The 144,179-nt window shown below is 43.8% G+C and overlaps 7 protein-coding genes across 13 annotated transcripts; 3 read left to right on the forward strand and 4 right to left on the reverse strand.

The window, feature by feature from the left end:
* Window positions 1-609: 609 nt before the first annotated feature.
* sparta (spartin a) lies at window positions 610-11,384 on the forward strand. 2 transcript variants are annotated; one of them, XM_013134665.4, is made up of 9 exons: window positions 612-813; window positions 949-1,049; window positions 1,341-2,038; window positions 4,604-4,798; window positions 5,738-5,885; window positions 6,106-6,300; window positions 6,606-6,764; window positions 7,196-7,286; window positions 10,119-11,384. In XM_013134665.4, exons 3-9 carry the CDS (start codon window positions 1,355-1,357, stop codon window positions 10,360-10,362), a joined length of 1,716 nt encoding a protein of 571 aa, XP_012990119.2. In that variant the 5' UTR covers window positions 612-813; window positions 949-1,049; window positions 1,341-1,354; the 3' UTR covers window positions 10,363-11,384. The 2 variants fall into 2 exon arrangements, with proteins under 2 accessions (XP_012990120.2, XP_012990119.2); XM_013134666.3 differs by lacking the exons at window positions 949-1,049; window positions 10,119-11,384 and adding an exon at window positions 7,799-8,310 and having other exon boundaries at window positions 610-813.
* Window positions 11,385-11,555: 171 nt separating this feature from the next.
* ccdc169 (coiled-coil domain containing 169) lies at window positions 11,556-16,589 on the forward strand. Its single transcript, XM_010903601.4, has 8 exons — window positions 11,556-11,760; window positions 11,921-12,003; window positions 12,761-12,871; window positions 12,962-13,002; window positions 14,466-14,564; window positions 15,035-15,088; window positions 15,512-15,633; window positions 16,366-16,589. Exons 1-8 carry the CDS (start codon window positions 11,687-11,689, stop codon window positions 16,490-16,492), a joined length of 711 nt encoding a protein of 236 aa, XP_010901903.1. The 5' UTR covers window positions 11,556-11,686; the 3' UTR covers window positions 16,493-16,589.
* A 4,743-nt stretch (window positions 16,590-21,332) lies between these two features.
* On the forward strand, window positions 21,333-104,502 carry dclk1a (doublecortin-like kinase 1a). Of its 6 annotated transcripts, XM_013134662.4 has the most exons (16): window positions 21,333-21,474; window positions 22,295-22,690; window positions 23,002-23,360; window positions 55,761-55,860; window positions 60,839-60,952; window positions 81,339-81,436; window positions 93,588-93,669; window positions 96,430-96,605; window positions 96,705-96,824; window positions 100,429-100,575; window positions 101,547-101,680; window positions 101,888-101,965; window positions 102,229-102,406; window positions 102,510-102,623; window positions 103,225-103,298; window positions 104,334-104,502. In XM_013134662.4, exons 2-16 carry the CDS (start codon window positions 22,336-22,338, stop codon window positions 104,389-104,391), a joined length of 2,187 nt encoding a protein of 728 aa, XP_012990116.2. In that variant the 5' UTR covers window positions 21,333-21,474; window positions 22,295-22,335; the 3' UTR covers window positions 104,392-104,502. The 6 variants fall into 6 exon arrangements, with proteins under 6 accessions (XP_012990116.2, XP_034149018.1, XP_028976874.2 ...); XM_034293125.1 differs by lacking the exon at window positions 21,333-21,474 and having other exon boundaries at window positions 22,131-22,690; XM_013134663.4 differs by lacking the exons at window positions 21,333-21,474; window positions 22,295-22,690; window positions 23,002-23,360; window positions 55,761-55,860; window positions 60,839-60,952 and adding an exon at window positions 79,215-79,442.
* Window positions 104,503-108,455: 3,953 nt separating this feature from the next.
* LOC114839549 (olfactory receptor 4S1-like) lies at window positions 108,456-109,428 on the reverse strand. Its single transcript, XM_029121243.2, has one exon. It carries the CDS (start codon window positions 109,377-109,379, stop codon window positions 108,456-108,458), a length of 924 nt encoding a protein of 307 aa, XP_028977076.2. The 5' UTR covers window positions 109,380-109,428.
* A 5,991-nt stretch (window positions 109,429-115,419) lies between these two features.
* Window positions 115,420-116,395, reverse strand: LOC114839548 (olfactory receptor 4S1-like). Its single transcript, XM_029121242.2, has one exon. It carries the CDS (start codon window positions 116,341-116,343, stop codon window positions 115,420-115,422), a length of 924 nt encoding a protein of 307 aa, XP_028977075.2. The 5' UTR covers window positions 116,344-116,395.
* A 10,920-nt stretch (window positions 116,396-127,315) lies between these two features.
* Window positions 127,316-128,306, reverse strand: LOC105029989 (olfactory receptor 4S1-like). The gene has a single exon (XM_010903605.2). The coding sequence runs from the start codon at window positions 128,255-128,257 to the stop codon at window positions 127,316-127,318; it is 942 nt and encodes a 313-aa protein (XP_010901907.2). The 5' UTR covers window positions 128,258-128,306.
* A 9,210-nt stretch (window positions 128,307-137,516) lies between these two features.
* Window positions 137,517-138,341, reverse strand: LOC105029990 (olfactory receptor 4S1-like). The gene has a single exon (XM_034292992.1). It carries the CDS (start codon window positions 138,339-138,341, stop codon window positions 137,517-137,519), a length of 825 nt encoding a protein of 274 aa, XP_034148883.1.
* Window positions 138,342-144,179: the final 5,838 nt, after the last annotated feature.

The following is a 144,179-nucleotide window of genomic DNA, read 5'->3' on the forward strand; positions in this document are numbered from 1 at the left end:
ACTAATGTTCTGAATTTTGGTTTTCTATTCAGATCATTTATTGGTAGCATTTATGTATCCACTTACCGGCACTACACTCTTCATACTGTCCATATTCCCATTTCTACGGTCTGGAACTGCTTAGTCACATTGTTTTTTATATTTTGCTTAACATTTAATTACTGCATAAATGTTGCGTCCCATGTCGCGGAGTTTCATTGTTCCGAATGAGGCATGTTACTCGGAACTTAAAAGACTGACTGTGAAGAGGCTTCGTAGTTAAGAAGCCTGATGACCGTGCCAGCGCAATTATAATATTGATTAGAGCCTGGACTTAGGTCCCCATGCGCTGCTATATCAACTGCATGGAAATGTGTGTAGCTACTTTATAAGCCCTGCTCTTGCCAGAATCTAAACATGCATCCTTTCAGATCTTGTCAGTTCGCGCTTACGATTTGATTTATTTTGACAAACATGGGACTAGGGATCGTGTTAACTGGATATAAAGTGAGAATTACAATTAGTATTGGAACCTAAACACAATTCAAAATATAAGTACATTTTGAATTGCTTAACTTGTCTTAATATGACCTCTAGCGGTGAAAACAAAACCGAGTGATCGCTTGGCTGCTGTTTCAAGCCACTAGAAGTTTTTCAGCGTTTACGAGCAGCGTTTTGCTACTATCGGATATGCGGTTGTTTGTGGATGACAGGATGACTGCACGCTAATCGGAAGACAAAAATAACGTATTTCTGATAAACGCCTATCATGTTACGTTACACTAAGTGATACTGTTGCTGGAGAACTTTGAAATCAGCTGTTCACTAATAAAGGTAGGCTTGTTTTGGAAGTTTATTTGTGTCTCGGTTTGTTTACTTGACTAGCAATATAAGAAGTAGTCTATAGCCTATTTAGGTTTTATTTAAAATATTTTATATTGCTAATAACTATTCTACATATCTTTTAAGAGTTTTGTTTTTAGTTAAAAAAAGAAAACAATCACACTTTAACCAGCACACCTGCCGCAGACTGTCATACGGGTTGAACCGGACAGACGCATAACTGAGAGGTTCGTCATGGGGAGCCGGAAAGTCTGGAATGATACGAACATTTATGTCGAGTTATAAATAGCTTAAAGATGCATGTGTTTTTCAAAAATTTCAATACCCAATTGACATTAACTGTGTGACATCCCTATCACATACTTGCATTACTGCATCAGTATAGCCTCACTTTATTTCCCGGTTCAACCCGGACCTTCTTCATCCACCCCTTCATCTTAAATTTTTTTGTCCCATGTTTCTCTCTCATCCCCCTCTCCGTCACTCCTCTTTCCCCCCTTCCTCACATCTACGGCTACGTCTCTAGTGAGGCATGTCTTTGGCAGAGCCAGAGGAGTTGATCCTGATCAGGGACCAGTATGAGCGTGCGTTGGAGTGTCTGACCAGGGGCCTAGCAGCTGACCAGGCGGGGCAGAGGACTCAGGCTTTGGAGCTGTACAGCCAGGGTCGGCAGCACCTCACCCATGGCTTGGGGGTCCCCACTCTGGGCCCACGACACCAGGGAGCCCACTGGGACATGGCCAGGTATCTCCAGCAGAAGATGAGGACGACTCTGACCAACATCAGCACTCGCATTTCTAACATGGAGGCAGCAGGGGTGACCAGGGAGCGCCGTGGGGAACCCGTGCTGGGGGACTTGGTGGATGTCTCTGCCCAATGCCTCTACCCCACCCTGGGGGCAGGGGTCCTGGCGGTGCCGGAGCCTGGTACCTCAAGCCCGTCGGGAGACCAGCCCCCGGCCTACACCCCTGAGCCCACCAATGGGCATCACAGCCTGGCTCACTGCCAAGCCGATCGAGGGGGTCTGAGGGGCCAGGAGGAGGGGGGAGTGGGGGGCGGTGAGGAGCTCCTGGTGCTCCCTCAGGGGGTGCAGATGTTTTTTGTGACGTCAGGAGGTGAGGTAAGCGCCCCATCGTTCCCTGGCTACCTGCGCATCATCAGGTTCGGCGGCCAGCTCCAAAACATGACCAAGGAAAGAGCATCGGCCTTCCTTCACGTAAGGAAAGAGAATGTCTTTCTGTGTGCGTGCGTGCGTGTGTGATGTCTGGGACTGTGTAAAACATGTCATCGCACCAGACGTAGCTGTAAGGCTGACATCTCTCTAATATATCACAGTTGTTACATGGTTGTAATGGTTTGCAGATGTCACGTAGCTGTAATGGTTTGCAGATGTCACGTAGCTGTAATGGTTTGCAGATGTCACGTAGCTGTAATGTTTCGCAGATGTCGCGTAGCTGTAATGGTTTGCAGATGTCACGTAGCTGTAATGTTTCGCAGATGTCACGTAGCTGTAATGTTTCGCAGATGTCACGTAGCTGTAATGTTTCGCAGATGTCACGTAGCTGTAATGTTTCGCAGATGTCGCATAGCTGTAATGTTTCGCAGATGTCGCGTAGCTGTAATGGTTCGCAGATGTCACATAGCTGTAATGTTTCGCAGATGTCACGTAGCTGTAATGGTTTGCAGATGTCGCATAGCTGTAATGTTTCGCAGATGTCACGTAGGTGTAATGTTTCGCAGATGTCGCATAGCTGTAATGTTTCGCAGATGGCACGTAGCTGTAATGTTTCGCAGATGGCATGTAGCTGTAATGTTTCGCAGATGTCACGTAGCTGTAATGTTTTGCAGATGTCGCATAGCTGTAATGGTTCGCAGATGTCACGTAGCTGTAATAGTTATGCAGTTGTACCGTTCATTAACCAATGGTTCTGTTACACTGCAAATCATCTGTTTATGACAGGGTTTTTATGGATTGTATGAAATGTACAGTATGTTTCAATACATTCTTCTTTACTGGGCATGATCGAGATCTCAGTATGCAGAGAAGATGAAGTGGTTCAACCTTGTTTCAGAGCTGTCACGATTGGCTGTGTTATTCCTTATCAGCTGGACTGAGTTGAGCTGTATCAACTGGTTCAATATAGGAATAGGGCTGCACAGATATCCCTTGTGATCTTGTCACTGTTACTGGGTAGAATATGAGCATTAGTCAGCCTGTGCAAACAAAAGCCAAAGACAATACTGTGCCGACCCAGTTTTCAAAGCATTTCCTACCCAGTAAGTCAGTTGCACAGTCAGTCAGAGGGGCCCCATTCTCCTTGGGCTTTGTTTGTTCTTAGGAAGAATTTCCAACCCTGAATGTGATGACAATTGTAGAATTTTAAGTGAGGGCACAATGCGTTCATTCTCTTCGGACCGATTAGCACTGTGGGATGTTCTGCTGAATGCGTCTTTCTTCTCCTGACTATGGTCGTGATGTTCCACCCATAGCCCCGACTAACCCCTAGAACATCCATGCAACGCTCTGCATTTGTATGTCCACACAGCAATGGTGCCTGTTTTGACCATTGTTACTAACAGGATATGTCTCTGTTACCCAGGTTTGACCACAGCCACACCTTGGTGTTATCGAGCAGCCGTGACAGGTGTCTGGTTAGGGTTCATACCCTGTGGATGAAGTGTGTCTGATTAGGGTTCATACCCTGTGGATGAATTGTGTCTGGTTAGGGTTCATACCCTGTGGATGAATTGTGTCTGGTTAGGGTTCATACCCTGTGGATGAAGTGTGTCTGATTAGGGTTCATACCCTGTGGATGAATTGTGTCTGGTTAGGGTTCATACCCTGTGGATGAAGTGTGTCTGATTATGGTTCATACCCTGTGGATGAATTGTGTCTTGTTAGGGTTCATACCCTGTGGATGAATTGTGTCTTGTTAGGGTTCATAGCCTCTGGATGAATTGTGTCTTGTTAGGGTTTACACCCTCTGGATGAAAAAAAAACAACTCAGCGCACTATGTAGGGAACAGGATGCCCTTTGGGAAATGTGTGTTGATTGACTTCTTCTGAAATGCCCCTTTGACTTCCGGTGGCCTTATTGTTTTGATTAAATACAGGCCAAACCCTTTGTTGTTTTGGTGGCAATACTCAAAGTTAGGCCTTTGAACAAGATGTCCTTATGGTCAGATGCCACTAGCGTAGCCCCTCACCACAGGAACAATGGAGGAACTGTATTGTGCCAAGTCATTTCAGACCAACCACCTTACGATTAGCCTTTTTTGCTAACTAGGTCAGGTCATTGGTCGACCGGAGGAGGACTTTATTAACTCCCGCCAGATGTCCTCATGATGGTCGACCGCTTGTGTTCCAGCCCTGTCCCGGACTCTGTTGGGTTCCAGCCCTGTCCCGGACTCTGTTGTGTTCCAGCCCTGTCCCGGACTCTGTTGGGTTCCAGCCCTGTCCCGGACTCTGTTGGGTTCCAGCCCTGTCCCGGACTCTGTTGGGTTCCAGCCCTGTCCCGGACTCTGTTGTGTTCCAGCCCTGTCCCGGACTCTGTTGTGTTGTAGCCCAGTGACCCAGGCGGGACAATAGAGCCTGTTAACGATGACTCTGCTCTTCCGTTGTGTTGGTGGCCACAGGGTCACGGGTGGAGTCTGAATACCTCTTCATGAGTCTACCAGCCCTGACGCTGCCAACCAATTTAACCGTGTGTGTGTTTGTGTGTGTGTGTGTGTGTGTTTTTTTTTTTTTTTTTATTCCACTCCTGTGTGTGTGTTGCTGCAGGTATGTGACTGGCTGTACCCCCTCACGCCCGACACCCCAGTTCTGCTGTCATCCTCTGGGATCTTCATGTTTCCTGATGTCATGGCTGAGACGCCGGGGTCCTACGTCGGTGTTGTGCTGTCCTCGGAACTGCCTGCAGCGGACAGACATGCCTTCCAGGACCTGCTCGCACAGCTCACCGAGCTGCGGGTGCAGGTGAAGTTAAACACGTGCCAGACACACAGAGTTAATTGCGTCCCTGCTTCCTAAACACAGCATTGTCTGTCTGTGATGTCAGAGTCATTCAGCACACACACACACGTGTTGGTTTTACTGTCAAAGTTAGGTCTGGCAGTTCAGTACGATGAAAAAATAAATATGTATTTATTTGGCATGTACTTACATACAGGCAGTGGGGAAAGTGTTTTTGTTTAAAAAGCTGTGGGAGAGATTATGCCAAGACCCAATTCATTTCAAAACAGTTCCATTTCCATTTTTGAACCGAATTGACAACCTACCATTTAAAGTTGACCTGGACCAGGCAAGGTTTTTTCTCTCCCAGGGCAATGTGGGAGCTTGACCAATACGTGCGGGGGGGGGGGGGGGGGGGGTTGTGACTTCAGAGTTATTAGGAAGTTCTCGTTTTTAAAATGCTTAAGGGCTGAACAGGGACTATGCAGATTTGTGACTTGGCTATAGAACCCACCCTAATTCCTGTTTAGGGGGTTGTGGAACTGGTCTCGAGGGACATTTTTGAAAATCCCTGTTCTAAGACCTGGTCTTGGCTGTTCATTCATTATGCTCAAAAAGTAAAGACTGATCCTGAATTAGGCCACCTTTCAAGAGATGTTTCATGGGTCTTACTCTACATTCTAACAGAACTGACAGATGTGACTAACCCTAGATGAATATTTGAAGTATTTGCTAACCACGTCACATGATGGTGAGGTCTTTGGCGGTGCATTAAACTGGTGAACACATTTAACTTGTTAAACCTTTATTTAACCAAATTGAGTCTCATTGAGATTAAACACCTCTTTCCCAAGTGGGACATGATCGAAATAGCAACACATAAAAGTTAGGTGCAATAACAACATGTCTAAATAGGGAAACCCGTCTAAATATTTACCTGTGACCTCATTTGCTGTTCGTAAGGATCCGGAGGAGGAGGGTGCCGAGGTCATGAACCTGTGTGAGAAAGTTCCCATTGGTCCCCCGGTGGATGGGGCGGGACCAGGAACAAGGGAGGAGAAGCCCCCACTGCCTGAATGGAGCGAGAAGATGTCCCAAAGCATTCTGGCAGGTGTGTGTTTTGAGAAAGTAAATTCAGCGCCCTAACAGTTCACACACACACAGTGTCATTGGGGCATTTACTCTCCTTTGTATCTCACAGCTTACACCAGTACACCGTATTTCATGCCGTCACACGAGTACGCTATGCAGAAACCCCCAGGCGCATCAGTGAATCTTTATTGCGTAGTGACGTAAGACGGACACTATATTCACACTCCCCACCTGTGCAGGTGCTACGTGGCTGAGTAAGGGCTTCGTCCTGGGGGCTGAGGCCACCGGCAAGGCCATCCAAAAGGGAGCATCCAAGATGAGAGAACACATCACCCCAGAGAATGTCCCGACCGAGGTCAAACCCAGTGTCACCAAGGGCCTGCAGCACGCCAAACAGGCCACAGGAGGCGCTGTCCGCGTTAGCCAGTTCCTGGGTAAGTCCATACAAGGGGCGCAAGGAACGTAGCGACCTGAAATCCTGTTTTAGGACAGACTTTGCCCACTGAGGGGCTTACGCCGTGTTTAAACATGACATGAAACCGGTTATATCAGGAGAGATTAACCAGTCAGGTCCCACCCCTCGACTATATTGAAATGGAAGAGCCCATGTGCTCACTGACACCAAAATGGGACATTTACGTCCCCGCGGGATGGGAGCATGGAAATCTGATGTATATTCCCAATGTGTGTGCGTTCAAAACCCCTGTGTGCGTGCGTGCGTGTGTGTGTGTGAGCACAGTGGACGGAGTGTGTACAGTTGCTGGCTGTGTGGGGGAGAAGCTGGCTCCCCATATTAAGAAACACGGCAGCAAACTGATCCCGGAGTCCCTGAAGAACAGTAAAGATGGCCGCTCCAACCTGGAAGGGGCTAGGGTGGTGGCTGCCAGCAGCTTGAAGGGTAAGGAGACAAACACACACCATTACTTTTCAGGAAGTAAATTAAAATGCATATTTTCCAGAACATCTAACTCTGAAACTAACCACAAATATTTTCAGTAGGACCTCAGTTTAATGCCCAAACCTAATCCGAATCCCAACCTATATTCTAACCCCAAACACGAAACCAAACCTAATCCCCATATACTTACAATGCTTTTAAGTTTTCATGTAGTGTCAGGACAGTTTTGGTTAATTTAGCCCTGAAAATGTGTCACACACCACACACACACACACACACACACACACACACACACACACACACACACACACCACACACACACACACACCACACACACACACACACACACACACACACACACACACCTAGCCGTACAAACACCTGTACTCTGGTGACGTCTAACTTGACCAGATGAATCTGTCTGCCTGTAGGTCTCTCCACTATGTGGGCTGGTTTGGAAACTGGAGCAAAGAACATTGGCAAGAGTGTTGCCTCAGAGACAGTCACGACTGTGAAGCACAAGTATGTGTCTCTCCTACCCTCCTCCTTAACCTCCTCAGCCCTCCCCCTTCCTCCCTCTCTCCTCCTATTCTTGTTCCTCCTCATTGCTTCAGAGACAGTCACGACTGTGAATAAGTATGTTTCTCTCTCTTACCCTCCTCATTCTCTTCCTCCTCACGATATTCCTCACCCCCCCTTCTCTACTCGTATTCCTCTCTCTACCTCCTCCCCCATGCATCGCTCATCCTGTCTGTCCTCTTCCGTCTTTGGATTTTCAGTGTCACCATTTTTAGAGGCTATGCTTTACTCTTCTTTGTTTCACACCTTTAGTTGTAATCCACATGAGTGTGGATGCCAAGCAGTGTCTGCTTCTGGCCACTGCATGTTTTCTTTGGTAAAGAAACAATGTGGTGTTGTCGTTGTAGCCAGGAGCAGACTGGCAGCCAGACTGAATTCTTGGAGCTTTTGGGAAATAACATTTCTTTCTGTCCTTTGTTTCATTCATTTTCTTTCTTTCCCTTTTTTCTTTCCAGATTTCGGGGTCTAGAAGGTATTTTAGACAACCCCAGAAACTGATTTGGTGATTCACAGGTCTGGGGGTAAAGACATGTGAACTTTGACATTTATGACTGATTCCTCTCTGGGACACTAACATTGTTTGAAGTAAATCCCCTACCTCTTACTAATAGTGCCTTGGCCCCTATCTGTTATCTCTCAAGTTATGGGTTGCAATGTGATGTGTGGTCACTAGATTTAAAAATAGGGTTGCGAGAGAAACTAGGGAAAGCTAATAGGTTGTTACATAGAACCAGGCTTAGGCAAGTAGGATGTATAGCCAGTAACCAAAATGTTGCTAGTTTTAATCCCTGATCTGATTTGTCAAAATGAAAAATATGAATAAGAGCATCTGTTAAATGACAAAATCTAATTATAAATTAATAAACAATAAAGTTAGGTCTGGTAGCTGTGAAATGTGGTTGCGTTAAGGGGGCACTGTGTAGAATCCTGCTTCTAAACAAAAACATAAGTTGTCTCTTCCTTTTTCCATTAACAAACGAGACTGGTATAGTACTAGCTCGTCCAGGGTGGTTTAGAGTGGGAAGGATAGTACTGACTGGTATAGTACTAGCTCGTCCAGGGTGGTTTAGAGTGGGAAGGATAGTACTGACTGGTATAGTACTAGCTCGTCCAGGGTGGTTTAGAGTGGGAAGGATAGTACTGACTGGTATAGTACTAGCTCGTCCAGGGTGGTTTAGAGTGGGAAGGATTGTACTGCATGTGTCTAAAGAGAGTATAAGGAGATTATAAGTCAATAACTGATAGACGGACCGGAGAGACATTTTAAATGTCGAATATGTCAGTCCCTCTGGTTAATTTTATAGAGAGATTATTTGAAACATTTATTTAAAACATACATTTTTGCTTGGTTTTAAGCTGGTAGTACAGTGAAAATTTTACATATTACCCTTTTAAACAAAGCTGTTTCTTTTCTCAGTCTACTGATGTGGCTTGAACCTTTTAACCATTTAAACCACACAATGACCCCCAAATGAACAGGACCAGGCTAGAGAATCATAAAAAATAATTGCCTTATCTCCCTTGATGCATTTCAAACCTTTTCGAAATATTGTTAAAAAATAAAAAGACTGTCTGTCAAAGCAAGCTTAATATTAGTTCATTAAACACAACTTTTTATATATGGTGATCATGATAAAAAGTAACGTCAAAATGAGGCCAAAAATGTATGAGACCTTGCCTAACCCCTAGATCCTAGCACCTAGGAACTTCACAGCCCTAATCCCTAAACCCTATCTCTTAGCCTGTAGGAACCCTTGTCTGGATCTAAGCCGACAGCCAAACAGGTGTTAGCAAACACGGTGCCCGGATTCCCCCCTGAAGGGTTAGGTTAATGGCAGGGCGCCGTGGAGGTAAGACACTGGGTTGTACTCTAGCCGGGCACGTCAGGCCGGCAGGGGCCATGCGCACCTTCGTGTCGGCGAACAAGGTGTCTGAATGCCGATGTGTATTTGGTGGAGGTGCTGCTGTTCACGTACGACTCTTTTGTGATTTATCACTAATAAACCGTGCGTGTGAAATGGAATTTCAGTGTCTCTGTCCTCACTTGCACTGGCTGCATCCCAAAATGCCCCCCTATGGCTTTAGATAGTGTCCTACCGTAGGTCAAAGGTGGCACACTGAAGAGTGAATAGGCTGCAGTTTGGGATGCGCCTATGTCTTCTACCGCCCTCTCCTTGTTAGTGGACACTTCCTTCCTTTTAGAGGTGATCTGTGTTCCATACAACTTGAGTGTGTGCGTGTGTGTGTGTGTGTGCGTGGGCAGAATATACTCTGCAATAAAATAGATAACTGGTGATTTTTGAAACACTTGAGTGCCAAACACTAATGTCCACTTTAGTCTAAGCTTTGATGTTGTCGTTAAACTTACCACAGAATGTATTCACTTTAGAGAACCTTGTGGTGGTTTTCTAAAAAAAAAAAACACTCCCTCCCCACTCCAAATTAATGAACAAATTAATATGGGCAACAATGAGTTAAACAAATCATCCCCAGTGTCAAAGGATACTGAGCTAAATCAAACTTTAAGCAGAAGTTAGAATTCACCCCGTGATGAGTTGTTGAAACATGATTCAGGCTGTGCAAAACCAGATTAGACTTTGGCAGATGTCTGAGCCAGGGAACAGGGCCAGTATCTTGCATCTGCCTGATCTCTTTGCAAGGTTTCACTTCCTGTGCCTGTGCTGGAATAACACGGTTATTGCGTATCCCAGGGTTCATCTTGCCTTGCCACGCCTCCCTCTGACCCCTCCCACTTCCACCCATCTTTTACTGAAGGTATGGCGACGACGTGGGCAAGGCCACGGATACAGGCTTCCAATCAGCAATCAATGTGGGCGTGGCCGCGTTCAACTTCGACAACGTGGGTATCAAGGGTATGCTGAAGGCCGCTGCAAAACAGACCTCGAAATCCGTGGTCAGTGACCAAAACCAGAACAGCCAGGCCACAACCGGAGACGACCACAGCCAGGCCATCAGGCGAGGACCCTCAACGGGTAGAGATGGAGTGGAGGAAGAATGAAGGGAATCATGAATAAATGTCTAGTTCGTGGCTTGTTAATGGCCTCTCCGCCAGCCCCGTTCTGTTGCTGCATTTAGTCTGTACGGTTGGGATGTGTATTCATTAATAGGTCTTTTGACTGATCAAATCAGCTACGAGAAAGATCTGGTGTGATGGGTCTCAACGGGTCCTGTGGTGCCTCTGGGAGAAATGCTGGAGCTCCACACTCACCTCCACTAAGATGGATGGAGCTCTCATCATGGTGTTTCATCCGTTGTTTTGGTGTTGGGTGAAGTTGTTCTTAGTGTCTGATCTTGGGGTTAGTTTAGCATTTTCCCCAGTAATAGTTTAGTTTCTATGTACCATCTCCCCAGCTGAGAAGGGATGGATGTTTTTGTTACAGTTAGAATGCTGTTCTACAACTCACCATGGTGATAACTTAGGAAAACCCACTGTGGCGGTCTCATAATGAACTGGATATCCAGCTGGATATCAGTATCCGATCAACATATAAATGTGGGAGGCTTTAGTCCAGAGCAACTCTTTCATGGGAGTCAAAACCGAATAGCTCAGGGTTCTAGGAAATATGCCCCTTTCAGTCAGAAATAGGAATTTACCAATGAAGTTTGGCGAATGACCAATCTCTGTTAACGGTGTTTGCTATCTGTGTCGTGTCCATGCGCAATTAAACGGTATATGGGGATGTTTCACGAGATTTCACGTTTTAAAACATGACTTGCACGTCTCTGTTCGTTAATGCTAGAGGGAAAAAACTGAAATGATATACAATACCAAATCAGAGTATTGTAGGCTACATTTGTTTCTCCGCTATTTGCATATTAGCGATCATAGCTCTACGACTTTTGATTATATGGAACAGATCTATTAATGCATTCTTCTCAATTTCCCTTTACTGTATACAGACTATTAACCTTAAGTGCGCCTCTGAATGTTGATTCCATATTGACGGATTCGTTTTCTCTAACATTTAAATTAGGCCATGTTCTTCATATTTGCATATTTACTAATAGGTCCATATTCTAGGGCTGTGATTTCCTGCTTTGTGGTTTGTAATTAAACTGTCATTATATACGAAACGTTGCTGTCCTTCATTTGTTGATTTATGTTGTTGACTGTCAGATCAACCGGGCAAATATCAGATTAGTAACCGAATTATAAGAATTCGGCCGAACAAATCTCACACTGCCACTTTTTGAGCGCAAAGCTGACCATGCTACTTCAGCACGGCTGAAATCAACTTCCGACCCAGCTTGTATGAGGCCGACTGTCTCCATTGGCAACCAGAGGAACAGACTTCGAGTTTACCGCAACAAGAACTGACATAATGGGAGACGCGGACTTCAGTAAATACGATTTAGCGAGTTTACAGGCCGAACTGGAACAGGAGAGAGAAATGAAGTAAGTATAGCGTTTCAACTATTGTGATGACGATGAACTCCACTTAAACCACTGTGTCAACATGATTTTTTTTTGTACGATAATTAACTGTGAAGTCCCACGCCCGTGTTTATTTTTTTCCATTCTCCTTCCATCTCTCTCTTTCACTCTGTCTCTTAAGAGAGATGCTGGAGGTGTCTGTGTGTGATCTGAAGAGCACCATGGTGGAGCTGGAGGGAAGACTTCACAGCGTGGACGGGGAAGGTGCGGTTCAGTGCTCTGTTGAGTAGTACCGCCAAGTAGTATCTAGGGACGCAGACTTTGAACAAACATCTCTGCTGCGATAGAGTGGTGGATTATAGCTGTTGAGGACAACTACAGCATGTGGCAATCTTTTAATTATCCTCTAGGTGGCAGGTTTGAGTCACCCCCAGTGCACGAAGTGTTCAAGCGGGAGCATTTTCGAAGGACAGGGGCACTTACGGAACAAAAGAAAACATTTCATGATGTCGCAAGATGGCAGTATTCGTCATTAAATTACATAATACTAATAATCAAAACAACGTTTTGAACGTCTGTAACGATTTTCATAAAATCTCAACGCTGTTCATTAACAAAAAACAAGCCACCAATAGGCTGCATAATCATGAGTGGGACCTCAGCCAATAGAGTCAATCTTTGAGGTCTATGTCCTCAGTGGATGGATTGGGTCGGGAGGTAATGAAGAGATGTGATCAGGGGTGGATAACCAATGATGGAGCCTTGTGCAGGACCCACCACAGGGCAACAGAGCATGGGGTATCACGCCGGTAACCAAAATATGTCTTGATCAAATCCCAGAGCCTATTCTCTGTCCTTGAGCAAGATCATTAACTCTAAATTATCCTGTGAGTTTCTCTGGGCCACAGATCTATACTCTGTCCTTGAGCAAGATCATTAACTCTAAATTCTCTGGGCCATGTGCTTTGGGATAAAGCGTTCTATATGGAGTTTATGCTTGCTGATTACTGCCTCCTACCAGGTAACGAGTGGAGGACGCGATACGAGACCCAGGTAGATCTGAACGGCCAGCTGGAGCGACAGATTACACTCGTTCGCGAAAGATTGGAGGACCTACAGGGAAACCCCATGGGTAAAATAAACTGAATTACGCACACACACACAAGTAAAGTTTTTACATTATGAAACCTGTCTTTACTACATGTACTTTGTGCCTCTGCAGATCGACTAGCCTCAATTCGATCCTATGATGACATGCCTGTGGTGAGTACTTCCTTATGAATGCATCTTAATGGACTGTATGTTTTGAGTGAACGACCTGTTGGAAATAAAGGTGTTCCCAAAAAACTGTTAAACAAATCAAAATACTTTTATATTTTAGATTCTTCCAAGTAGCTGTCCTTTACCTTTCTGACAGATATGCACCCTCTTGGCATTGACTCAACTAGCTGTCAACTTGATAGATACATGGACATAGTGGGGGGCAGATTGATAGGAATCACACCAAAATATAACAACGGATAGAGACAAGGAAGAATAACTACCCATTCTACTGCCAGTCCGGACCAAACCAGACCAGACCTGTGCAGACCACAATTGGATTAGACCAGAAGTTTATAGTCCACTCTATACCAGCTGCAGCTCTAGACGTCTGTGCTGATGTAGACAGAATAAACCTGACTTTAATCACAGCTCCGTAATCACTGGATTACACACAATACCAGATAACACACTGATTACTGTGTGTGTGTGTGTGTGTGTGTTTATGTGGAAGAGAGAGAAAGCAACGCGTATCCAGCATATGCTCATTAGTATAGTGTGAATTTGACCTGAACGACTGTTGAGGACAGAGAGAAACAGATGGAGAGAAGGGAGGGAGAGAATCAAAGGAGAGTTAAAAAGTGTATTGGGAGAGATGAGAGAGCTAGAAAGATAATAGACAGAGAGGAATGGAGAGAGAGAAAGAATAGAGGGTGAGAGGGGGAGAGAGACGCAAAGAGGGGGAGAGAAAAGAGTGAACGGGATAAAAGACAGAGAAGAGAGGCAGAGAAACAGAATTCGAAACACTGAGTGTGAGAAGAATATAAATAGATATAGAGGGTGTTATCGAATAGAGAGGGAATAAGAACATTTCCTCAGAGAGCAAGGGAGGGTGGGAGAGAGAGCCAATCAAACATTCACCCTTTTAGTCTGCTGTCTATGGTGATTGGGCACTAGGCAGGCTAATGTCAAAGGTTTTAGTGTATATAGGATCTACATTCTCAAGGCTCTCCCTGAGGACCCACAGATGTTCCAGGTACGGAAACCATTCCAGAGCCCACATGCATAATTCAGCCAGTCTACTGACGGGAATTATCTGGGCTGGTTTAGGGCTACTACAACCGGAGAACAGGGCTCTTGCTGGACTCTATATGTTCAGCACTAAAACCGGACCAGCGGTCAGGATGTCAAGTTATGAAGTCGCTGTTGATTATAGAAAGTTGATTATAAAAACTACATCTATATCAATTGGATTAAAGTGAAGAAGTGTAGTTGTAGTGAAGTGATTCCAAAATGCACTAAAGTTGTGGGGCGGGTCATTTTGACATTTTCTGCAGCGCTAACATCCCTCCACGTAATTTTTTCACTTGCATTAACGGTTCAAATATTTATATATCTTTCGCATTAAAGTAAATATTAATGGAGACATTACTTACATCCTCGTGTGTCTGATTTTCATTTCCTAGGATTCACTGAGGCAAAGGCTGAAGGTCCTGGCCAATGAGAAGGCAGCACTGCAGGAACAGCTGATAGACTGCAGACTGAGGATTGAACAGGAGGGGAAGGTCTGTCCATCTGACTGTCTGTCTGCCTGTTTTTCTGTCAATTTACTGTCCGTCGGTCTGCCCTTCCATGTTTTGCCCCTCCAGTCTGTTGGTCTGAGAGGGAGTGAAATACCAGCAGGACTGAGTGGTCCACTCACTGTTTATCTGCTTCTTTCTTTGTTTATTGTTCTCTCCAGTGAAAAAAAAAAAAGACATGTCTCGTTAGTGACAATAACGCTAATATCACCCAGCATTAGCGGACACTAATCTATAATCCCCTTCTGGACAGCCTCATGGTGACACACACACACACACACACACACACACAGATACATAAATCGATCGTCAGTTAATTTGATTAGTTTGTCAATACATTTAAATCACTCCAGGTATTTTCCAAATGAAGTCAAATGGAAATGAAAGGCGATGCTGTTTGTGTATTTTCCGTTCATGTCTTTCTCTTGCTCACACGTGTTTCCATCTATTTCCAGGCCTTTCATAAGACCAACGATGAGAGACGTGCCTATCTGTCAGAAATAGCAAAGGTTGGCAAACTGCATTCAACACATCATCGAGATAGGCGTCAGAACTCAACTGGAACGGAGAACACACACATACACACACACGTGCACACCCACACACACAGCACTCTTATTGACTGCTGATCTGTGAATAAACTGTAAAGAGAGAGAACATTGTGTAGTTGGAGAAATGTGTGTGTTCTTTGACCTACTGTGTCATTCCCCCTCTAGAGTTCTCCTAGGTTTGAAGAACAACTGAGTCAAGGAGTTTTATAATGACTCAAGCATCAGCATTGGTCTCTCAATACAGATGTTACACACACTAATCCTACAGAAATGTATTAACATAGATCTTTTTTTTTCTCTCCTACGTAATTGATTCTGTAATTGTGTCTATTATTAAAGAGACCCTGGTCAGTGAATGTGTGTATTTGTGTGATTTCTCAGTTGTCATCCACCCTGGACGCCACCAGACGGCAGTTCCTGTTCCAGCCACGTAGTAAGAGGGCACCAGAGAGCCGGCAGTATTCAGTCCAGCCATGCAGAGCACCAGAGAGTCAGATGAGAAAGTTAGTTCATGCATTCTATCCTCAGATCTAGGGTGAGCTTACTAGCTCATTCAAACCTGTCACATTTAGGATGTGTTTACTAACTCATTCAAACCTGTCACATTTAGGATGTGTTTACTAACTCATTCAAACCTGTCACATTTAGGTTGTGTTTACTAACTCATTCAAACCTAACTGTCACATTTAGGATGTGTTTACTAACTCATTCAATCCTAACTGTCACATTTAGGATGTGTTTACTAACTTATTATTACTGTGGACACTGGGACATATATATGTATATTAATACAAATGTTGACAACACATTACAATCCCACTTTAAAGGTAAAACATGTAGTTACATTATAATTACATTGGGAGTTACATTGTAGTTTAGTGGTAGTTACGTTGTAGTTACATGGTAGTTTATTGGCCGTTACGTGGTAGTTACATGGTAGTTTAATGGCTGTTACATGATATTTATATGGTAGTTTATTGTTATTTACACAGTAATTGAATGGCTGTTACAAGATATGTTAACGGTGGTAGTAGTAAATGTTCAAATATATTTACAGTCTAGTTTGTGTTATAAATAAACCTATAGTATCTATACTCATTATTCTCCTCATAGCTACATAGTCTGGTACCATCAATATTTCCAGAGACAGATTCCAGGTACATTATAATGTTGGACTACACTACACCATGATGTTTGTCTGACTTCATTATCCTTCCTTCTTTTCTGGATGGCAGAGGGAAGAAGACGTGCAAGCAGGCTGAAGATGAGCCCAGCAGAAGAGAAAGAATAGAAAAAAGAAGAGGAACCGAAGGAGTGAGGAAAGCTGAAACGGGGAGCAGATTACCCACAGTAAAGCACTGAGACACCCCTATGTCCCTCTCTCTCAATACCTCTACCCATCTCCCTCTCTGTTTCTCAATCCAACAAGTCTGCTTTGATTGGTGTAATAAAATGGTGTCTGGGGCTGCTGTGTGTGTGTTTATGTTAAAACCCAATAATACAGGTCCAAGAAGAAACAAGAGGTGAGGTATGGAGGAGTGGGTAGAACAGGGGAGGAGAAACAACTAAAGAAATGTGGGGAGAGTTGAAGTATGTGGAGAGGAGGGCAGAGATTGGATATGGAGGAGAGGTGGGAGGGATGGAGTAGAGGAGGGGAAAGATGGAGTATGGGGGAGAGGAGGTGAGGTGAGTGATGGAGGGCAGATATGGGGGAGGAAGGGAAGAAGTGAGGTGTGGAGGAGTGGATGAAGTTGGATGAAAGAGATACAGTAGGGGAAGTGATAATGAGAAGAATGGGGGAGGTGGAGGAAGAGGGTTATGAGGGGAGACGAGAGGGGAGTCAGAATGCGATGGGGGAAGAGGAGGTGACGAGGAGCATTCAGTAACACAATTTCGGTCGTGTACTTCTAGAACCTTTGCAAAACAAAGCTGCTGAGTCTGACATTCTGCTACCACTCCACCTCCTATGAATACACACACTTCCAGAAACACACACAATGTGTTTACTGCATCCTACCATCTCCTGCATTACATAATCATTACTGGGTTATCTTCACTCTTATTTTTAGTCTATTTTATTTATGTAATTACATCCCTTAGTCATACTGAAATTTCAGATTTTAACCTCGTGTGAAAAATGAATGTATCATCCATTTCCTATATCCCTTCAGTATAATCCACATTATTATTTCCTACAGGATTATCTTCCTGTTTTGCATATGAAAATGTATTGTATACAGGAACATTTAGACATGATTTACTGGTTAATGGTGCCTTAGTGTCACCCTGAGCAGCTTTGTCAGCAACCGGAAACGTGTGATACATTACCTTTAACCTGCCTTCCTTTTTCTCAGAGAATCTGAAAGGGAGACAGTTCTTTTTAAGAGTAAACAGCTTTGTATGACAGTTTTCTCAACACTGGCACACAGGCAGTGAGACAGAAAGACATGTAGAGAAATACAGATACAGGCAGAAAGACAGGCAAACACACAGGAGGAGAGACAGACATGCATGCAGACAGGCAGGCAGAGAGAAAGGCAGAGACAGGCAGACACAAGCAGAGAGACAGACACACTGGCAAGAGACACAGAGAGACTGGCAGACAGACCGGCAAAAAACGAACAGGCTGAGGGACCGAGTGAGACAGACAGGCTGAGAAAGAGACAGACATACAGGTACTGACCTGTTCTAGAAGCTGTTTCAAGGAGGGAACACATCATCACTTGGAAAACCACTTTAATAATGTAGCTTTCAGACAAATTAGTGCATTGGGGGAAGTATATGGGAGGTAGAGAAGATGTTGAGGAGGTCTAACAGGGTGCTTTGGGGGGAAGGATATGGGAGGTAGAGATGTTGAGGAGGTCTAACAGGGTGCTTTGGGGGGAAGGATCTGGGAGGTAGAGATGTTGAGGAGGTCTAACAGGGTGCTTTGGGGAAGGATATGGGAGGCAGAGATGTTGAGGAGGTCTAACAGGGTGCTTTGGGAAAGGATATGGGAGGCAGAGATGTTGAGGAGGTCTAACAGGGTGCTTTGGGGAAGGATATGGGAGGTAGAGATGTTGAGGAGGTCTAACAGGGTGCTTTGGGGGGAAGGATATGGGAGGAAGAGATGTTGAGGAGGTCTAACAGGGTGCTTTGGGGGGAAGGATCTGGGAGGTAGAGATGTTGAGGAGGTCTAACAGGGTGCTTTGGGGGGAAGGATATGGGAGGCAGAGATGTTGAGGAGGTCTAACAGGGTGCTTTGGGGGGAAGGATATGGGAGGTAGAGATGTTGAGGAGGTCTAACAGGGTGCTTTGGGGGGAAGGATATGGGAGGCAGAGATGTTGAGGAGGTCTAACAGGGTGCTTTGGGGGGAAGGATCTGGGAGGCAGAGATGTTGAGGAGGTCTAACAGGGTGCTTTGGGGGGAAGGATATGGGAGGTAGAGATGTTGAGGAGGTCTAACAGACTAATAGTCTTATACACAAGATGGTCTGGTGATTTCTCAATGTCAAGCTCGACCAAAATGATTTGTGATGATCAACATACACAAATGGGCCTGTATAATTATTTGATCATTTATATTTTATGGTTCAGTGTTTCGACTCAACTTATTCATATACAGTGACTTGGTCTGACTGTTGTCACTGAATGAATTGTCATTATTGGTAAAAACATTATTTTGTATTATCAAGCGGGTATGTTTCTCTCAAGGTTATGGAGGAAGTGTCTACTGTGTTCTTACACCAACAACCCAGAGGTAATGTTCAGTTAATTATCTGGAAGTTAAACATGTACGGCTAATGTGTACATACATTACTGCACTGCTCATGATGCAAGACTTTGTGTAAATAAATAAATCCATCCAAGGTGTTTTATAGAGCTCTCAGCAGTGGTCACAGGTGCTTTTGCAGATGTCTGGCCTAAAATCCCAGAGACCAAGCAATAAGATGCTGAAGCACAGCGGCTAGGAAAAACTACCTAGAAACAGGAGCCTAAGAAGAAACCCTGAGAGGAGCAAAGCTCAGAGGGCTGTCCCGCTTTCTTTTTGCTGTGCCAGATAGAGATGCAAGAGTCCATTACCTTTCGAAGCCCAATCAAACGTCAGCGCACTTCTTTTCACCACATTTAGGACGTGCCCCCTACGCTCACAGTGTTCGGATTAGCTTCGTCGCTCAATTTTCTGGTTGCTGTTTGTTTGGATCGTGGTGACTCATAATCTGCCTCATCTGTGTTAATCAGTCATTGTTGCAGGGAATCAGAATGGACCACAACTGCTAATTCAGTGAGCCTTTGCTGATCACTGAATTGCATGAGAACACTCTGAAGGCCTTAGGGAGGACAGGCACACAGACACAAACAGGCACAAACACACACACGTGCACTCTCACATTTTTCTAGACATCGCTGGTCTCGTGGATTAGATTCTGTCCTCTTCTGACCTGACCGGTCAGGGCTTTGCCTTTTGCTGACTCAGACACACAAACACACAGCTGGACCTCTGCCTTATTTTCCACACAATCGAATCTAACATGCTGTAAATCACTTTTTGTTGTTATTATTTACTCTAATATGCAACACAGCTCATGCCAGGACAGGAGACAACACTGGCTGTGAATGTCCTACTGATACCTTTATACAAAAATGACATCAATATTTAATAATGTTTTAATGAATCGTTTCACACTTTGGTGATTCTAGTTTTTTGCTCCTTTACACTCGAAAATGAGTTATCTGCGTTTAAACGTTTCCTGTAGTTATTGATCAGCTTGAGGCGGATATTTGGCCCACTCTTCCATGCACCACTACTTTAACAGAAAAAAACATTTGTTATTATTGCAATTCCTTTTCTCCTAGAGCTCCAGTGAGATCTTCACCACCCCTTGAAGACCATTGGTCTCCACTCCATGTCCTCTGTATCATGTCAGTTGGCATCGTGTGTATTGGTTTTCTGGTGTGTATTGAGGGGACCTTCTGGCACCTGCATACAGAAACCACTGGGGTATGACCAGCCCTTCCGGACTTATTCTAGATGACCCAGACGGTCCAGGAGTGGCACAGAGGGATCAGTGGCGACTTGGAAAAATACTGGTAGAGATGGACGAATAGAGATGGATAATGGATAGAAGACAAAAAGGAGGACATGTCTAATTTGACAACATCATTCACTACATTTTTATAAGAGGGAATGTCAACATCATTCACTACATTTTTATAAGAGGGAATGTAAAGAGCATTCACTACATTATTGTAAAATGGCATGGCAAGAGCATCCATTACATTACGCAACCGATGGAATGAAAAGAGCATTCACTACATTATTTTAAGATGGCATATGGCAAGACGAGCAACTGCAGAGAGTGAGGTAGGTATTGTTCTTCATAAAAGCCTTCTAATGTAATGTCCTATAATTGACTGTGTGTAGGCCCTGCTGTAGCAGTGGGCTGATAACATGAACAGACGTGGGTAAAACGTATTTCTTCACTGTCAGTGCCACCTACCTACTAAGAGGTGGACATGTTTGGTAATGCCCTCTCTCTTTCTGTCCAATCTGTTTCCCTCTTTCTTTCTCTGTTTCCCTTCCCTCTCCTCTTCATTTCCCCCTCTGTTTCCTCTCCATCTCAAGCTCTCCTTTCCATCTTTCTCAACTTCCCTCAGTCCTCCTTCACTGTTTTGACCATCTGCCTCACCAGAAAAAGCCCTTCAGTTCAAGCCACCTCCACACTGTAATCTAAATAGCTGCAGTTACACAAAACATAACTGTTAATCTCATAGCATCTATACTGACATTGTAAATGTGGTTTCATAAATGTGTCAGCTTTTCCATATTCAATCCCCTGCACCTTCAAGTGATCCTAACTCTAACCTTAACATGTAATACCTAACTTTAACCCCAATTCTAAAAGGAGGATTCCTACTTACCCATTACTCACGCCTTTCTGATATTTGGGGAGGTTTTGGTCATGAAACACACACGCGACACTTACACCCACACGTTTCTAACTGAATAACTGTTAAAGGTAAACCCTCTTACAGCTGTGCCCCATGGCAGCACGAGCGTGTCTATGAGCCCTGTGTGTGTGTATGAGTGTGTCGGGGGGGGGGGGGGGGGGGGGGGGGGGGGGGGGGTTGCAGCTGCTGAGGCGTTGCGGGGCCAGTAGCACGAGCCAGAGGTGTGTGACTGCATCTCAAAGAGAGACAGCTCAATGAAAATCACGGCACGACGAGGGAGGGGTATCGAGCGAGCAGCTGCCTAGCCTAACCCAGCCTCCACGCTTTCTCTCTCTCTGTTTCTCTCACGCCCCCAAACACAAACACACACACGCACTACTTGTAGTGGAGGAAAGATCCCGGGGACAACAAAGGTACGGGTCTGCGCTGCTCTGCTAAAGCTGCGGTGTCTGTTAGCCATCAGGAACCAGGCAACGGTCCGAGCTTCTGGCTACTGTTTACTAAAACCAATAATTTTTCTGTGGGGAGGTAGCTTAAACTCAGCAAGTCTGGAGGTGACAGAATCCTTAGTAAGCCTTGTAGGTAAGAAGCAAACTATGAAACAATAAATACATTAAGAAATCTGCAGAAACTGCGCCTCGATGTTTATCTTTGCTTAGGGCTATATTTGGAAATGTGTCATTTTACGGTCGTGGTCTCCATATCGGTTATTGAGCAGTCTGAAATTCATTATGTTAATTCCTCATATTTTTCATTGAAATGTGCCATTGAGAAATGTGTTGAATTATCAGTCTCTTTTGAAAAATGTTTTTGTAAGAATTGTGACATTTAATTTCTTTGTAAACAGCAGACTAGTTACGTGCATTGAAGATCAGACCTCCGCATTATTCATCTCTGGACTTGTGTTTCTCTGTGCGCAGCTTTTAAATATTTATAAAGCACCTGAAAGCACATGGCCATGATCTGTCATCCAGTTGCCTCTGTTTTGCTACGATGTACCATGTACTATGCTGTCCATTGCCCACTATACTGACCAGGGCTTAGATAACATAATCTGTCATTAACAAGTTATTTTGAGACTGCGGACAGCAGCTCTGGCTAGCAGACTGTTGCAGGACAAACCGGTTAATTGCAACTGAAACGCTTGTTGGACATTATTTTGGCACATCACGTTCGTCATTACAGCTTCGACTTTTTCAAGTTTTAGATCTGCCTATCGTTCTATTCCTTTAGATAGTACAGCCGTTCTTCTGACCTTCGGCAGCACCATTGAGATGGAGCATTTCGACGAGCGGGATAAGTCTCGGAGACACAGCCGAGGAGGTGGCAAGCTGAACGGTGTGACCAGCCCGGCACATAGCGCCCACTGCAGCCTTTACCGAACCAGGACCCTGAAGGCCCTCAGCTCGGAGAAGAAGGCCAAGAAAGTGCGCTTCTACCGGAATGGGGATCGCTACTTTAACGGGATAGTGTACGCCATTTCCGTGGACAGGTTCCGGTCGTTTGACGCGCTTCTGGCGGACCTGACCCGCTCCCTTTCCGACAATGTGAACCTCCCGCAGGGCGTCCGAACCATCTATTCCGTGGACGGAACCAAAAAGATAACCAGCATCGACCAACTGGTAGAGGGTAATATAAAGAGTTAATATTTTTTTTCAGAAATCCCTGTTTCTTTCTGGTATGTGAAGTTCTCTCTCTGTCAAAGTGTGTTCACCCCCACCCCCATAATAAAGAAATAGTAATGTAAAAAAAATTAAAATGGAAATGAACATTAGAATGTATTCACTCTGGCTATGACAGGTCAAAACAGTTGCCAGTTGAAATCCAAATTTCCGCATTGTGTTTCAGCTATGGGAAGATAGTGAATTATTTAAATTGCTCTCTGAAATGCCCTTAAAGGAGCAGAGGTGACCCCACGTGTCCCTGCTCACCCTCTGTAGGTGAAAGCTACGTCTGTGGCTCCATCGAGGTCTTCAAGAAGCTCGACTACACCAAAAACGTAAACCCCAACTGGTCGGTGAACGTGAGGAATTTGTCCTCGGCAGCTGCCCGCGGGCCCCCATCCCTGGCCAGCTCCAAAGCGGGGCCCCCCGAAAACCGGGATCAGGGGGTGCGGGACTTCATCCGGCCCAAGCTGGTGACAATGGTGCGAAGCGGCGTGAGGCCCAGGAAGGCCGTACGCATCCTGCTCAACAAGAAGACGGCTCATTCGTACGAGCAGGTCCTGAACGACATCACGGAGGCCATCAAACTGGACTCTGGAGTGGTCAAGAGGATCTACACCCTAGAGGGAAAACAGGTGAGAGGAGGAGCGTTGGCCCACAATGTTTGAGTGTGTGTGTGAATGTTTGAAGCAAGTGAGAGGCGATGTTTTGTCATGCGCTGTGCACTACTCGGAACGTCCAATGGGAGGTGGGCGGTTGATGCATGTTGGCTCCCATTTGGGTTGTTGCTATGGAAGGTAACCAACAGGATATCCCGCTCTGCCCCCGATCACAGCTCACAGGGTTTGTTGCTCTGTTCTTCACTGTGGCATTGGGGTTTGGCCCTCGTCATTTGGTGCGACGCTGAGTTGATTATGACCCCATGTTGTCCTTTGTGGCTCAGTTGGCAGAGCAATGCACGTTCAACGTAGGGATTGTGCACGTTCGATTCCGGCAGCGGAAGTTGGCACTCACTGCTGTAAGTTGCTCTGGAGAAGAGCAGTGGCTGAACGACCTAGATGTAGAATAGGGTCAAGTGAGTCGTCAGCTTTGCAAGTCGTTGTGATGTCACTGCCAGGGAGGCAAAGCAAAAGAACAGATAGAGTGACTTCTGTTCAATCAAAAACTCAAATCAGTTATTATTGATTATAGTCCCCATCTATTCTGCTGTCTATCTACAGTGTTGTTGTGTCATTTATAGACATTGAAAAGGAGATAGACACAAATGGACTTAGAGATTTGGTAAAATGGAGAGAGGAAATAGTAAGGTAGAGGCAGATAGACCAAATAAACATTTCAGAAGGTGACATGGATATATTTTACCAGTGAGAGGCAGAGGTAGAGAGAGACAAACGGAGAGGTAGACAGACAGGGAGGTAGACAGACAGACAGGCAGGGAGGTAGACAGACAGGGAGGTAGACAGACAGACAGAAAGACCAACAGTGAGGTAGACAGACAGGGAGGTAGATAGACAGGGAGGTAGACAGACAGGGAGGTAGAAAGACAGGGAGGTAGACAGACAAGGAGGTAGACAGACAGGGAGGTGGACAGACAGGGAGGTAGACAGACAGACAGAAAGACCAACAGTGAGGTAGACAGACAAGGAGGTAGACAGACAGGGAGATAGACAGACAGACAGAAAGACCAACAGTGAGGTAGACAGACAAGGAGGTAGACAGACAGGGAGGTAGACAGACAGACAGGGAGGTGGACAGACAGGGAGGTAGATAGACAGGGAGGTGGACAGACAGGGAGGTAGATAGACAGGGAGGTGGACAGACAGGGAGGTAGACAGACAGGGAGGTAGACAGACAGGGAGGTATGAATGGTGTCTGAGCTGCTACCCACGCAGTTGTAATATCTGCCTGTATCGACTCACTGAAGAGACTAAAATAACTAACTGTGCCAACATGTTTCATTTTCCATCCACCGACGCTTCTCTCCCCTCTCCTGTCTGCCCCTCCCCTCCTCTATTCCTCTCCTCCTCTCCCTTCTCCTCAAAATAATAACATTAACATGCGCGAGCTCGGCGTCTTGTCAGGTTTAGTTCAGACAGGTAAACTGAGGAGACACCATCTGTTTAAGCCAGATCAGATAGTGGGGATCTCTAAAGAGCAGGTGTGTACAGGGTCGCGTTGGGGTCGCGTGCATGTGCCTGCGTGTGTGTGGGTGTGCAGCTACTAGTATGTGTTTGGGTGGTGTGTGTGATTGGATCGTGTCTGGGTTGTGTCCTTGCTGTGTTACATCCCCGTCAAATGTTTCTCTCTCTCGCACTCTCTCTCTTTCACCCTTTCTCCTTCTCACCCTCACACACTCTCTTTCTCTTTATTCCTCTCTTCCTCTCTTTTCTGTTCCCTTTTTTAATAGCCCCATTTTCTCTCTTTGTTTGTCTTTCTTTCTAAATTAGATTTCTCTCTCTTTCAGTCGGTATGGTAGTGGTTTATATCTGGCACCCTGCCAACACACAGGAATCTAAATCATTTGTTCCATTTGTACAGCAAGGTTAACGTGAAGCAAACATTACAGTGTCTGCCTTTCTCATAATATAACTGAAATCCAAGTTTAAGACTTTGCTTCTCAACCCCATCTCACTACAGACAGAAAACCATCCAGCCAGCACATCCATCAGTCAGACAGCCAGGCTTCCAGCCAGCCAGCCAGTCAGCCAGCCAGCCAGCCAGCTAATTCCAAAATCAGTCAGACAGACGGCCGAAAGTTGCCTGCCAACCAGTCACTTCGGTGTTTGGATCACATTATGTTCTGTGAAATCCCTCGGATCGAGGTTTTCTTAAGAAATCTCTTGCTGTGGATTTGCTCAGGATCAGACTGGGCTTTAATACAGCGGTTCTCCTGTGGTTGGTCGCCCAGAGTTACCGTCACCCTCCCACAGTAGTGGGTTGACTGTAGTACACATGAGGACGTTTGGCCCACTACTCCGGCACCCTATTCACTATGTAGTGCACTGCAGTCCAGCTGGCCACAGGCAGTCACTGGAGGTTTTATGGACTCTGCTATATATAGCCCTGCAGCGATCGATTGGCCCTGTTGGCATAGTAACAGCCTGCCAGATGGGCTGGGATGGGCCGCCTCAGAACCTGCTCTGTCAGTGGAACCTCAGAACCTGCTCTCTCAGTGGAACCGGGAACCGGGCAAGGAGAGATGAAAGATGTCTGGGAAGTGATATAGAGGGGACAGGGAGAGTTAGAGGATGTTAGATAGGTGATGTAGAGGGAGAGGGGACAGAGAGAGATGTAGGATTTTAGAGAGGTGATTTAGAGGGAGAGGGGACAGAGAGATGTAGGATGTTAGAGAAGTGATGTAGAGGGAGAGGGAATAGAGAGAGATGTAGGATGTTAGAGAAGTGATGTAGATGGAGAGGGGACAGAGTGATGTAGAATGTTAGAGAAGTGATGTAGAGGGAAAGGGGACAGAGAGATAGAGGATATTAGAGAGATGATGTAGAGGGAGAGGGGACAGAGAGAGATTTAGGATGCTAGAGAGGTGATGTAGAGGGAGAGGGGACAGAGAGATGTAGGATGTTAGAGAAGTGATGTAGAGGGAGAGGGGGCAGAGAGAGATTTAGGATGTTAGAAAGGTGATGTAGAGGGGACAGGGAGAGATAGAGGATGCTAGAGAGGTGATGTAGATGGAGAAGGGACAGAGAGAAATGTAGGATGTTAGAGAGATGATGTAGAAGGATTGGGGACAGAGAGATAGAGGATATTAGAGAGATGATGTAGATGGAGAGGGGACAGAGAGAGATGTAGGATGTTAGAGAGGTGATGTAGAGGGAGAGGGGACAGAGAGATGTAGGATGTTAGAGAAGTGATGTAGTGGGAGAGGGGACAGAGAGATATGTAGGATGTTAGAGAGGTGATGTAGCGGGAGAGGGGACAGAGAGATGTAGGATGTTAGAGAGGTGATGTAGCAGGAGAGGGGACAGAGAGATGTAGGATGTTAGAGATGTGATGTAGAGGGAGAGGGGACAGAGAGAGATTTAGGATGTTAGAGAGGTGATGTAGAGGGAGAGGGGTCAGAGAGAGATTTAGGATGTTGGAGAGGTGATGTAGAGGGAGAGGGGACAGAGAGATAGAGGATGTTATAGCGTTGATGTAGAGAGATGATGTAGAGGGAGAGGGGACAGGGAGAGATAGAGGTTGTTAGAGAGGAGATGTATGTATATTCGGTGGGTATTAAAAAAATAAAGAAAATGTAAGTTATCTTGGTTTAACCTCCACTACACCACTGTTTGGTTGTGACACGTATGTATGTTCAAAACCCCTTAATGAAGAATAAAATTTTGAGTACCGTGACGTCGCCCGGTATGGCGCAGCCGGGGCCCCACCCCGGAGCCAGGCCCGGGGTTGGGGCTCGAATGCGAGCGCCTGGTGGCCGGGCCTTCCCCCATGGGGCCCGGCCGGGCTCAGCCCGAACGGGTGACGTGGGGCCGCCCTCCCGTGGGCTCACCACCCACAGGAGGGACCATAAGGGGCCGGTGCAAAGAGGATCGGGCGGCAGTCGAAGGCAGGGGCCTAGACAACCCGATCTCTGGACACGGAAACTGGCTCTAGGGACGTGGAATGTCACCTCGCTGGCGGGGAAGGAGCCTGAGTTAGTGCGTGAGGTTGAGAGGTTCCGATTAGAGGTAGTCGGGATCACCTCTACACACGGCTTGGGCTCTGGAACCACACTCCTTGAGAGAGGATGGACTCTTCACCACTCTGGAGTTGCCCATGGTGAGAGGCGGCGGGCTGGTGTGGGTTTGCTCATAGCTCCCCAGCTCTGCCGCCATGTGTTGGAGTTTACCCCGGTAAACGAGAGGGTCGTTTCCCTGCGCCTACGGGTCGGGGATAGGTCTCTCACTGTTGTTTGTGCCTACGGGCCGAACGGCAGTGCAGAGTACCCGACCTTCTTGGAGTCTCTGGGAGGGGTGCTGGAAAGTGCTCCGACTGGGGACTCTATTGTTCTACTGGGGGACTTCAACGCCCACGTGGGCAACGACAGTGACACCTGGAGGGGCGTGATTGGGAGGAACGGCCCCCCTGATCTGAACCCGAGTGGTGTTCAGTTATTGGACTTCTGTGCTAGTCACAGTTTGTCCATAACGAACACCATGTTCAAGCATAAGGGTGTCCATCAGTGCACGTGGCACCAGGACACCCTAGGCCGCAGGTCGATGATTGACTTTGTTGTCGTCTCATCTGACCTGCGGCCGTATGTCTTGGACACTCGGGTGAAGAGAGGGGCGGAGCTGTCAACTGATCACCACCTGGTGGTGAGTTGGATCCGATGGCGGGGGAGGAAGCTGGACAGACTCGGCAGGCCCAAGCGTACTGTAAGGGTCTGCTGGGAACGTCTGGCCGAGTCTCCTGTCAGAGAGATCTTTAACTCCCACCTCCGGCAGAGCTTCGACTGGATCCCGAGGGAGGTTGGAGATATTGAGTCCGAGTGGACCATGTTCTCCACCGCCATTGTCGAAGCGGCCGCTCGGAGCTGTGGCCGTAAGGTCTCCGGTGCCTGTCGAGGCGGCAATCCCCGAACCCGGTGGTGGACACCGGAAGTAAGGGATGCCGTCAAGCTGAAGAAGGAGTCCTATCAGGCCTGGTTGGCTTGTGGGACTCCTGAGGCAGCTGACGGGTACCGACAGGCCAAGCGGGCTGCAGCCCGGGTGGTTGTGGAGGCAAAAACTCGGGCCTGGGAGGAGTTCGGTGAGGCCATGGAGAAGGACTATCGGCTGGCCTCGAAGAGATTCTGGCAAACCATCCGGCGCCTCAGGAGAGGGAAACAGTGCCCTACCAACGCTGTTTACAGTAGAGGTGGGCAGCTGTTGACCTCAACTGAGGATGTCGTTGGGCGGTGGAAGGAGTACTTCGAGGATCTCCTCAATCCCGCTGTCACTTCTTCCATTGAGGAAGCAGAGGATGAGGGCTCAGAGGTGGACTCGTCCATCACCCGGGCTGAAGTCACTGAGGTGGTCAAGAAACTCCTCGGTGGCAAGGCACCGGGGGTGGATGAGATCCGCCCTGAGTACCTCAAGTCTCTGGATGTTGTGGGGCTGTCTTGGTTGACACGCCTGTGCAACATCGCGTGGCGGTCGGGGACAGTGCCTCTGGGATGGCAGACCGGGGTGGTGGTCCCTCTTTTTAAGAAGGGGGACCGGAGGGTGTGTTCCAACTATAGGGGGATCACACTTCTCAGCCTGCCCGGGAAAGTCTATGCCAGGGTTCTGGAGAGGAGAATACGGCCGATAGTAGAACCTCGGATTCAGGAGGAACAGTGTGGTTTTCGTCCGGGCCGTGGAACACTGGACCAGCTCTATACCCTCTACGGGGTGTTGGAGGGTTCATGGGAGTTTGCCCAACCAATCCACATGTGTTTTGTGGATTTGGAGAAGGCATTCGACTGTGTACCTCGCGGCATCTTGTGGAGGGTGCTTGGGGAATATGGGGTCCTGGGTCCTTTGCTAAGGGCTGTCAGGTCCCTATACAACCGAAGCAGGAGCTTGGTCCGCATTGCCGGCAGTAAGTCAGACTTGTTCCCAGTGCATGTTGGACTCCGGCAGGGCTGCCCTTTGTCACCGGTTCTGTTTGTAATTTTTATGGACAGAATTTCTAGGCGCAGCCAGGGGCCGGAGGGTGTCAGGTTTGGGGACCACACGATTTCGTCTCTGCTCTTTGCAGATGATGTTGTCGTGTTGGCCCCTTCTAACCAGGACCTTCAGCATGCACTGGGACGGTTTGCAGCCGAGTGTGAAGCGGTGGGGATGAAAATCAGTACCTCCAAATCCGAGGCCATGGTCCTCAGTCGGAAAAGGGTGGCTTGCCCACTTCAGGTTGGTGGAGAGTGCCTGCCTCAAGTGGAGGAGTTTAAGTATCTAGGGGTCTTGTTCACGAGTGAGGGAAGGATGGAACGGGAGATTGACAGACGGATCGGTGCAGCTTCTGCAGTAATGCAGTCGATGTATCGGTCTGTCGTGGTGAAGAAAGAGCTGAGCCGCAAGGCGAAGCTCTCGATTTACCAGTCAATCTACGTTCCTACTCTCACCTATGGTCATGAGCTTTGGGTCATGACCGAAAGGACAAGATCCCGGATACAGGCGGCCGAAATGAGTTTTCTCCGCAGGGTGGCTGGGCGATCCCTTAGAGATAGGGTGAGAAGCTCGGTCACCCGGGAGGAGCTCAGAGTAGAGCCACTGCTCCTCCACATCGAGAGGGGTCAGCTGAGGTGGCTTGGGCATCTTTTTCGGATGCCTCCGGAACGCCTTCCTGGGAAGGTGTTCCGGTCCCGTCCCACCGGGAGGAGACCCCGGGGAAGACCTAGGACACGCTGGAGGGACTATGTCTCCCGGCTGGCCTGGGAACGCCTCGGTGTCCCCCCGGAAGAGCTAGAGGAAGTGTCTGGGGAGAGGGAAGTCTGGGCATCCCTGCTTAGACTGCTGCCCCCGCGACCCGGCCCCGGATAAGCGGAAGAAGATGGATGGATGGATGGATGGACGTATGTATGTGTATGTGTGTGTGTGTGTGTGTGTGTGTGTGTGTGTGTGTGTGTGTGTGGTAGTGAATAGGTTAAAGGTTACAGTGTGTAAACCTGAAGTAATCCCACAGTGAATTTACAATCCCCCTTTAAATGAGGCTAATCCAGACTCAGTTGGTCAGTAATGAGAGAGTGAGGGAGAGGGAAAGAGAGAGGGAGAGAAGAGAGGAAAAGAGGGATTGAGAGAGGGCTGGAAAGAAAGTGGAGAGAGACTGAGGATGAGGGAAAGAGACAGAGAGAATGGAAAAAAGAGAAAGGGAGGGAGAGAGAAGGATAGACACCATGAAAGAAGCAGGAGACTGTTGGTTGAGCTGGTGTTGGGAAACAACCAAATCTCACAATCATTGCCAGCCAAGGAAGGAGTCCCAGAACATGTGATCTATACTGTACCTAATAGCGCTATGTGTCTCGTAGCTTTTTGAATTTTCCTGGCTAATTAAAAACATTAGGGATACGCTGATATATAATGTTAGGAATGCACCGATATTTAATGTTAGGGATGCACCAATATATAATGTTAGGGATGCACCGATATATAATGTTAGGGATATATAATGTTAGGGATATATAATGTTAGGGATGCACCGATATATAATGTTAGGGATGCACCGATATATAATGTTAGGGATGCACCAATATATAATGTTAGGGATGCACCGATATATAATGTTAGGAATGCACCGATATATAATGTTAGGAATGCACCGATATATAATGTTAGGGATGCACCGATATATAATGTTAGGGATGCACCGATATATAATGTTAGGGATGCACCGATATATAATGTTAGGAATGCACCGATCTATAATGTTAGGAATGCACCGATATATAATGTTAGGGATGCACCGATATATAATGTTAGGAATGCACCGATATATAATGTTAGGGATGCACCGATATATAATGTTAGGGATGCACTCATATATAATGTTAGGGATGCACCGATATATAATGTTAGGGATGCACCGATCTATAATGTTAGGGGTGCACCGATATATAATGTTAGGGATATATAATGTTAGGGATGCCAGCAATCGGTAGGCTTTTAAGCAACCAGTATCAGACAGACGCGTATGTGCTTTTGTCTCCATTACCATGATAACTTTTCCAGTCTGTGGTACATGAATATCAGCTATTGGTATCGGCCAAGAATTTACTTATTGGTGCATCCCTACAAAATGTTTAACTATTGACTGTTTTACACAATGTCTAATTCATTTTTGGAAAAAAATATATACATTTCAATATTATTAATTGGTTAGTTTTGCCATGAGGATTCGCTGGTCATTGTTAGTAATGAGACAAGACGTTGCCACTATCAACAAAGTGATGTGCAGCGTTCTGTTACCAAGGTGTGGCTACAGGGAATAGTGTAGTGATCCATAACAAAGTCAGGAGGACACATCATCAAACAAATTACCGACCACCTACCTAAAACTATAATGAGTAACGATGGCCAATCATTCAGGAGAAGGCACGCGGTCCCTGCATACAAAGAGCATTGTTCTAGTAACTAAAATAAATGTAGGCAGTGCACTTTAGTGTTGAAAAGGTAATAAAACCCCAAGGAGTTAAGTATTATTACCTTAAACAGTAGATCTGTAAGGCTGGTCATGTGACTGTCAATACGTGGGCTCCATCTTCTTTTTAAACAGGGAACTAATATTGTACTTCCATTAGTAGTCACATATTTTCCCCATAATCCCCTTTAAGCTCTGCAGCTGCTATATATGGTGAGCAGTGTTTGGTACATTTATTGCAATGCAATCACAGTAATGAATTCCATACATACTTATTGCATTACATACTGTACATTACCGGGAGAGTTGTGACAGTCGGGAGTACATTTTAACACGACACCGTAGCGTGGTGATCGTATTGTGTCGTGAACGTCTGTACTTATTATCTATTCATTCTATTAAGAAAAATGATTGCAATGAATTGAACAAATATATATTATATGAGGTAAAATGAATAAATTCTCTTTCTGTAACTATTCAATGCCTGGGTATATATTTAGTAAATAAGATTTACACTTCATCAACAAAACTGAGACAGCGATGAAATTATAACAGTAGAACAATTGGACACGTGACTCAAGCAAAACAAATTTGATGACAGCAAATTGGGTATGTTGGTCAGGGGCTACAGCAAACATGTTGCCTTTTAGGGGCATTGTAGGTCCCTGTGTAATGTATATATTTTATTTTAGCTGTGCTAAAACAAGTTATTTACCACATTCTCTCTCTTGTGTACACCTGCTTCATTATCTTGTTATAGTAAACATGGAACGAGGGCTGTAATTTCTTATTAACTCCTCATTATGAGGCCAGGGACAGGGGATCATGGTCTACATTAAATTGATCCACATATTGCAGCGCATGGCAATCACTTCTCCATTTGGGTTTGTTTAGCCACAGGAGATATCTGCCCTGCTCGTTTCATCTCTGTTCTACTCTGCTCTGTTATGCTGTGTTCTTATGCTGTTCTATCCTGCTCGGTTCAGTTCTATTCTGCTCGGTTTTTCATGCTTTGTTCTATCCTGCTCTGTTCTACTCTGTTTTCTCCTCTGCTTTGCTCCACCTCGAGATAGGAATAAGAAAGATATAAGAATGTGAACACAGAAAGAGAGAATGTGATTTGTTTTCCTACTGAATATCAGAATACCAACAGCCTCTCTGCTCCTGACTATTGACTTCAGTATTCAATAATTCAATATGACCTCCTGTCACTGCTTCTGACAGATCCTATTTATAACTTCTCCTTGGTGATTACACACGAGCACACACTCACAAAAGCACTCCCTCACACACACACTCGTTTATATGATGCTGTGCTTCAGTTGCCTAGGAACAGCCTGACGTCATAGTGGATGTGTTGTTCTGATAGGGGAGAGATAGATACTAGTTAAATGGCTTTGGTCATGGACACTGCTCAACTATTATTACCCCCTAAATCTGAGATGTGCTCACTTCACACACACACACACACACACACACAAACACACACCCACATAGAGAGACAAACAGACCTTGGGTTCCACACTACATTTTTACATATTTTATCAGGCATTCTTTTGGAAAGATGAGCGCTGAATAATTGAATTACAGGAATACACACAATACTTATCATATGCAAGCATGTCAGTGTTAAGGTCCTCAAACAGCTTCATGAGCTTCTCTAAGTTCCAGAAACAAGACGCTAACAGCAGATCTACCTGACAGAGTAGAGACTAAATTATTTGTATCTTGGAGACTGGGAATGTTGAATGAGATGTCTAACGATCAGTAATGCTGTTAGGTACATTGGGGATTTTGCAAAATGTCTTTAAATATTAAAATGGCATTGCAATATAGTACGTAACATCAAAGAAGGACAGACTACTTTGTGGTAGAGAATGCAGTGATTAATACTAAACATTTCTAGCCGTAAATTAGTGTGGTTCATTGGGATGAGTGAATCTACAGGCTTCTCATGGTAGCTGCTATATTTAGGTGATATAACTATAGTCTGACACTGGTCAGAAGGTCAGCAGAAAGATCTGCTTTCTACTATGCAGAAAGATGCCTGACCTATATCTATATAAGAAGCAGATGTGTTTTATTATCTTTTGACAGGTTATTACTGACAGTAGTTGTCATGTTGCTGTCTGCATGTGGCCATATTTACTTAATACAACTCTGTTGAACACAGTCTAAAGCACACAAGTCAAATAACACATGAAATGACAGACAGACAGAGAGAAAGAGAAACAGACAGACAGAGAAACTGATAGATAGACAGACAAACAGACAGACAAATAGACAGCCAGAAACAGGCAGAAGGACAAAGTAACAGACAGGGTAACAGACAGACAGAAAGAGACAGACAGAGAAGCAGACAGGCAGATAGACAGACAGACAGACAGACAGACAGACAGAGAAACTGATTGACAGAGAAACAGCCAGACAGGTCTACAGCTCTATTCACCTGGCCTTCCCTCTGTCTTTGTGCTCTAATCTATGCTTGCTCAGGTTTTCCTTCTATCTCTCCTGGCTGTCTGTACCCTATCTGCCTCATTCAGTCTCCTCACTCCTCTATTTTCTCTCTATCCTTCCTCCCTCCCTACTTGCCTCTCTGTTTCAGCATGACATTGTTTTACGCTCATTTAGGCTTCACTTAATTATCACACTCCCGTACCCCCCCCCCCCCCCTTCCCCACTGATTCAGCATATGGCCTTTCCTCTCTGTTATTGTTACGGGGCCTATTCAGACTGCAGCAAATGTCGGGAGAACAATTTCATTTAATTAACATTACATGTAGATAAAATGTTTGATTCACACTGAGAAACTTTGCTGCGTCATACCGTGCGACACTGCCCTGGAAGGCGTATAGACTCTCTAACAATGTTGTTTCCCTGGTAAACAAGTGTTGTGGCTGGGGATAGTAGAAATGTTTCGGGGCCAGTGTGATTCCTGTGTCCCATTTCTTGATTCTGTTCATGGAGCTGGAAGGACCTACAGACACAGCTCCAACACCATCCAAGACACCGCGATGGTAGACCTGGTTAGTGACAATGACGAGTCAGCCTACAGGGAAGAGGTCAAGTGCCTGGCGGCATGGTGCACTGATGACAGTCTGGCCCTCAACGCAAAGAAAACCATGGAGCTCATTGTGGATTACAGGAAGTCTAAAGGCTGCAGCCTCGCCCCAGTCCTCGTTGATGGTACTAAGGTGGAGCGTGTGTCCAGCTTCAAATTCATGGGTGTCCACAACTCCGAAGGACCTCTCCTGGACCCTCAACACCTCAGCCCTGGTGAAAAATGCGCAGCAGCGCCTGTACTTTTTGAGGAGGCTGAAGAGAGCCTGCCTGTCCTCCAAGATCCTTGGGAACTTTTGCTGTTGCTCAGTCGAGAATATCCTGACACACTGTGCCACCGGGTGGTTTAGCAGCAGCCCCATAGCCGTCCGGAAGGCCCTGCAACGAGGGGTGAAAACCGCCCAGCACATCACTGATGCCCAGCTACCTGACATGGCAGATCTCCAGTCCAAGCGGTGTCTGCACAGGGCACGCAGGATCATCAGGGACCCTTCACACCCATGCTACAAACTGTTTGCCCTCCTACTATCAGTCGTGCAGAACAGGTCTCTTGGATCCCACACCAGCAGGCTCAGGAACAGTTTCTTCCCGTCCACTGTAACCCTGCTGCACTCTGTGACCCAGAGAACTCTGTGAACTCTGTGACCCATCACTTACCACGCCCCCCACTTCTCAGGGTCCTTGTTGCACTACTCCCTTGTACTACTCTGACAAATCCTGATAATGGAAATCTTCTGTGGTTACAGGTACGTGTCTACCTCAGGAACCTCACCGCTGCTATGCCTGCATTTCAGTTGCATATGCACTGAATTTATTTATTTTTTATACACACATCTACCTCGAGGACCTTAGTGCTGCTATCTCTGCATCATGGTTGCTCATGTTACGCTACTACAGTACTCCTTCATTTGCCAAGTTTGCACATCTAGAATGCCATTTAGTCATTGCCATTTGTACCCAAACAACTATTATCCCACTTGTAACATTCACTATACCTAATACTTGTTAACATTTTGCCCTCATCTATTTGCCTTAATTGCACATTTAGTATTGCCATTTGTACTGCATTTGCCTTCATTGCACATCTACACATTCCACTTGTAATGTACATGTACTTAATACTTGTAAATACTTGTACTTATTCTGTCCTTTTTCTGTACTTTGCACTCCTGGTTAGACGTTAGCAGCATTTTGTTGTACTGTACTTGTAATGTTCAATGACAATAAAGTTTAATCTAATCATGTATTAAAACCTATAGTTCACAAAATATATTTTTTCCCCTGCTTATATATTTCAACCACCACTGCCGCTATCATCTCCCAATGGTGTAGTGGTCCAACCAAAATCAGACGGTAATCTGTCATCAAGTCTCATTCATCAAAATAAATTGAATTTTAGTATATTTTAGTGGTGGGTGGAGTCTGGGGTTGTGGGTGGAGGCTGGGGGTGGTGTGAGGCTGGGGTGGTGGGTGGAGGCTGGGGGAGGTGGGTGGAGGCTGGGGTGGTGGGTAGAGACTGGGGGAGGTGGGTGGAGGCTCGGGGTTGGTGGGTGGAGGCTGGGGTAGTGGGTGGAGGCTGGGGTACGTGGTTGGAGGCTGGGGGTGGTGTGTGGAAGCTGGGGTGGTGTGTGGAGGCTGGGGGTGGTGTATGGAGGCTGGGGGAGGTGGGTGGAGGCTGGGGTGGTGTGTGGAGGCTCGGGGTTGGTGGGTGGAGCTTGGGGTACTGGGTGGAGGCTGGGGTAGGTGGTTGGAGGCTGGGGTGGTGGGTGGAGGCTGGGGGTGGTGGGTGTGTTTAGCAACCGCATGCAAGATAACCAGCAGGGCTGCAGACAGATTGAGGACCCAAACTGACTCAAATAGACCTCCATATTATATTAGGAACCTTGAGACTGTGGTAGGAGAGATCCTGACGTCAGCTGTGGCGTCGATGAGCAAATGCCCACCTGGCTGGACTGGCTGTGCTCATTTTCCTTCCACCCACCCTCACTCTGCACCTCTTTCTTTGATCCTTCCTCTGTACCTTATCTCTATCTGTACTTTAAAGGCTTTACTGTTTCATAGGCGCATCAAATTAATGATGATAACAAAGATAAACAATTGGAAAAATACTACTCAGTGAGTAATAACTATTACCATGCAAATACATTATGAAAGACCTGAGAACAATAATGAAAAAAATATGAGGACAGAGCTTTTAAAGTTATTGTCCTGTCTGGTTGTTCCACTCTGTCCCTATATAAATGGTGATAAAGACAGAGGTGGTAATGTTGTTGTCCTGTCTGGTCATTCTACTGTCTGTCTCTATATAAATAGTGATGAAGACAGAGGTTGTAATTTTATTGTCCCAGCTGGTTGTTTTACTGTCTGTCTCTATATAAATAGTGATAAAGACAGAGGTTGTAATGTTAATGTCCTTACTGGTTGTTCTACTGTCTGTCTATATTAATAGTGATGAAGATAGAGGTTGAAATGTTATTGTTCTGTCTGGTTGTTCTACTGTTCTTTGCCTTGACTTTCATTCCCAGACAGATAAACATGTCCTGACTGTTTTTGTGTTTCGGTGTCCATCCATCCATCTTCTTCTGCTTATCCGGGGACGGGTCGCGGGGCAGCAGTCTAAGCAGAGATGCCCAGACTTCCCTCTCCCCAGACACTTCCTCTAGCTCTTCCGGGGGGACACTGAGGCGTTCCCAGGTCAGCCGGGAGACCCTCCAGCCTGTCCTAGGTCTTCCCCGGGGTCTCCTCCCGGTGGGACGGGCCCGGAACACCTTCCCGGGAAGGCGTTCAGGAGGCATCCGGAACAGATGCCCAAGCCACCTCTTGATGTGGAGGAGCAGGGGCTCTACTCTGACTTCCTCCCGGGTGACAGAGCTTTTCACCCTATCTCTAAGGGATCGCCCCAGCCACCCTGTGGAGAAAGTTCATTTCAGCCGCCTGTATCCGGGATCTTGTCCTTTCGGTCATGACCCAAAGCTCATGACCATAGGTGAGAGTAGGAATGTAGATTGACCGGTAAATTGAGAGCTTCACCTTGCGGCTCAGCTCTTTCTTCACCACGACAGAACGGTACATCAACCGCATTACTGCAGAAGCTGCACCGATCCGTCTGTCAATCTCCCGTTCCATCCTTCCCTCACTCGTGAACAAGACCCCTAGATACTTAAACTCCTCCAATTGAGGCAGGCACTCTCCACCAACCTGAAGTGGGCAAGCCACCCTTTTCCGACTGAGGACCATGGCCTCAGATTGGAGGTACTGATTTTCATCCCCACTGCATCACACTCGGCTGCAAACTGTCCCAGTGCATGCTGAAGGTCCTGGTTTGAAGGGGCCAACATGACAACATCATCCACAAAGAGCAGAGAGGAAATCGTGTGGTCCCCAAACCTGACACCCTCCGGCCCCTGGCTGCGCCTAGAAATTCTGTCCATAAAAATTACGAACAGAACCGGCTACAAAGGGCAGCCCTGCCGGAGTCCAACATGCACAGGGAACAAGTCTGACTTACTGCCGGCAATGCGGACCAAGCTCCTGCTTTGGTCGTACAGGGACCTGACAGCCCTTAGCAAAGGACCCAGGACCCCATATTCCTGAAGCACCCTCCACAGGATGCCGCGAGGGACACTGTCGAATGCCTTCTCCAAATCCACAAAACATGTGGATTGGTTGTGCAAACTCCCATGAACCCTCCAGCACCCCGTAGAGGGTATAGAGCTGGTCCATTGTTCCACGGCCCGGACGAAAACCACACTGTTCCTCCTGAATCCGAGGTTCTACTATCGGCCGTATTCTCCTGTCCAGTACCCTGGCATAGACTTTCCTGGGGAGGCTGAGAAGTGTGATCAGCCCCACAACATCCAGAGACTTGAGGTACTCAGGGCGGATCTCATTCACCCCTGGTGCCTTGCCACCGAGGAGTTTCTTGACTACCTCTGTGACTTCAGCCCGGGTGATGGACGAGTCCACCTCTGAGCCCTCATCCTCTGCTTCCTCAATGGAAGACGTGACGGCGGGATTGAGGAGATCCTTGAAGTACTCCTTCCACCGCCCGACGACATCTCCAGTTGAGGTCAACAGCTACCCACCTCTACTATAAACAGCGTTGGTAGGGCACTGTTTCCCTCTCCTGAGGCGCCGGACGGTTTGCCAGAATCTCTTCGAGGCCAGCCGATAGTCCTTCTCCATGGCCTCACCGAACTCCTCCCAGGCCCGAATTCTTGCCTCCACAACCACCCGAGCTGCAGTCCGCTTGGCCTGCGGGTACCCGTCAGCTGCCTCAGGAGTCCCACAAGCCAACAAGGCCTTATAGGAAACCTTCTTCAGCTTGACGGCATCCCTTACTTCCGCTGTCCACCACCGGGTTTGGGGATTGCCGCCTCGACAGGCCCTTACGGCCACAGCTCCGAGCAACTGCTTCGACAATGGCGGTGGAGAACATGGTGCACTTGGACTCAATATCTCCAGCCTCCCTCAGGATCCAGTCAAAGCTCTGCCGGAGGTGGGAGTTAAAGATCTCTCTGACAGGAGACTCGGCCAGACGTTTCCAGCAGACCCTTACAGTACGCTTGGTTCTGCCGAGTCTGTCCAGCTTCCTCCCCTGCCATTGGATCTAACTCACCACCAGGTGGTGATCAGTTGACAGCTCCGCCCCTCTCTTCACCTGAGTGTCCAAGACATAGCAGGTCAGATGAAACGACAACAAAGTCGATTATCAATCTGCGGCCTAGGGTGTCCTGGTGCCACGTGCCCGTTAGCTTGAACATGGTGTTCTTTATGGACAAACTGTGATTAGCACAGAAGTCCAATAACTGAACACCGCTCAGGTTCAGATCAGGCGGCCCGTTCCTCCCAATCACGCCCCTCCAGGTGTCACTGTCGTTGCCCACGTGGGCGTTGAAGTCCCCCAGTAGAACGATGGAGTCCCCAGTCGGAGCACTTTCCAGCACCCCTTCCAGAGACTCCAAGAAGGTTGGGTACATAGGCACAAACAACAGTGAGAGACCTATCCCCGACCCGTAGGCGCAGGGAAACGACCCTCTCGTTCACCGGGGTAAACTCCAACACATGGCGGCAGAGCTGGGGAGCTATCAGCAAACCCACACCAGCCCGCCACCTCTCACCATGGGCAACTCCAGAGTGGTGAAGAGTCCATCCTCTCTCAAGGAGTGTGGTTCCAGAGCCAAAGCCGTGCGTAGAGGTGATCCCGACTATCTCTAGTCAGAACCTCTCAACCTCACGCACGATCTCAGGCTCCTTCCCCGCCAGCGAGGTGACGTTCCACGTCCCTAGAACTAGTTTCCGTGTCCTGGGATCTAGTTGTCAAGGCCCTCGCCTGCCACCCGATCCTCTGCGCACTGACCCCTTATGGTCCCTCCTGCAGGTGGTGAGCCCATGGGAAGGCGGCCCCACGTCGCTCCTTCGGGCTGAGCCCGGACCCGGTGGGGAAAGGCCCGGCCACCAGGCACTCGCATACGAGCCCCAACCCCGGGCCTGGCCCCAGGGTGGGGCCCTGGCTGCGCCATACCGGGCGACGTCACGGTCCTCAAAATGTTTTCCGTCATTAAAGGGTTTTGAACCGCTCCTAGTCTGACCCGTTGCTTAGAACCTGTTTGCCTTGGGGGACCCTACCAGGGGCATATAGCCCCAGACAACATAGCTCCTAGGGTCACTCGGGTACTCAAACCCCTCCACCACGTTAAGGTGGCAGTTCATGGAGGAGGTGTTTCGGTGTGAATAATCTATATCAGTCTTTACTACTAATATTTTTATTCTCTGATTGATTCCTCCATTGGTCAACATCGTCTCCCTCCCTCCTTTCTCTCTTCTCTTCCCTCATCATAGGACGGATGACTGCGTAAAGCATTCTGGGTAGACTAGTCCATCTGTTCTGCTTTTTGCTGAGTCACACACACCACCTTGCTGCAGCAACTCTGGTGTGTGTGCATGGGTGGCGTGGGTGTGTTTGTCTAATGCCAATGTCACACAAAGCAATCTGTATGCAATTTTATTCTGGGTCGCTCTGTATCACCCCCCCAGAAATTGCCTGACACACGGTTGAATTGCATTACAAGAGATAAAGACTGCAGCATGTTTTTTTTTACAGGGCTCATCATATAATTCTGTTCTGTACTACATCTAGTTCCCGGGTTTGCCGCACTTGACAGCTTTGTTGCTGACAAGAGAAATGGCAAATGGGACCAGTGTTTCAGTGTTTCCTACAAGATTCTATGTTAACAGGGTTTCCTACAGGATTCTATGTTTCAGTGTTTCCTAACAGGATTCTATGTTAGCAGTGTTTCCTACAGGATTCTTTGTTATCAGTGTTTCCTACAGGATTCTATGTTTCAGTGTTTCCTACAGGATTCTATGTTAGCGGTGTTTCCTACAGGATTCTATGTTTCAGTGTTTCCTACAGGAGTCTATGTTAGCAGTGTTTCCTACAGGATTCTATGTTAGCAGTGTTTCCTACAGGATTCTATACTTCAGTGTTTCCTACAGGATTCTATGTTAGCAGTGTTTCCTACAGGATTCTATGCTTCAGTGTTTCCTACAGGATTCTATGTTAGCAGTGTTTCCTACAGGATTCTATGTTTGAGCGTTTCCTACAGTATTCTATGTTAGCAGTGTTTCCTACAGGATTCTATGTTAGTAGTGTTTCCTACAGGATTCTATGTTAGCAGTGTTCCGTACAGGATTCTATGTTTCAGTGTTTCCTACAGGAGTCTATGTTAGAAGTGTTTCCTACAGGATTCTATGTTAGCAGTGTTTCCTACAGGATTCTATGTTAGCAGTGTTTCCTACAGGATTCTATGTTAGCAGGGTTTCCTACAGGATTCTATGTTAGAAGTGTTTCCTACAGGATTCAATGTTAGCAGGATTCTATGTTAGCAGTGTTTCCTACAGGAGTCTATGTTAGAAGTGTTTCCTACAGGATTCTATGTTAGCAGTGTTTCCTACAGGATTATATGTTAGCAGTGTTTCCTACAGGATTCTATGTTAGCAGGGTTTCCTACAGGATTCTATGTTAGAAGTGTTTCCTACAGGATTCTATGTTAGCAGTATTCTATGTTAGCAGTGTTTCCTACAGGATTCTATGTTAGCAGTGTTTCCTACAGGAGTCTATGTTAGCAGGATTCTATGTTAGCAGTGTTTCCTGCAGGATTCTGTTAGCAGTGTTTCCTACAGGATTCTATGTTAACAGTATTTCCTTTAGGATTGTGTTAGCAGTGTTTCCTCCAGGATTCTATGTTAGCAGTGTTTCCTTCAGGATTTTGTTAGCAGTGTTTCCTACAGGATTCTATGTTAGCATTGTTTCTTACAACAATTCTATGTTAGCAGTGTTTCATTCAGGATTCTACGATAGTAGTGTAATAAACTGTTGACCTAAGAACTGTTCCTCATGGTATAGGTAAAAAACAACAAACAAAGAACTAACTTTTTTGCTTCACCAGCTACTGTGGCCAGTGAATTGACAATTGTTTCTAAATAATACATGAGTTTCTAGTTACAAGTAATGTGATGTTTTGCTAAATTTCACCCAAATCTTGCAACTTCAGTTTTAGAAAAATATCACTGATTAGACAAATGTTTTAGCTACCCCTTTAAGGACATGTGGTGACCTTGGTAATGGAACTAACAGCATTTGCTGTTCGAGAATGTATTATCAATCGCGAGCAGTGTTGCCAGATGGTGATGTTTCCCGCACAATTGTGCAGACAAAAATGGGCTTGGCACGTTGATTTAAATAGAAAAAAATAGAAAAAATAGTGTTTGGGTGTTTCTTTTGTGGAGTCCGTGGATGATTGACAGGATACTGTCATTTAAGTCTGGCAACCTGCTCGCGAGCTTGAATCTGACTGCAGTAGGCCTAACATGACATCTTCACTAGAAGTAGTGGTTTTAACTCTAATTATAATAACCTAGCTTGTGAACAAAACAATTAAAAACAAGAAACACGGTAGGCTACAGTGCGCATATGTTGTTGCTGTCACTGTGTGCAGTTGTAATAGGGACAGCAAGTCTCATTACAGTTCAAAGTTTTTGGAACTTGCTCCTCCATTTTCATGGAAATAAACAGCAGCAAAACACATCTGTAATATTGGTTAAAGTTAGCTCCTGTTGGCTAGCACTACATGAGATTGGGTGCTACTTTCACTAATGAATTTTGTCAGGTTTATATTTAAAATACTTGTGGCGTTCAACAACGAGCAGTGTTAGAGTTGCTAATTACTGAACAGAGTGTGAGTGTGTTTGTGTGTCTGTATACAGTCTCATTCTGGCAGATGGACAGCATTCAGAGCCATCTGTACACTTTTTTCCCAGTCTGCTCCCACCAACACGTGTATACACAGACACACACGCACCCACACACACACACACACACACACACACATATCCTTTCGCATTCTGTCTAGTCCGCTCCTACCAACACGTGTATACACACACATACGCACACATCGGGAAAATAGGACAGAGAGGGGCTGGAAAATGAAAGAGGGAGGGGAGGGACAGGATTGAGCGGAACAGTGGAGTATATTTGGTCATTCTAGAACAGTAGAGTATTTTGGGTCATTCTAGAACAGTAGAGTATTTGGGTCATTCTAGAACAGAAGAGTACATTGTGTCATTTTAGAACAGTAGAGTATATTTGGGTAATTCTAGAACACTAGAGTATATTTGGTCATTCTAGAACTGTTGAGTACATTGGGTTATTCTAGAACAGAAGCGTTTATTGGGTCATTCTAGAACCATAGGGTACATTGGGTCATTCTAGAACAGTAGAGTGTATTGGGGCAGTCTAGACCAGTAGAGAACGTTGAGTCAGTCTGGAACAGTAGAAGATTATGGGTCATTCTAGAACAGCAGGGGACATTGGGTCCATCTAGAAGTGTTATGGTTATGAAGTATCAATATGATAGAAATGTATGGTTATGAAATATCAATGATAGAAGTGTTATGGTTATGAAGTATCAATATGATAGAAGTGTTATGGTTAAGTAGTGTCAATATGATATAATGGTTATGGTTATGAATTATCAATATGATTGAAGTGTTATCGTTATTTTGTCTCTATTGCCAGGCTTAGAAATAGCATTGATGTTTACTTATATTTATTGAAGAGTCTTTTCAATAGGTTTCAGCTTTGTAATTATTTGATTGGGCCAGGTTGTCTACTTCCTTTTGACTCCTAATCCAGTGTTGCTTGTTATCTCTATCTCCTCCTGGTCTCTACACCTCCTTCTCTTTCTCCCATTCTTCTATTTTCTTGTCGTAATTCTGTTCTGAAGCTCTCCTCTCCTCACCATTCCTTCTCAAATCCTACTCCTCTCTTCTTCCTCCATTTGTCTGTATTCTCTACTCTCCTCTTCCTCTGTATCTTCTGTCAACTCATGGTACTGCCCTTAGACTTCGGAAACACAGGAATATTTCCTGTAATATTTGTATGCTAATGCTATGTAAATCCTGACATTACAACACAGGGTGTTTCATATCTAAAGTCTGCTTAAAGGTGATCTAGTTTCAGAGAATCTTAGACCGAGGATTGTGTTGCACATCAATATATCTGTCTCAGGTTGCAGCCATACTGTTTAATTTTACACCATGGTTTAGTTTGACAAACACTGTCACCTAGTTCTGTTCTGTGACAGACGTTGGGAAAATTAGTCTAGATAAACACAACTTGGTCTCTTCGCCTGATATCTCTATATTACCTTTCTCACTATTTATTTTGTCCATCTGTAAGGGCTTTGCTGGCATAGCAAATATTTCTTTGGACTCACCAAGTGAAAGATGAGAAAAATATAAATAAGTAATTTGAAAAAAAGTCTAAAAACAGTGTTGTATCAATGTGCAAATGTTTTTTTAGTTTGAATGTTTAGGGAAAAATAGATAAATACTGGTTAGTCTCTCTCAACTTAGTGAGCATCAGCCCCCCTCTTTGTTTCTCTCCTCTCTGTCTGTTTCTTTGTTCCTCTGTTTCTCTTTCTGTCTGTCACTCGCTGTCTGTCATCACACCACATCCTCTCCTTTTCAACAACTACCATAGTTGTTTCTTAGCAAATATCGAGCAGTCAAACCTAGTATTTATCCAATCACTGCCCAGTTAATTTCTTGTGCTGACCTATCACAGCAGAGAGAACGCTGATCACTGTCATTAAGCCCAAAGACAACACTCACAACATAGCTTTCTCCCTGGCTCAGAGAGTGTGTGTCTGCCGGACTACTCTGGTGTTTCAATCTCTGTATTATGCAGTTTCTTCCTTGTTTTGTGTTTTTACCTCCCACTAATGCTTTTTAACGTTTCAAATCAGTGACATAACTTCCTCTGGAGTATTTTAAGGTTTTGCATTGATTTGTGTATCTGATCATTTGCCACCTTGACCCATTTAGTCAGGCATTGTTCAGCCAAGTTCTCAGTCCATCAGCAGTACCTAGAGATTCCACAACAAACGTGGCAGGTTTCTGTATATACCTCTGACATTAAAATCAGCAAATTGTGAAAAATGGGTTGGATCATCATTAATTAAATTTGCCTTATAGTTTTATTATTCATTCATTGTGATTGATTGCACTTCATGACACAATCCACTGCTTAATAATGAAAGATAATTGTACAAAACATTAAAACAATTTTAACCACAGTCCAATAAAATATATTTATCACATTTACAGTGGGAAGATCAAGTATTTGATATGCTGATTTTGCAGGATTGTAGAATTTTATTATTTTTTATTATAGGTACTCTTCAACTGTGAGTGACGGAATCTAAAACAAAAATTCAGAAAATCACACTGTATGATTTTTAAGTAATTAATTTGCATTTTATGTATACATAAGTATTTGATACATCAGAAAAGCAGAACTTAATATTTGGTACAGAAACCTTTGTTTGCAATTACAGAGATCATACTTTTACTGTAGTTCTTGACCAGGTCTGCACACACTACAGCAGGGATTTTGGCCCAGTCCTCCATACAGACCTTCTCTAGATCCTTCTGGTTTCGGGGCTGTCGCTGGGCAATACAGACTTTCAGCTCCCTCCAAATATTTTCAATTGGGTTCAGGTCTGGCTAGGCCACTCCAGGACCTAGAGATGTTTCTTACGGAGCCACTCCTTAGTTGAAAAAAAAAAATACAGACATCTACATGCTTTGTAAATAGGAAAACCTGCAAAATCGGCAGTGTATCAAATACTTGTTCTCCCCACTGTATTTTATAAAACCATTTTACATCAGCAGTTGTTACGAAGTGCTTTTACCACCGATATATCTGCTTTTTATTAAACATTTTTTTATCAACTTCAATTAAGCCCAGTAATAATATGCTATTCTGTCTAAATAAAGAATTGACGTAAGAAGTTTACAGAGAACATTATCTGTAAGCGCTTATCAGCAACAGTACTTAACATATAACCCATTTGCGTTTATCTGCATGCACTGAAAGCTCCTTATACATGCATAAAAAAACACAGCAAGTCTTCGGTAAAAAAAGGCCAATATTCAGTTTGCAGAAGGGCTTTGGATTTTCTGAGTGACTCCCTTCTGTTTTTACACGCATTTCCGATATCACCACATTTACACTGAACATTCAATTCATACAATCTCCACACACCAAGTATAATTTTTTGGTTTCATTGTACAGGATACAATTTGATTATTAATGCCGGATAAATTAGTTGATGTATTGCTTGGACGTCTGATTATATACAACTGATGGATTACATTATGTATGAGATTAATAATGCCAGAGCAGTTATGTGGACTTCGTTACGCTTGTGTGGTATCCTTACAATGCGTAGAGTCAGCTGTACCACAGATTTCCATTTTTACCTCAAACACTTTTCTGAGTTTTTCGTAGAAATATAACATTTAAAAATCACCCTATGATGGGGAGTGCCAGCTGTTTTTCTTGTGTTACCTGACCAGATAATATCCCCTACATGTGTTCTCAAGTCTCACCAAGAGTCTCTGAAGAACAGAAACCAGGGCCGACTCCATGGAAATAGTTTGTAATCATTGCCACCATGTGGTGGAGGTAGGTATTACAATCTGTGTAATTGAAATGGACTTCAGGGTTTTTCCCTTAGACGGCGCAGTCTCCATCACTATGGAACTCATTCCACCAGTCAAAATGTTTTAAATACTACAGTGGGGAGAACAAGTATTTGATGCACTGCCGATTTTGCAGGTTTTCCCACTTACAAAGCATGTAGAAGTCTGTAATTTTTATCATAGGTACTCTTCAACTGTGAGTGATGGAATCTAAAACAAAAATCCAGAAAATCACCTTGTATGATTTTTAAGTAATTAATTTGCATTCTATTGCATGACATAAGTATTTGATACATCAGAAAAGCAGAACTTAATATTTGGTACAAAAACCTTTGTTTGCAATTACAGAGATCATATGTTTCCTGTAGTTCTTGACCAGGTTTGCACACTGCAGCAGGGATTTTGGCCCACTCCTCCATACAGACCTTCTCCAGGTTTCAGGTTTCGGGGCTGTTGCTGGGCAATACAGACTTTCAGCTCCCTCCAAAGATGTTCTATTGGTTTCAGGTCTGGAGACTGGCTAGGCCACTTTAGGACCTTGAGATGCTTCTTACAGAGCCACTCCTTAGTTGCCCTGGCTGTGTGTTTCGGGTCGTTGTCATGCTGGAAGACCCAGCCACGACCCATCTTCAATGCTCTTACTGAGGGGAGGAGGTTGTTGGCCAAGATCCCGCGATACATGGCCCCATCCATCCTCCCCTCAATACGGTGCAGTCGTCCTGTCCCCTTTGCAGAAAATATCCCCAAACAATTATGTTTCCACCTCCATGCTTCACAGCGAGTGGAGTTTAGCCCAAAAAGCTCTATTTTTGTCTCATCAGACCACATGACCTTCTCCCATTCCTCCTCTGGATAATCCAGATGGTCATTGGAAAACTTCAGACGGGCCTGGACATGCGCTGGCTTGAGCAGGGGGACCTTGCGTGCGCTGCAGGAATTTAATCCATGAAGGCGTAGTGTGTTACTAATGGTTTTCTTTGAGACTGTGGTCCCAGCTCTCTTCAGGTCATTGACCAGGTCCTGCCGTGTAGTTCTGTGCTGATCCCTCACCTTCCTCATGATCATTGATGCCCCACGAGGTGAGATCTTGCATGGAGCCCCAGACCGAGGGAGATTGACCGTCATCTTGAACTTCTTCCATTTTCTAATAATTGCACCAACAGTTGTTGCCTTCTCACCAAGCTGCTTGCCTATTGTCCTGTAGCCCATCCCAGCCTTGTGCAGGTCTACAATTTTATCCCTGATGTCCTTACACAGTTCTCTGGTCTTGGCCATTGTGGAGAGGTTGGAGTCTGTTTGATTAAGTGTGAGGACAGGTGTCTTTAATACAGGTAACGAGGTCAAACAGATGCAGTTAATGAGTGGAGAACAGGAGGGCTTCTTAAAGAAACTAACAGGTTTGTGAGAGCCGGAATTCTTACTCGTTGGTAGGTGATCAAATACTTATATCATGCAATAAAATGCAAATTAATTATTACAAATTATACATTGTGATTTTCTGGATTTTTGTTTTAGATTCTGTCTCTCACAGTTGAAGAGTACCTATGATAAAAAATTCAAGACCTCCACATGCTTTGTTAGTAGGAAAACCTGCAAAATGGACAGTGTATCAAATTCTTGTTCTCCCCACTGTACATATTTCTTAAATTAAAAGTTTGTTGTGGAAGTTTTTGGGTAGCTGCTTCAGCCTTTCATTCAATTTTGAGGAATGTATTTTTGACGTTTGTCTTACTCAAACATAAGGAGTAATGAATTTATACATTCGTTTAGTCTGTTTAACCACATACATTTATTTTATGCCCACTAGATGGCAGAATCCAAGGAGGAATTAATCATGTGTCCTAAAAAGACAAAAGCAAGCAAGATATTCTCTATTATCCTATGTATCTGCTGTTTCTCTGAAGATCCTGGGAAAATCTGAAATTCATGTTCCTTGTGCTATTTGTCTTCACACCTTTCTCAGTACCTATTGGAGGAGGACGTGAGGGAGGAGGGTCACCTGGGTTTCTGATCCAATTAAATGCTTTCCCTGGGGGTTGTGTTGGGCTGAGGTAGCATTGTGTGCGCAGAGAATGCACTGTATCAGATGGAGTCCTATTCTCTCCCTAGGGTTTTTCCTTGATTTTCAACCCCTTCGCTTGCACTCTCCCTCTCTCCCTCTCTCCCTCTCTCTCGCTGTAAATATTTTTCGCACTCTGTCTGTATCTATCATTCTCTCTCCTCTCTCCTCTCTGTCTCTCCTTCTGTCCTTCCGCCTCCCTCAGGCGTATCAGTGGATGTTGTGTAACGGAACGTGTTTCCCTGAACATTTTGTGACACCAGAAACAGCAAGGCGTCTGACCGCTGTGTACTGTGGCTGTCCTCCTGGGACAGCAGGATGTGGCCCAGGAGAAGACGACCGACAGCCACAGACAGTTGCCAGCAGCATCACCATGGAAACCCCCCCCCCCGCCCCCCTTTGCGCCCGTGTGTCTTCCACAGTTTGAGGACTTCTGAGGGTTTCTTAGAGGGTGGCCTACATCAGCAGGTCTCCTGTTCCCCTCTCCCCGCTCTGTCGTGTCTACATACTTTCCCGGTTTTGATGTCTCTGTCCGTCACTCGTTTTGTCCTCACTCTTCCCCTCTACTCCCTCAGCCCTTCTCTGTGTTCTTTTTCCCCTCTCCCGCGCTCTTTTCTTCTTTGTTCCTTTCTCCGCTGCTTTTGTATTTCTTCTTTCCTTATTCCCTGTCTATTCCCGTCTCCCTCCCCCTCAACCAGCTTTCTTCATTATTATTGTTCTCTCATCCTTAGGTACTTTTAGGTTGTTTTTCTATCTACTTTTTTCTGTTCAGTAGGTGTATATAGGACAGAGCTGTTTCTGAGGGGTCTGACTGTTTCCACAAATATCCCAGAGTGAAAAACAAACAACTTTAGATGATAGATCTGGTATATGATATAGTTGGAACTTTAATGATAGTGGAACTATCATTAAAGATAAGAATTTTTTCAACTCAAACGCTGGGATTCTGTAGAAAGGGCACTGCCTTCTAATTATATGGTACTTGGTTCTAAAGATAAGCTGGTGATTGTTCTTAAATGTGGCTTTGGGAAATCGAAAGTTGTGTTGGTGAAACAGGTAAACCTAGCAAAGTTATGTACAGTGGATATAAAAAGTCTACACACCCCAGTTAAAATGTCAGGTTTGTGTTATGTAAAAGAATGAGACAAAGATAAATCATGTCAGAACTTTTTTCACTTTTAATGTAACCTATAAGGTGAACAATTGAAATGAAAAACAAACTGAAATCTTTGCGGGGGGAAAATGAAAAATAAAAACCTTACAATAACCTGGTTGCATTAGTGTGCACACCCTCTTGTAACTGGGGATGTGGCTGAGTTCAGAATTAACCAATCACATTCAAACTCATGCTAAATACAAGTCATTACACACCTGCCATCATTTAAAGTGACTCTGATTAATGACAAATAAAGTTCAGCTGTTCTAGTAGGATTTTCCTGCCATTTTCTTAGTTGCATCGAAGAGCAAAAGCCAGGGTCCGCAGAGACCTTCCAATATATCAGAGGGATCTCATTGTTGAAAGATTTCAGTCAGGAGAAGGGTACAAAATAATTTCCAAAGCATTAGATATACCATGGAACACAGTGAAGACACTCATCATCAAGTGGAGAAAATATGGCACAACAGAGACATTACCAAGAACTAGACGTCCCTCCAAAAAGACGAGAAGAAAACTGGTCAGGGAGGCTTCCAAGAGGCCTGCAGCAACATTAAAGGAACTGCAGGAATTTCTGGCAAGTACTGGCTGTGTGCTACATATGACAACAATCTCCCGTATTCTTCATATAAATGGGCTATGGGTTAGCGTGGTAATATGGAAGCGTTTTCTTACAAAGAACAACATCCAAGCCTGGCTGAAGTTTGCAAAAACCAAAATCAAGTTCCTTAAAAGCACGTGGGAAAATGTGTTATGGTCTGATGAAACCAAGGTTGAACTTTTTTGGCCATAATTCCAAAAGGTATGTTTGGCGTAAAAACAACACTACACATCACACAAAGAACACCATACACACAGTGAAGCATGGTGGTGGCAGCATCATGCTTTAGGACTGTTTTTCTTCAGCTGGAACCTTAGTCTGGGTGGAGGGAATTATGAACATTTCCAAATACCAGGCAATTTTGACACAAAACCTTCAGGTGTCCGTTAGAAAGCTGAAGATGAAGTTCACCTTTAAGCATGAAAACGTCCCAAAGCATACATCCAAATCCACAAAAGCATGGCTTCACCAGAAGAAGATAAACGTTTTGGAATGGCCCAGTCAGAGCCCAGACCTGAATCCAATTGAACATCTGTGGGGTGATATGAAAGAGGGCTGTGCACAGGAGATGTCCTCGCAATCTGACAGATTTGGAGAGTGGGCAAATATTGCCACATCAAGATGTGCCATGCTAATTGACTCCTACCCAAAAAGGCTGAGTGCTGTAATAAAATCAAAAGGTGCTTCAACAAAGTATTAGTTTAAGGGTGTGCACACTTATGCAACCAGGTTATTGTGAGTTTTCTATTCTTCCCCCTCAAAGATTTCAGTTTTTCTATTGAATTGTATACGTTATAGGTCACATTAAAGGTGGAAAAAGTTCTGACATGATTTATCTTTGTCTCATTCTTTTACATCACAAGCATCTGGCATTTTAACAGGTGTGTAGATCCTTTCATTTTTGTTTTACAGTGTGGCTGGGCTATTGTGTAGCAGGTGAATGGTGATTACACATTTCTAAAATAGAAACCAAGTTCTTATGTGTCTACATAAAAAAAAAAGTTGAATGTGATCACAGACATAGTGGTCTAAGTGAAGTTAATCACAGATATATGACCTGAAATAAGTTAATCACATATATATGGCTTTAATGGAGGTCATTATTAAAATATGCCCAAAATGAAGTCACAGACATTTGATGTAGCAAACGCGACATATGACTTAAATCAAGATAATCAACGACATATGACTTAATTTGAGTTAGACAATGACATATGACTTAAATTAAGATAATCAACGACATATGACTTAAATGTAGTTAATCAATGACATATGACTTAAATTATGATAATCAAAATAATTTGACTTCTATTAAGATAATCAGCGACATATGACTTAAATTTAGTAAATCAACGACATATGACTTAAATTAAGATAATTAACGACATATGACATAAATTAATTAAATTAAACTGTCATCTATCATCTATATGTTGTCTAACTGTCAAACTGTCTTCAATCATTTATCATCTGTCATCTAAATGTCATCTAACTTTAATTTACAGTGGGGAGACCAAGTATCTGATACACTGCTGATTTTGCAGGTTTTCCCACTTACAAAGCATGTAGAAGTCTGTACTTTTTTATCATAGGTACACTTCAACTGTGAAAGATGGAATCTAAAACAAAATCCAGATAATCACATTTTATGATTTTTAAGTAATTAATTTGCATTTTATTGCATGACATAAGTATTTGATACATCAGAAAAGCAGAACTTTATATTTGGTACAGAAACCTTTGTTTGCAATTACAGAGATCACATGTTTCCTGTAGTTCTTGACCAGGTTTGCACACACTGCAGCAGGGATTTTGGCCCACTCCTCCATACAGACCTTCTCCAGGTTTCAGGTTTCGGGGCTGTCGCTGGGCAATACGGACTTTCAGCTTCCTCCAAAGATTTTCTATTGGTTTCAGGTCCGGAGACTGGCTAGGCCACTCCAGGACCTTGAGATGCATCTTATGGAGCCACTCCTTAGTTGCCCTGGTTGTGTGTTTCGGGTCGTTTTCATGCTGGAAGACCCACCCACAACCCATCTTCAATGATCTTACTGAGGACGGAGGTTGTTGACCAAGATTTCACGATACATGGCCCCATCCCTCCTCCCCTAAATACGCTGCAGTCATCCTGTCTCCTTTGCAGAAAAGCATCCCCAAAGAATTATGTTTCCACCTCCATGCTTCACGGTTGGGATGGTGTTCTTGGGGTTGTACTCATCCTTCTTCTTCCTCCAAACACGGCGAGTGGAGTTTAGCTCAGAAAGCTCTATTTTTGTCTCATCAGACCACATGACCTTCTCCCATTCCTCCTCTGGATCATCCAGATGGTCATTGGCAAACTTCAGACGGGCCTGGACGTGCGCTGGCTTGAGCAGGGGGACCTTGCGTGCGCTGCAGGAATTGAATCCATGAAGGCATAGTGTGTTACTAATGGTTTTCTTTGAGACTGTGGTCCCAGCTCTCTTCAGGTCATTGACCAGGTCCTGCCGTGTAGTTCTGTGCTGATCCCTCACCTTCCTCATGATCATTGATGCCCCACGAGGTGAGATCTTGCATGGAGCCCCAAACCAAAGGAGATTGACCGTCATCTTGAACTTCTTCCATTTTCTAATAATTGCACCAACAGTTGTTGCCTTCTCACCAAGCTGCCTGCCTATTGTCCTGTAGCCCATCCCAGCCTTGTGCAGGTCTACAATTTTATCCCTGATGTCCTTACACAGCTCTCTGGTCTTGGCCATTGTGGAGAGGTTGGGGTCTGTTTGATTGAGTGTGTGGACAGGTGTCTTTTATACAGGTAACAAGTTCAAAAAAACTAACAGGTCTGTGAGAGACAGAATTCTTACTGGTTGGTAGGTGATCAAATACTTATGTCATGCAAGAAAGTGCAAATTAATTATTAAAAAATCCATACAATGTGATTTTCTGGATTTTTGTTTTAGATTCCATCTCTTACAGTTGAAGTGTACCTATGATAAAAATTATAGACCTCTAAATGCTTTCTAAGTTGGGAATCCTGCAAAATCCGCAGTGTATCAAATACTTGTTCTCCCCACTGTATGTTTAATCTAACTGTCTTCTGTCGTCTGTCATCTAACAATCATGAAACTGTCATCTGTCTTTAATCTTTCATCTAACTCTTGTATTCTAACTGCTAGCATCTCTCAAAGATACACAGGATTGGAAGAATAAATGTCTGTTGGATTGATCAGAGTTTGTAGAGTTGCTAAATGATACAGATCTCATGTGCTCCCATTCTGTGACTCAGCCAGCAGTCACTGAAATTTCACAAGACATTTGATTCATCCATGAGGTTCATTAAATCACTAAGAAAAGTATTATTGTCCTTATTTCCCTTTCATCCAAACATCAAACAATGTCTGTGATCCAAACATTATCATGGGACAGTCATAATCATTATACATATTATTATGAAACCAGAATAACGCACACACACGCAAACCAACACCCACACACACACACACACACACACACACACACAAACAACGGCTGTCCCGCTGTAATTTAACAGTTACATAAGACAATCACTGAGTTTGGTTCTCAGCTTCCCAGCTGACAATCCTATTAACTCTCGCTTGTTAAAGTAGGACACACAGAATCAAACACACTCACACACAAATACACAGTCCCTATATTCCAGTAGATGGTGGGGTGTTATTAATGCCGGGCATCAATTAGTGTGGCTGTTGTTTTGAGGACGATTCTCTGATAATGGAATCAAAACAGATTCAAACTTGTTAATCGTTAAGGAAACACATTAACAGTAGAGCTCTAACACTGTGTTTGTGTGTATGATGCCATTAGAGACAATACAGTTGTCACAATGTTTACCAGACTTAATGTTGACTCAAACTCCTGTACAGATGCTGTATCTTAAATTATGTAAAAAAAAATTTTTATTGACACTTTGTTTGAGGTTGGCAGTTCTTTCGTCAGGGCAAATCAAGTCTGACCTTTTTTAAAGTGGAAATTATGAATGTAATTAGCCCTTAATATGCATCTTGAAATTAAAATGTACCATATGTCCATCCCTCAGATATCCTTAGGACCTGCCTACAGGGCTTCCATTAGACATGCTCCATCTGTACATAACAGGTCATTAGTAGGGAAATGAACGGATGCTACTGCTTCCAGGACTGTCCAAAGGGGGCTCATACTGTTACCCGTGTCCGTGAGGGAATGTAGGTGCTCTGTTGTCAGTAATGAGTGATGTAACAGGGATCAGCCTGATGTGATGCTGAACGTAGTCCGTAGATTTGCGTTAGTGTTCTGTCAATGAACAGGTCTGTAGCTGGTCTGTTAATTACCACAGGTCTGTAGGTGTTCAATGCCTTCACTCCGGCCCTTCATGTTGAAGCGTAACACAACATGAGAAATGTCTGAGATCATAGTTCTGTAGGACGCCAGAGCATGTAGAACAGTGAGAGGTCACAGCCACCAAGGGATGTTGCAGCTGAATGAAAACATTAAACCTATTTGAATTAAAAGGCATTAAAAAGCCTTTTAGCAGTTTTTGCATGACAAAAGATTTAGTTATATGGTGCTGAATCTACTGTGTCTCACTGTGGCTGTGTGACTGTCTCTCTCTGTGTTTATGTGTCTGTTTGAGAGAGTGTGATGTGATGATTGTTTTGTAAGAGAGGAAATGTACAAAACATATAATTGGGGAGTCTGACCTCTGACCCTAGAACAGGGACAATCATGCAAAATGAAGACATTTGGGACATCCTCACTTTCACAAGTAGCTTTATTTGATCTAGGGTTGGGTTTAGGTGTTACGGTTGGATTTAAGGAAAACCAACATGTTTGTCAGTGTGTTTGTCAGTATGTGTCTGAGTATTTGAGTGTGTATCTACATATGTGTCTGTCTGTGTGTCAGTATTAATCTATGAAAGTATGTTTGTCAGTGTGTCAGTCAGTGTGTGTGTGTGTGTGTGTGTGTGTGTGTGTGTGCCATTGTGGCCTATAACCCTCATGTCTCTGTGTCCTACCAGGTGACATGTCTTCAGGACTTCTTTGGGGATGAAGACATATTTGTGGCCTGCGGACCGGAGAAATACCGTTACCAAGACGACTTTCAGCTGGAGGAGAGCGGTGAGACCCCACTTCTCCTGTCTGTGACTGTGTGTGTATAGGTTGTCCTAGATTCTCCAGATATCCTCATAAGTACAGTAACCCATGGCGAATAATAACTAGTGAGGACATTCTGTATAGTATAATAACCCACAGTAAATCATGACTAGTGAGGACATTCTGTATAGTATAATAACCCATGGTAAATCATGACTAGTGAGGACATTCTGAATAGTATAATAACCCACGGTAAATCATGACTAGTGAGGACATTCTGTGTATTATAATAACCCATGGTAAATCATGACTAGTGGGGACATACTTTACAGATTTCCGTCACTAGTCATAATTTACCATGGGCTATGTACTGATGACAGAATATTACACACATTTGTGCAGTGTGTCAAAACATTGACTTTTCTGTCTTTTCTTTGTGATTGTTTTTATTTCAATTGATTTGACAACAAACCCATGTTGCTGTAAAAGTTACTTTTTTGCATCAAGACTTCTTCATTGATCACACTCTTGATTATGGGATAGATATTATGGAAATTATTTTCATTCTATGGGTAGTGTACATCAAGAGTTTTACCTAATGGAAAAACCGTGAAATAAACTATAATAGATTACCAATAGCACTTCAAAGAAAGAGGTAATGTGTCTTACATTGTTTGTTCTTGGACTAACCTTAGTAGTTGAATCAATGATCTTGTTCTGACGGTTATACTGAAATATTAACAAACCGTTTTTTTTAATGCAGGATTTAATGGGTTTCAAGTATGATCAGTTTGGAGTTTTTTAATCAGAGTTTTGAATGACCACACCACACTGTTGATAAGAGCACCATACCATAAAAACTTTTTGTAAAATACATCCACCTTTAATAATTAACAACTGAACAAACACATTTCAGAAGCCTTTTTCCTGACCTGAACTTCTCTCCATCATCTCTCTTTCTCTCTCTCTCTGTTTCTATCGCTCCGTGCCCCATGTCTTTTTTCTCTCCCTCCTCCAATTCCCTCCTACAAAGTAATTATCCCACAGTTCATTAATTCGCCCCCATCGCTTTCAGTCCTCGGTTTTTTTCTCCTTGTGTATTTGTTTGCTGTCCCTTCCATTTAGGCACCCTCCCATCCTCCCTCTCTCATCCATCATTCCTCTTTCCATTTATCCATTCTACCCATCCATCTCTCCATCCATCCATTCTACCCATCCATCTCTCCATCCATCCATTAATCCCTACCTCTTGTCATCCATCCTTCTTTCTATTAATCCATCTCTCTCTTCATTCATCATCATATCCTCTCTGTCCATCCATCCATCTATATATCCATTTCATCCATCTACTCGTTGCTCTATCCTCTTATTAATCCCATCCATTTCTATCCATGTCTCTCTATCCATCTCTCTCAGTCCATGTCTCTCTATCATGTCTCTCTATGCATGTCTCTCTATCCATGTCTCTCTCTATCCATGTCTCTCTATCCATGTCTCTCTATCCATGTCTCTCTATGCATGTCTCTCTCTATCCATGTCTCTCTATGCATGTTTCTCTCTATGCATGTCTCTCTATCCATGTCTCTCTCTATGCATGTCTCTCTCTATCCATGTCTTTCTGTCCATATCTCTCTATCCATGTCTCTCTCTATGCATGTCTCTCCATCCGTATCTTTCTATCCATGTCTCTCTATCCATGTCTCTCTATGCATGTCTCTCTCTATCTGTGTCTTTCTATCCATGTCTCTCTATCCATGTCTCTCTATCCATGTCTCTCTCTATCCATGTCTCTCTATCCATGTCTCTCTCTATCCATGTCTCTCTCTATCCATGTCTCTCTATGCATGTCTCTCTCTATCTGTGTCTTTCTATCCATGTCTCTCTATCCATGTCTCTCTCTATCCATGTCTCTCTCTATCTGTGTCTTTCTATCCATGTCTCTCTCTATCCATGTCTCTCTATCCATGTCTCTCTCTATCCATGTCTCTCTCTATCCGTGTCTTTCTATCCATGTCTCTCTCTATCCATGTCTCTCTATCCATCTTCAATCCATCTGTCAATTCTTCCATCCATCTCTTCATTTATCCATCCTTCCTGTTTTTTCTGATCAGAAGTCTGTAGTGTGTCCCATTAATGATGCTCCTCAAGGCCCTTCAGATTCTCCCTCATGAAGTGTCCTACTAAACGTCCTCCCAGGTGCATGGAGTCTTACATAGACCGTCCCCCTGACATGAGGCTGAACATTAGCCTCTGACTTGACTCTCTGCTCATCTATTCATTCCTCGCTCTTTTTTCTCTACTTTTCTCTCACCCAAATGTTTCTCCATCTCCATCTCTCTCTTTCTCTGACTCCCTCTAACTCTTACTTTTTTTCTTTTTTGTGTTTCTCAAGTTTGTTTTCGGTCTCTTGCTGGTTTTCTCTCTCTCTCACCCTCATCATTTCATTGCCCCCAATTTGTCTCTCTTTCTCCATCCAAGTATTTTCTCTTTCTTCTCCCTATTCGTCTCTTTTTCATTTCCCCTTCTATCTCTCTTCATGCCTACCTATCTGTTTTTCACATTTCATCTCTCTCTTTCTCCCCTAACCACCTCTCTGTCCTTTACCTCTTTATCTATCCCTCTCTCTCTGTGTGGAGATGTTCTCAGGAATAAAATAAATACATGATCAGTTCTTGTTAAATATTCTAGTTTTATCTTTTGGATGTGTGTCAAGTATGTCGTTAATATTATTTCAGTTCTCTTGACATGTAATCTAGTTCTAGATTTCTCAAGTGTCTCTAGAATGTCATTAATATCTGTTGAGTTCTCTGGTTTTGTGTCTCAGTTTTATGTAACAGAAGAGTCTGCACAACGGAAGGAATATCTATCTCCCTCCTGCGTTCAGCTTTCCAACTGTCTGTGTCCTAGAACAGCACAGAACATTCTGTCTGGCCCCTGTTCCCTGCTGACCCCGCCTCTCTGTCTCACACACACACATACACACACACACTCAGGCAGTGGCACACATAGACACACATACACACTCTCTACTGTGTCTGGAGTGCACACCTCCCCCTATTCTTCACACTTCTAACAGCCGTGTTCCACTGTTTCCTCCTGTAATTTTAACAGCCATGGAGGGGGGCAGGTGGGGGGGGGGTGTATGGAGTGGGGGGGGGGTGAGAGATGACAACTGCAGGGAGGCAGACAGACAGAAGGAAGGAATAAAGAGTAAAGACATAATGTGAGACAGATGGAAATATTTTTTATTTTACCACTAGCTTGGCTGAATTTCCAATCTACTTCATTGGCACCATTCTGCTTAATGTCCAGCTACTTCACTGGATACCATTTTGCTTAATGTCCAGCTACTTCACTGGATACCATTCTGCTTAATATCCAGCTACTTCACTGGTTACCATTCTGCTGAATGTCCAGCTACTTCACAGGATACTGTTCTGCTGAATGTCCAGCTACTTCATTGGATACCATTCTGCTGAATGTCCAGCTACTTCACAAGATACTGTTCTGCTGAATGTCCAGCTACTTCATTGGATACCATTTTGCTGAATGTCCAGCTACTTCACTGGACACCATTCTGCTGAATGTCCAGCTACTTCACTGGACACCATTCTGCTGAATGTCCAGCTACTTCACTGGACACCATTCTGCTGAATGTCCAGCTACTTCACTGGACACCATTCTGCTGAATGTCCAGCTACTTCACTGGATTGTTACCGGGTTGTTTGGATGTCCCACGTTGCTAATGTCATCTTAAGAAGAATACATTAACTCTTTGTGGCTCAGTATGTGTGTCTACTAAATGAAAAACATGTAAAGAAGATAATGTGTTGGTGTGTTTGAGGGTGTGCAGTGCCACTATGTATGTGCTTATGAGTAGTTCCAGTTTCAAGTTTCAGGTTCAAGGTTTATTTTTCAAATGCACCGAAAAACAGCATCATCATGCACAATTAAATTCTTGTGACATGACACCTGACAACAACGTAGTGTGAATTACTGTAGTTGTGTGTGTGTACTTCAGTATGTTTGCATAAAGTCATTATTAAGGTGTCAGTGAAAAATGAGGATAGTATGGGTAGCCATTTTGGAATCCATTTGCAGTCCTGTTTATCAGCCTAAAGCCTCCAGGGGAGAAACACAGGGTGTTGTTGGTTCTAGAAACTATGCACTAGTTCTGTATTAATTGCCTGTCCTTTTGGCAGCTTTCACCCCCCCCCTCTAAAAAACCTGGTTTTGTCCTTCTCACCCCCTTTTAAAACACCTGGTATTGTCCTTCACACCCCCTTCTAAAACACCTGGTATTGTCCTTCACACCCCCTTCTAAAACACCTGGTATTGTCATTCACACTCCCTTCTAAAACACCTGGTATTGTCCTTCACACCCCATTCTAAAACACCTGGTATTTTACTTCACCCCCCTCTAAAACACCTGGTATTGTCCTTCACCCCCCTCTAAAACACCTGGTATTGTCCTTCACACCCCATTCTAAAACACCTGGTATTTTACTTCACACCCCCTTCTAAAACACCTGGTATTGTCCTTCACACCCCATTCTAAAACACCTGGTATTTTACTTCACACCCCCTTCTAAAACACCTGGTATTGTCCTTCACACCCCATTCTAAAACACCTGGTATTTTACTTCACACCCCCTTCTAAACACCTGGTATTGTCCTTCACACCCCATTCTAAAACACCTGGTATTGTCCTTCACACCCCATTCTAAAACACCTGGTATTTTACTTCACACCCCATTCTAAAATGCCTGATGACCTACAGGGTGTTCTGGAGTTGCCGCACCAAGTGTTGATGCTCTCATTGGTGCAGGTGTGGAAATGTTTGAGTATCTGGCGGCCAAGTGAAGAGGCTCTGACATGCCGTATGAATGACTGTGTGTGTGTACCATGTTCATTTCTCAGTGATGTGTATAATGAAAAACCTGAACCTGCCCTTGAGCAAGGTACTGATTGGTAACTAAAGTAGTCTGTCTCTCCCTTCCAGAATACCGTGTGATGAAGTCGGGGGTGTATGGTAAAATGTCTGCCCCCCTGACGAACCGCGTTTCCCCTCGTTCTGTTGGACAGTCTAGACGTAGCAAGTCCCCTGCTGGCTCTGGTAAGACTGCACACACACACAGCACACTTGAAACCGCGCCCTGACTGGACAGCAGGTGGGGTTGAATTCACCCATATTCTAGTGGTCATACCAGTGATGGGCCCTGTGCATCCCAAATGACAGCCCATTCCCTTTGACTGGACCCTAAGTTCTCTTGCACTACGTAGGGGTTAAGGGGGCATTTAATGCCTCTGAGTCTAACTCAACACTGAAACTAATGGAGAGCTGTGTGACCAACCCCAGAAATTAAATTAGTGGTGGAGGGAGTGGTGGATGGGGTGGAGGGCTGGTGGGTATGGAGGGGGTCGGTGACTCAATTCTGCAGATTCTCTCAGAGCAGCAGTCTGTACCTGGCAAAGACTGGGTGCACAGACAGTATGCTACATGCAGGCAAAAATGCAATCAACATTTTCCGTGTTTCCTGAGAATCCCTGGCATACTCTTCCTGTGGTTCACACAAAGCAGAACACTGCTGGAGAGTTGCACAAGGACTACCGCTTCATGTTTCCTCAAAGTTAGACAAAAGCTTTGCCCAAAATGATTAAGCCAGTGCCCCATCTCCTGTCCCTGGGCCCCATCATATGCCAGGGCCCCATCTTCTGTCCCAGGGCCCCATCTCCTGTCTCTGTTTACAGCTCCATGTACAATGGAACAGGGAGAGACAGGCTGCAGACAAGTGAATTTAGTGCCCTGGGGAGTGTTTTATTTAGGGAAGAGGAGGAATGCATTGGCCGTGTCATCATCAGGGTGGTTTTGGGGGGACAGTGTGGGAGTGGTAGTTGGGATGGCCTCTCCATCTTTCTCCACCTGGCTGTCTTCTTTCTACGATCTATCACTGGGGTGTGGTGTGGCATGAAGGATGGAGCGGTATCCCCTTTGTGTCCCTCCTGGCCGCTCCATTTTCTGCTCCATCTTCCGCTCCAACTTCCGCTCCATTTTTCCTCTCCATCTTCCGCTTCATGTTATACTTCCTCTGCCTTCAGTTCCCCTTTATCCCATAGTGTCCTCGGCAGGGGCCTTCATATACCTCCCACGACAAGGCCCCGATGAGAGGCAGCTGGCCCTTCTGGCTGCCTCTGGAATGTTCCGAGACCTCTTTGAGATGGGAGAGGCAGATAGAGAGATGGGAGACAGACAGGGCAGGTAGAGAGATGGGAGACAGACAGGGCAAATAGAGAGATGGGAGAGACAGACAGCAGAGAGAGACAGGGTGAGAGAGAGACACGCTGAGAGAGAGATGGGGACATAGGGAGACAGGGAGAGAGAGAGATGAAGAGAGAGAGAGATATTAATGAGCAGGTGAATAGGTTCTGTGAAGCTTTGAGATGTGTTGATGATTTCCAGAATTGAGAGATGAGGTTAGAGAGATGCAATATGATACGCTGCAAATACTTCAGAAACAACTGCTATTGAGCCGTAGTGTGTTCTTGTTTTACCTGCGTGATTGTGTGTGTGTGTGTGTGTGTGTGTGTGAGGGAGAGAGAGAGTGGAAGAGAGAGGCCTGGTTGCTGTGGAAACATAGAGCAGAGCGAGAATGCGGTGGAGACAATTGAATTGACCATGTATGGAGCTGGCTTCCTGATTAGCAGTCTGATGGAACACTGAGCTGATGGCACTACAGTCTGATTGGTTGGCTACAGACAGGACAAAGACGGGAAGAATATTGCCATGTTCAACTGGGTCCTGTTCTCATATTCTCTTAGTTTCCATTCTCAGGTTCAATGTAAGTTCCAATCTCAGCTTCTATCAGTCTTAATTCCATTCTCATTCTCCTTTGTTCCAGGGCTTGACCATAACTTGTTAGGGTCTGATTTACTTGTCTAATAGTAAGAAATACTTTTCCATGAAAGAAGTTTAAAATAAAAATGTTGATTAGCTTGCGTGTTTTCAGTGCCGGGGAACGAGTAATACATCTCTCCCTCCGTTTGATGTCGAACCCAGTGATACTCTAACCATTCTGGGATAAAATCACATAGTATTTTGTCCTCGTAATCAGGAAGGGAATGTTTTGATTTTAGGAGCCACGAAGATAGGCCAGAGGGTGCTTAATTTGCAAGGTCACCTAGGCCATTGGTCAGGATGTCAAGGCCAAGAAGAAAAATAGCCAATTAAATTGCTTCAGAACCTGAAGAATAATTCTGTTGAGAAACATATCTTTGTTCAGGTTCTGGCATTTTTTGTTCCATTCTCAGGTTCTGTCTGCCTTTGATCCGTTCTCAGGTTCTATCCGTCTTTGCTCCTTTCTCAGATTCTGTCAGTCTTTGTTTCATTCTCAGATTCTGTCAGGCTTTGTTTCGTTCTCAGGTTCTGACATTCTGATGTTACTGAGTGGTTGTTTTAAAGCTGTAATGTGTTTTCAAGTGGTTCTCTGCATATCTGTTTTTTCTGTTGTGGTGGTTGTGAAAAACAACTTTGGACATTATAAAAAAAAAATAAAGATATTTTATGCCATAACACACTTGTCTGTTAAACAGCTTTTAATATTACATCTTAAATCAAGCATTGGAACCACCATATTTCATGAATGTGTAACTACAGCGTTTCTCTCACAGAGATGTCTCATTCAGATGTGTGATCTCCAGGTGATGAATGACTTTTTCGAAACTGCAGATGTCAATCTCCATTGACTGGCACGGGGGCTTTTCCTCCATACCAAGTTATTTACAAGTGCTTCCCATGTATTGCACATAAACAATAGCTAAGTAGGTAAAGTTTGTAATTAGATAATCTGACACCTCTGTCTCAGTGTTGACCCCAGTCTTAGTTTGTTTTATGTGACGGCACATGTATTTAAATGATGATGTTAATTTTTGTATAGGTTATGCTAGCATTTTGTCTTCTGCAGCCTCAATAATACCAAGGATACAAACGTTTGCCAATAACTGTTGATCAGGAGATTGAACTATATTCTCCCATAAGGACTTACTTTGAAATTTCAAGCCATTCTAATCCATGCATAAGGGCAGAGGCTTTCATCGGTGTAACAATACTGATTGATAGACCCAATTCCAACAAAACTACTTAAGGAGCTAGTTCCGGTGTTGAATATAATAAATTGCTCCCTATCCTCTGGATAAGTACCAAAATATTTTTTTGGGGGGGGGACATTATGCCTCTTCTGAAAAAATCGAATCTTGACCCAGACATATTTAACAATTATAAGCCAATATCGAACCTCCTGTTCTTCTTAAAATTCTTAGAAAAATGTGTTTCCCAACAACTGAATGCCTTCCTGAAGACAAATAACATTTATGAAATGCTCTAGTCCGGTTTCAGACCCCATCATAACACTGAGTCTGCACTTATGAAGGTAACAAATTACCTTCTAATGGCCTCAGACAAAGGTTCTGCATCCGTCCTGTTGCTTCTTGGTCTTAGTGCTGCTTTTGACATTATTGATCACTCCCTTGTCTTAGAGAGACTGGAAACCCATATTGGGCTACGTGGACTTGTTCTAACCTGGTTTGAATCTTATTTATCTGAAAGATATCTGTTCTTATGTGTGGATGGCATGTCCTCTGACAAATCAAAGGTATGTTTTGGTGTTCCTCAAGGCTCGGTTTTGGGCCCATTATTGTTTTCACTATATATGCTGCCTCTGGGTGATGTCATCGGGAATCACAATGTACATTTTCACTGTTATGCTGATGACACACAGTTATATAGTTCGATGAAGCATGGAGAAGATTTCCTGCCTGTTAGAGGCAGGGCTTTCTCTCATAGAGCACTTTCCCTGTCTCCTGCCCTGTTTTAAAATGCATGCTTCAATGGTTGTTTGGTGTCTGAGGCTTTGAATCAACAACCTTATTTAGTACTTTAGTTTAAAAAAGTAGCTACCATTTAAAACTCCAGCTATAGTGAGGCTGTAGCATCATGGATTCATTAACAAGTTGTGGTGCAAGGTCGAATTCATATTAATCTTAGCAAACCTTTTGAGTGCAAACAATACTGTTTATCGTTGTTTAAATAGTTAGTTTTATTTAGTGTATCTTATGACACTCTTACCTTGATAAAACCAAACATTTGAACGGACGCACAGTTAAAAAATTCTAGCTGGAAAGGCAAGGAGAATGTGGAATATGAACCTTGCATTCAAATTTTCCTTCGCAAAGTGCACATCTAACCACTGCACCATGAAGTCTTATAGGCTCTGTGCACAAGCGTATGGACGAACTTCCGTTTTAGCCAGATGTCGGCATATAATTTTCCAGTTTACTTGAGGCGATCACCCGCGTCGCCCAAAATGTCAGTTCTTAGTAGATGTCTCCAAGACCTGCCTAAAATAAGCATTAGTGATGTCCATCGAATTGTTGATGCCTGGTCCCCTGCTCCAAAAAGCAAGCGGAAACAAGGGATTCAAACTCTACGTATCGAGTTATCTGCACAACTACGAGGGTAAGTAGTTTACTGTGGTGTGCCGGCCGGCTATCGGCTAAGCTAGTTAGCGACGTGTTCCTTTTTAGGGTAGTATTAGGCAGGACAATAGAATACATAAAAATTCACCCTAGCCTCAAAAACGGCAAAAGAACGCTGGCTGAGCTGGAACGATAGCACGTCCCCATAGCAAGTGAACTGAAACGAACCTTCGTTCAGCCTCTTCTAACCTGAATGAAGCTTAAAATTCCATAGCCTCAAAAAAGCACCAAAACAGGTCTCCTCTTTTATTTTACTACTGTAACCTCATTTCACAACAAAACAGAAAAATAACAACTGGCATAGGAAGTAAACATCTGGTCCTTTATGGTATTAATTGCGCTTAAACCTGCGTTACGTGGAAGTATATAAAAAAAATCGCCTTTTATGACTAATTCTAGTCTAGCGTTGAAGTCATTGAATGGCGCAAGTATATAAGTATATAAAAAAATAGCCTTTTCTGACTATTTCTAGTCTAGCGTTTGAAGTCATTGAATGGCGCAATCCATATTTTATTAAAAAGAGGACATTCTCCTGATTAAAATGATGCCCCACGTGTACCTTGAAACTTAAATGAGTCACGTATATTTTTTATATTTCTTTTTTTCCCGTACAACAGCATCACTCATCTTGTTGTGAGTTTAGGTGTTTACTAATGCGGATGAGTATTAGTAAGTAAACCGGAAATTGCAATACCGACTTCTAGACAAAAGAGGAAGTTCCTCACTACGCTGGTGCACAGAGTCTATTGGATATCATGAAAAATGTGTCTTTACAAACATTAAACATGTGATATTTATTCCTTACCAGCAGGTGTCACCACTGTGCAAAGAGTTCAAAATCCTCGAAACAATGAAGCGTTTTTTGGCCCAATTTGACGAACGCCTTGAGTGCTTCAGAAAGCCTTGATTTCACATCACTAGCTAAAATCTGTCGCGTAAGACTACATTGACATGGAGGGATGGTAATTATGATAGGGTAATAATGCAGTCTTTTTAAATGCCAGAAAGGAAAATGAAATGGGTGAGGTTTAATGGTGACAGGAGGAAGACTAGTTTGATTAGGTTTATGGTGACGAAGAAGGAGTGAGAAGGAATATTACTTTGGTCAGGTTTAAGTAGTGGTTTCTGTGGTGATTAAGGAAGGTGAAGACAGGTGTTGAGGCTGCTTTGTAATGAGTTGCAGCTGATGCTTGTTAAGCTGCAGCGTTCAGGGCATCTTGTTAGTGTTGCAAACAGGCGTAGAGTTGATGGCAATCAGCAGCAGCTGGTGCTTATTCAGTTGCTAGCGGTGTGGTGCTTGTTCAGTTGCTAGGTAGTTACATTCAAAACAACAAGCTAGTGTTGCATTCAAGTCCAGTTTTATTTCCTGGATTGTATCAAGCCCTATGTTCCATGGTCAAGTTTTTTGTTAGTTGGTCATCCATGCTGAAGTTCTATATCTGTATATTTTCCAATGCCCAAATTCTGCCCTCTTGATATATATTAAGGTTATCGAGTTCTGTGTTCTGTAGACAGCTGTCACTTGCATTCTGTGGCCATACACTGTACATACAAGGGAACCCAATGTAATGTGTTGTATAAGGAGAGAACCAGGCACAGGATGCAGTATCGATTCCCTAATTTATTCTTCATTCACAGGAAAAGGCTGTCTTATGCGTGAGTCCCATCAAGAGTAAATTTAGTACAGCAATAATTCATCTCAGGACTCAATCAAAAGTAACACAGCAGACAGTGAAATGTCGCTTAAGGTACAACGCTACTGGAACAGAGCACAGGCAAACACAAAACGAGGAACAACCACGAACAATGAGAGGGGAGTCAGAGGGAAATATATACATACGTAATGATAAATGGGAACCAGGTGTGTAGATGGGGACAAAACAAAACCAGACCAGGAGTGGGTAATGACTAGGATCGGGGATGCTGGCAGCTAGAAGGCCGGTGACGTCGACCGCCAACAACGCAGCGGACCAGAGGGAGGCACAGGGACAGGAGACGTGACACCCAATTTAACAAATCACACCAAAAAAGGAAACTTTGAAACTATTTATGCTGAAAAAGTTTGTTCATCCCTACTTATGCCATCCCATATAATTGCCTAAAGAATCGACCGTTTTCATCAAAACAGATGAAAATGATTTGAAAGATAATTAAAGAGGAATTTGGGAGGGTCCAGCTAAGGAAAGCAAACTTTAGCCCGACAGAGTAAACACCTGGCTTGGTCTGGCTTAGTCTTAACCAAATGGGTGCGGTGATACAACATGCCAAGATCAAAACACCTACCCAAGGCCATCAGAAGAAATATTGCTGATACCTACAAGTCTTGGATGTGGTTACAAAACCATTCCCAAACCTTTCAAAGTTACGTCATTCTGCTGTCGGAACAAAACTTCACAAACCTGGTCTACATGTAAGTTCAGGAAAGAAGAAAAAAAATATCAAGACATAACTGACGTTTACCAGACAACACCTGGGTAAAGACTAAAACTACTGGAATAGTTTTAGTCTTACACAGATTCATCTTTGGCCAAAATACCACACGCCATGTTTGGCGAAAACACAACACTGTTTTGGAACAGAAGAACCTCATTACAAGCGTAAAACATGGACGTGGGGGCGTTATGGTTCGGGGCTGCTTTGCTGCCCACTTGCCATCATTGGGTCAATAATGCATTCCATATTACACCAGATAATTCTTAACGAGAATGTGAGGCCATCTGTCAAAAATGTGAAGCTTAGCCAAAATTGAATCTTACAACAGGACAATGATCCAAAACACACAAGCAAAGCTACATCAGAATGGCTCATGAATAAGAAATGGAGGATAATGAAATGGCTGAGTTGCCGCCCATATCAAAGGCCTACAAAAAAGTGTGCCGTGCATGCAAGAGAGCCAATCAAACATGACACAGTTGAAGCAGTACTGTAAAGACAAGTGGGAAACAATTCCTCCCAGTTGATTTAAGAGACTGACAGACAGTTTCAAGAAATGTTTACATGAAGTAATTTCAGCATATATTCACCAGCTATTAAAGCTAGGGTACTTATTTTTCTGCACTATGACATTTTTTTTGATTAATTATTATTGCAAAGTATTAACTTTGAGTGTAATTTGTTAAAAGGTTACCTTTATCCGTCAAAGGGGCTGAAGTGAATGTAGAATTACAGCCATTCGTATAGTGTTTTCTTAATATCAAAGAAACAATTAACTTCCATTGAAACAGACATTTGTATGATTCCACATGAAAAATACATATCCAGATATGTTAAAAAGGACACATTTTTCACATGACTTCATTGTAGTTTCCAGGGACGTCATAGGGTCTGATGATTATTTAGGGTCAGCCCCGAAATAGTGTGCGGGCTACACTGGTGCAAATAAAGGGTTAAGCCTAACGAACATGCTTAGTTCATTAGTACACAGAGCTGTGGTTGTGGACTCCCAAAGTCACCAAACCATTATGACCTAAACAATTTACGCATTTGGTACATTAACGTTAGATGATTATCTCAGAACCACTTTGACTGGGCCATTACCCTGCTTGGAGATAGGCCCGGGGACTTGTTTTAATATACCCCATCAAAGACAGATTTTTGGTTTTAATGGAATCCCTGCAGTTCAGAACTGGCTCATGTCATCCCGCGTAGGCTAATGACAAGGCCTTTGAGTTAATCGTAGGTTACTTGCTAATAGATTACTTTAGATATTATTTCAGCCTATATCTAGGACTCTTCTAGGGTGACCTTCACAGATTACTTGGTAAGAAGTGAAAATTATGAGTATGTACAAACTCAGCACTGTAAGTTGCTTGTCGTAACAGCATTGGATAACAGCATGTGGGAAGGAAACCATATCGCCATCCAGTGTGAGGTTGTTGGGGAGGCAAGCAGATTGAGGTGGGCTTTGATTAAAAGCCTATTATTGTCACTTACATTCTGTGGCCATACACTATACATGCAAGGTAACCCAGTATTACAAATCACACCAAAAAAGGACACTTTGAAAATAAACAGAAAAGCAGTTTCCTTATGCTGAAAAGTATGCTTATTCCTGCCTGTACCGTCATGTAAAATGGCAAAGAACAGGTGAAAATGATCAAAATGGCTTTGATTAAACTGAGCTAATATTTCTAAATATTTTGTATTGGGGGTGGATTGAGATAAATTCATATTTCCGAGAAGTTGGGTGTGTTGTGGAATAAATGTAAATGTTTTTATATTCATTCCCAAATCACTGAAAGGAAAAGCTTAAATCACTGAAAGAAAAAGCTATATTTAGCTCATCAATTGCTTATTTAAATATTATAAATTGATTTGGATTGTGTTTTGTTACATTCTAAATGCCTGTTTAGGCTAGTCTGCAAGCCTCCTTGTTTAGTATGCGTGGGAAAAATGAACCATCCGTTTGTTGAGTTGCTGCCAATGTGGCTGTTAATGGGGAATGGCCTTTCGCAGGTTTTCAAAATACCACTGCTTGAGAAGCAGCTTGGATGAATCTGTGTCACTGGAAAGATTGTGGCCTTATTCTGTTTACGTAAGCAGCCTATAAGGGAGCCTATGTCTGTGTCAGAGAAGCCAGTCGTCCCAGTCTTTTGTGTGGTAGATCTTTGAAAAAGATTACTTTAACATTTACAGTCATGGAAATGTAGGACTTGAAGTCACGTCTGGTCTCAGCCTGGTTTAAAGTTAGCCCCAGCCCTGATGCCATGTCTGGTGTCAGCCTGGTTTAAAGTTAGCCCCAGCCCTGGTGCCACGTCTGGTGTCAGCCTGGTTTAAAGTTAGCCCCAGCCCTGATACCAAGTCCGGTGTCAGCCTGGTTTAAAGTTAGCCCCAGCCCTGATGCCACATCTGGTGTCAGCCTGGTTTAAAGTTAGTCCCAGCCCTGATGCCACATCTGGTGTCAGCCTGGTTTAAAGTTAGCCCCAGCCCTGATACCAAGTCCGGTGTCAGCCTGGTTTAAAGTTAGCCCCAGCCCTGATGCCACATCTGGTGTCAGCCTGGTTTAAAGTTAGCCCCAGCCCTGATGCCACATCTGGTGTCAGCCTGGTTTAAAGTTAGTCCCAGCCCTGATGCCAACGTTAAACAGCGGTTCCTGCAATTCTGTAAAAGTCTTCAACTTTCCGGTGTATGGGCCTTGTAAAATGTATCCCAAAGAGACTGCCCTGTGCTGATGTAGTTGGATCCACAATGTTTTGGGTATATGTGCCCTGCACTTTATCCTTGGTCTGCGTAACCTTTGGAAGGTGAGCCCTAGAGACTGCTTCCTTCACATTAATGGTGTGATCATGCTCCATCTCATGGATCTAGGAACAAGTTGGAGTTCCCTTCGACGCTCAGTGGCAGAGCAACACTGACCTTGACCGTTCCCCTTGGCCTGGGCTGAAACACACTTTAAGATGTCCTGTCCAGATATAACTCCGTTGATCGCTGTGATGAAAGTGTCGTCCCAGTAAGGCTCAGAGGCTGAGGGATCTAACGTTGGCCTAAAAATTGGCAGGAAATAACAGAGAATGGTCAATATAGCCTCCCTCCCTCTCCCTCAATCCTTTTTCCTCCATCTCCATCTCATTCTGCCCCTGTCCTTCTATTCATCGCGTTCTCTCCCTCCATCGCTTTTTCCCTCCCTCTGTCTCTCTCTCTTTTGCTTGGTCACCCAGTCTCTTGCTATGTATCTCTCTGCCTTCAATCCCCTAATCTCTTCACCTCCCTCCTTTAATTTAATAACTCTTCCTCTATCCCTCAATTACATCCAGGCGTAATCGCAAATTGTGGTCTTTGTGACGTCCGCAGGCTGCTGTCAGAGATACTTTAAGCAGCGGTATATGGCAACGATGTTCAAGGGAACTCTTATTTGTTTGCTGAACAGGTCCAAAGCCCACTACTACACATTCACTTGTCTCAGTAGAGCAATGTCTGTAAAGGTTATCATTGTACTCTGGAAGACTGTGTGACTCACTGTCTTTTGTTTCTAGAATATATACGATGAGGACACGCAGGTCTACTTGGTAGAGGCTGGGGAGACATTTGCTCACCTTCTGTGCTAGGGTTGTCTCAGACTGTAAGATAACTGTCTCAATTATAATGAGCAGACTCACAAGTAGTTAAATATGAACTCACTGAATGGCCAATTACCCGACAGTCAGTCTGTGTTTGTGTGATACACATTTTAGCTGAAAGATAGTAAAACCTGAAAATGTTTTCAGTCACAACAAGGAAAAGGTCTGTTAATGTATTATGGATTACATTTAGGGTAACATTTACAATTGGGGTTAGTGTTGATGATGATGCTAGATTTATATTAGGTGTCAGGGCTAGTTTAGTCATAACAGTTAGGTTATTGAAGTTAAGGTTAGGGTCTGGTTCATGGTAATGGTTTGGTTTAGTGTTAATGGATATGGAGAATAGGGAATCAAACAGTATGTCTGTTCCCCACATGGGCAGAAGAGCCAATGTGTCTTGTGTCTTGTGTTTTGGGTCAGACAATGGGTGTGTGCTAAAGGCTTATGGATGCAAATTCATGGTACTAAATGAAGGTCAATGTACAGTGAGCTACATTTTGTAATGTCCATCCATCCATCATCTTCCGCTTATCCGGGCCGGGTCGCGGGGGCAGCAGTCTAAGCAGGGATGCCCAGACTTCCCTCTCCCCAGACACTTCCTCTAGCTCTTCCGGGGGGACACCGAGGCGTTCCCAGGCCAGCCGGGAGACATAGTCCCTCCAGCTTGTCCTAGGTCTTCCCCGGGGTCTCCTCCCGGTGGGACGGGACCGGAACACCTTCCCAGGAAGGCGTTCCGGAGGCATTCGAAACAGATGCCCAAGCCACCTCAGCTGACCCCTTTCGATGTGGAGGAGCAGCGGCTCTACTCTGAGCTCCTCCCGGGTCACCGAGCTTCTCACCCTATCTCTAAGCGATCGCCCAGCCACCCTGCGGAGAAAGCTCATTTCGGCCGCCTGTATCCGGGATCTTGTCCTTTCGGTCATGACCCAAAGCTCATGAGCATAGGTGAGAGTAGGAAAGTAGATTGACCGGTAAATCAAGAGCTTCGCCTTGCGGCTCAGCTCTTTCTTCACCACGACAGACCGATACATCGACTGCATTACTGCAGAAGCTGCACCGATCCGTCTGTCAATCTCCCGTTCCATCCTTCCCTCACTTGTGAACAAGACCCCTAGATACTTAAACTCCTCCAATTGAGGCAGGCACTCTCCACCAACCTGAAGTGGGCAAGCCACCCTTTTCCGACTGAGGACCATGGCCTCGGATTTGGAGGTACTGATTTTCATCCCCACCGCTTCACACTCGGCTGCAAACCGTCCCAGCGCATGCTGAAGGTCCTGGTTAGAAGGGGCCAACACGACAACATAATCTGCAAAGAGCAGAGATGAAATTGTGTGGTCCCCAAACCTGACACCCTCCGGCCCCTGGCTGCGCCTAGAAATTCTGTCCATAAAAATTACGAACAGAACCGGCAACAAAGGGCAGCCCTGCCGGAGTCCAACATGCACAGGGAACAAGTCTGACTTACTGACCCCATATTCCCGAAGCACTCTCCACAGGAAGCCGCGAGGGACACAGTCGAATGCCTTCTCCAAATCCACAAAACACATGTGGATTGGTTGGGCAAACTCCCATGAACCCTCCAACACCCCGTAGAGGGTTTAGAGCTGGTCCAGTGTTCCACGGCCCGGACGAAAACTACACTGTTCCTCCTGAATCCGAGGTTCTACTATCGGCCGTATTCTCCTCTCCGGAACCCTGGCATAGACTTTCCCGGGGAGGCTGAGAAGTGTGATCCCCCTATAGTTGGAACACACCCTCCGGTCCCCCTTCTTAAAAAGGATTAATTTTGTAATGTAAATCATGAAATTACAATCAGCAGACTGGACCAGAATAAAGAGAAATAATAGAAGTGAAAGCATGTATTGAATGTATTGATTGTTCAGAATGGATTGCTTGTAATGATCCTTTGTGGAAGTGTTTCCTTCAGGATTCTATGTTAGCAGTGTTTCCAATAGGATTATCTGTTAGCAGTGTTTCGTACATGATTCTATGTTAGAGGTGTTTCCTACACGTTTCTACAGTATGTTAACATTGTTTCCTACATGATTCTATGTTAGCAGTGTTACTTACAGGATTCTGTTTTAGCATTATTTCCTACATGATTCCACAGTATGTAAGCAGTGTTTCCTACATGATTCTATGTTAGCAGTGTTTCTTACAGAATGATATGTTAGCAGTGTTTCCTACATTGTTCTATGTTAGCAGTGTTTCCAACATTGTTCAATGTTAGCAGTGTTTCCTACAGGATTCTATGTTAGCAGTGTTTCCTACAGGATTCTATGTTAGCAGTGTTTCCTACAGGATTCTATGTTAGCAGTGTTTCCTACAGGATTCTATGTTAGCAGTGTTTCTTACAGGATTCCATGTTAGCAGTGTTTCCTACAGGATTCTGTGTTAGCAGTGTTTCTTACAGGATTCCATGTTAGCAGTGTTTCCTACAGGATTCTATGTTAGCAGTGTTTCCTACAGGATTCTATGTTAGCAGTGTTTCCTACAGGATTCTATGTTAGCAGTGTTTCCTACTTGATTATACAGTATGTTAGCAGTGTTTCCGAGAGGATTCTATGTTAGCAGTGTTTTCTACATGATTCTATGTTAGAAGTGTTTCCTACAGGATTCTATGTTAGCTGTGTTTCCTACAGGATTCTATGTTAGAAGTGTTTCCTACTTGATTATACAGTATGTTAGCAGTGTTTCCTACAGGATTCTATGTTAGCAGTGTTTCTTACAGGATTCTATGTTAGCAGTATTTCCTACATGATTCTACAGTATTTTAGCAGTGTTTCCTACAGGATTCTATGTTAGCAGTGTTTCCTACAGGATTCTATGTTAGCAGTGTTTATTACAGGTTTCTATGTTAGAAGTGTTTCTTACAGGATTAGAAGTGGGGGTACCTAATGTCCTTGGGCATTTAAAAAAATATATTTTATCAGACTTTGAGCTGTAATTGGGGAAAACAGTGAGTGGCTAGTAAACCAAACAGTTAGTTTGCATCTTGCTACAATATAAGGAATAGTTCCTTATAAGATCCACAGTTATTGCATGATACAAAATAATGAATGAGGATGTAATGTAAAGTTTCTAAATAATACTGTTTATGTATTCCAAATAATACTGTTTATGTATTCCTTGTAACAAATGAGCTTACGATTTGTTGTATACAGTACCATTCACGTTTGGATACACCTTCTCATTCAAGATTCTTTTTATTTCTTTATTTTTACTATTTTCCACATTTTAGATTAATAAATGAAGAACACTTTCAAAGAAAACTTTGAAATAACACATACCAAATTATGTAGTAATCAAAGAAGTGTTTAACTAGTGAAAATACATGTATATTTTAGATTCTTCAAAGTAGCCACAATTTGCTTTTATCGCTTTGCACACTGGCATTCTCTGAAACCAGCTTCAAGAGGTATTCACCTCATGGTGTGAGACTGCGTGAATCAGGCCTTATGGTCAAATTGCTACAAAGAAACCACTACTGAAGGACACCAATGAGAAGAAGAGACTTGCTTGGGCCAAGAAACATGAGAAATGGACAATAGACTGGTGTAGATAATGTATGTAGGTAACAGCAGATACTGCAATACTGCCAGAGCTTTGTTTATGTTGCTATGGGTTTTTCTGGATCTTGGTCACATAAATCATCCTTACTCCAATCGGTTGTCGATAGCCACTGCTGTTTTAAGTGCCCCATTGGCTTGCTGTTCTCATCCTGGCTCATGTGCTAGATAGAGACAATGTTTCTTTGCCAGTGTAATTATTTTCTCTTGCCTATGCACATTAACAGAACTATAATATGTAAATGAAATCACAAATGTAAATTGTTCGTTCTCTACAGAACTCTACAGAAGTTGTATTGGGAAAGAAGAATTTGCTCCTTTCAGAGGTGGCTACAACCTTCAGTAGCCATGTTAAACCGACACTTGCACACATACAGATGCTATACCGACATATGCACCCATGCAACTCTGTGGTATAGTGGTTAAAGACACAGCCTCTAACGTGGGAGACCTGGGTTTGAATCCAATGAAGGTAACAGCATTTCTCACTTTTAATTGCGGGCTGGCTGAACTTGGCTTGCATGGTTCTTTTTCTGGTTTCATGTTTCAGTGTCTTTGTGGAGCTAACAGGCCCCCACATGAAGACAGACATGGGTCACATACACACACACACATACTCATACCCTAGGTGTTGAGTGTTGTGACGTCAGGGATCACCATGAGGTTGTTGAAGGGGCGATCAGCGTCTGTCTGTTCATTTGAAGTGTTGTTCTGTTATGATTAGAGTCTGTCTGCATTTCACTCAAAATAACAATGTGAAATTAATGACTATTACATCTCTTTCTGCCTCATAATATCTCCATCTCTCCCCCATCTCTCTGCCTCATCTCCCCCTGTCTCCCCCATCTCTCTGCCTCATCTCCTCTTTCTCCCCCATTGCTCTGCCTCACCTCTCCCTCTCTCCCCGTCTCTCTGCCTCATCTCGCCCTCTCTCCCCTGTCTCTCTGCCTCATCTCGCCCTCTCTTCCCCATCTCTCTGCCTCATCTCTCCCTCTCTCCCCGTGTCTCTGCCTCATCTCTCCCTCTCTCCCCTGTCTCTCTGCCTCATCTCGCCCTCTCTTCCCCATCTCTCTGCCTCATCTCTCCCTCTCTCCGCGTCTCTCTGCCTCATCTCGCCCTCTCTCCCCCATCTCTCTGCCTCATCTCTCCCTCTCTCCCCCATCTCTCTGCCTCATCTCTCCCTCTCTCCCCCATCTCTCTGCCTCATCTCTCCCTCTCTCCCCCATCTCTCTGCCTCATCTCTCCCTCTCTCCCCATCTCTCTGCCTCATCTCTCCCTATCTTCCCTGTCTCTCTGCCTCATCTCTCCCTCTCTTCCCCGTCTCTCTGCCTCATCTCTCCCTCTCTCCCCTGTCTCTCTGCCTCATCTCGCCCTCTCTTCCCCATCTCTCTGCCTCATCTCTCCCTCTCTCCGCGTCTCTCTGCCTCATCTCTCCCTCTCTCCCCCATCTCTCTGCCTCATCTCTCCCTCTCTCCCCCATCTCTCTGCCTCATCTCTCCCTCTCTCCCCCATCTCTCTGCCTCATCTCTCCCTCTCTCCCCCATCTCTCTGCCTCATCTCTCCCTCTCTCCCCCATCTCTCTGCCTCATCTCTCCCTCTCTTCCCCATCTCTCTGCCTCATCTCTCCCTCTCTCCCCGTGTCTCTGCCTCATCTCTCCCTCTCTCCCCTGTCTCTCTGCCTCATCTCTCCCTCTCTCCGCGTCTCTCTGCCTCATCTCGCCCTCTCTCCCCCATCTCTCTGCCTCATCTCTCCCTCTCTCCCCCATCTCTCTGCCTCATCTCTCCCTCTCTCCCCCATCTCTCTGCCTCATCTCTCCCTCTCTCCCCCATCTCTCTGCCTCATCTCTCCCTCTCTCCCCATCTCTCTGCCTCATCTCTCCCTATCTTCCCTGTCTCTCTGCCTCATCTCTCCCTCTCTTCCCCGTCTCTCTGCCTCATCTCTCCCTCTCTCCCCTGTCTCTCTGCCTCATCTTGCCCTCTCTTCCCCATCTCTCTGCCTCATCTCTCCCTCTCTCCGCGTCTCTCTGCCTCATCTCTCCCTCATCTCTCCCTCTCTCCCCATCTCTCTGCCTCATCTCTCCCTCTCTCCCCCATCTCTCTGCCTCATCTCTCCCTCTCTCCCCCATCTCTCTCCCTCATCTCTCCCTCTCTCCCCCATCTCTCTGCCTCATCTCTCCCTCTCTCCCCATCTCTCTGCCTCATCTCTCCCTATCTTCCCTGTCTCTCTGCCTCATCTCTCCCTCTCTTCCCTGTCTCTCTGCCTCATCTCTCCCCGATCTATCTCTTGCTTCTAACATCTATCTCCCTCTTTCGCTCAATCTTGTGCTCTCTCACCTCTATACATTTCTATCCTTTCTGTTTCTCTCTCCTGTGTCTCTCTCCTTCATGTCTATTCACTCTTTTTGTCTGTCTTCCTATTTTCTCCATCCCTCAAACCATTCTCTTGCACTTTTCTCTCACAGGAGAGGATTGGGACAAAGATTCCGCCCCGGAATTTTAGCCACACAAGCCAAGATTACATACATAGTATCTGTGCATCTTCCACATATAGAATATGTTCTACATATGGATCATTTTGTGTCCCATTGACTAGGCATTTGACAAGGTCTAACCCAGTGGTGGTTGTTTGATGCTTTGGGGATGCTTTGCTGCAACCGGTTCCTGCTCTGTATCAGAATTCTAGAGGATGATGTCAAGTCGTTCACTGTAAAGTCGAACACAGCGGCGATGATAAAGTTAGCATTAACGTTAGCTGACGACATACATTTCTTACCATCTAGCAAGCTAGCACACTGTAGCATACACCTGATGCGTGTACTTTCAATTGATTATTGAATAGATTCCCTCAAAATAATGATTTTGTTTTTTCTTCATGTCACCTTTAGGGCTCTGTAGATTCACTTGGTGTAACTGTATCAGTTTTATCAGGCTTTGTTGTATCTCCATTGACATCAGGGTCCTCCTGAGTTCCCTAACAACGGCCTCCGGACAGCTGCCAACAGAATATTTGTTGTACCCGTCAATGACATTGCGTCACCAATAGGAATGTGTTCCACTCCTCAGCAGTGAACGACTGTCATTCTGTATTGTTGTCTGTGCGCCCTCCACCAGCTGCCCTCATCTGCTCTCACCATCACTTCTGAAAGTGGCTGAGATCTGGACAACGGCGAATCCAGAACATTTTCTCCTTGAACTCTGTCTTCCAGAGGTCAAATGAGGTCACACTGCTAACATGGAATCCTGTAGGAAACACTGCTAACATGGAATCCTGTAGGAAACACTGCTAACATGGAATCCTGTAGGAAACACTGCTAACATGGAATCCTGTAGGAAACACTGCTAACATGGAATCCTGTAGGAAACACTGCTAACATGGAATCCTGTAGGAAACACTGCTAACATGGAATCCTGTAGGAAACACTGCTAACATAGAATCCTGTAGGAAACACTGCTAACATTGAACAGAACCAGAGTCGACAAAGACGCCCCACAGAAAGCTGTTAAACCTGTTGCTCCCTCTATCACTCGCTGTCTCTTCTCATTTCCTCTCTCTTTTTCTCTTCTCTCCTTTCTTTCTCATTTTCTGGAGAGGTGAAGCCAGTTCAGACCAGCGCTCTATTGAGATGCGTACACATTTTGAAGGATACATTTATCTAGCTTAATGTGTTAATTACATGGGGAAATCAAACTGAGACCTAAGTCTCTTTTGCAGCTGAGTCCTGTATGTAACAATACAAACAAACGTATGTAAGAAATCTACAGCACCTATTGTGGCAGCTTTATGCAGTCCGTCTACACAAAAACGAATGTGGCATTAGAAATATTGGCTCTCAAATGGCTACCTATTCTCCTGTTAGTGCACTGCTTTCAACTGGAAAACCATAGATTCCTCTTTATTCGAATTAGTACCCTCCAGGGCATGGTGTGCTATTTGGGACATGGGCATTGATGCTGAACATCTGCTTGTGTCCTGGCTGTGCTAACATTGGCCTCCTATTAAGAGGACACCATGCAAAATATATATCTGCTCTGTTGGCCACACTGACTCATCTGACTGCTGGGGATAATATGACTGCATGTCCCTGCTGGCTTTCAGGATGTATCAAAACTATGTTAAGTCATCTCATTCTCTCTCTCCGCTTCTCATTCTTTTTCTTCTCTCTCCGTCTCCTCTCTCTCCGTCTCTCTCTCTGTGTCTCTCTCTCTGCCTCTCTCTCTTTGCGCCGCAACACTTACCAGACCGGCACTGTTAAACGTCATTGTATACGCAAGCAGTCCTTCTGCCTATCAGCGCTCTGTAATGCATTGTGTACCGTGGGTTGTGCTTGCTCTTCCATTCAGTAGAATTATTACGCTCAGAAAGTGCCGTTTGCTGTCCTTTTCTCCTGCTCTCTTTCTCTCCTTTTTCTACAACACTGTGTTTTCAACATGCTTGAAGTGGAAGGTAGGACTAATGTTATATTTCATCTGATAATTGAGCGAAAGGATCCCGCAGCGGTTTATAGTTTTTTCCTCGCGCTGTGTAGTTTACGCTCCAGGACGGGTAAAATATTTTTGCTTGTAAATAATGCTCTGAATTAGTTGATTACATATTGGAAATGGATATTGTAGTAGATGAATCAGTCTGAAAGAAACAGGATTTTCTGTAGTTTTGAGGTGGGTCTGCTTTGTGTGCGTAATGGTGATGCTGGATTTCATCAATGGAGACGCGCTGTGCATTTAAATTGGTGTGCGGCGCTGTATAGAACATAGTGTTCCATGGTCACAGGTTTTTAGTAGCCTATATACGTGTATCTGAAAATATTCGCTCCTGGACTGATGATACCCCGCTCTCTGGCTTGTTAACCTCTTCCCTGGTCTCTTGCCGGTACCCACCCCCACCACCCTATTTAAATCATTGAGAAAATAAGTCATTATTCTGTTTACATGTACTCATACAACGTCAATGCCGTCATATCACATCTTTTTGATTATTTCTATTTCTATTAATACTTGGTTGGTTGGTTTGTGGAGTTTGTGTCTATGACAAACTGGTACTGTAGGTTTTGATCAGGAGGACAGTTGTGGTATGTTGTGGTCAGGAGGACAGTAGTGATTTGTTGTGGCCATGACAGTAGTGATTTGTTGTGGTCATGACAGTAGTGATTGATTTGTTGTGGTCATGACAATAGTGATGTGTTGTGGTCATGACGCTAGTGTGGTATTGTGGTCAGGACAGTAGTGGTGTGTTGTGGTCTGGACAGTAATGGAGTGTTGTGGTTAGGAGGACAGTGATGTTGTGTTGTTGTTATGACAGTAGTGGTGTGTTGTGGTCAGGACAGTAGTGGTGTGTTGAGGTCATGATGCTAGTGGAATATTATGGTCATGACAGTAGTGGTGTGTTGTGGTCTGGAGGACAGTAGTTGTGTGTTGTGGTCGGGACAGTAGTGGAATGTTGTGGTTAGGAGGACAGTAGTGGTGTGTTGTTTTCATGACAGTAGTGGTATGTTGTGGTCTGGACAGTAGTGATATGTTGTGGTCATGATAGTTGTGATGGGTTGTGGTCATGACAGTAGTGGTTTGTTGTGGTCTAGAGGACAGTAGTGGTGTGTTATTGGCATCACTGTAGTGATGTGTTGTTGGCATGACAGTAGTGATGCTCTGGTTATGACAGTTGTGTTGTGGTCATGACAGTAGTGGTGTTTTGTGGTCAGTGCAGTAGCGGTGTGTTAAGGTCATGACCGTAGGGGTGTGTTGTGGTCATTACAGTAATGGTGTGTTGTGGTCAAGATTGTAGTGATATGTTGTGGTCATGACAGTAGTGGTGTATTGTGGTCAGTATTGTATTGATATGTTGTGGTCATGACAGTTGTGATGCGTGGTGGTCATTACAGTAGTGGTGTTTTGTGGTCTTGAGGAAAGTAGTGATGTTTTGTGTTCATGACGCTAGTGGTGTGTTCTGGGGGTTGTATGTAGGCTGTGGGAATTGTACAGTATATAGTCTATATTCTCTGTCTTCCTCTTCTCTTCATCCCCCTGTCCTCCTCTCATTCTTCTCCTCCACATCTTGTTTCTATGGATGTGGTGGGTGACTATGTAGGCTGTTCTGAGAGGCAGAAATGTAACAGTTCTAGAATATACTGTATTCATTCACTCACCTATTCTAAATCAGCTTTGTTGGTTTTTTCTCCTTTATACATTTCCCCCACTCTGTCCTAATATTCTCACCCCTTCCCTTACTACATCTGTCTGAAACACTCTGTCTGTCTGTCTGAAACACTCTGTCTGTCTGTCTGAAACACTCTGTCTGTCTGTCTGAAACACTCTGTCTTTCTGAAACACTCTGTCTGTCTGTCTCCAGTCAATGGGAATCCCTCCAGTCAGCTGTCCACTCCTGGATCCGGGAAATCTCCAAGCCCCTCCCCGTCCAGCCCTGCTTCAGACCTCAGACCACGCCGGGTAAGACCACACACACGAACAGACAAAGACACACAAGCCCCCCCCACCCCCCCGACACACACACACACACACAAACAGAAGATAAACACTTTTACTTAGCTATCTGAATGGGATACCAAAGTGACTTACCTTAAAAATCTTGTGTTTGAAATCATAACTCTAAACCTTATCCTTACTTTCACGCCATCCGAACCCTAACCCTTATGATCTAACATTTAGGCCTATACTTGACCTAACCTTAATGCCTAACCCTAAACCTAAACGGAAATGCCTAACCCTAATTCTAACCCTATTGTAACTCCTGACACCTTTTCAAATTGTCAAATTAGTCAAATGTTTTCAGATTTAACCAAAGTTTGATATAGATGTTTGAGAAACCCAGACAAATACACACACATCACCTTACAGTCTATAACCTACTCCTTCTATGTTCTCAGGAAAAGAACAAGGCCCTGTCAACAGCCTAAAGTCACTCTGAGTATGGAGGAACTACAAATCCCACAATCCTTAGTCTCAGGAGGGTCTGACCCTTGACCTATCACACTGCTAATTAGGAATTTTGGAAATTCTGAGCTCACGTTACATTTTCCGAAGTTGTAGTTCCGTTTTGTGTTTATATATTTCCGTGAATACAAATGTTTGTGTTATTTCAGTGTCAGTACTGTGTTCTGTAAGGTTGTGTACGGAGGTCTGTCCCGGCTGAGAACTCTGCCTTTGGTCGTCTGATAGTCACTGGCCGTGGCAGAAGTCACACGCTACCCCCTACGATGTGCAGTGGTCCCGGCCCTTCTTACATACAAATGTGCTAACTGCCGTACCTGCTGGCGGCAGGGAGTACGTTGCCATGGAAACTGCACGTTGAGTGCAGCCGCAGGCCAGACACTGGACGCTGTAGCGGAAGGTACCGGTAGCGGAGCATGCAACTCGAGTGCACCCATGTCCCCAAACACGCCCTGTTCCCAACCGAGTGTCCGTCCTACCTCTGACCAGGCCTGCGTGAGTCGGATGATATTTAGGACACAGTTCCTTATGTGAGCAAGGACTTCCTTTGGATGGGCTGTCACTGTGTGTGTGTGTGTGTGTGTGTGTGCTGAACATCAAAGAATCGTTAATCCCACACACGAATGATGTTGAGATTTTAATGCCGTTCTCAATCCCAGTTCTCCTCAGAACTTTAATCTGTGGGGCGTTCTGTTGACACACACACACGCTCGTGCACATGCACGCACACACACACACACGCACACACACTTTCAGTGTAGGATCCGTAGATGTATTGGTCAGGATCAAAGGTTTCGTTTAATCACAGGATTGGGACTGGCTGGTGTGTGTGCACATGTGCGTGGGTGCGTGTGTGTGTGTGTGCACACGTGCGTGTGTGTGTGTGTGCGTGCGTGTGTGTGTGGGTGTGTGTGTGTGCATATGTGCGTGTGTGTGTGTGTGCGTGCGTGTGTGTGTGGGTGTGTGTGTGTGCATATGTGCGTGTGTGTGTGTGTGTGTGTGTGTGCATATGTGCGTGTGTGTAATGTGATCTGCTCTAAGTGGCGTGTTGGTATTGATTCAGGCCCTCAGGTCCTCGGGCTGCTAAACGATTAGCAGATTATTGATTTGGATGACCCAGTATCACCCTTCCCTCTCCTCCTCGCTCCTCCCCCCTTCCGTTCTCCTCCTCTTCCCCTCCTCCCCTCCTCTCTCCTCCTGTCCTGCCCCCCACCTCCTCTCTGCGGTGTCGGTCAGTGACAGCATGCTATGTGTTAACGGACCATCTGCCTGGTAACTGGGTCATCCTGTGAGGCAGTGCCCGTCAGTCCGGGAGAGCGTGTGGGGGGAGAACCTCTAAAGGCCCGCGGTTGTCTCAGGTCCTCAAGTCCTCCATTACTGACTTCACCCCAGAGTCTCTCAGAGCTGTCCCCGTCAGCAGCCCAATCAACGCCACTGTCAGACCACAGCGTAGAGCACTTAAACCCCGGCTCCTATTTGGATAATGTCTGCCGCCTAGTGTCCACATAATACAGGCACTGTGGTTGGCCAATGATCAGCCCACCAAGAATAAATAAACCTCCCATTGGACAGTCAGCCGTCAATCACTATGCTGTTTCCCCACTGAATGTGAGGCAGGAGTATACATTTTAATAAATAAATAAAAGTGTCCCTCCTGGTTGTCGGGGGTGAACGAAGATATGTATAAGACGCCGTACCTTGTCTTGCCTCTAACGTGCCATTTCTGGGGTGTTCGGTGAAGGCTGAAGTTATAATCTGGTTGGAACTTTTAATTATTTGAACCCGTAATGAAGGCGATAAGGCTAAGTGTGTGAGTGTGTTTGTGTGTGTTTGTGTGTGTGTGTGGGGGGGGGGCGGGGTCACTCTCCTCGATTGAGATTATGAAGAGCTGATGAGGAGTAGAAAGGATTATTTGGACCATTTCACACTACTGACTGGCTGTTCCACTTTTCACTACTCAGTAACCTAGCAACCAGTACCAATCGTCAGACAAGCACCAGTGAAAATGGGTTGATAAAACTATTTCCATCTCTGGGTGTTTTTGTTGTCCTCGTATTATGCAGTCTTCAAGACTGGTGCGTATCTTCAGCGATGACTTATTAGGCATGGAGGAGGCCTGGTGAATCAATTGAGTTGTGAAAGACCTGGTGAATCGGGTGAGTTGTAGGTGGCCTGGTGAATCATTTGAGTTGGAGTTATTTATTCACCAGTTTCTGAACATCTGTCGCCTGAACATGCAAATACATTGACTTGGCCAAAGAGGTCATGTACTCTTAGAATCTTCCCGTGGCACAGCCAGACGAGGGCTGGACACACTGTATTGGTTGAAATGGAGGTGGCCTGGTGAATGTGGAGTGTTAGGGTTTATTTCCAGGCTGGAGATTATAATGATGCTGTCTTGGCTGTGAGACCCTAGATGCTCTGCTGAGGAGTGGAGAGTCCTTATCTCTTCCTTATCTCCTCATTTTCCTCTCTTCACCTTTTACCTTCTTTTTGTTTCTCTCCTTACCTGTCTCTCTGTTCTCATCATTGTAGTGTTAATGTACACAGAGAGGCCGTGTGCTGTATTCCATCAGTAGCTGTCTTGGTCTTCCGAAATGAATTCCAGGCCTATCTGTGCATGTTCGCTGCTCATATTGTGCTTGTTATTGAGTTGAAATAGGCATCTAGACAGTGCAGCAAATTCCTGGTTTGAGTACGGGCTGTATTTTTAGTATGCCATCCTTTCTCCTACTCTATTTCTCTTGGTTTATCTCTCCTTTTTCCTTTCCCTTTATCTACCTCTCTCCCCATCTTTCTCCTCTCATGCTGTCTCCCTGTCTCTCCCCACCTCCATCTCTCCCCCATCTCAGAGAGAGAACAGCAGCCACCCACCCACCCACACACACACACACACACACTTTTAAAGTAGGATGCTGTCATGTCCAGTGGTAGTACAGGCCTTTTAATAAATATTCCATGACCCCTCTGAACTGAACCTGAACCAGGTTCTCCATCCAGGCGATGACACAGTGAACACAGACAAAAGCCGCGGTCGTATGCAGGTCAAATGTGCAGCACTCTACATCGTGAAGTTTGTGACTTTTTTCAGTACAGTGCTCATTGTATTGTCCCGTTTTCACATCCCACTAAATCTAATTGAATTTTACATTTGACATTAGAGTTCTGTAAAGTTGTTACTTTCAAATGGTTGGATCTAGTAGCATTACTAAATGACTACTCCTTAAAGACGGGACTTACAGGACTTACAGTCCCATGGGAAATACAGTGCGTTTGGAAACTTTTCAGACTGTTCTGTTAATTGATTTGCCATCGACCTCCAGACAATAGCTCTTGACAAAGTGAAAACGTTTTTAAAAATGGGTGCCAATTTATTGAAAATGTTTCTTTCTAATGTACACACAAATTCAGAGCCTTTGTCATGACACTCCAAATTCAGCTCAGTTGCACACTGTGCCCTTGATGTCTTAAGAACTTGATTGGAGTCCATGTTTGGCAAATTACATTTGTGGGGAGACTTTAAGATTGCAGTTAACTGTGGCTGCCCATCCAATCTGACAGAGCTTGAGAATATCTGCAAGGGTGAATGGGTGAATCTGCCAAATCTGGGTGTGCAAAGCTGGTAGTCACACCCAAGAAGACTCAAAGCTGGCAGAGTCATACCCAAGAAGACTCAGTGCTGTCAGAGTCATACTCAAGAGGACTCAAATCTGGTAGAGTCATACCCAAGAAGACTCAAAGCTGGCAGTCATACCCAAGAACACTCAGTGCTGTCAGAGTCATACTCAAGAAGACTCAAATCTGGTAGAGTCATACCCAAGAAGACTCAAAGCTGGCAGAGTCATACTCAAGAAGACTCAAATCTGGTAGAGTCATACCCAAGAAGACTCAAAGCTGGTATAGTCATACCCAAGAAGACTCAAAGCTGGTATAGTCATACCCAAGAAGACTCAAAGCTGGTATAGTCATACCCAAGAAGACTCAAAGCTGGTATAGTCATACCCAAGAAGACTCAAGCTGGTAGAGTCATACCCAAGAAGACTCAAAGCTGATATAGTCATACCCAAGAAGACTCAAAGCTGATAGGGTCATACCCAAGAAGAGAGTAAAAAGCAGAGTGATATGATTCAGTTCATTACACTCCAGTACCTCAGTGTGATATGATTTGGTTCACTGCACTCCATTACAGCAGAGTGATATGATTCAATGGTTTAGTAGGAGTCTCTCCACAAGATTTGACCATCTTAACGCCATACTACTCACACATACTTAGTGATCCCCATGGCACAATTGCCCCATTCTCTCTCTCTCTCTCTCTCTCTCTCTCACACACACACACACACACACACACTCAGAGAGCCCCACAGGACATGTGTTCATACATCTACAGTACACTGGCGTGACCCATTTTCTGTAAGCAAGACAATTGCTCAGTTTATATATGCAGAGGCTCAGAGTTTATGGGCTCTCTCTCATTCTGATTTTCTCTCTGCCTTTTTTTCCTTCACTCTCTCTCTTCATTTTTCTATCCCTATCTATCTATCTATCTATCTATCTTCCTCTGTCCATTTCTCTTTCTGTCTCCATCCCTCCCCATTCTCCCTTTTCCTTTTTCTTTCTCCCCTACAAGCATCTCACCTTATTCCCCCAACTTGCGTTCTTTCTCTCTCTCTCTGACGTGACCTCCTTAGCGTCGGTTAGTTGTCCCTGTGTTATATTCTCACAGAGATACACACACAGATACACTCTGTGTTGTACTGGTGCTGCCATCGGTAACCGTATGTCTCCTCTTAGTGGGATGTGTGTCTGAGGCAGAATGAGTGTGGTCTATGTAATCCTCTTAGTGTTCAGAACTCGACGTTGCTTACCGTCTTCAGCCTCTTCCGTCCGTACTCTAGAGAGGGGAAATGCACTTTGGGTAATGATTCATAGGGTGTGTGTGTTTGTGTGTGTGTGTGTGTGTGTGTGTATGATTGTCTGTGTGTGTGTGTGTGTGTTATGATCTCATGCACTGTAACTCATTCTCATCTGCTACCCCCCCATATGTCCTTGTTATCACACCTGTATTGGTTCATTAGCAGTGACATCACCATATATAAAGTTGCATGCTCCGTACATACTGTACCAGTCACTCTTGGCATTCATTCAACCAGCTTCGTCAGGTAGTCACCTGGAATGCTTTTCCAAAAGTCTTGAAGGAGTTCCCACATGCTGAGCACTTCTTTGCTGCTTTTCCTGGACTCTGCAATTCAACACATCCCAAACCGTCTCATTTGGGTTGAGGTTGGGTGATTGTGGAGGCCATGTCTTGTTATGCAGCACTCCATCACTCTCCTTCTTGGTCAAATAGCCCTTAAACAGCCTGGAGGTGTGTGTAGGGTAATTGAAAAACAAATGAGAGTCCCAGTAAGAGCAAAACAGATGAGGTGGTGTATCACTGCAGAATGCTTTGATAGTCATGCTCGTTGACTGTGCCTTAATTTCTAAATCAATAACGACAGTGTCACCAGCAAAGCACCCCCACACCATCACACCACCTACTCCATGCTTTATGGTGATCATCCGTTCACCCGCTCTGCTTCAAACAAAGACACAGTGGTTGGAACAAAAAAAATCTCTAATTTGGACTCATCATACTAAAGGACATATTTCTAATGTCCATTTGTCATGTTTCTTGGCCCAAGCAAGTCTCTTCTTATTATTGGCTGTGGTTTCTTTGCAGAAGTTCAACCATGAAGACCTGATTCTCACTGTCTACTCTGAAGAGTGTCTGTTACTTGAATTTTGTGAAGCTTTTATTTGGGCTACAATCTGTTAATTGACAATTTCTGAGACTGATAACTCTAATGAACTAATCCTCTGCAGCAGAGGTAACTCCGGGTCTTCCTTTCCTCTGGTGGCCCTCATGAAAGCCATTTTCTTTATAGGCCTTGATGGTTTTTGCAACTGCACTTTTTTTGCAAACTTTCAAGTTTCTTGACATTTTGGGTATTGACGGTATTGACATGTCTTAAAGTAATGATGGACTGATGTTTCTCTTTGCGTATTTGAGCTGTTCTTGCCATAATATGGACTAGTACACTACAGACAGAATGATGCTTTTCTGTATACCAACCCTACCGTGTCACAACACAACTGATTGGGTTGGCTCAAACCCATTAAGGATAGAAACTCCACAAATGAACTCTTAACAAGGCACATCTGTTAATTGAAATGCATTCCAGGTGATTACCACGTGAAGTTGGTTGAGATAATGCAAAGAGTATGCAAAACTGTCTTCAAGGCCAAAGGTGTCTTCTTTGAAAAGTACAATATGAAATGTATTTTGATCCGTTTAACTTTTTTTTTGGTTACTACATGATTCCTTGTGTGTTATTTCATACTTTTAATGTCTTCACTATTATTCTACAATGTGGAAAATAATACAACTAAAGATTTACCCTTGAATTAGTAGGTGTGTCCAAACATTTGACTGGTACTGTATGTCAGGTTATTACATCTGTGTGTGTGTGTCTGTGTGTGTATGTATGTGTGTGTTTGTTAACATGTGGCTAACAAGGTGAACATGGTCTTGTCTGACATCAGCCAATCAGCATGTTTGTGTTGTGGTTTTTATTGTTGTTGTTGTTGCTGACGCATGCATCTGTTACCTTGTGGTAACATTTTTCATCTATGATTTGTCACAATAGATGTTATCAGTGTTTTATTTTTTTCTGTTGCTGAAGCACCAAACCCAGAGAGACACAGTACTCAATAAATTTGTTGGAGTAATTGAGAAGCTAGCTTCAGTTGCTCTCCTTTCTCTTCCTCTTTAACCCTCTCTCCCTTTCTTTTGTCCTCTCTATCAATTAAATTGGGAAAAATATTTTGCATTGCCAAAAGAAGATAAATTAAGATTATATGTAACAGAAGTGGAAGAAAAAAGCTTATAAATTGCACTTTCTCCCTTTGTATTTCTATCCTTTTCTGTCTCTTTATTTTCTCTCCTTCTCATGTCATGTCTTGATTGTGATGCTTTTTCTTTGTGGTCTATTTGTTTTATTTCATTTCATTCTTTGATGTATCATTAATTTTACATTCTCTGGTGTCACCCTGTCTTTTGTTTTTCATCTGTGTATGGGTTTTATTTCCTGACCGTTATACACTGATAATTGATGAGCCTCAGTGTGAATACTTTCTGTACAAAATGGTGCCCATTCTTGTTTTCATCTCTGGCATCACACTGGCACATCGTCAAACATTGAGTTTGTCACATACGTTTGTGCCAGGGAAGAATAATAAAATGGATTGAGGAGCTCTGGTTTTCAGCAGGTTTTAGCATTGTGTCTCTTCACACACCTTCACAGACCCCGAACACTGAGACTCCCCTAGTTATGGTGTCATTTCATGACACGTTTGATGTGTGATAATGAAACAGCGCCAAGCAGCAGTGCTCACGCAAACGGTGTTGTATAGAACCCACAGCGGCTGCCAGATTCAACGCTGTCTTTCCCAGAACTTGGAACTTTGAAGTAAGTTGAACTACTTTCCCTGTGTGTGTGTGTGTGTGTGTGTGGGTTAGTTATTTCCTCAGTCCCAGGTTGGGGAGAGTGTTTTAATGAGTTGAAATCCTACCCTCATTTTCTCAGCCTCTCATCTTCACTCGTTCTGAAGCAGGATGGTCCTCCCCTCCTTAAAATAAGTCTCTTTTAAGAGGATTACACACACAAACATGCACATCGGTATACACATACTCTCCCTCTCTTTGTCTTTTTGTCGACCTTCCCTCTAGGTCGTCAGGAACGTTCACATCTTGAATTGGTTAGGGGTTTCCTTTTCATTTATTCCTTTTAATTTAAATGTCTTATAGTTTTAAGTTATGACTGCTCTTTTTTTGTGCTTGACCTGCAGTTCTGTTTAGACTAGATAACGCTGTTGCAACTATTGTCCCGTAATAAAACCCATCGATCTATCCAACGCAAGTCTATCACTTATTCATCTTCTGGGCGTTCCAAAAGGCCTTGGGATTCACTACTTCGGGTGAATATAGGGTGAATATTTGATGAATATAGGCGGAATATTGGATGAATATATGGTGCCTTTGGAAATAAAAATGGAATCAATTATAAATTACATCTGGAACAAAACAACATTTGTAGAAAGTGAATGGGTCCGAATACTTCTCAAAGCTACTCTAGAGTGGATATATGCTGAACACAGTGTGTTTATAGGTTAAATATATTCCCTGAATACTTTATAAATAAAGATGAATATAAGCTGAAAACTATTTAGTACTGTTAGTCTGTAGGTAGTACTGTAGGTTCATTGTAAGTCATAGTCACTAGATATGGTCACTAATATTTTTATTTGTCACTAAAATGTTTGTGTCGGTAAACCAGAATAGTATTAGGCTGCATCCTGATTGGCTAGATTTTCCTATGTTTTGCACTACTTCAGGGCCCATATGGGAGGCTAGTGGGAGACACCAGCACTATAAGAGGATAGGAGGCCAGTAGGAGACACCAGTACTATAAGGGGATAGGAGGCCAGTAGGAGACACCAGTACTATAAGGGGATAGGAGGTCAGTGGGAGACACCAGTACTATAAGGGTATAAGAGGCCAGTGGGAGACACCAGTACTATAAGGGGATAGGAGGCCAGTTGGAGACACCAGTACTATAAGGGGATAGGAGGTCAGTGGGAGACACCAGTACTATAAGGGTATAGGAGGCCAGTGGGAGACACCAGTACTATAAGGGTATAGGAGGCCAGTGGGAGACACCAGTACTATTAGGGTATAGGAGGCCAGTGGGAGACACCAGTACTATGAGGGTATAAGAGGCCAGTGGGAGACACCAGTACTATAAGGGGATAGGAGGCCAGTGGGAGACACCAGTACTATAAGGGGATAGGAGGCCAGTTGGAGGCACCAGTACTATAAGGGGATAGGAGGCCAGTAGGAGACACCAGTACTATAAGGGTATAAGAGGCCAGTGGGAGACACCAGTACTATAAGGGGATAGGAGGCCAGTGGGAGACACCAGTACTATGAGGGGATAGGAGACCAGTGGGAGACACCAGTACTATAAGGGGATAGGAGGCCAGTGGGAGACACCAGTACTATAAGGGGATAGAAGGCCAGTGGGAGACACCAGTACTATAAGGGGATAGGAGGCCAGTGGGAGACACCAGTACTATGAGGGGATAGGAGGCCAGTGGGAGACACCAGTACTATAAGGGGATAGGAGGCCAGTGGGAGACACCAGTACTATAAGGGGATAGGAGGCCAGTGGGAGACACCAGTACTATAAGGGTATAGGAGGCCAGTGGGAGACACCAGTACTATAAGGGTATAGGAGGCCAGTGGGAGACACCAGTACTATAAGGGTATAGGAGGCCAGTTGGAGACACTAGTACTATGAGGGTATAAGAGGCCAGGGAGACACCAGTACTATAAGGGTATAGGAGGCCAGTTGGAGACACCAGTACTATAAGGGGATAGGAGGCCAGTGGGAGACACCAGTACTATAAGGGTATAGGAGGCCAGTTGGAGACACCAGTACTATAAGGGGATAGGAGGCCAGTTGGAGACACCAGTACTATAAGAGGATACGAGGCCAGGGAGACACCAGTACTATAAGGGGATACGAGGCCAGGGAGTTGTCTATATGGTATAGCACCTCCACACCTCTAGCGACTAGACTGTTCTCTTTGTCACTCACCCTCTTTCTCTCTCTACCTCTCTCACTGCAGTTCTCTCTCTGTTGCTCCTTTAATCTCCTCCCTCTCTTGCTAGACTGTTTTCTCTCCCCCTCTTTCCGTCTCCCTTCACCTCCCCATCTCTCTGAGGTGGAGGAAATCGCTTGCTGAACCCTTAGTGTGCCCATCCAGGGGACAGGAAGGATATATCCTTATTTGGGCGTTCTCAGCTTGCTGGAAGTGTTATAAGAGCTGCTCTCTTGGTAACAGTTTCCATAGCAACATTATTTTGTTTTCCACTGTGAGAGAGACGGAAGGAGTGAAAGAGAACAAACTAAATGTGGGAAAAGTAAGAGAACAAAAATAAGGATGGAGGACATTCAAAGGAAAAAACATACGAGTCATCACTACACAAGGGTTTCATCAACAAAGATTGTACTGTTTTTATATGTGTAGCTGTACCATCTTCTGCCCTGTAGTGTAACAAATATGAATTCAACTGACTGCCTGACTCATTGACTGACAGTCTGACTAACTGGCTGACTGACTTATTGATAGACTCCATCCATTTGTTTCATATACAGTACATCTGGCGGCTTCAGATGCAACATCATATATGGTATAATAAGTCTGTTACTTTCTTATGGAGTCAACATGAGAAACATCAAAACACACAGAAAACCTAAAATGTAAAACACAGAGAGGTTCTTGGAATTGAAACAGTGCTTTATTCTCATTGGCTGGTTACCTTCACCTACATGTTCCTTTCCTGGTCCTGTGGCGTTCAGATCAGTGCAGACCAAGGAGAGGACACACCGAGAGGAAATGAAGAGAAAAAACAAACACAGTGTCAGTACCTGAATCACTAGTGCCTGCCAGACTATCTGAAAGTACCTGAATCTCTAGTCTGTTCTAGTCCACCTGAAAGTACCTGAATCTCTAGTCTGTTCTAGTCCACCTGAAAGTACCTGAATCTCTAGTCTCTGCCAGACTATCTGAAAGTACCTGAATCATTAGTCTGTTCTAGTCCACCTGAAAGTACCTGAATCTCTAGTCTCTGCCAGACAATCTGAAAGTACCTGAATCATTAGTCTCTCCTAGTCCATCTGAAAGTATCTGAATCACTAGTCTCTCCTAGTCCATCTGAAAGTATCTGTATCACTAGCCTCTCCTAGTCCATCTTAAACTATCTGAATCACTAGTCTCTCCTAGTTCATCTGAAACTATCTGAATCACTAGTCTCTCCTAGTCCATCTGAAACTATCTGAATCACTAGTCTCTCCTAGTCCATCTGAAACTATCTGAATCACTAGTCTCTCCTAGTCCATCTGAAAGTTCTTGAATCACTAGTCTCTCCTAGTCCATCTGAAAGTTCTTGAATCACTAGTCTCTCCTAGTCCATCTGAAAGTTCTTGAATCACTAGTCTCTCCTAGTCCATCTGAAAGTTCTTGAATCACTAGTCTTACTGCAGACCTACAGAAGGGATGATGGAAAGGGGAGAGGAGGCTGGAGAAGGGATGAAAGGACAATATAGTAGTAAGGAGTGATAATAGAAATGAGGACCCAATCACTAGTCCGTCCTCTCTCCTGACTTCCTGGTGCTGCCATGGCAACTAGTGGGAGGGCTGAACTGTGGTTTTCTGTAATGTCTCTGTCTGGATAACCTGTTCCCTCCATCCCTCCCCCGGTGTTGGCCTCATTGTCTCCAACACTCTCTCCAAGACCATATTTCTCACCCGTGTTTTCTCCCTCACACTCACTACTGTGGTGACAGTCACAGGAAGACTGGTACAAATACAGGCAGGCAGGCAGGCAGGAGAGGGGTATGCAAGATTCTCCTTCCTTCCCTGTCTGTTCTTTATCTTAATGAAATCAGTTATTCTTAAACTCAACACATCTTTCCTCCTCTGCTTATCTCTCTTTCACTCTGTCTCTCCCTCTCTCTCGCTGTCTCTCTCCCTCTTTCTGTAGGAGTCTCAGGGTTCGTCTATATCTCTGGCCTCAACCAAAGTCTGTAGCTCCATAGACGAAGGGGATGGACCAGTCACTGAAGGTAAAAGGAAGGATCTCTGCCTCTAGCACACACCATCTCTGTCTCTAGCACACCATCTCTGTCTCTAGCACACACCATCTCTGTCTCTAGCACACACGTCTCTGTCTCTAGCATAGACCATCTCTGTCTCTAGCATAGACCATCTCTGTCTCTAGCATAGACCATCTCTGTCTCTAGCACAGACCATCTCTGTCTCTAGCATAGACCATCTTTTTCTCTAGCATAGACCATCTCTGTCTCTAGCACCCCATCTCTGTCTCTAGCACATACGTCTCTGTCTCTAGCACACACGTCTCTGTCTCTAGCACACACGTCTCTGTCTCTAGCACACACCATCTCTGTCTCTAGCACACACATCTCTGTCTCTAGCACAGACCATCTCTGTCTCTAGCATATACCATCTCTGTCTCTAGCGCACCATCTCTGTCTCTAGCACACACCATCTCTGTCTCTAGCACACACTATCTCTGTATCTAGCACATCATCCCTGTCTCTAGCATAGACCATCTCTGTCTCTAGCATAGACCATCTCTGTCTCTAGCACACCATCTCTTTCTCTAGCACACACCATCTCTGTCTCTAGCACACACTATCTCTGTATCTAGCACATCATCCCTGTCTCTAGCATACACCCTCTCTGTCTCTAGCACACACGTCTCTGTCTCTAGCATAGACCATCTCTGTCTCTAGCATAGACCATCTCTGTCTCTAGCATAGACCATCTCTGTCTCTAGCACACACGTCTCTGTCTCTAGCACACACGTCTCTGTCTCTAGCACACACCATCTCTGTCTCTAGCACACACCATCTGTCTCTAGCACACACGTCTCTGTCTCTAGCACACACGTCTCTGTCTCTAGCACACACGTCTCTGTCTCTAGCACAGACCATCTCTGTCTCTAGCACACACCATCTCTGTCTCTAGCACATACCATATCTGTCTCTAGCACACACCATCTCTGTCTCTAGCATAGACCATCTCTGTCTCTAGCATAGACCCTCTCTGTCTCTAGCATAGACCATCTCTGTCTCTAACATAGACCATCTCTGTCTCTAGCACACACGTCTCTGTCTCTAGCACACACCATCTCTGTCTCTAGCACACATCATCTCTGTCTCTAGCATAGACCATCTCTGTCTCTAGCACAGACCATCTCTGTCTCTAGCACACACTATTTCTGTCTCTAGCACATCATCCCTGTCTCTAGCACACACCATCTCTGTCTCTAGCACACACGTCTCTGTCTCTAGGATAGACCATCTCTGTCTCTAGCATAGACCATCTCTGTCTCTAGCATAGACCATCTCTGTCTCTAGCACAGACCATCTCTGTCTCTAGCATACACCATCTCTGTCTCTAGCACACCATCTCTTTCTCTAGCACACACCATCTCTGTCTCTAGCACACACTATCTCTGTATCTAGCACATCATCCCTGTCTCTAGCACACACCATCTCTGTCTCTAGCACACACGTCTCTGTCTCTAGCATAGACCATCTCTGTCTCTAGCATAGACCATCTCTGTCTCTAGCATAGACCATCTCTGTCTCTAGCACACACGTCTCTGTCTCTAGCACAGACCATCTCTGTCTCTAGCACAGACCATCTCTGTCTCTAGCACACACCATCTCTGTCTCTAGCATACACATCTATGTCTCTAGCACACACCATCTGTCTCTAGCACACACGTCTCTGTCTCTAGCACACACGTCTCTGTCTCTAGCATAGACCATCTCTGTCTCTAGCACAGACCATCTCTGTCTCTAGCACAGACCATCTCTGTCTCTAGCACAGACCATATCTGTCTCTAGCACAGACCATATCTGTCTCTAGCACACACCATCTCTGTCTTCTAGCATAGACCATCTCTGTCTCTAGCATAGACCATCTCTGTCTCTAGCATAGACCATCTTTTTCTCTAGCATAGACCATCTCTGTCTCTAGCACACACGTCTCTGTCTCTAGCACACACGTCTCTGTCTCTAGCACACACCATCTCTGTCTCTAGCACACATCATCTCTGTCTCTAGCACAGACCATCTCTGTCTCTAGCACAGACCATCTCTGTCTCTAGCACAGACCATCTCTGTCTCTAGCACACACCATCTCTGTCTCTAGCACACACCATCTCTGTCTCTAGCACACACCATCTCTGTCTCTAGCATAGACCATCTCTGTCTCTAGCATAGACCATCTCTGTCTCTAGCATAGACCATCTCTGTCTCTAGCATAGACCATCTTTTTCTCTAGCATAGACCATCTCTGTCTCTAGCACACACATCTCTGTCTCTAGCACACACCATCTCTGTCTCTAGCACACATCATCTCTGTCTCTAGCATAGACCATCTCTGTCTCTAGCATAGACCATCTCTGTCTCTAGCATAGACCATCTCTGTCTCTAGCATAGATCATCTCTGTCTCTAGCATAGACCATCTCTGTCTCTAGCATAGACCATCTCTGTCTCTAGCACACCATCTCTGTCTCTAGCACACACCATCTCTGTCTCTAGCACACACCATCTCTGTCTCTAGCTCACCATCTCTGTCTCTAGCACACACATCTCTGTCTCTAGCTCACACATCTCTGTCTCTAACACATCATCTCTGTCTCTAGCACCGACCATCTCTGTCTTGTCTTCTGCTCATCTTCTTTCGTCTGTTCTCAACTCATCTCAGCTCTTAACTCTCCCTTTGTCCCCATCTCCCCTGCCTCTCCTCCCCCGCCTCTCCCTCCCTCTCCTCCCTCCACCTCCTCCAGCTGAGCCAGTAGCAATGGAAGAAATCCCGGCATTGCCTGCTGCCATATCGGAACGCTACCGAGTCGGACGCACGTTGGGAGACGGGAATTTCGCTGTGGTCCGAGAATGTGTGGAACATTCCACAGGCCGGGAATATGCCCTGAAGATCATCAATAAGGGTCGATGCCGTGGAAAGGTGAGAGGTTAGGGGGGCTGTCATGTTATAGGGTTCATTCATTTCGGACTTTAAGTTTTGTTAAACATGAATTGCATGTCCCTCCCTTCCTCCCGTCAGGAACATATGGTGCAGAATGAGGTGGCCATCCTCAGGCGCGTGAAGCATCCCAATATTGTCCTGCTGATTGAGGAGATGGACACGTACAACGAGCTCTACCTGGTCATGGAGCTGGTTAAGGTATGCACCTGTAGGGTCTGTGCGTGTGGTCATGGATTTATAGTTCTTCTTAATAAGAGCAACAGAGTAGGTAGTGGAGGTCTTGGGTGGGGGAATAGTATTAGCCAGTCCAGGGAGGTCTGGGGTGGGGGGATAGTATTAGCCAGTCCAGGGAGGTCTAGGGTAGGGGAATAGTATTAGCCAGTCCAGGGAGGTCTAGGGTGGGGGAATAGTATTAGCCAGTCCAGGGAGGTCTAGGGTGGGGGAATAGTATTAGCCAGTCCAGGGAGGTCTAGGGTGGGGGAATAGTATTAGCCAGTCCAGGGAGGTCTAGGGTGGGGGAATAGTATTAGCCAGTCCAGGGAGGTCTAGGGTGGGGAATTGTACTGAGTGTCCAATGTGAGTATGAAGAGGATACACGATGATGCAAACTGATAGATGGATTGATGAGAAAGTTTCAGTCGGGAATATCTCAGTATGTTTCACTCTGGAATATCTCAGTATGTTTCACTGGGGAATATCTCAGTATGCTTCAATGCAGAATATCTCAGTATGTTTCACTGGGGATTATCTCATAATGTTTCAATGGGGATTATCTCAGTATGTTTCAGTGGGGATTATATCATTATGTTTCAATGGGGATTATCTCATTATGTTTCAGTGGGGATCATCTCATTATATTTCAATGGGGATTATCTCAGTATGTTAAAGAAAAACATATTTGAATCTTGAACTGAACTACTAGAAGGATTTTGTCAGAAAACTCTGCTTCAGCATAAGTAGGCTAAAATTACTTGTTTGCCAGTTTATGGAAGTTCTTAATTAAGAGTTAAACGACCACTTAAAGGGAGGTTATAATTTACCAGTGACCAAAATGTATAATTTTTCACTTTCTTTTATTATTTAATGAATCACTGTTTGTTATGAGCTCCCTTTACCTAGTAATTTAGGTCATGATTAGAGGCTTCCCCAAAATGGTGAACACAGCTGAACCCAGCAGAGTACTTTTACTTGTAAAGGGTACTGTACTTGCAGAGTACTTTCACCTGTAAGGAGTACTTACAGAATTATTTCACTTCACTTCACACTTCACTGTAAAGGTATACTTTTTACACCTCTGGAGATAATGTTCACACAGCAGTTGGAATACTGGGGGCTGGTGCATTCCTTCTGGCCAAGGATAATGACTGACTTTAACTGAGTAATTACATGATCTTTAATGGTAGACTTTTAAATTCTGTATTGAAGTAATGTATTAAAGTATTAAATGGGTAGGAAAGAGGGAAGGGGGGGTAGGAAAGGAGAGGAGAGGGAAGGGGGGGTAGGAAAGGAGAGGAGAGAAAGAGGAGATGAAAGGAAAAGAGTAAAAGAGAAGGAGAGAGGAGAGGAAATGAGAGGAGAGAGAGTGAGTGAGAGAGGAGTCAAGAGGGGTAATTGAAAGCTCCATCAGCAACATAGAGCATTTTTTGGAGGGAACAAATCCCACCCCCCCCACCACCACACACACATACAGATATACACACAAACAAATAAACACTCAGTACTCTCCTTGGGGTCATCAGGTATTCTTAGCCTCAACTTGGACTCTGTTTCCAGAACCATCTCTGTTTGATTCCTAACCTAAAAACAGAACACATCTGGTACTGCTGCTGGAGAATAACGTGGTGAGAGAAAGAAAGAAGACAGTGTGAGAAATATGTGGAGAAGATATGAGAGTGAAGAGAGACATGGTGGGTGAGGTGGATAAAGAGGGGGAGAGAGAAAAACCTAGAAAGATACAGTAGTATAATACAGGTGAGAAAGAGACCCAGACAGAGGATGAATAAAGGGATGAGAGAAAGAGGATGAATAAAGGGATGAAGAGAAAGAGGATGAATAAAGGGATGAAGAGAAAGGATGAATAAAGGGATGAGAGAAAGAGGATGAATAAAGGGATGAGAGAAAGAAGATGAATAAAGGGATGAGAGAAAGAGGATGAACAAAGGGATGAGAGAAAGAGGATGAACAAAGGGATGAGCGAAAGAGGATGAATAAAGGGATGGAGCGAAAGAGGATGAATAAAGGGATGAGAGAAAGAGGATGGATAAAGGGATGAGGGAGTGAGGATAAATAAAGGCATGGGGAGTGAGGATAAATAAAGGCATGGGGAGTGAGGATAAATAAAGGCATGGGGAGTGAGGATAAATAAAGGCATGGGGAGTGAGGATAAATAAAGGTATGGGTAGTGGAAAAGGCAACAGAGACATTGAGAGAGAGACTTTTAGTGGGAGGGAGAGAGAGACATTCAGAGCGGGAGAGACATTGAAAGAGAGAGAGAGAAGATGCAACTTGACAGTCTTCTCATTTTAATGACTGTCTTAGTGTCTGTCTCCATCTAGGCCCTATTTTAAGCTCCTGCTCCACTTATTCCACTGAGGCACTGTGACGGGGGCCTGACTGCTGTCTGTGTTGTTACAGGGTCCAGGTTTCTGACTGCTGTCTGTGTTGTTACAGGGTCCATGTTTCTGACTGCTGTCTGTGTTGTTACAGGGTCCATGTTTCTGACTGCTGTCTGTGTTGTTACAGAGTCCATGTTTCTGACTGCTGTCTGTGTTGTTACAGAGTCCATGTTTCTGACTGCTGTCTGTGTTGTTACAGGGTCCATGTTTCTGACTGCTGTCTGTGTTGTTACAGGGTCCATGTTTCTGACTGCTGTCTGTGTTGTTACAGGGTCCAGGTTTCTGACTACTGTCTGTGTTGTTACAGGGTCCATGTTTCTGACTGCTGTCTTTGTTGTTACAGGGTCCATGTTTCTGACTGCTGTCTGTGTTGTTACAGGGTCCAGGTTTCTGACTGCTGTCTGTGTTGTTACAGGGTCCATGTTTCTGACTGCTGTCTGTGTTGTTACAGGGTCCAGGTTTCTGACTGCTGTCTGTGTTGTTACAGGGTCCAGGTTTCTGACTGCTGTCTGTGTTGTTACAGGGTCCATGTTTCTGACTGCTGTCTGTGTTGTTACAGGGTCCATGTTTCTGACTGCTGTCTGTGTTGTTACAGGGTCCATGTTTCTGACTGCTGTCTGTGTTGTTACAGGGTCCAGGTTTCTGACTGCTGTCTGTGTTTTTACAGGGTCCAGGTTTCTGACTGCTGTCTGTGTTGTTACAGGGTCCATGTTTCTGACTGCTGTCTGTGTTGTTACAGGGTCCATGTTTCTGACTGCTGTCTGTGTTGTTACAGGGTCCATGTTTCTGACTGCTGTCTGTGTTGTTACAGGGTCCATGTTTCTGACTGCTGTCTGTGTTGTTACAGGGTCCAGGTTTCTGACTGCTGTCTGTGTTGCTACAGGGTCCAGGTTTCTGACTGCTGTCTGTGTTGTTACAGGGTCCAGGTTTCTGACTGCTGTCTGTGTTGTTACAGGGTCCAGGTTTCTGACTGCTGTCTGTGTTGCTACAGGGTCTGGAGGCACACAGAATGGCACACACACCCTGTTGCAACCCAAACACACGATCAAGTCTTGTAAACCTTTCAAATGGAACCATCTGTATGTGTTTGTGTGTGTCATATGAGAACTGAATACTAACCTCTGCTGGTCAACACACGTCTTAATAATTCAACAATACCGTTTGGGATTTATATGTGTTGACCACAGGGGGGCGATCTGTTCGATGCCATCACCTCCACCAACAGATACACAGAGAGAGATGCCAGCGGGATGCTGTACAACCTGGCCAACGCCATCAAATACCTCCACAGCCTGAACATCGTACACCGAGACATCAAGCCAGAAAACCTTCTAGTAAGTGATATGTGTTATTCTGGGTTAACTTGACAATTCAGCCCACAAGGGCAAAACTAATTTCTACCTCCTTCTCTCGCTCTTTTTGAATGGGTGAGTCTGAAGCGATGGAGTGATATAGAGGTGGAGAGAGACATGAGTGATGGAGTGATTTAGAGGTGGAGAGAGACATGAGTGATGGAGTGATTTAGAGGTGGAGAGAGACATGAGTGATGGAGTGATTTAGAAGTGAAGAGAGACATGAGTGATGGAGTGATTTAGAGGTGGAGAGACATGAGTGATGGAGTGATTTAGAGGTGAAGAGAGACATGAGTGATGGAGTGATTTAGAGGTGGAGAGAGACATGAGTGATGGAGTGATTTAGAGGTGGAGAGACATGAGTGATGGAGTGATTTAGAGGTGGAGAGAGACATGAGTGATGGAGTGATTTAGAGGTGGAGAGACATGAGTGATGGAGTGATTTAGAGGTGGAGAGACATGAGTCACCTCTGCAGTGATGCAGTCGTCATCAGTTGCTCTTTACGTCTCTTTTACGCACTTCTCCTTTCATCACTCCTTCACACACACACACACACACACACACATACACACACACACACACACACACACACACACAGATACTGAGAAGAATAAAGCTCCCATGTGGAGGGCATATGGAACATAGACTTCTGGGTTTCCAGTTCCCACAATGAAAGAAAAAAATACATGTGTGTGTGTGTGTGTGTGCGCTCTAGGAGCCCAAGGAGCTCTAACGCTCACCTCTATGAACGTTGAAAGGAAAATCAATGTTGTGGCACAAACAGATGAAGCGCACGTCGCCGTTCTGAGGGTACTCGGTGCATTCATGTATAAAAGGAGTAGCTACCCTTCGACCTGCGGCGTGACCTTTTCCCGACCCCCCCACCCCCACCACCCCGTGCGCCCTCGTCCGCGGCCTCCCCTCCAGGCTGACCTGTGTGTCGTCCCTCCAGGTGTATGAGCACGCTGACGGCAGCAAGAGCCTGAAGCTGGGGGACTTCGGCCTGGCCACCGTGGCGGACGGCCCTCTGTACACCGTCTGTGGAACGCCCACCTACGTGGCGCCGGAGATCATCGCGGAGACGGGGTGCGTCCGTTTTGCCCGGCCCTTCCTCCTCCCTCCCTCCCTCCCTCCTTTTCCTCCGTGTCCCCCTTTGAACCTCCTCTCCCCGTCTTCGTCTAAGTTTCATGGTGTTAAACCGAAGGAAACGTGTGATCATTACCACAGGTGAAATGGAAAATCAAGCTGCGCCCTGAAGCGTTTAGAAGGGTAATCCTTCCTGTGTGTCTCTAGGTATGGCCTTAAGGTGGACATCTGGGCGGCAGGTGTCATCACCTACATCTTGCTGTGCGGCTTTCCTCCCTTCCGCGGGTAAGAGCTCGGTCTTGCTGGGTGCAATCATCGTGTCTAGAGTGTATACCGAAATAAAACCACGCTAGATCGAACACATTTTGATATTGACCCACCTGGTTAAAACGGTTACATAAAATAAATAACAAACGCGTCTGGAGTGAGTTTCCGTGGTGCCTGGCTCCCTCTCCTGGTCAGATGGAGTACCACTGAAGCTCCCGAGGCCAGACGGAGCGACTCACACTAGTGACAAACCTGTGTATTTCCTGTCTGTTTTTCTACAGGAGCTGCGACGACCAGGAGCTGCTGTTTGACCAGATCCTGACAGGCCAGCTGGAGTTCCCTCTACCATACTGGGACAGTGTGTCAGAGATGGCCAAGGGGCTGATCCGGTCCATGCTGGAGGTGGAGGTGGACCAGAGATACACGGCTCTCCAGGTTCTGGAGCACCCCTGGGTCAACGTAAGTCTTTTTTTGGGTTAAGTATCGCCTTAGGAACGTTTTTCTCCGTGTGGATGTAACCTGAAGTGATGATACATGCTAAGTCTGCCCTGCTCCCATGCAGGACGAGGGTCTGTCGGAGAATGAGCAGGAGTTGTCTGTAGCAGGGAAGATAAAGAAGCACTTCAACACTGGACCCAAAGCTAACGCCACCACCGCCGGGGTGTCTGTCATCACAGTAAGCTCTGCCCAAGATTCAATGCTGCTTTTTTTTTTCAATCACAGGACACCTGAAATAGTTTCCACAAAGTTGTTCTGAAGCGAACTGGTGTATGAAACAAAACTGTGTGGAAAGCTAACTGTATTGGTGTTCATTAAGGCCTACAGCTTCATAGTTTGGTGGTACTGGATTTTACTAATCACAGTGGTTTTGAAATATAATTGTACTGCTTTCCTTTCACTGTGTGTGGGACCCTATTTAATTCACCTGGAAATATAATGTATAATGTAATTTTCATTGAAAAGGAGCCTGGTTTATTGGAATAGTTTTAAAGGTTTCTGATTGTATCAATGGTATTAGAAGTTAGTGGTTTAGTCATACTAAGTCTTAATGGTTTTAAAAGTGTTACTGGTTTCTTTAAGTCATACAGGTTCGAAATGTGTTATTGGTTAACATTTGATACCTTTTAAAGTCCTACTGGTTTTGAAAGCTGCCAGTTTCCATGTCCTGCTAAGCCCTGGAGATAAAGCTGCCTGAAGTCCTAATGGTTTAAAAGCTGCCTAGTTGAAGACTGTTCAGTCGTACTAAGTCTTGCTGTTTTTTGTGTCCTGTTGTCCAGTTGGACAACAGCTTCTCCATGCAGCGCTCTGGGTCATTGGACTTCTACCAGCACCCTGCCATGTACTGGATAAGGTACGATATGAAGTCATAATGCCAACCTACCATTTCCTGAGTTCCAAAGCGTTAATTTGCTTTGGAAATTCAAAGGTTGCAAAGGAAAGACTAGATGCCAACACCTAGCCAGACATCCTTAGGGGTCACGGTGTTGTTAAGGATGTGTGTTTTTAAGGATGTCTGGCTAGGTGTGGTTGCATCTAGTCTTTCCTTTGCGACCCATTCACTCTCCCAGTGATGAACAAGCATTGTGAGGTTTTTTGTGTCCCTCTATCCTCTCCTTCCTCTCTCATCTCATCCCTCTCTCCTCTCCTTCCTCTCTCATCTCATCCCTCTTTTCTCTTTCTCCCCTTTTTCTTCACATCCTTCTCCTGGCCCTCCTCTCATCCCTCTCTCCTTTCATCCCTCTTCTTCCTCTCTCCTCATCCCTCTTCTTCCTCTCTCCTCATCCCATCTCCTCTTCTCTCATCCCCTGCCTTCTCTCATCCCTGTCCTCCCATCCCCCTCTTCTCTCATCCCTGTCCTCCCATCCCCCTCTTTTCTCACCCCTGTCCTACCATCCTCCTCTTTTCTCATCCCTATCACCCCATCCCCCTCTTCTCTCACCCCTGTCATCCCATCCCCTTGTTCTCTCACCCCTGTCATCCCATCCCCCTGTTCTCTCACCCCTGTCATCCCATCTCCCTCTTCTCTCATCCCTGTCCTCCCATCCCCCTCTTCTCTCATCCCTGTCATCCCATCCCCCTCTTCTCTCATCCCTGTCCTCCCATCCCCCTCTTTTCTTATCCCTGTCCTCCCACCCCCCTCTTTTCTCATCCCTGTCCTCCCATCCCCCTTCTCTTATCCCTGTCCTCCCATTCCACTCTTCTCTCAACCCTGTCATCCCATCCCCCTGTTCTCTCATCCCTGTCATCCCATCCCTCTATCCTCTTTCTTCCCTTGCCTTTCCTAACTCATCTTTTTCATTCCTCCCTTCCTCCACAGATCTTAGCGTGAGTGCAGTCCCTGTAAACGATATCTCTGATTGGCTATCCTCTGTCTCCTCCCCCTCAGGCCACCGCTCTTGATAAGGAGAGGCAGGTTCTCGGACGAGGATGCAACCAGGATGTGAGGGTTTGCCCATCGCCGTTAACGACGACATCAATAATAACAACAACAAAGACGGACAGACTGCCCAGCTTCCTCATGGGCCCGACCCTCGCCCCCTCCCTCTGGCCTTTAACCTGGGATCCTCCCCTAACCCTGACTGCTCTCCCAGCCCCAGCCTCACCTCAGTGTCGAACGACGAAGACATCTCTCTCAGCACAGCTGGGACTGTTCATTCTCCTAACTCCTCCTTCTAGCGCGAGGGAGGAGAATGAGGAGAATGAGGAGGAGAGGGGGAGGAACAAGAGTGGAGGGGTGGTACTTTCTCCTTACTCCATGTTTCAGAGCTACGTAGTTAAGGAGGAGAGGCTGGGCTGAGGGGTAGGAGAGGAGTGGTCACCTGACTCCCCCGACTAGAGCTACTTGGAGGGGGAGTCATAGAGATATGGGGGAGCGGAAGTGAGGAGGAGGTGCAGTAAAGGGGAGGTGTTGGGGAGGGGATCAACTCTGATATCTCCAGCTTCTAGAAGTTTGGAGGGGTCATGGTGCACTTCACTATCACCCCCTTCTAGAAGTTTGGAGGGGTCGGGAAAAGAGGGGACCTAGAGAGACAGAAGTGGGACAGGGGACAGGGGACAGGGGAGGGCCAGTAGTCCAGAAAAAGGGAGGGAAAGGATCATAGGAAAGAAATGAAGAGACATGACTTTTCCAACTTTTCCATTCTGTCATCGGACCAAGTGCCCGCTGGAGAGCTGGAGGATCTGAAGAGGGTCTATATGTTAATCCTTTGTGATGATCTGAGCTCTGCACTGTAGCAAGGACTGATTCCTCTCCAGTACATACTGTGTCGGTCAATACGCCAGCCGCTGGCTACAGGGAGAGACTTTTAATAAAACTAGACTGTGTGTCGAATTAGCTTTTTAAAATGATCTTTTAATTTAGTCCGTTGATTTTCTTTTTTTTCTACCGATGTTTGAAAAACGATGTCCTCTGTTGGTCGATGTGTCAATGGAACTTGTTTACGAAACGGAATAGTTTTAAAGTAGATCCATAGAGACAGAATTGTACACACTGTAGATTTGGATAAAAAATTTTTTTTTTTTTGATGGAACAAGCACTACCTTGATATTCTAAAGTGTCTGATGGACCTTGAAGCAGCATAACGAGAGATGTGAGGGAGAAATCTAGCAAGAGGTATAACGAGAGATGGCGTTAGAAACAAAGATGGGGGAGTGAGAGGTAAGGGGAGAGAAAGAAAGCGAGAGATGGAGAAAGACTTAGCAAGAGAGAGCGAGAGAGAATGAGAGAGTCAGAGCGAGAGACATTTCTCAGTACTCGACTCAATACGTTTCCTCTTTTCCTTACCATACGCTCCTGAACACAGATGCCTTTCAGCAGTGTTTGACTTCTAGCTATGCGTCAGTCCACATTTACACCACAACAGGGGAGCCTACTGTAAGCTGCACTAGGGTCCACCTTTTGTCTACTAGACAGTGGTTGGTTTATTCTGGGGAAGAGAAGAGCATTATGGGCCATAATCAGGGGTCCATTCAGTGAGCACAAAACTGGAGAACATTTTTGGAAATCAGGAAGGTGGTTAATTAAATAACATAATCTCAGAGTTAATTTAAAGATCTGAAAATATTTTACAGTTAATTTGGTTTCAAAAGTTCACAGTTTTGTGCTTTCTGACCAAACCTGCGGTGTGTTCATTAGCATTTGGCGCAGTGTTGCAAATAGAAATAAGGCAATGTCTTCTTTAGAGATGGAATCTCTATCTGCAATACTCTTCCCTCCATGGAGCCAAATGAGGGAAATGCCTCCCAAATGACACTTGTCAGCGGTCATGCACTTTATAGGGAGCAATATGAGTGCCGTTTGGAACATCTGGACTAAGCTCTTGGAACATGGTTTGGGTCTTGTTTGTACGCTATGTAAATAATATAATTTTATTTATTTTAATAGTTCACAATATATTTCTTTATCTACATTTGAAAAATAAAAATACACGTCTGTGTACATGTGCTGTATCTACTAAAGTCAGCATCGACTTCCTGTCACATGACTCTGTGGGAATGATGTCACTTCCTCTATAACAGTGTGTTCTGGGTACTGCGGTACTTCAGCGATCACCACAGTAGCTATCTGGGAAACGTGGTTTGTTCAGTTCACCTCTTACCTGTGCACCAGTATATTAGAATATGTTGTATACAATGCCTATACCTCTGTCAAACTAAGATTTATTAAAATCTAAACTGTCTACATTCAAGCTGTCAGTGTGTGTGTGTTTTTAAATAATGCACTGCCTGTACATTTGCCAACTATGTGCCTCAAAATGCTACTGTTAGCAAATCAAAAACATACCTTTGAAAGTATTTTGGCCTAAAACAACAGTCACTATTGTTACGTCCTCTGTGTACTATCTCTGTTGTATGTGCTGTCTCTTCTCTGTTCCCTCCCCAGGTGTGGTGAGTTGCTGCTGATGATGTGGGTGTGGCCATCAATCCCCACCAGCCAATCCTGAGCGACTCACTGGCCTGTAAAGTCCTTTTGTTTGTGTTTGGTTGGTTAGCTTGGTATTTGTTCGAGAGAGTGGGAATCTTATGTAATAGAATTAGAGTAGGTTAGATTGTTTGCGTGAGTGGAAGAGATGTGTTTGTGTTGTGTAAACCTTGTCCTTATCCCAGACCTCTATGGAGTAGGAATTAGGAAGACACCCTGGGGTTTACATATACCTGTAGGTAATTCACTGTTAGACACTAGGAAGCCAGCGGCTGTCGCCCAGTGGTTTTTGTAGCAGTGAGGTTAGTTGTGTGTTTGGGTAGTTTGTGGCAGGCAGGTTTAGAGGTGTAGGGAAGCTCAGGGTCTTGTTGTATTATTCTTTAATTTGACAGACAGTTGGCACTACCCTACTCCTACCCTTTTACCCTGCTGCCCTCCTTCCCTTGTTTAGCTGTGTTGTTTTGTGTTATACAGTTGATACTTTTATCATTTTTACAAGCATACATAGTAGACAATAAAACCCTAGCAGTTGGGTAATGTCTGTTTGGTTGTCTGTTTCTCATTGTTCCACATCCAGTCAGAACACTCGCCCCCTTTTCAGCAGGCCCTTATCCGTGTGTCCGATCTTGGGTGGTTGCGTTCTCCTCACCCATGAGCCTTTGGAAGGGGCGCAACAACTGAAACCTGTAAATCTGAATTTGCATGCAAATGGAGGTCGATGGACGTCCCGTATTGATTGGGTTGAAGCTTCAGATCGGTACTGGCAAACTTCTGCCACAGGGTGGTGACAAATGAACCAAAGAACTCCTTTTCTCCCAAAAAGGAATTCAGGAAGTCCACTCTGCTAGACAGTAGAGGTCTGTGATCATGAAAATCCTCTCTCAGGTTTCAGGGTATTTAAATGCTGTTTCTTTCTGACCATCTCCAGCAGCTTGGCCTGAATAAGCCTTGATTCTAGAATATGAAAGTGACCCATCTCACCCTGTGTAATGACACCCAGAGGTGTTTACAGGAAAGATCCCCAAAAGCACATACAGGTGACTTGAAGGTTGCAAACTATTTCGAACATAATATTTGTATTGTACTTCTCAGAAAAAATTTCCTGCACTAATTAGGAAACCAAGGTGAAACAGAGGCCTATTATATATTTCGGTTATTTTGGGTAAATCGCTTTATGTAGAAACTTATCTTTGGAGAATGCTGTTGATTGCTGTAATCAATTATTTTAATCTAGTACCAGTATACGTTTTTATATCTTCATACTAAATATATCCATTGTGTGGAAACAGCCTGGATATCATATCAATTGCCAAGTGAAGGAATTCTGGTGTAATGCCGAACACAAGCAGTAGACAATAGGAATACAATTCTGTCACTGATGAAGGTTGAAAACATTGTTTATATATGTATCATACCTAAATGTTATTGTTCTAAAAACACATTTCCACAACAAAATACACTTTTTCTATAGGGACATTCCATGAAAAAGTAAATAGCGTTATGATAAATAGTTCAACCATAAACATACTTTATGTTATGTTCATACACAAGTGCATTACAATAAGATATTAAGCTTAAGGAAGCAACTTAACAGCTAAACATCTGTCGAACTCTGTTCCGAATCTGACTGAGGTTCATCCCATATATGACAGGATTTACCAGAGGAGGAACAACTAGAAACTCCACAGACATGATATTCCTCAGGGCCAATAGAGTGGTGTTGCTGCCATAGCGAGTGTAAATCAAATCAAAGAGGAGAGAAATCACAGAGTTAGCCAGATTGATCAAATGAGGCAGACAGGTTTGCATGAACTTCCTTCTTCCTGCCTGGGAATGTAAAGATGCTTTAATGATGTTCACATATGATATCAGGATAACAATGGTTTGAGAAGAGTTTGACAATATGACAATATAACCAGCTAGATTGTTCAGAGTCGTGTCAACACATGAGAGCTTCACTACCACCCATTTTGAGCAGTAGAGTTTATCAATGTCAACACCACAGAGGGGTAACATAACTATTTGCACTATCCCAATGGTGACTTCTAGGCATGAGAAAAGCCATGTTAATAGAATCAGTGTCCACACTTTTCTAACAGTCATAATAGAGTGGTAGTGGAGTGGCTTACAGATGGCAACATATCTGTCATAAGACATCACTGTTAAGTTGGCAAATTCACAGTAAACATAGAAGGAGATGACAAATATCTGGGTCAAGCACCCAATGTATGTTATCACATGACAGTCAAAGAAAAGGTCATAAAGCATTTTTGAATAAAAAGATGAAGCTCCAATAACACCATTAACACACAGATTACAGAGGAATAAATACATTGGGTCACGTAACATTTTCTCCAGAAAAATTGTAAAAATCAGTGTAAGATTCATAAAAATGGTCAAGAGATATAGGATCAGAATAAATACAAAGTAGATGTGTCTGTTTGTCTGTGTCTCATTCAGTCCATGCAGCACAAACACTATCTCCTGGGAGGAGTTGAACAGGGATGTCATTGAAAGGAGACACACAAGACCAGTGTTCACAGTAACTGAGAAGGATCAGTTCATCCAAGTTTGATTGGTATATTTTAAAACAATTTGACAGTAACTGCCAACCATACAGCAGCCCAGCCAGTCTACAACACTAACAGCTCTCCTTCAAACAGTGAGGCTGGTATTCAGATGTTGACCATCATATTAATTGAAAGACATTAAAAAACCCTGTTTCAGCACCCATCTACAAACAGTACAGTATAATTCAGTGATCATGATTTCACAAAATGTAGTGGTATACCTGATGCATTGTAGTTAAATGATCTTCACAAAATATGGATAAGTTGGATCCTTGAAAATATTGACCTGAACGTGTAAGATGATAAATCAATATGTAATTAACTAAAGTAAATACATTCAAAAGGAAGTAAATTCCAAGTCCTAAATGTAACATCTAGAAGACAATCACAGATGATCAGTAGGTTGTTGAATGATCAAAATAGAGTACAAAAAACTGTCAAGCACTTGTGAAGTTGATCACTTGCCTGGTCACTTTTCTGTGGTCTCTGTTTTTACGGCACCGATGATCTCCTCCTGACCAGACCAGATCATACCTGGGTATGACACTTCTACACTCTCAGCACCAGTCTTTTATTGGTTAGTATTTCAGTATCTGAAGGGCCATTGCAGACTATTAGATGCATGAAATGATGACACACTAGATGCATGAAATGATGACACACTGCTCCCGCTGAGGTCACTTTACTACTGGGACCGCATCATTAAGACCTCTATAATGGGATTCCAACACAATAGCAAAGCAATAATGTTTATATTTTTTTGCTCTCCAGAAAATTGACAAGTCTAACTTCAATGATTTTTCTTAGTGAAACATCAAAAGTTATTATTAGCGAAACTTCAATGGTAATTATTTATCAAAATACAATGTTTTTTATTACTTAAACTTCAATGTACATTTTTCGTGACATTTTATTGGTTATTATTAGTGAAACTTCAATGGCTATTATTACTGATCGTTACAGTTGTAACATAACAGGTAACTTTGAGACCCAATGCAGAGCTGAATGGTGAGTGGCTGGGTATGAGGAGCACTTCTTAATGCTACAGACTTTCATACACTGTTGTTTTGGATAGCTGACGTGATGTTTATGAGCATGTGCCAAGAAATGCAATGGGCATGTGTTTACCACGTACTGGAGGGCCTCGCTTATGAAAATTGTGCTCATTCACTGATGTTTTATTGATTTTACCATCCCAATACCTGATACTGAGAAAAGGTCCAAGAATTAATTATTTGTCCGTTGTCTTTTTATACCCCGTTAAAACCTGTATTCCTTAGTGAATTTAGACTACTATTGACCCAATAATAATGTAGGGTTAATACGTGAACAATGGGGAGCTGAGAACCAGTTGGGACATGCTTTACTCATCCTAATCTGTATTCTGAACGTTGGATTCACTTTTTTGTTGGTTGAAATAAAGCACTGTATGTACAGCTCCGGAAATAAATAAGAGACCACTGCACCATGTTCTTTCCTTTCCAAAAAAGTTGAAAAGGACGTTTTTGAGTGAGGAAGAGAAGAGTTAAAATTAAAAGACCACTGCAAATTGAAAACTTCTGTTACTCAATCAAAAACCTTTTAAATTGTTTTGGAAAGGAAAGAAAAATGTGCAATGGTCTCTTATTTTTTTCCGGAGCTGTATAGGGCTACCTATTTGAATTTAATGCTATTGTGTTAAGAATAAATTCATTCTAAATATCCAGCTGGCAACCAGTCATGATGAAATATAAAAATATTCTATCAAGGAGTGTGTATTAATAGTTCTCATCGTTAATACACAGTGCAGATGTGGTGTGTAGCCCATGCTTATAATAGCCTATTCATGTGTTTACAGCAAACAGAAAAAAGGCAGAGATAATGGAAGCTGGAGGAGGGCCACCTCCTGCTACATTCTCACTGGCAGAAGAGTTGGCCCTGGCAAACAACAGAGGAAGGCCCATAATGGAGTGGGCCGAGGGGGCAGTCAGTTCTGTCCCTGGTGGCTGCTCAGTGTCCACGCTTTATGTACAGAGTGATATCATATCAATGGTTTTGATTGCCTAGTTTAAAATATTTTGTGTAATTCACATGTCGGTCTTATGTACAGTTGAGGGGGATACTATTGAAAAATGCGTGATCAAGCAGCAACCCAGGCCACCTGACCCCCAGAGCGGTCATCATTAAAAGCCTACATGTCAGATCAAATTCGATATGATCAAATACCTGAACATTGATGCTGTGAAATGACTTCCCATTCACATAATCCCTCCCATGTTCTCACAGGGACACTCTAATGGGGCTATGTGTAACATAGTTGAATGGGTTCAGGTTCAATTCTACTAAATTGGCAAAACTACGCCACCTACTGTTAAAAGCCGTACCTGCTTGAGTAATTGTAGCGCAGCATTATGGGAAAATCTCACAGCAACGGAGGATTTCCAACGAGGTAACATGTGGTGAATGCTTGTGGACAATATAGCGTTAACTATTTGAAAAGCACTTAAAAGTTGACCCAGTTTGTTTGGTCATATATGATCATTGTCTGAAGTAAAGTTAGAAATTCTTGCATTTAGTTACCAGCTGTTTTATTCATGTTTTACCACTCGAAAAATATTTGATGTATGCTAACTAGCACCCACATGTGCTGTCTTTCCAGACAGAGCATGCTCGCTATTGTCCTTTTGAGATGAGCATTCATACACTGTTGTCTTCCATTGTAAATGCAGGTACGTTGCCGTATGTTGTATGTTGCTGTAGTAAGAGATGAAATGTTTGGTACTGAGATATGTACTTGTGATCTGCTTGACGTTTTATATTGATGTTTTATACGGTGGGATAGTTAAGCACATAATTATTTTCACCTGTTAAAATACTGATGAAGATAAAAATTAACAGTCCAGTATGAAGAAGCCATATTATAATTTTATATATTGACTTGTTAATTTTAAAGAGAACTGCTTCTGTTTCCTTTATTTATTTCAGTTACAATTATTAATGTATATTATTTTGCTAAAGTAAGTGTCAGTTTTGCTCAGAGAAAATTAGGTTGTAATTATGGGTAAATCCTCACAGCAACGGAGGATTTCCAACGAGACAGAGCATGCTCGCTATTGTCCTTTTGAGATGAGCATTCATACACTTTTGTCTTCCATTTTAAATGCAGAGGCGGAATAAACTGGCTGTTACCAACTCGACTGACTCAGAGAGTTGTACAAGAGACATATCACATAGGTCACATATGCGTACAGTCAATCGCATCAATCACTCTCCAGATTCCTATGGAGAAATACGTTCTGCATATAGGCCCGGCCTATAAATATTAAAATTGGACAATGTATTTTTATATTGCAAATGACCTGCGATTGCATGCAAAGCCTCTTTGATCTTTAGAACACTAATAAATTAATCCAGCAGTTTAGTGAGAGGAAGTACCACTTTGTGAACTGCACGACATACAGTATTTTACTTAGATGTAAAATACTAAATAAATATCCCAAAGCAAGACTATTCAAGAGTGAGGGCATTACCCTGGCGAGTGGCCTTTGGGACGTCTGGCCACAGAAGCCAGCATAGATACTGAATTCTAAACACCTTATCGCCCTGCGGAGTGAGCCTCTCACACTCCGTGCGCCAATATCGATTGGTTCTTCGAAATGTGCTAACATTTTACCGACATGATGGTGGGCAGAGGGGCGGTGCTTATATAGGGTAACATCGAGGTAACCACGAAGATAACCTGCTCGGAGCAGTTTAGAGATGCAGCTTAAATAGCCATGACTGCATACCTCTGGTAAAACGTGTTGACCTTTCGTTGTACGGGTTAATCGGGAAGTCACACCCGACATCATTAAGACTCTCCTGAAGTTACCTCGATAAGCCAGTTACCTCGCTCTGTAGTACACCCCTCTGATCTTGGACAAGCTTTTGACCAAAACCTACAATCAAACTTAGTCCTATTTGTAAATACTATTTTTCGGTTAATATAACAGCCTGATCTTGGATCAACCTGATTTTGTGTACAACTGGATGTCAATGGACATCTCGTGCTGATAGGGTTAATGCTTCTGGCACGTTTCTGCTACGTGGTGGTGACAACCAAAGAACCCCTTTTCTCCCAAAAAGGAATTCTGGAAGTCCACTCTATTAGACAGAACTACTGGTGGCAGGGAGGTCTGTGATCATGAAAATCTTCTCTCGATGTTCAGTGTATTTAAATGCTGTTTCTTTCTGACCATCACCAGCAGCTTGAATAAACCTTGATTCTAGAAAATGAAAGTGATACATTTTACCACTTGTAATGACTTATAATAAGTATTCCAGCATCCTACTCGATCAATTTATTGTCTTGAAGAAGACTCGGTATCATATCAATCTGGGCAGTATTTATGATACATACATGATATGTATTTGAAATACAAAATAGTATTTTGTCATTTGTATTTGATAGGGTTCATGAACATGGTTTCATATTTTGTATCAAAATAATTTAGTGTTTTGTAACCAATTTATGTAATGTTCTAGCTAACTATTTGACCCAAGTAGCAGCCCTCACAGTTAAAATGTGGAAGAGATGGGTTTTTTGTTGTGTAAACGTTGTCCTTATCCCAGACCTCTATGGAGTAGGAATTAGGAAGACACCCTGGGGTTTACATATACCTGTAGGTAATTCACTGTTAGACACTAAGAAGCCAGCAGCTGTCGCCCAGTGGTTTTTGTAGCAGTGAAGTTAGTTGTGTGTTAGGGTAGTTTGTGGCAGGCAGGTTTAGAGGTGTTGGGAAGCTCAGGGTCTTGCTGTATTATTTCATTAATTTGACAGACAGTTGGCACTACCCTCCTCCTACCCTTTTACCCTGCTTCCCTCCTTCCCTTGTTTAGCTGTGTTGTTTTGTGTTATACAGTTGATACTTTTATAATTTTTACAAGCATACATAGTAGACAATAAAACCCTAGGAGTTGGGTAATGTCTGTTTGGTTGTCTGTTTCTCATTATTCCACATCCAGTCAGAACACTCGCCCCCTTTTCAGCAGGCCCTTATCCGTGTGTCCGATCTTGGGTGGTTGCGTTCTCCTCACCCATGAGCCTTTGGAAGGGGCGCAACAACTGAAACCTGTAAATCTGAATTTGCATGCAAATGGAGGTCAATGGACGTCCCGTATTGATTGGGTTGAAGCTTCAGATCGGTACTGGCACACTTCTGCCACAGGGTGGTGACAAATGAACCAAAGAACTCCTTTTCTCTAAAAAGGAATTCAGGAAGTCCACTCTGCTAGACAGTAGTACTGTGTGCAGGGAGGTCTGTGATCATGAAAATGCTGTTTCTTTCTGACCATCTCCAGCAGCTTGGCCTGAATAAGCCTTGATTCTAGAAAATGAAACTGACCCATCTCACTATGTGTAATGACATCCAGTGGGGTTTACATGAAAGATCCCCAAAAGCACATACAGGTGACTTGAAGGTTGCAAACAATTTTGAGAGTAATATATATATATTGTACTTCTCAGAAAAAATGTCCTGCACTAATTAGGAAACCAAGGTGAAACAGAGGCCTATTATATATTTAGGTTATTTTGGGATATATCGTTTTATGTAAAAACTTATCCTTGGAGAATGCTGTTGATTGCTGTAATCAGTTATTTTAATCTAGTACCAGTATACGTTTTTATATCTTCATACTAAATATATCCAATGTCTGGAAACAGCCTGGATATCATATCAATTGCCAAGTTAAGGAATTCTGGTGTAATGCCGAACACAAGCAGTAGACAATAGGAATACAATTCTGTCACTGATGAAGGTTGAAAACATTGTTTATATATGTATCATACCTAAATGTTATTGTTCTAAAACCACATTTCCATGACAAAATACACTTTTTCAATAGGGACATTCCATGAAAAAGTCAATAGCGTTATGATAAATAGTTCAACCATAAACATACTTTATGTTATGTTCATACACAAGTGCATTACAATAATATATTTAGCTTAAGGAAGCAACTTAACAGCTAAACATCTGTCGAACTCTGTTCCGAATCTGACTGAGGTTCATCCCATATATGATAGGATTTACCAGAGGAGGAACAACTAGAAACTCCACAGACATGATATTCCTCAGGGCCAGTAGAGTGGGGTTGCTGCCATAGCAAGTGTAAATCAAATCAAAGATGATAGAAATCACAGAGTTAGCCAGATTGATCAAATGAGGCAGACAGGTCTGCATGAACTTCCTTCTTCCTGCCTGGGAATGTAAAGATGCTTTGATGATGTTCACATACGATATCAGGATAACAATGGTTTGAGAAGAGTTTGACAATATGACAATATAACCAGCTAGACTGTTCAGAGTTGTGTCAACACATGAGAGCTTCACTACCACCCATTTTGAGCAGTAGAGTTTATCAATGTCAACACCACAGAGGGGTAACATAACTATTTGCACTATCCCAATGGTGACTTCTAGGCATGAGAAAAGCCATGTTAAAAGAATCAGTGTCCACACTTTTCTAATAGTCATAATAGAGTGGTAGTGGAGTGGCTTACAGATGGCAACATATCTGTCATAAGCCATCACTGTTAAGTTGGCAAATTCACAGTAAACATAGAAGGAGATGAAAAATATCTGGGTCAAGCACCCAATGTATGTTATCACATGACAGTCAAAGAAAAGATCGTAAAGCATTTTGGGGTAAAAAGATGAAGCTCCAACAACACCATTAACACACAGATTACAGAGGAATAAATACATTGGGTCACGTAACATTTTCTCCAGAAGAATTGTAAAAATCAGTGCAAGATTCATAAAAATGGTCAAGAGATATAGGATCAGAATAAATACAAAGTAGATGTGTCTGTTTGTCTGTGTCTCATTCAGTCCATGCAGCACAAACACTATCTCCTGGGAGGAGTTGAACAGGGATGTCATTGAAAGGAGACACACAAGACCAGTGTTCACAGTAACTGAGAAGGATCAGTTCATCCAAGTTTGATTGGTATATTTCAAAACAATTTGACCGTAACTGCCAACCATACAGCAGCCCAGCCAGTCTACAACACTAACAGCTCTCCTTCAAACAGTGAGGCTGGTATTCAGATGTTGACCATCATATTAATTGAAAGACATTAAAAAACCCTGTTTCAGCACCCATCTACAAACAGTACAGTATAATTCAGTGATCATGATTTCACAAAATGAAGTGGTATACCTGATGCATTGTAGTTAAATGATCTTCACAAAATATGGATAAGTTGGATCCTTGAAAATATTGACCTGAACGTGTAAGATGATAAATCAATATATAATTAACCAAAGTAAATACATTCAAAAGGAAGTAAATTCCAAGTCCTAAATGTAACATCTAGAAGACAATCACAGATTATCAGTAGGTTGTTGAATGATCAAAATAGAGTACAAAAAACTGTCAAGCACTTGTGAAGTTGATCACTTGCCTGGTCACTTTTCTGTGGTCTCTGTTTTTACGGCACCGATGATCTCCTCCTGACCAGACCAGATCATACCTGGGTATGACACTTCTACACTCTCAGCACCAGTCTTTTATTGGTTAGTACTTCAGTATCTGAAGGGCCATTGTCGACTATTAGATGCATGAAATGATGACACACTAGATGCATGAAATGATGACACACTGGATGCATGAAATGATGACACACTGCTCCCACTGAGGTCACTTTACTACTGGGACCTCATCATTAAGACCTCTATAATGGGATTCCAACACAATAGCAAAGCAATAATGTTTATATTTTTTTGCTCTCCAGAAAATTGACAAGTCTAATTTCAATGATATTTCTTAGTGAAACATCAAAAGTTATTATTAGCAAAACTTCAATGGTAATTATTTATCAAAATGCATTGTTTTTTATTACTTAAACTTCAATTAATATTTTTCATGACATTTCATTTGTTATTATTAGTAAAACTTCAATGGCTATTATTACTGATCGTTACAGTTGTAACATAACAGGTAACTTTGAGACCCAATGCTGAGCTGAATGGTGAGTGGCTGGGTATGAGGAGCACTTCTTAATGCTACAGACTTTCATACACTGTTGTTTTGGATAGCTGACGTGATGTTTATGAGCATGGGCCAAGAAATGCAATGGGCATGTGTTTACCACGTACTGGAGGGCCTTGCTTATGAAAATTGTGCTCATTCACTGATGTTTTATCGATTTAACCATCCCAATACCTGATGTTGAGAAAAGGTCCAAGAGTTAATTATTTGTCCGTTGTCTTTTTATACCCCGTTAAAACCTGTATTCCTTAGTGAATTTAGACTACTATTGACCCAATAATAATGTAGGGTTAATACGTGAACAATGGGGAGCTGAGAACCAGTTGGGACATGCTTTACTTATCCTAATCTGTATTCTGAACGTTGGATTCACTTTTTTGTTGGTTGAAATAAAGCACTGTATGTACAGCTCCGGAAATAAATAAGAGACCACTGCACCATGTTCTTTCCTTTCCAAAAAAGTTGAAAAGGAAGTTTTTGAGTGAGGAAGAGAAGAGTTAAAATTAAAAGACCACTGCAAATTGAAAACTTCTGTTACTCAATCAAAAACCTTTTAAACTGTTTTGGAAAGGAAAGAAAAATGTGCAATGGTCTCTATTAGACAGAACTACTAGTGGCAGGGAGGTCTGTGATCATGAAAATCTTCTCTCGATGTTCAGGGTATTTAAATGCTGATTCTTTCTGACCATCTCCACTTGGCCTGAATAAACCTTGATTCTAGAAAATGAAAGTGATACATTTTACCACTTGTAATGACATATAATAAGTATTCCAGCATCCTACTTGATCAATTTATTGTCTTGAAGAAGACTCGGTATCATATCAATCTGGGCAGTATATATGGTACATACATGATACGTATTTGAAATACAAAATAGTATTTTGTCATTTGTATTTGATAGGGTTCATGAACATGGTTTCATATTTTGTATCAAAATAATTTAGTGTTTTGTATTTTGTAACCAATTTATGTAATGTTCTAGCTAACTATTTGACCCAAGTAGCAATTAACAACCAAGTACACAGTTAACATTAGCTTGCTACTTTCAGCCTATGTACCTCAATCACACGCTTACTCTCTCACCCGCACTCACACATAAGTTTGACTGTTTTTGGTAGAACTTTTGAACTGTTTTGGAATACCTGGCTTGTAGTATTCTCTATTGTAGTATTCTCTATTGGAGTTTAAGTAAATGTTCCAACGACACTATTAATGAGTATGTGTCCTCTATACCAGTGTTTCTCGACTTTGCTCCTTTAGGCAACAGCCCTGCATGTTTTGGCTCTTTTCCAGTGCATTGGACCGGCTAAAGTCTACTTGTCTCGATTCTACAGGCTTTGGGAGCTATTCCCCAGCTTTGGGAACTATGTACCAGCTCGACTTGGCTCAACTCGCCCCGCTTTTTTTTTTATAGTACCTGCTCTGTTTAGGTCTGTTTATAGTATCGGCTCTGTTTAGGTCTGTTTATAGTACCTGCTCTGTTTATGTCTGTTTATAGTACCTGCTCTGTTTAGGTCTGTTTATAGTACCTGCTCTGTTAAGGTCTGTTTATAGTACCTGCTCAGTTTAGGTCTGTTTATAGTACCTGCTCTGTTTAGGTCTGTTTATAGTACCTGCTCTGTTTAGGTCTGTTTATAGTACCTGCTCTGTTTAGGTCTGTTTACAGTACCTGCTCTGTTTAGGTCTGTTTATAGTACCTGCTCTGTTTAGGTCTGTTTATAGTACCTGCTCTGTTTAGGTCTGTTTATAGTACCTTCTCTGTTTAGGTCTGTTTAGGTCTGTTTATAGTACCTGCTCTGTTTAGGTCTGTTTATAGTACCTGCTCTGTTTAGGTCTGTTTATAGTACCTGCTCTGTTTAGGTCTGTTTATAGTACCTGCTCTGTTTATGTCTGTTTATAGTATCGGCTCTGTTTAGGTCTGTTTATAGTACCGGGTCTGTTTAGGTCTATTTAGGTCTGTTTATAGTACCTGCTCTGTTTAGGTCTGTTTATAGTACCTGCTCTGTTTAGGTCTGTTTATAGTACCTGCTCTGTTTAGGTCTGTTTATAGTACCTGCTCTGTTTAGGTCTGTTTATAGTACCTGCTCTGTTTAGATCTGTTTATAGTACCTGCTCTGTTTAGGTCTGTTTATAGTACCGACTCTGTTTAGGTCTGTTTATAGTACCTGCTCTGTTTATGTCTGTTTATAGTACCTGCTCTGTTTAGGTCTGTTTTTAGTACCTGCTCTGTTTAGATCTGTTTATAGTACCTGCTCTGTTTATGTCTGTTTAGGTCTGTTTATACTACCTGCTCTGTTTAGGTCTGTTTAGGTCTTTTTATAGTACCGACTCTGTTTAGGTCTGTTTATAGTACCTGCTCTGTTTATGTCTGTTTATAGTACCTGCTCTGTTTAGGTCTGTTTATAGTACCTGCTCTGTTTAGGTCTGTTTATAGTACCTGCTCTGTTTAGGTCTGTTTCGGTCTGTTTATAGTACCGGTGTGAGGTCTTCCCGTCACTCCCGGTCCGACTCCTCCCTGCCACGCTCCGCATCTGCCACCAGTTCACTTCCCAGCACGCTTGAACGCACCCAACACTCCAGATCCCAATCACCTGAATATTGAACACCTGTGCTCTGTTAACCCCTCTATTTAACCTGTGCTCTACCTCCCCTCCAGCGTGAGGTATTGTTCCCTGTGGACCTGCCAAGCAATCGATCGCACGCTCTCATTACGTTGTTGATTCCCAGCCTGTTGTGTTCTCTACCCTCTTGTCCCGTCCTCTCTCCTCGTTTACAGTATCCTGCGTCCTGACCTGTTCGTCTGCCCCATCGTGTCTCTCCCTGCCTACCCTCCCTGTGTAGTTACTTGTACGGACTGCCTTCCCGGATCACCGACCTCTGCCTGCCCCTGGATATCCTTCCCGTCTCTCCCAGCTGTACTGTAGTCTCCGCTGAATGATCACCCGGCTTCCAGACTTGCTGGCCTGCATTTCGGTTTCACGTCTCTGCTCATCCCTGCCTGTGCCTTCGCCCTCTAGGACTGATCTTCTGGTTCCCGACTCTCTGCCTGGCTTTATCGTTTGTGTGTTAGCCTACTCCCTTGTGCGACGAAAAATAAATCTACCATTGCACTCCTGCAATTGGACCCACACAACTCTGGTCCTGGTATTTGTTACAGAATACCTCACCGTAACGATGGATCCAGCAGAGCTGCATGCGCGCCTGTCGCAGCAAGAGGAGAGGATTGAGGAGATGATGCGGCTGCTTCGACATCCAGTGCCCACGCCTCCTCCGTCCGGTATGGTTGCCGTCTCCGCCTCCGCTCCTAACATATCCCTGCCTAGCCAATACGACGGGTCTCCGGGAAAGTGCAAGGGGTTCCTGATGCAGTGCTCGAAGTACATCGCCTATCACCCGGGCCAGTTCAGCCGTGACCAGAACAAGGTGGACTTCGTCATCTCCTTGCTAACTGACAAAGCCCTGGACTGGGCCACAGCCTTGTGGTCCGCAAACAGCCCCGAACTAGGCTCGGAGGCTCAGTTCCTTGCCCTATTCAGGGAAGTGTTCGACCACCCCGTCTCGGGTCGTAACGTAGGGGATCAGCTGGTCGAGATCAGGCAGGGGACACGCACCGCGGCAGCATACGCCCTGGAATTCCGCACCTTGGCTGCCGGGAGTGGGTGGAGCGAGGCCGCCCTGCTCACGGTTTACCGGAGGGGACTGAATCGGGAGCTGCAGGCAGAGCTGGCTTGCCGGGGTGACCTAGCCTCCCTCAGTGAATACATCAACGTGTCCATCGCCATAGACAACTTGCTGTTGGACCGAAGGAGGACTGCCACCCTACGACCCAGACCGGCCCCTTCGACTTCCTCGGTGGCCGCCTCGCCCCGGAGAGAGAGAGACCTCCACGCACCATCAGGTAGGAAGCTCCCACCTCCTCAACGTCACCCATAAGCAGTTGCATCTACCTGTGTGTCTCACTGTCAGGGGGAATCCGTTCTGCCTGGAGGGCTTGGTCGACTCAGGAGCCGCAGGGAGTTTCATAGACATGGAAACGGCAGAACAACTGGGGATCAAATTGTACCCAATAGAACCCCCGTTGCGCGTGAAATCCCTGGATGGGGGACCACTTGGATCCGGCTACGTTCGCCATCAAACGGAACCACTGGACATGCAGGTGGGGGCATTGCACACAGAACGCATCCAGTTACTAGTGGTTTCCTCCCCCCATGAGCCGGTGGTGCTGGGGCACCCCTGGCTCTGCCTACACGACCCAGACATTTCCTGGAGTAAAGGAGAGTTGACGGCCTGGAATATTACCTGCCTATCTCACTGTTTGAGTGTTCCCTGCAGAGCCACCTCAGTGGAAAGCGCCATGACATCAACCACTCCGGAACCCCCGCCCGCGTAGTCCCAGTTCAGACAGGTCTTCAGCGAGGAAAAAGCCTCGGAGTTACCACCACACCGCCCGTGGGACTGCGCCATAGAGCTGATCGAGGGAGCCCCGCTTCCACGGGGACGCGTGTATCCTCTGTCCGTCCCGGAAACAGAGGCCATGAACACCTACATCGACGAGTCTCTGCGTCAAGGAGCTATCCGCCCGTCGACGTCCCCTGCTGCTTCTAGCTTCTTCTTCATTGGAAAGAAGGACGGCGGCTTACGCCCCTGCATAGATTACAGAGGACTGAACGCTGTAACCATCAAGAACCGCTATCCCTTACCTCTCATCTCGGCAGCGTTGGAACAAATCGGACAGGCCTCTATCTTCACCAAGTTGGATTTGCGGAGCGCGTATCATCTCGTGCGCATACGAAAAGGTGATGAATGGAAAACCGCCTTCATCACCCAGCGCGGCCACTACGAATACCGAGTCATGCCCTTCGGCCTTACCAATGCACCCGCCGTCTTCCAGGCATTCATGAACGACATATTCCGGGACATGATTGACCGGTTTGTCATAATATACCTTGATGACATCCTGATCTATTCCGGAAACCTAACAGAGCACATTGGGCACGTCCGACAAGTACTACAACGGTTGCAGCAACACCGACTGTATGTAAAACTTGAAAAGAGTGTGTTTCACGTTTCCCAAGTGGCCTTCCTTGGATCGGTGCTGTCGCCAGGCTGTGTCCAGATGGACGAGAGCAAGGTTTCGGCAGTGCGTCAGTGGCCACCCCCAAAATCCGTCAAGGAGATGCAACGATTCCTGGGTTTTGCAAACTATTACCGACGGTTCATCAGGAACTTCAGCACCATCGCTGCCCCATTGACCGCTCTGACCAGCCAGAAAACCCGGACGTTGTGTTGGACAGACGCTGCCAAAGCAGCTTTTGATAAACTGAAGGACCTATTCACCAGTGCTCCCATACTCCACCAGCCTGATTCCCAACTCCCGTTCGTAGTGGAAGTGGACGCCTCGGAAACGGGAGTAGGGGCGATCCTGTCACAGCGCGTTGGCACGCCTCCCAAGTTGCGCCCCTGCGCCTTCTACTCTAAGAAACTCACCCCCGCTCAACGGAATTACGATGTCGGGAATAGAGAGCTCCTCGCGATTAAATTGGCATTGGAAGAATGGAGACACTGGTTGGAGGGAGCCCTTCACCCCTTCCTGGTACTCACGGATCACCGCAACCTGGAATATTTGCAATCGGCTAAACGTTTAAATCCCCGGCAAGCTCGATGGTCTCTTTTCTTCAACCGCTTTCGTTTTTCAGTCTCCTACGTACCGGGGAAAAAGAACGCCAAGGCTGACTCCATCTCCCGCTTGTTCGAACAACCGACCTGCCCTCCGTCGCCCAAAACGATTCTGCCCTCCACCTGCCGTGTCGGACCAATACGCTGGGACATTCAGGACACCATCGAGGAGGCCCTGTTGACGGATCCGGCCCCTCCTACCTGCCCACCAGGGAAGATTTATGTTCCTGCAGCCGTTCGTCCACAATTATTGCAATGGTGCCACACTTCGTTGGGGACTGGGCATCCGGGCATCACCCGCACAACTAAAATCCTGGGTAAGCGGTATTGGTGGGCGTCTCAGTCCGACGACGTGCGCGACTATGTCCTGTCCTGCCCAGTCTGCGCCCAATCGAAAAGTCCCCGTCACCTACCCGAGGGGTTGCTACAGCCTCTACCTACTCCTCACAACCCCTGGTCACATATCGCCATGGATTTCATAACGGACCTACCGGACTCCAACGGATATACCACGATTCTAACCGTAGTCGACCGTTTTTCTAAAACCCTAGCTAACCTGCCCAATGCCACAGAATTGGCGGACCTTGTTTTCCAACAGGTGTTCCGGCAGTCGGGATTCCCGAGGACATCGTGTCGGACCGGGGACCCCAATTCATCTCCCGTGTATGGAGGGCTTTCTGCGACCGACTCCGGGTATCAGTAAGCCTATCCTCCGGGTACCATCCTGAGACCAACGGTCAGACGGAAAGACTAAACCAGGATATAGGAAAGTATCTGCGACAACAGTGTCATAAGCAGCCACACGACTGGAGCCGGTTTCTCCCGTGGGTAGAATACGCACAAAACTCACTCATTCACTCCTCCCTCAGGCTCACTCCTTTTCAATGTGTCTTCGGTTATCAACCCCCTCTTTTCCCATGGGATACAGAACCCGGTCCGGTCCCTGCAGTAGACGAGTGGTTCAGACGCAGCGCGAGAGTCTGGGAGACGGCGCACCGGCATCTCCAACAGGCGTCTAGTGCACAGAAGACCTACGCTGATCGCCGCCGGCGCCCGTCTCCCCTCTACCACCCCGGCCAGCGGGTTTGGCTGTCAACTCGGGACATCCGCCTGCGCCTCCCGTGCCGTAAGCTAGCCCCCAAGTACATCGGACCTTTCAAGATCACACGACGCATAAACCCCGTTACTTACCGTCTTCAGTTGCCCCGCCAGTACAGGATCTCCCCTACATTTCACGTGTCTCTCCTCAAGCCGGTTCATTGCAGCCCCCTACATCCACCGGTCGCCCTGCATCCTGCCCCGCCTCCTTTGGACGTTGATGGGGGACCGGCGTATGCGGTGCGGGAGATCCTGGATTCCCGCCGCCGAGGCGGGCTCCTGCAATACTTGGTGGATTGGGAAGGTTATGGCCCGGAGGAGAGGGCCTGGGTGCCCGCTCGCGACGTCCTGGCCGCGGACCTCACTGCGCGGTTCCACGCTGCGCGCCCGGATCGTCCTGCTCCCCGTCCGCGGGGTCGTCCACCGCGGCGGTCTCGGCCGTCGGGGGCCGGCCGTAGGGAGGGGGGTTCTGTGAGGTCTTCCCGTCACTCCCGGTCCGACTCCTCCCTGCCTCGCTCCGCACCTGCCACCAGTTCACTTCCCAGCACGCTTGAACGCACCCAACACTCCAGATCCCAATCACCTGAATATTGAACACCTGTGCCCTGTTAATGTGCTCTTCCTCCCCTCCAGCGTGAGGTATTGTTCCCTGTGGACCTGCCAAGCAATCGATCGCACGCTCTCATTACGTTGTTGATTCCCAGCCTGTTGTGTTCTCTACCCTCTTGTCCCGTCCTCTCTCCTCGTTTACAGTATCCTGCGTCCTGACCTGTTCGTCTGCCCCATCGTGTCTCTCCCTGCCTACCCTCCCTGTGTAGTTACTTGTACGGACTGCCTTCCCGGATCACCGACCTCTGCCTGCCCCTGGATATCCTTCCCGTCTCTCCCAGCTGTACTGTAGTCTCCGCTGAATGATCACCCGGCTTCCAGACCTGCTGGCCTGCATTTTGGTTTCACGTCTCTGCTCATCCCTGCCTGTGCCTTCGCCCTCTAGGACTGATCTTCTGGTTCCCGACTCTCTGCCTGGCTTTATCGTTTGTGTGTTAGCCTGCTCCCTTGTGCGACGAAAAATAAATCTACCATTGCACTCCTGCAATTGGACCCACACAACTCTGGTCCTGGTATTTGTTACAACCGGCTCTGTTTAGGTCTGTTTATTGTACCGGCTCTGTTTAGGTCTGTTTATAGTCCCGGCTCTTGCACTGGTCAAAGTAATATCCACTCTCAAATATCAACCAGCCATCACACAACCTTCTTCTAAAGGAGGGACCTAAAAGAGTGTTCCATGATTTCAATGTTGTAACAGCCTACCAAGTGTTCTAATTATTTTTACAGTCTGCAATGTAAGACAACTTACTGCTTACGCGTGCTTCCTCGCTACTGCCAGTGTAAACGCTGCCTTGTTTACAGTATGCTACTCTTGAGTCAGTCGGCGTGGTATTAAAGCCGGCAATTAATAAGGCAATTATACAATTTTTTATCGTGATGGAGAGGTTATGTAGGTTGTTTTAAACGTGTTGAGTTGTTAGGTGCATACACTTAAATCTAACAGAACATTGCAGTTATGTCATCTTTTATACTGCAGGGCAATAATTCTATTCTATTTCAATGTTTCCAACACAGGACCATGTTATCCAGATTTATATTTTAAATTTTTATTTGCCACTTTACATTCAAAGCATGTCATTTTAAAAGAAAACTGAGGGAGTTCATTCAGTCGATGTTTCTGTTCACTGCAGGGTTCATGTTAGTTGATAAATGCCAGCCTTACGCCCGTATCAGGTGTAGATGTACCATATCCTCCGTTGTTGTTCCCGTGTGGGTCATATTGGAGGTGGAGTCATAAAGATTTTCTTGTGATGTCACAATGAGCGGGTACAGGGTACTATCTGCAGTGGGAAACGAACTGAGACGAGGTGAGTAGAGTTGAGCCAGTTGAGCTGGTACCATGAAGTGGAATAAAATACATTTTAGATCTCTCCCTGCTCTATCACACCTGTTTCAAATGAAGTCCTTGATAAGCTACATCTGGTATGTTAGGGCTTGGAGAGATCTAAAACAAGCCATGCGGGGTGCCTCCAGGCGCAGGGTTGAAAAACACTGGTCTATACCCATATTCTGAGGCTCTCAATAGATTCAGTGGTTGGAGTTGGGTTAATACTCCTTCGCTGTTGCTTGTCAACCCTAATTGAAGTAGCTGTTTAGTAGGATCATGATTTTGCATACCATTGCGTGAATGACTGTCTGACACAATATTTCATTATATTTATGATTAATAATCAAATGATTAATTACTTATTAACTAGTTGCTAGAAATAAAGGTGCCATCAGTTGTCTTCTTATGAATTACTTGTTTGTCATTGAGTCAGTGTTGCTGATGCAGAGTAGGCCCTTCATTACCACACACCAAGTAACTAAATTAGGATACAGTTATGAGTCATTAGCAAACAGTTAGTTAAACATTAAACTGTTGGTTACTTTAAAACAAACCTTCATTGTGGGTGATCACAGGGATGTGAATATTTGATCTGCTAACTGGTTGTATACTCTATGTCAGATTTATCACATGACTCATTAGGCACAGAAAAGCAGTTGCTATCAAACATTGCCTACTTAATCAACTGTGTCAGTTTACTGGTGAAGGGACAGATCAAAAAAGATGATAGTTGCAAAAATACAAAAAATACAGTACAGTGGTTTATTTTAATACATGGTGTGGCTACTGTATTTTGTATTTTTATATACCAAATACCTTAATTTTAAGTGTATCTTATTTGAAAATACATTTTGATGTGTCTTTGCCCATATCTGATATCGATAACAATTGCCAAGTGTAGGAACACTGCTGTAAAACAAGCAGTAGAGAATTTGAATGAAATTGTCACATATGAAGGCTGCTCATGTATGTATCAAACAATGCTCATGTATGTATCATAACTGAATGTTATTGTTCTAAAAACATATTTTCATGACAAAATACACTTTTCTATAGTGACATTCCATGAAAAATGTCAAAAGCGTTACAATAAATAGGTCAACCATAAACAAACTTTATGTTTATACACATGTGCATTACAATAATATATTTAGCTTAGGGAAGCAACTTTACAGTTGAACATCTGTCTAACTCTATTCCGAATCTGACTGAGGTTCATCACATATATGATAGGATTTATCAGAGGAGGAACAACTAGAAACTCCACAGCCATGATATTCCTCAGGGCTAATAGAGTGGTGTTGCTTCCGTAGAGAGAGTACATCACATCAAAGAGGAGAGATACAACAAAATTAGCCAGGGTGATTAGATGAGGAAGACAGGTCTGCATGAACTTCCTCCTTCCTGTCTGGGAACATATAGATGTTTTGATGATGTTCACATACGATATCAGAATAAGAATGGTTTGAGAAAAGTGTGACAATATGACAATATAAGCAACGAGATTGTTCAGACTGGTGTCAACACATGACAGCTTCAAAATCTCAAATTTTGAGCAGTAGAGTTTATCAATGTCAACAGCACAGAGGGGTAACCTAGCTGTGAGAACTATTCCAATAGTAACTTCCAGCCATGACAAAAGCCAAGTTAGAAGAATCAGTGTCCACACTTTTCTAACAGTCATAATAGAGTGGTAGTGGAGTGGCTTACAGATGGCAACATATCTGTCATAAGCCATTACCGTTAAGTTGGTAAATTCAAAGTAAACATAGAAGGAGATGACAAATATCTGGGTCAAGCACCCAATGTATGTTATCACATGACAGTCAAATAAAAGATCGTAAAGCATTTTGGGGTAAAAAGATGAAGCACCAATGATCCCATTAATACACAGATTACAGAGGAATAAATACATTGAGTCAAGCAAAAAATATTTCTGAATAATAGTAAAGATCAGAGTGAGATTAATAAAAATGGTAAAGAGATATAGGATCAGAATAAATACAAAGTAGATGTGTCTGTTTGTCTGTGTCTCATTCAGTCCATGCAGCACAAACACTATCTCCTGGGAGGAGTTGAACAGGGATGTCATTGAAAGGAGACACACAAGACCAGTGTTCACAGTAACTGAGAAGGATCAGTTCATCCAAGTTTGATTGGTATATTTTAAAACAATTTGACAGTAACTGCCAACCATACAGCAGCCCAGCCAGTCTACAACACTAACAGCTCTCCTTCAAACAGTGTGGCTGGTATTCAGATGTTGACCATCATACTGAAAAACACAATAAATAAAACCTGTTTCATCACCATCTACCTGCAGTGGAGTATAATTCAGTGATAACGATTTTCAACAAAATCATGCTGCGTAAGATAATAAATCAAAATATAAGTAAAACCTCATTGATGATCATTAGGGTTGTTGAATGATCCAAAATAGAGTACAATAAACTGTCACGCACTTCTTCAAGTTGATAATTTGCCTGGTCACTTTTCTGTGGTCTCTGTTTTTACGGCACCGATGATCTCCTCCTGACCAGACCAGATCATACCTGGGTATGACACTTTACACTCTCAGCACCAGTCTTTTATTGGTTAGTATTTCAGTATCTGAAGGGCCATTGCAGACTATTAGATGCATGAAATGATAACAAACTGCTCCCGCTGAGGTCACTTTACCACTGGGACCGCATCATTAGGACCTTTATAATGGGATTCTAACACAATAGCCAAGTGGTTATGAATATTGAAACTTCCATGGTTATTATTCCAGTTGGTCAGTCCATACAAATTATTTAGGTTCATGCATTGATTCCAGAGCTGGAAAGGGAAATGACACTATGCCAATTTAGATTTGATTTCATATCTAAATACACCCAAAGTAAAAAATATATTAAAATGCATATGTTAAAATCGACTGATAGCAGTCTTGAGTCCCAAGGTGGCGAGGAGAACTACCATCGGCTGTCAGTCTGTCTGTTCTTCCTTAGCCAATTCCAAGCCAAGCTGGGTGGTGTTGTCTTTGACAGAGTGGACCAATAAAGGTTTCCCAACTTGTAAGGTACGGCGATAATAACTCTTACACCTGCACACTAACCACACAAAACATCACGTCACACAGTGTTCTGGTGATTTGATTCAAAATAGAGAGAAGAGCACAAACCCGACCTTTGCACCTAAACGTTAACACCGCCTCCCCCTGGTGACTGGTTAGATTACATTAAATACTAAAATCTCCCACACCTTCATGCCAACCGATGACACACACGCCAGGAGAACACCGCTAATGGAAATAGCACAAGTAGGTTTATACCGCCACGTTACACTTGATATCTCTCAGATACTGACCTTGATATTGATAGCCAAAACCACCCTGCTTCAGCATCCACCTACATACAGTGAAGTACAATGCAGTTAGTATGATTTTCACCACAATCACATTGTGGTACACATGAAACATTACGCATGAGAAAAAAAAAACATTCACAAATCATTTAACACAATTTTATGGAGAAACCTTCAATATATTGAACCGAGTCTGTTAAGAAATCAAAACAAAATAATTCAAAATTCCAAAATGTACCCCCCTTAAAGATAATCATTGATTGTTGTTATGGTTGATGAATGATCAAAACAACCACATGAATCAAAGACAATCAAATGAAGACAAAATCAGACTAGCGCCTCATGCCCGGAACAGATCACACCTGGGTATGATACTCTCTGACATGCTCTTTTATTGAGTGGAATCAGAGTGTCTGAACTCCCATAGCAACATATTACATTCAGTGAGTAATGACACTCTGCTCCCTCAGAGGTTGGTTCACTAATGAGACAACATCAATAAGATCATTATAACAACATTCAGTAATGTCAAACAGTAAAGTTATCATGACATTTCAAAACAAGGTTGTTTACATACAATGCGGACACATTGCATTTGAAATTATACAATGACAATTGTGGTAAAGTGCTGACTGTCCAGTAATTGTGGACATCTCAGCAAAGTGTATGTCACATAACCACAGGATGTATGCCTGTGGCAAACAACACAACAGCAGCATGGTAGGTTTGCATGACTGCCAGAAACATTTGTAGAAATACCATATATTTCATAACTTAAAATTAGCACATAGTTTTTATGAATTATGACTAAACAAAAACAGATATGACCACCCCCTTTGCTGCTCTTTGAACCCAGGGTGAGACTATTTTTGTCAGTCAACCTTTTTAGAACGGAGACAAGTATCCAACTTTAAAACACAAATGTCATTTTAGTTGCAAGAGAAACATAAAAAACTAAATAAATGAAATATTTCTTAATTAATCAAACCCTATTCAGCATTACAAATGTAATATTACATTTTATTGTAGGGGATGAACTTTCCTTTTGGCTGTTTTTCTTCCCATGTTTTCTGTATATCAAAAAAACTCCAGAAATCTTCTACTGGAACAATGGCATATTTTTGAATTATCTCTTTGCGACAGTCATCTATTTTCAAGCTCTTTTTACTGTCATCAGCCAATGATTTTGCCATTTTCTAAATTACAACATCAGGGCTGCAGTCCCCGTTTTTTAACACATAGTTTAATTAAAGCATGTTACTTTTTTATCACTATTTTTAATATTACTATTTCACACCTGTCAACCTGCTTTGCACCCAGCAAGGAATTTTAGATGATTCATGAAGATTTTCACTAATGAGTGGTTTAAAAATTACTTAGTTTCTCCTGTGGAATCTCTGGACTAAGACTAAAAACACATCATTCTGTGTCAACATAAATCTTACGTGTCCTCACCACAGGGTTCTTCAGCCTAAAAAACTACATTTCTAGGTCTTCTGCTCATGCTCTTTAAACTGACTAGTTCTTTGACTCACCATCAAAATTCCCACTCTCCGTACTCACAGCACCATGCTGTAAAAATGCTTTCATTTATTGGTGTAGTTTTATGACTCACTGTTTCAGCAACCAATACTGCTTTCTTGTGATTGCAAAATGAGCCCCTAAGCTCTAAAGTATTTTCAGTAAAATCAGTAAAACTTATCCATCCGAGTTACGGCACCATGTAAGCTTCTGTCCACTTTTGATCCATGAACAGAGTCTTTAAACAAACAAGTCAGGGGCGAATCTTCAATTAGCATGAGTCCAAATTGTTGATCTTCCATAGTTCTTACATGTTCTCCAATGATTACAAAGTGAACACAGTCTTTTATGCCAGGAAACATACTGTGGGGAGAACAAGTATTTGATACACTGCCGATTTTGCAGGTTTTCCCACTTACAAAGCAGGTAGAAGTCTATAATTTTTATCATAGGTACTCCTCAACTGTGAGTGACGGAATAAAACAAAAATCCAGAAAATCACATTGTATGATTTTTAAATAATTAATTTGCATTTTATTGCTTGACATAAGTATTTGATACATCAGAAAAGCAGAACTTAATATATGTTATAGAAACCTTTGTTTGCAATTACAGAGATCATACATTTCCTGTAGTTCTTGACCAGGTTTGCACACACTGCAGCAGGGATTTTGTCCCACTCCTCCATACAGACCTTCTCCAGATCCTTCAGGTTTCGGGCTGTCACTGGGCAATACAAACTTTCATCGCCCTCCAAAGATTTTCTATTGGGTTCAGGTCTGGAGACTGGCTAGGCCACTCCAGGACCTTGAGGTGCTTCTTACGGAGCCACTCCTTAGTTCCACATGCTGTGTGTTTCGGGTCGTTGTCATGCTGGAAGCCCCAGCCATGACCCATCTTCAATGCTCTTACTGAGGGAAGAAGTTTGTTGGCCAAGATCTCGTGATACATGGCCCCATCCATCCTCCCCTCAATACGCTGCAGTCGTCCTGTCCCCTTTGCAGAAAAGCATCCCCAAAGAATGATGTTTCCACCTCCATTCTTCACAGCTGGGATGGTGTTTCTTGGGGTTGTAGTCATCCTTCTTCTTCCTCCAAACACGGCGAGTGGAGTTTAGCCCAAAAAGCTCTATTTTTGTCTCATTAGACCACATGACCTTCTCCCATTCCTCCTCTGGATCATCCAAATGGTCACTGGCAAACTTCAGACTGGCCTGGACATGCGCTGGCTTGAGCAGGGGACCTTCCATGCGCTGCAGGATTTTAATCCATGACGGCGTAATGTGTTACTAATGGTTTTCTTGGAGACTGTGGTCCCAGTTCTCTTCAGGTCATTGACCAGGTCCTGCCGTGTAGTTCTGGGCTGATCCCTCACCTTCCTCATGATCATTGATGCGCCACGAGGTGAGATCTTGCATGGAGCCCCAAACCAAAGGAGATTGACCGTCATCTTGAACTTCGTCCATTTTCTAATAATTGCACCAACAGTTGTTGCCTTCTCACCAAGCTGCTTGCCTATTGTCCTGTAGCCCATCCCAGCCTTGTGCAGGTCTACAATTTTATCCCTGATGTCCTTACACAGCTCTCTGGTTTTGGCCATTATGAAGAGGTTGCATTCTGTTTGATTGAGTGTGTGGACAGGTGTCTTTTATACAGGTAACGAGTTCAAAGAGGTGCAGTTAATACAGGTAATGAGTGGAGAACAGGAGGGCTTTTTAAAGAAAAACTAACAGGACTGTGAGTGCCGGAATTCTTACTGGTTGGTAGTTGATCTTCCCATGTTTTCTGTATATCAAAAAAACTCCAGAAATCTTCTACTGGAACAATGGCATATTTTTGAATTATCTCTTTGCGACAGTCATCTATTTTCAAGCTCTTTTTACTGTCATCAGCCAATGATTTTGCCATTTTCTAAATTACAACATCAGGGCTGCAGTCCCCGTTTTTTAACACATAGTTTAATTAAAGCATGTTACTTTTTTATCACTATTTTTAATATTACTATTTCACGCCTGTCAACCTGCTTTGCACCCAGCAAGGAATTTTAGATGATTCATGAAGATTTTCACTAATGAGTGGTTTAAAAAAAAACTAACAGGACTGTGAGTGCCGGAATTCTTACTGGTTGGTAGTTGATCAAATACTTATGTCATGCAATAAAAAGCAAATTAATTATTTAAAAATCATACAGTGTGATTTTCTGGATTTTGTTTTAGATTCCGTCTCTCACAGTTGAAGTGTACCTATGATAAAAATTACAGACCTCTACATGCTTTGTAAGTAGGAAAACCTCCAAAATCGGCAGTGTATCAAATACTTGTTCTCCCCATTGTAGGAGGCGGTCAGTGGTCATAGTAAAACATTACACAGACTATTATAAGAACGATTGATCCTACAAAATACCCTTGTATGGTATGTTTCAACCTATGGTCCAAAGGTCTATTCAGAGAGTACTATGCCAGTCACATACATAGTTTGGAGCAGGTGGTATGGACAGTTTGTTTGGGACCCATCAGCAATGGGGCATTTCCTACCCTGTGTCCTTTCCACAGAGAAAGTCTCATACATTGTGTCATGCTTAATTCAATTACTTTTCATACCATTACAACAAGAAACCCACTTGCACCACAAACAATAACTTTTAAAAGCCGTAATTTCAGATATCAGACAAACATAAAACGTTTTGATACTCTTCCAGGCTTGCTCATCGATGACAGAGTAAATAAATCTGCAGACAATCTAATCGGGGATCTAAACTCAACACTGTAAAATACCGTAGATATAGTTGCACCATAAAAAACTATAGAAATACGCAACAGGAAACTTGCTCCCTGGTACACAGACAATACTCGAGCACTCAAGCAAGGCTCCAGAAAGTTCAGCAGTGATGAGTACATTAACTTCTTTGACGATAGGATCATCACCATTAGAAAACAAATAACTGACTCCTCCTTAAATAGGTATAGTCCTCAAAAACTCTGTTGTCCTGAGAATGCATAGAACTTCCCATACCTGGTGTCAATGGGGACACTTGAATTTTTTGATCCTGTATCGCTCAACATGTTCACTAAATTAGTAATGGGTTCTAAACCCACAAATTGTCAACTAGACCAGATCCCAACCTGATCCCAAAGGAAAATCTTTCCCAACAACTTAATGACTTCCTGAAAACTAATAGTATTTATGAAATTGTCCAGCCTGGTTTCATACCCCATCATAGAACTGAGTCTGCACTAGTGAAGGTTATAAATGACCTTCTAATGGCCTCAGACAAAGGTTCCGCATCTGTTCTGTTTCTTCCCGATCCTTTGACACCAGTGATCACTCCCTTGTCTTGGAGAGATTGGAATGTATGTGGATACATTCTATTCTAGTTTAAATCTCATTTATCTGAATGATATCAGTTTGTATGCATGGGTTCCTCTGACAAATCAAAGGTATGTTTGATGGAGGAGTTCCTTAAGGCTCGGTTTAGGGACCATTATTGTTTTCACTACATATGCTGCCGCTGGGTGATGTCACCCGGAACTACATTGTACATTTTCACTGTTATGCTTTTTACGCACAGATGTGTATTTCAATGAAATATGGAGAAGCCCCAAAATTTGCTAATTTGGAAAAATGCGTTTCAGATATTAGGAAGAAGATGATGGAGAACATGTTGGTTTAAAACACAGAAAAAACTGAAATACTTGTTTGAGGACCAACAAGTTTTGTTGGCAGATTTCACAGTGAACCTCGACTCATTCCTTCTTACCTCACTGAATTGATCCAGGCGTCCAGCCGTACATACAGGTGCTGGTCCTAAAATTTGAATATCATCAAAAAGTTGATTTATTTCAGTAATTCCATTCAAAAAGTGAAACTTGTATAATGTACACATTCATTCCACACAGACGGATATATTTCAAGTGTTTATTTCTTAAAATTTTGATGATTATAACTGACAACTGATGAAAATCCCAAATTCAGTATCTCAGAAAATTTGAATATAGTGAAAAGGTTCAATATTGAAGACACCTGGTGCCACACTCTAATCAGCTAATTAACTCAAAACACCTGCAAAGGCCTTTAAATGGTCTCTCAGTCTAGTTCTGTAGGCAACACAATCATGGGGAAGACTGCTGACTTGACAGTTGTCCAAAAGACGACCATTGATACCTTGCACAAGGAGGGCAAGACACAAAAGGTAATTGCTAAAGAGGCTGGCTGGCCTGACCTTAACCCTACTGAAAATCTATGGGGTATTGTTAAGAGGAAGATGTGATACGCCAGACCCAACAATGCAGAAGAGCTGAAGGCCACTATCAGAGCAACCTGGGCTCTCATAACACCTGAGCAGTGCCACAGACTGATCAACTCCATGCCACGCCGCATTGCTGGGCATCAGAATTATGTAAATTATTGTTTTTGTTTGGTATGTCAAATTGCAGTGTTTTGTTGTTGCAAATTAACTATGCATTTTATGTAACGCACAAAGGCTATTTTATCTCTTTAGTGCTTGAGCTTAATTTTCTGACAATATTTTGGATGTGCAACACTTATAGATCCAGATTATATATTCATGAAAACAGAGTTATCTCCAGTATGTGAGTATAGTGTGTGTGTGTGTATGTGTGAGAGAAGGAAATTGAGCTGCAGTTTAATCAAATTTATTTATAAAGCCCTTTTTACAACAGCAGTTGTCACAAAGTGCTTTTACAGAGACACCCAGCCTTAAACCCCAAAGAGCAAACAACAGTAGTGTTGAATTTCAGTGGCTAGGAAAAACTCCCTAAGAAGGCAGAATTTTAGGAAGAAACGTAGAGAGGACCCAGGCTCAGAGCGGTGACCAGTCTTCTTTGGGCTGTGCCGGGTGAGATATTAAGAGTCCAATTGGAATAATTAATACATTTATCTGGGCTAAATCCAGAGTCTATTTAAATGTAGACTAGGTCAGAAGTATGACCAGATGGACAGCAAAGGGCCCCCCAAACCAGGTACTCCGCAGGTGTGGACCAGGACCTCATGTCCTCCTAAAGTTTCAAACGGGAAGAGACTGGGAAAATTCAGAAAATTCATTCCTCATATCAACAACGATTTATAGTTGAGAAGGAGAACTTAGTGGGGAAGGAGAACTGACCCAATCCCCCAGCACAATACTATAGCAGCGTAAGACCTTGGAACTGAGAAGAGACACTGATTATTCATAGTATGTTAAAACATTCTAGTGAAGTAACCCTTTTGGACCACACCATCTGCCACATGAAAATGTCTTTGTATTTAAATAATAATGCTATCCCGAAGGTTTCTTCAGAACCAACAAGGAAGCAATGTTAGGCTATTAATCAAGAGTAGCTACTAGCATGCAAGTAATCAAATTCAAAGTTTGCTTAACAAGACTCACATATTTTAAATTTGGTATCTAGATTTTAATATAGATGCAAATTAGCATTTTACTTAAATATTTTATTAAAAAATAATACAAATAAAACAGTCATTCTAATAATTTGTAAATAGCCTGTTGACCCACTAAAATATCACCAGTAATACACTCTTCTGATAAAAATACTATGTGACAGATCATAGAGTATATGTTCTCTCAAGCTAACTGCCAGAAAATATGAAAAGTCATTAGGACATGCAATATACAATCGAATTCAGCTTGACTGACAGTACTTAAAAATATGTTTTAATAATTGAGGTCTTATCCATAGTGACTTCCAGGCGCAAATACAGTTAACTGCCTTGCTCAAGTATTCAGTCTAGCAAGCTGTTGGCAACCCCACCTCGATAGAAATGAGCAGTTCTGCAGTAACAATCTCAAGCAAATTTCATCCTATACAAAGCAACTCAAACAACATGCGGATGTAATTAAGGCTTTATAAACAAAATTGACTGAAAAATGATTGATCTGCATTTCTACCAATGTATGGATGGTTCCACTTGTGACATCCTCAATGCTGACTGTGTTGAGGGAAAGTGCTTAATGTTATTACTTGCAGTAAAAATAATTACATTGTTTAAAGTATTTTATAATTATTCTCGATCACAAAATACAGCAATACGTGTTGGCATTGTCTGCATAGCTGTTTAATGTTATGTTGCACTGTTACTTACTAATGTTACTGTGAAATCCCTATGATAAATCTAATTGATGTAATATGATTAACTGTATAATCATATTACCACTATTACATGTATGTTATGTTACGCCTTTCTGTATCATGTTCAATAATGTAATGTGTAGTTTTACATGGTAAGAATTCTGTCAGTAGCCAGAATCAATATGTAAGACACTAATTGGGAAATGTGTTGATGGTAACCAAGGTATATAGAGGTCCAGTATGACAATTCAGATCATGACCAATTCTAATGTCATTTGGGTAACATTACTAGTACTAACGTAACCGGCCATTACTGATGTGTTTTAAGCTCCATGGTTCCTTTTGTAGTTCCAAAACCACAATTTTGGTTCATACACACAATGGCAAAACCACAGTTCATTTATCTTAGGGCAACAACTTTACTGTTGAACATCTGTCTAACTCTATTCCGAATGTGACTGAGGTTCATCCCATATATGATAGGGTTTAACAGAGGAGGAACAACCAGAAAATCCACAGCCATGATATTCCTCAGGGCCAATAGAGTGGTGTTGCTGCCATAGCGAGAGTACATCACATCGCAGAAGAGAGACAGGACAAAGTTAGTCAGTGTGATCAGATGAGGCAGACAGGTCTGCATGAACTTCCTCATAACCGCCTGGGAACGTAAAGCTACTTTGATGATTTTCACATAGGAAATCAGGATAAGTATCATCTGACAAATGTGGAAAAATGTGAAAATATAGCTGTAGATGTTGATCAAAGTGGTTTCATTGCATGAGAGTTTCACCACTGCCCAGTTTGCGCAGTAGAGTTTATCGATGTCAACACCACAGAGGGGTAACCTAACTGTTACCAATATTCCGATACAACATTCCAGACATGTGAAAAGCCACGTTAAAAGAAGCAGTGTCCACACTTTCCTAACAGTCATAATTGAATGGTAGTGGAGTGGCTTACAGATGGCAACATATCTGTCATAAGCCATCACTGTTAAGTTTGTGCTTTCACAATAAACATAGAAGGAGATGAAAAATATCTGGGTCAAGCACCCAATGTAGGTTATCACATGAGAGTCAAATGAAATGTCATAAAGCATCTTTGGGTAGAAAGATGAAGAACCAATGATACCATTAACACACAGATTACAGAGGAATAAATACATTGGGTCATGCAACATTTTCTCCAGAACAATTAAAAAGATCAATGTTAGATTAATAAACATTGTAAAAAAGTAGAGCATCAAAATAAATACAAAGTAGATGTATCTGTTTGTCTGTGTCACATTCAGTCCATGCAGCACAAACACTATCTCCTGAGTGGAGTTGAACAGGGTTGTCATTAACAGCAGAAAAAACAGCAGAAAAAAAGGCTAGTGTTGACAGGACCTGAGATTACCCTTGTGTAGTTGGTATTTAAAAATTAATTGATAGCACTGTATGGAAAGAAAGGTCATTTTGTTAAAAAGGTCTTGTTGGTATTCAGATGTTCAACATGATATTCATAGCAGGAAAATCCAAATCCATCCTGCTTCAAGATCCACCTATATACAATACAGTAAAATGCATTTAGGATGATTATCCACATAATCACATTATGATGTACATGTTGTATTATGGATAAAAAATGTATCTATGTCCTCAGTAGGTAGGAACCTAAAAAATATGAAACTCAGTGAGTTAGATGGTGAATCAAATCATAGTTATTTCTGTCCAAAGCCTTAGTAAATTAGTTTTCCTCTCATGGTTGATGAATTTTCAAAATAGCATCTCAAAAAATAATCTCATTGAAGGTGTTAATGTGCATCGTTATATTTCCTATGGCCTCTGTAGTGAAGGCTAGCACAGACTACTTCCTCCAGACCAGATCATACCTGGGTATGACACCTCTCCACTGTCTCAACCACTCTTTTATTCAATACAATCAGAGTATCTGAATTGCCATAGCAACATGTGAGACCTATGTAATGATGACACACCACTCTCTCAGAGGTCACTTTAGTAATGAGACAAGACAAATCACCAAGATCATATGAATGAGATTCCAAATAGCAAAATAATATTGTTTACATTCATATGCACACTTTCATCAGCACAGAAAAGCTCATATCTGTGCAATTCTTCATCAGAAGTTGAAACTGAGAAATGTTATTGTTTCTTGAAAAATATATGCCCACTTTGAATTTGATGCCAGCTACATGTTTCAAAAAAGTTGGGAGAGAGGCAACAGAAGACTGGAAACAATGTGTAAGCATTGGTCAATTGGCAATGGGTCAGTAACAGGATTGGCTATTAAAAGATAATTCCAGAGAGGATGGATCTGTCAGAAGTGAGGACGGGGAGGGGTTCACCACTCTTTGAAAGATGGCACAGGCAAATTAAGAAATAACGCAATTTAAGAATAACATTTCTCAATGTAAAATTGCTAAGGGGTTTCATAATATACGGTATATAATATCAATAAAAGATTCAGAGAATATGGTGAAATCTCTGTATGCAAGGGAAAAGGCTGAAAAATAATATTAGATGACTATGATCTTTGGGCCCTCAGGCAGTACTGCATTAAAACAGAAACAATTCACGATTCTGTAGTGGAAATCACTGCATGGACTCAGGAACACTTCTGAAAATGATTGACTGTGAAAAAAAAGTATCGCTCCATCGAAAAATGCAAGTTAAAACTCTACCATGAAAAGGCACCAGGTATCAACAAGATCGAGGACCACCGCTGCCTTCTCTGCACCTGAGCTCATTTAGGATGGACTGAGGCAAAGTGGAACCCTGTCCTGTGGTATGATGATTCAAAATTATAAATTATTTTTGGGGAATCATGGACGCTGTGTCCTCTGGCTTTATATGAGCGCACAGTTCAAAAGCCAGCATCCATGATAAATGGGAATCTACTATGAATCTGATGGTGTCTGGAATATGAAGACCCGTATTCCTCCGTGGAATGGACCTCGGCTGGGCGATGCTCCAACCCTTTAGCAAAACCTGACCTATAAATAAGGCCAGATAATTTCTCTCATTTACCATTTAGTAATTAAATCAATTGCTACAGGCTATTATGGAAATAAATGAGGTAATATTTCAGTAAACCCATAATGAAATATCAAAATCTCTATTTAGTTTTACAACAGGTCTTACATTTCTTCACTCAAGTATCAATAGTACATTTACATCAATAGACAACCTTTATAAAATATACATTTCTAATTCAAGTTATATGGAACCGTAGTAACATTAACATTGTCATAACTAAAATGTCATTAATTGCATGTAAACATTCATCAAACTGAATTATTTCCCCACAACTTCAGCTACAGTATTGTAAATTAGATGCCTGCATTAAGACATTTGCTTGCTGATTTTTCCCACCCTGCACGGTAACAGTGGAATTAATGCACTAAAATACAGCCTCATTACTTCGCCATAACTCCAGTAAAAACACAATTAAATTCACAGTTAGTACTATCATTCATTTAACAGAATACACATAGTTTGCCACAGTATGGAAAGGTACAATTTATTTTCATAACCAACAGAGAAAATCCTCTGTTTTTTTCCACAGGCAATAAACAGTATTCTACACTTACTTTATAGTGTAATGGAGCAGAGAGCAAACGATGCTGGAATGAATAAATAAGTTATTTCTGTGCATGTGTAATGTACATGAGGTAGGTGGATATGTGTGATGGTAATTCCATCGATCGACACTCTTACAGGAGTAAGAAACATAGACAAAGTTCTCTTGGAACATTCTAACAGTTTTATTAACTATTATGCAAATATGAGAGACGCGTTCACCGCTTACACACATAATCGTCTGAGGAGTCTCTAACTCAATGTAGCTCATTCAACAGTATATATCACATACAAAAAGGGGTGTGGTAAGTTGTTAACCATGTGTCTTGTGTCACATAGGTTTTACCCAAAGGGCGGGCTGTCCCCCCACTTTATCCTTCCTGCCATAATGTTTACTGTTGTGTTTACCTAACGATCCCCCCAAGGACCACATTCCTGAGGATCAAAAGACTGACACCCTTCTTTGTCTAGGCAGGAGGACATGGCCCAAATACCTAATAATCCTCTGATATTATACAGACGTGTGTGTCACAATGTGTGACATGTGTGTCTCAAATGCACCTTAGTCAAAAAGTTCCATAACAATATGATATATACAGTATATATACAGTATGACCATCACTGAATTACAGGATGACAAAAATAAGTAGTAGACAGGTGGAGGTTAGCGTCAGAGTTACTGGGTTGGTATATATGGATTGTCCCTGGCAAGTGTCTGAAGTGGACTGTTCATCAGAGTGATGGCCTGGGGGTAGAAACTGTTCCTGTGTCTGTTCATTTTGGCATACAGTGATACCACTGTTGATCCATAGCTTTTGATTAGGAAATTATCTTGTAGTTGTACGTGGTACAATGTCTGCAATACGTTTGCTAATAAAACCGGTCTCTGACTCAGTGTATTCGTTGATATTGCCTCCAGACGCGTCAAGGAACATTTCCCAGTCTGAGGTGAGGAAACAGTCATGTAAATCGACGTCAGCACCTAATTTGCATAATAAGCCATGTGCATGTAATTGTGATGGACGCTGTAGGAGAGAGGAATAACATTGTGGAAGAGACAAGAAGTGAGTAAAAACACCCTAAATATGCTTATGAGGAGCAAACAACAGTAGTGTTGAATCTCAGCGGCTAGGAAAAACTCCCTAAGAAGGCCGAAATTTAGGAAAAAACCTAGAGAGGACCCAGACTCAGAGGGGTGACCAGTCTTTTTCTGGCTGTGCCGGGTGAACATATTAAGAGTACAATTGTAATAATTAATTAATGCATGTGGGCTGAGTCCACAGTTTATTTAAAAATAGTCCAGGTCGGAAGCATGACCAGATAGACAATGACAGGGACAACACGGGGAGAGGGAGGTGTCAGCACAGTGGCTGCTGAAATCGTCAGGCTGGATCAGCAACACAACCAGGAGGACTTTGGACAGGGACAGCAATGGGTCTTTCAAGCCAGGTACTCCGCAGGTGTGGGCCAGGACCTCATGTCCTCCTAAGTTTAAAACGGTAGGAGACAGGGACAATTTAGAAAAAGCATTCCTTATATCTACAAGGATTTATAGTGGAGAATGAGAAACTGACCCTACTCCCCCAACACAATAATATAGTAGGGTAAGACCTTGGGGCTGAGACAGGGGGTTCCGGTGACACTGTGGCCCTTTCTGGGGGAGGCCCCGGACAGGGCCCAACAGGCAGGAAATCAATCCACCCACAATGCCAAGCGTCAACCAAAGGGACACCCACCAACAGCAACCACCCTGAATGAGGGCTGAGTATTGCCAGCAGAGTACAGCCCAATTGCACAAGGGCAAAACAGAGAGACAACAACAAGCCAGCGACTCAACCCCCAAATGGCATTGAAGGGAGGGCATCCCAGTGGCGATGATAGCCCACCTGGCAAGACTGCAAGGGTGGACAGTATCAAGGCTTTCTGGTCACCTTCACACCCCTGGACCAGACTGCACTTAATCACAGACCATGTTGTAGAGATGAGGCTTTAGTAGACACTTGAAAGTTTGCACTGAGTTTGCATTTCTAACCTTAGTTGGCAGATCATTCCACAGTAGTGGAGCTCTATGAGAAAAGGCCCTGCCTCCGGCTGTTTGTTTAGAAATTCTAGGTACAATTAAAAGGCCTGTATCTTGTGATCTTAGGTTACTTGTAGGTATGTATGGCTGGTTCATTTTAATGAGGTAAGTAGGAGTAAGTCCATGTATTGATTTATAGGTTAACAATAAAACCTTAAAATCTGCCCTAACCCTAACAGGCAGCCAGTTTAAAGAGGCTATTACTGGAGTGAGTAGGATTCTACCATCAGTGGGCAGCAATAATTTAAGTTTATTTATTGATTTATCAGGGGATGCGGAAATAAGTGAGTAAAAACACTTGTCATGTTACTTCTAGGGAAGTCTAGAAGTAACAAAAGCATGGAATAGTTTTTCTGCATCAGTTTTTGATAAAAAGTTTCAGATTTGTTTCAAAGAGGAAAATAAGCAACTTTTGAGACATATTTTATATGTTCATCAAAGGAGCGGTCAGGATCAAGGGTAACGCCGAGGTTTCCTACAGTTTTTTGGGATACGACAGTGAGATCTCCTACAGTGAGATCTCCTAACAACGCTCTTTGTTTATTGGGTACTAAAACGAGCATTTCTGTTTTCCTTGAGTGTCACGACTCCCGGGACTCAGGACAGAGGTAAGGTCCAGAAGCAGATACAGACACCGGGGTAAAAGGACAATGATGATGTTTATTGTAGTAGTCTGAGATGATAGTGGAGATACGTAAGAGCTCCTTAAGTAATTTTTTTGGAATCGGGTCTTGTTGACAATTTGTGGGTTTAGACAAAGAACATTTTTGGCAAAGAACACTTTACATGTACATCCTGCCCTGAATGTAAGCCATGGTGGGATCAGCCAGCAGCGGCTTCCCACATGCGTGATTCATTTGCAGTCTCTGGACACAGAGGGGTGAACATCTCCTGCTCTGAGTGCAGCTGGGAGGGACTGGTGCCGGGAGGGACTGCTGCTGGTATGGGACTGCAGCTTGTAGGGACTACTGCATGAGGACTGGGCCGCCTGTGGGTGCTTTGGGACGGGGGAGGAACCCACGGCTCCACCTGCTGCTCGTTGAGAAGAGTAAGAACGATACACGCTTTCAGGTCAGAGTCTCCAAAAGTCTCCAATAATACCTGAAAAAGTCGCTAGATTTGTCGCTAGTCGCTTTTTTGAAAAATAGTTGCGAGAGGGGTCTGCTAAGTTGGCAACACTGGAGGAGATGAAAATCTAAAGGTGTAACTGTAACAGAGCCTAGCTGATAGCTGATTGGTCAGCTCATGGACTTTACTGGCTCACTTGCAAACCCATCAAAGATGAACAAAAAATAAAAGTTAACCCTTAGTGGTGACCTGGTCAGACAGCTAAAAAGTGTAGTAAGTGTTATCAACCGTTTCCTTTAAATATTGCTTGTAACCACAACTTCCGACCACA

This window comes from Esox lucius, chromosome 7, assembly GCF_011004845.1.
Source record: "Esox lucius isolate fEsoLuc1 chromosome 7, fEsoLuc1.pri, whole genome shotgun sequence".
In the NCBI taxonomy this organism is placed as follows: domain Eukaryota; kingdom Metazoa; phylum Chordata; class Actinopteri; order Esociformes; family Esocidae; genus Esox; species Esox lucius.

Bases quoted from the DNA above. Each gene is read 5' to 3' on its own strand.
- LOC105029990 (XM_034292992.1), bottom strand. From the start codon at position 138,341: ATGTTTATTAATCTAACATTGATCTTTTTAATTGTTCTGGAGAAAATG.
- sparta (XM_013134665.4), top strand. From the start codon at position 1,355: ATGTCTTTGGCAGAGCCAGAGGAGTTGATCCTGATCAGGGACCAGTAT. The intron at 4,799-5,737 runs GTGAAGTTAAAC...GCTGTTCGTAAG, and splicing joins TCACCGAGCTGCGGGTGCAG to GATCCGGAGGAGGAGGGTGC. The intron at 6,765-7,195 runs GTAAGGAGACAA...GTCTGCCTGTAG, and splicing joins GGCTGCCAGCAGCTTGAAGG to GTCTCTCCACTATGTGGGCT.
- LOC114839548 (XM_029121242.2), bottom strand. From the start codon at position 116,343: ATGACATCCCTGTTCAACTCCTCCCAGGAGATAGTGTTTGTGCTGCAT.
- LOC114839549 (XM_029121243.2), bottom strand. From the start codon at position 109,379: ATGACATCCCTGTTCAACTCCTCCCAGGAGATAGTGTTTGTGCTGCAT.
- dclk1a (XM_013134662.4), top strand. From the start codon at position 22,336: ATGGAGCATTTCGACGAGCGGGATAAGTCTCGGAGACACAGCCGAGGA. The intron at 93,670-96,429 runs GTAAAAGGAAGG...CACCTCCTCCAG, and splicing joins GGATGGACCAGTCACTGAAG to CTGAGCCAGTAGCAATGGAA. The intron at 102,624-103,224 runs GTAAGCTCTGCC...CCTGTTGTCCAG, and splicing joins CCGGGGTGTCTGTCATCACA to TTGGACAACAGCTTCTCCAT.
- ccdc169 (XM_010903601.4), top strand. From the start codon at position 11,687: ATGGGAGACGCGGACTTCAGTAAATACGATTTAGCGAGTTTACAGGCC. The intron at 11,761-11,920 runs GTAAGTATAGCG...CTGTCTCTTAAG, and splicing joins GAACAGGAGAGAGAAATGAA to AGAGATGCTGGAGGTGTCTG. The intron at 15,634-16,365 runs GTTAGTTCATGC...TCTGGATGGCAG, and splicing joins CCAGAGAGTCAGATGAGAAA to AGGGAAGAAGACGTGCAAGC.
- LOC105029989 (XM_010903605.2), bottom strand. From the start codon at position 128,257: ATGACATCCCTGTTCAACTCCTCCCAGGAGATAGTGTTTGTGCTGCAT.